This window comes from Coregonus clupeaformis, chromosome 13 (genome assembly GCF_020615455.1).
Source record: "Coregonus clupeaformis isolate EN_2021a chromosome 13, ASM2061545v1, whole genome shotgun sequence".
In the NCBI taxonomy this organism is placed as follows: Eukaryota; Metazoa; Chordata; class Actinopteri; order Salmoniformes; family Salmonidae; genus Coregonus; species Coregonus clupeaformis.
In genome coordinates, this window is record NC_059204.1 from 27,400,233 (window position 1) to 27,539,668 (window position 139,436).

Below are 139,436 nucleotides of genomic sequence, written 5' to 3' on the forward strand. Positions count from 1 at the left end.
TATCCTTTTGAAACCTTTATGATTGCAATGTTTACTATACATTTTGTAATGTTGTTTTGTTTATGTTGTTTTTTGTTTCTTCTCACCTTTATTTATTGTTAGAGAGAGAGAGAGAGAGAGAGAGAGAGAGAGAGAGAGAGAGAGAGAGAGAGAGAGAGAGAGAGAGAGAGAGAGAGAGAGAGAGAGAGAGAGAGAGAGAGAGAGAGAGAGAGAGAGAGAGAGAGATAGATAGATAGATAGATAGATAGATAGATAGATAGATAGATAGATAGATAGATAGATAGATAGATAGATAGATAGATAGAGAGTAATATGATAATAGTAAGGTTAGTTGTATTAGTGTAAATAACAGTGGTGGTAGCATTCATTTTAGTAGTAATAATAGTACCTTGTTTCTTTCATGTTTAGCCTATTATTGTCCCAATTCTTTATTCTATTTTTCTATAACTATTCACTGTTATCATTCTATTGTTTTTATTTCTATTATTTCGTTATTATTACTATTTAGTTGTATTATTATTATTTATTTGATAATTTGATTACAATGTATATTGTATACATTGATGCTTTGGCAATATTTACACAATGTTTCTCATGCCAATAAAGCAATTCGAATTTGAATTTGAGAGAGAGAGATTTATTGAATTGAATTATATTGAGAGAGCGCGCGAGAGAGAGAGAGAGAGAGAGAGAGAGAGAGAGAGAGAGAGAGAGAGAGAGAGAGAGAGAGAGAGAGAGAGATGGAAAGGCCCTGAGGTTCCTGCTATTGTTCCAAGGTGGATGACACAAGGACAGCCGGCCACTGTGGAAGTGTTTCGGATTCTAACTCTCTTATCAGGTTTTCAGTTACATACACATGCACGAACACACACACACACACACACACACACACACACACACACACACAAACACAAACACACACACACACCAGACCAGACCACGGGAAACATACAAAAGCGGGTTTCACTTGCAAGCATTGCAACATTGCACTCACACACAGTAGTATTGTATAGTGTAGTATGGTAAAACAACACATTTCACTGCACCTATCCGGTGTATGGGACAATTAAAACATCTTAATCATCTTACAGTCATATCCCTCAAAGCTATTGGGTTTAATTATCTCTAGAGTTGTTTCAATCATTCATCTAAATAGGATGTTTACCAGCAGAGCTGCATTACACTGTTCTGTGGTCACTGTGACACTCTATTAGATTTAATTGTTTACCAAACGCAGCTATTGTTGTCTAGATGGACTGAGGAACACAGACCATAAATCCTGATCTTATTGTATAAACACATTAATCTGTTGATGGGCCATTTTTCCTGCCCAAAATGTGACTGGGCCAGGAGACCTACGTCAACCTTTACAGTACCAAGGAAACATTGTATTTTCCCTGTCAGATACCATGACCTTATCCATGCACTGTAGTCTCTTTGTGTTTAATGTACAGTGAATATACAGAATAGATGTTTGGTATCAAACAATTCTACATGATGCACCCAAGAGGGGGCCAGACACCATAGTTTCTCTCATGGAGGCAACAACATCCTCACCACCACCATCTAGTGGTGTAGAAAGCACAAGCTGCAAAATATATCTTCAGCACTTGGCGGTCCCATTCTGTGAGCTTGTGTGGCATACCACTTTGTGGCTGACCCATTGTTGTTCCTAGATGTTTCCACTTCACAATAACAGCACTTACAGTTGACCGGGGCAGCTCTAGTACTTGTTGAGAAGGTGGCTACCTATGACGGTGCCACGTTGAAAGTCACTGAGCTCTTCAGTAAGGCCATTCTATTGCCAATGTTTGTCTATGGAGATTGCATGGCTGTGTGCTTGATTTTTTACACCTGTCAGCAACGGGTGCAGCTGTAATAGCCTAATCCACTAATTTGAAAGGGTGTTTACATACTTTTGTACATATATTGTATATTGTCCTCCATAGACTGATTACAGGGTAAGGAAACTAATGTGTCATTTTGTAATTTGGGTGAACTATCCATTTAATAATGGTGGCTTTACAAGAATCTGTGTCACATAAAAGGAAGTAACTTGACAATATTTATCAGACGAAAGTGATACTCCAACTCGTAGACTCTCAAAGCCTGTGGTGAAAACAACCTGTTCTCACTGCATGGTATGGACGAGTATCTTTCTGGTATTGTGATTATCTCTAAAGGGCTTTGACTGTCTGGTGCTACTAGTCTTAACCACATTATTCTACATGCAAGGTATAGCTGTACCTATACCGTCCTGTGTAATGCAAATGTACCCTCCCTCCTTCACCTGTTCTTTTGCATGCCTATGTCTTTTGGAATTGGAACATGGAACATAAACAGAGAACAGATCAGCATGTTCCAGCCTTCTTGTGTGTCATCAACAATCTTTATTGTGCTCTTTCTGAGAATTATTGGCCACTGACATGAGTCCACTGATGCCGAACATTGTTTTCATACAGTCGTGCTTTTTTCCTCTGTCATGTTTGGATTAAAATGCTGCATATTCCCATCAAAGGCCCCAGGGTAGAGGGAGGCAGAGGGGGGTAGACTGACAGAGGAGGTTCTGGTTCCACATGGTGCTTAGATGGGTGGGTAGGAATGAGGGGGTGTGGGGGTGTGGGTGGAGGAGGGTTTCAAGCTAGCAGGTACACTGACATTTAATGATATAACCCACTAGAGTGTGTTCACTAGAGTGTGAACTGACTCATGTTGATTGGCCTAATATTAAAGCTTAGCTATGACGGCATGGCCAGAAAACTCCCAGTAAATCCACTTATTCATGGTGTACAGGCCTGGTCTATTTCTGAGCGAGTGTGACTGTGTGTGGTGCATACAAAGAGGGAAACCATACACCCCTTGGCCAAGTTCCTTATGTATAAGGGGGAGAGAGTGGTTAGAGCATGGCGCTTGCAACGCCAGGGTTGTGGGTTCGTTTCCCACGGGGGGCCAGTATGAAAATGTATGCACTCACTAACTGTAAGTCGCTCTGGATAAGAGCGTCTGCTAAATGACTAAAATGTAATGTAAATGATCTGTTAAAGGGGCAATCTGCAATTGCTACATCAATTGTTTTACTTTTAAATTCATGATATATAGCCATTTACTGTTGAAGAATTTATAAATGCCTCATGAGCTTAGTTCCACTGTCTAACCCCATCAGAACCCAAAATATAAGCTTGTTTCACGCCTTTGTTTGTAAACAATACAATTGTAAACAAACACGGTATAGCCTCAAAACACGGTTAAAACTATCATTTTGAATGGTCATGGATGGTCAACCTTGCATCTATACACTCTCAGAAAAAAGGGTACAGTTAGGGTACAGTATTGTTCCCTGGTTTAGAAAAAGATAAAAATACACATAATGTACTTTCAGAGGAACACATAAATCTCAAATGGTACTGTTCGGATGTGCGGATAATCTAGTATAATGGTACATTGGTGTACTGAACATTTTGAATATAAAGGTACAATCATCAAACACAAAAAGGGGTACGGTGAAGGTAAATTTCTGTTTCCCAGAGTACAAACGTATTTTATGTACCCTTAAGGGTGCACAAATTATTCTTGATGGTACTGATCTGTACCTTTACTTAGCAGAAAAGCTACAAATTGACAATGTATTGAAGAAAGGTACTGTAGATATTCGTACCCACCATAAGGTACAATGATGAATCCACCTGTGCCATCTTATTGACAGGATTTAAATATTGTAACGGCACGGCCTCGTTATATTGGAGGCGTGGCTTAGTGGGGGCGTGGCTTTAAGTTAGTTATTTTTGACCATCCATGAGTGATAGTGTTGTACCAGTTTAAGTGGTCTACGGTTATGTTAAAGCTGCAACTTTTAGGGCAACCCGATCATAACCACATAGAGAGGTCAGTTATAGAGCTGTCATTCTCATTGAAAGCAAGTCTAAGCAGTGACAGATTTGTTCTATGTGTGCTATTTCTATGCTTCCCATTCTTAAGTTTAGTTTTTTTGTGTCTTTTACTTGCGATTTTGTACATCAGCTTTAAACAGCTGAAAATACTATATTTTTGATTATTAAAAAAATATTTCACAGTGGCTTAGATGGTACAATGATTCTCTATTTCAGACATTGCTTGTTTTGTCACATAAACTGAAATTAGGCGAACTATTATAATTTTTTTCTACCAGAAAATGGTGGAGCAATTTCTGCATCTTGCACCTTAATTAAATAAAGTTTGAGGATGTCTGCTGCCAGTTCTGAAGTCTTTATAAAGGCTGACATAAGAGCATGTGACAATAAAGGTTATTGTCAGACTAACATTCTGATGCCTCCTCATCAAGACTCTTAAGAGAAGACTTAGTGGTGTCAAAAAGCCAGTCTGACCTGCTTCATTTATTCACCTGAGCCTTTAGCCATTTACTTTCTAATGATAAACATGACTGTGTTGATATGCAGAGAGGACACATGATGGGTTAGCATTTGTGTCAAGTTTAGTTGTAATGGCAGTTGGGTTTCACTCTAAACGTTTTTAAAAGCAGGAATGATGTGCCTTCTTGTCAATTAGTAAGGAAAATAGTTGCTGCATGTTACGATTAGGTTTTCTCTGGAATCTCTTTGCCTTTCTAGGAATGTGCTTCCTACGATTTATAAGCCCCAAATGACAGTGACAGTCCTCCCTCTGGCCCACTCCGAGCCCCCTGCATGGCATACCAGCATCCAGTGGTGGTACCTGTTGCGTAAGGCAGGGGCTGGGGCTGGGTGTGTAGGTGTGTTGGGGGGTGGGCAAAATCTCTCTGTTGGGTAAAGCTATTTGTGTTCAGTCCTGAGCTTGCAGTCTCAACCGTCCCACAATGAGAGGCGCCTGTGTTGTGAGAGGAGAATCAGAGGAGGATCTGTCACTGACCCAGACCAGGTACTGCAGCACTGCATCCACAGTACTGAATCCAACAGGTGAGTTCTGCCTGCCTTTGATCTTTTAGACACCTATCTGGAGACATTTATTAGATACTGGAAGGGAGAGAGTGTACTGCTAATTCAGACACAAGACAGCTTGCAGAATACTTACATGATTGACTTATACATAAATAGTTTATTGAGACTTATGCTGTTGCATTTGAGAAACACTTTCAACAGGTTTAACTACAGGTCCATAGACTTGCATTTGTTTTGGTGTTGCTTGACCATCTGTAGAGTATGAATAGTCCATTACTCAGGGGGAGAGTGTCTATAATGTGAATGTTTGAATGCATACACAGTTGCTCACAATGATTTGAGTAGGAAATAGAGAATGTATTTTACAATTGGTTGTAGATTAATGTAAGATTTGGCATACACTACCGGTCAAAAGTTTTAGAACACCTACTCATTCAAGAGTTTTTCTTTATTTTTACTATTTTCTACCCTTGTAGAATAATAGTGAAGACATCAAAACTATGAAATAACACATATGGAATCATGTAGTAACCAAAAAAGTGTTAAACAAATCAAAATATATTTTATATTTGAGATTCTTCAAATAGCCACCCTTTGGCTTGATGACAGCTTTGCACACTATTGGTATTCTCTCAACCAGCTTCACCTGGAATGCTTTTCCAACTCCTTGTCTTGAAGGAGTTCTCACATATGCTGAGCACTTGTTGGCTGCTTTGCCTTCACTCTGCGGTCCGACTCCCAAACCATCTCAATTTGATTGAGGTCGGGGGATTGTGGAGGCCAGGTCATCTGATGCAGCACTCCATCACTCGTCTTCTTGGTAAAATAGCCCTTACACAGCCTGGAGGTGTTGGGTCATTGTCCTGTTGAAAAACAAATGATAGTCCCACTAAGCCCAAACCAGATGGGATGGTGTATGCCTGCAGAATGCTGTGGTAGCCATGCTGGTTAAGTGTGCCTTGAATTCTAAATAAATCACAGACAGTGTCACCAGCAAAGCACCCCAACACTATCACACCTCCTCCTCCATGCTTCATGGTGGGAACCACATATATAGAGATCATCCGTTCACCTACTCTGCGTCTCACAAAGACAGCGGTTGGAACCAAAAATATCAAATTCGGACTCATCAGACCAAAGGACAGATTTCCACCGGTCTAATGTCCATTGCTCAAGTTTCTTGCCCCAAGCAAGTCTCTTCTTCTTATTGGTGTCCTTTAGTAGTGGTTTCTTTGCAGCAATTCAACCATGAAGGCCTGATTCACGCAGTCTCCTCTGAACAGTTGATGTTGAGATGTGTCTGTTACTTGAACTCTGTGAAGCATTTATTTGGGCTGCAATTTCTGAGGCTGGTAACTCTAATGAACTTATCCTCTGCAGCAGAGGTAACTCTGGGTCTTCCATTCCTTTGGCGGTCCTCATGAGAGCCAGTTTCATCATAGAGCTTGATGATTTTTGCAACTGCACTTGAAGAAACTTTCAAAGTTCTTGACATTTTCCGTTGACTGACCTTAATGTCTTAAAGTAATGATGGACTGTCGTTTCTCTTTGCTTATTTGAGCTGTTCTTGCCATAATATGGACTTGGTCTTTTACCGAATAGGGCTATCTTCTGTATACCCCCCTACCTTGTCACAACACAGCTGATTGGCTCAAACGCATTAAGAAGGAAATAAATTCCACTTCTAACAAGGCACACAGTCCTATAGTGACACCAGATGTTGACTCACTGACCCCTGAGTCAATTACCCTTGACTGGATGGCACATTAAAGGTGCTACATAAAGGAGTTTCTAGAATTCTTGCATTGTAATTTCAGGAAAAGTCCATAATATATCTTTTTTTTGTCATTTTAGTAGACACTCTTATCCAGAGCGACTTACAGTTAGTGAGTGCATACATTTTCCAAACTGTAATAGTGGAATGATAGTGTTTCACAGTATTATTTACCTGCCAGTGTTGTGATCGCTGTGATATTTCCCTATTGATTTCACCCTCCGGGCCGGCTTCTGTTGTCAAAATAGGAAAGCTGTTATCTAGTGGAAACTCGGGCAAGCGGCCAATGTAGAAATCGCTCTGTAAATTTCCTGGTTGCAAGAATTCTACACTGTTCGCTCAATTTCAGGTTATGTGAGAAAACAAGCACTGGATAGTGTAGGCAATCATTGTACCATCTAAATCACTGTGCAATATCCTTTCAATAACCACAAATATCGTTTTTACAGCTGTTTGAAGCTGGTGGACCAAAACTGAAAGTAAAAGTCTCAAGCTTGAGTCTCCAGGGGAGATTTGTTTTGAATGCTGTTGCAATTGCTGTTGCTATCTTGTACATACACATCTTGTACTTTTACCCTTTAACAATTTGACATAAACAGTTGCATTCATGAGTTTTATTGAAGAATGTCAACAACAACAAATAATTTACGCCAAAGCAAAAACCTGAGAAAAATGCATTGATATGAATGCTGTTAAGTACATAAATTGTTTGCTCAGTGGGAAATGAATATCCAACTAGTCAGTGACAACTATGTGAGCTTATTACAGTATTATAGACACTATGTCCTGGGATTTCCTATGATCTTCTATATAGAAGAACCCCTTACCTTCTAACTAGTCTTGTGCAGCTTGTGAGCAAAACATCTTACATGTGCGTGTGCATAGCTCAAACCATTCTGACTCTACAGAAGTTTTTGTAATAGAGATCCGGCCCGGGCCCCTTCGGGATCTGCCCTTGTCTCACAAACACCTCTCTAGTGCAGCCCCCTCCCCCGTTAATGTCACGACTCCGGCCGAGGCTGCCTTCTCTCCTTGTTCGTGCAGGCTTCGGCATTCGTCGTCGTCCCATCAAGCGCCGTCACCGGAGTACTAACCACTGCCGCCCCAATCATCATCACAATTGTCTTGTCTCGTTATCACACACACCTGGTTCTAATCCCCTAATTAGTCTGTGTATAAGTGTTCCCTCTGCCCCCTTGTCCTTGTGGGTGATTGTTTATTGTGAAGGTTAGTGAAGCACGGTGGAGCTTGTGTATTTTGTTCGACGGGAGTATTTTCCTGTGTGCCTTGTATTTTCCAGTGCACCTGTTTTGTGCCCTGGAGTGTGTTTGACGCAGTTCTGCGTAAACCTGTATTTTAAAGCCTGTTATTCTGTGATTTACCCTCCTGCGCCTGACTCCTTAAACACCACCTCATCACAGAATCACCCACCTGAATATGGAGTCAGCGGGAGAAGAGTGCATGCCTGGAGTCGTGGCACGGGTCCAGGAGCATTCCACGATGCTGGCCAGCTTGGGGGAAGCGATGGATCGGGTTCTTCAGGTCGTCCAACGCCTGGAGAGGAGAGAACCTGATCTGTCGAGACCAGCTGGCCAACCGGATCCAGCCACCTACACCCCAGCACCCGGAGGGATCCAGATATCCCGACCACGGGCGTTTGATGGGACGACGGCGCTGTGCCAGGGATTCCTCCTCCAATTGGAGCTTTACTTCGGCAGCATCAGGCCGGAGCCATCGGAGCGGGAGAGGGTGTCCGTCCTCGTTTCCTGCCTCTGTGGGAAAGCCCTGGAGTGGCCAACGCGGTGTGGAACGAAGGGGAAGCCGCGTTGGAGGACTACAGGGAGTTCACTTGCCTCTTTCGGGCAGTCTTCGATCACCTGCCCGAGGGTAGAGAGGCGGGTGAGCGACTGGTCCATCTGAGGCAGGGGACGAGGACCGCGCTTGACATCACGTTGGAGATTTGGATGCTGGCAGCGGGGTCCGGGTGGAACGAGCGGGCCCTGATTGACCATTTCCGGTGCCATCTGCGGGAGGACGTCCGACGGGAGCTAGCCTGCCGAGACACCATGTTGTCCTTCAACAAACTGGTGGACATGGCCATTTGTTTGGACAACCTGCTGGCAGCCAGAGGACGTCCTGGTAGGGGTCTGCCCGTTTCTACCCCGGATGACTCGGATCCTGAGCCGATGGAGCTAGGTGGAGCCGCCAGCCGAGAGAGCGGAGGAGGACAGCGACAGTGCCACTCAGGTGGCACGAAGGGACAATACACCACACGTCATAGTCAACGTTCTTTTGGGCCGGGAGGTGGCAGGCAGGACACTCACGCATCACCCCAGGTATCGAACACCCACACTTGTTCAGAGCCCTCTGCTGTGCACTGTACCCTACCTATCCACTTTCCCGATCTCATGGTAGTTCCCCAGTGTAAGGCGCTAGTCGATTCAGGTGCAGCTGGGAACTTTATGGACAGGGCATTCGCATGCTGTCAAGGCATAACACTGGTTCCCCTATCCATTCCACTCCCCATCAGAGCACTCGATAGTCGACCAATAGGGTCCGGGTTTGTTACGGAAGTCACGATACCAGTCACCATGATCACCCAGGAGACTCATTTTGAGCAGGTTATTTTTTCGATTATTGAGTCTCCTGCTTTCCCTGTGCTATTAGGTATCCCTAGGCTAGCACTCCACAACCCCACCTTCTCATGGCCGCAGAGGGCTCTCACGGAGTGGTCGCGAGAGTGTCAGGGTAGGTGTCTAGAGGTTTACGTTGGTGCAACCACGGTGGAAAGTCCAGACAGTACCTCCACCGTGCGCATTCCCCCTGAATACCTCGATCTGGCGCAAGCGTTCTCTAAAACGCAGGCAACTAAATTACCACCTCATCGAGCGGGGGATTGTGCGATAAACCTCCGGGTAGACGCTGTACCTCCCAGGAGTCATATATATACCCCCTGTCACAGGCTGAAACGGTGGCAATGGAAACATATGTCACCGAGTCCCTGCGCCAGGGGTATATACGTCCCTCCACTTCACCCGCCTCTTCGAGTTTCTTCTTTGTGAAGAAGAAGGATGGAGGTCTGCGCCCGTGCATTGATTATCGACCACTGAACAGGGAGACGATAAGATTTAGTTATCCTCTCCCCCTCATTCCTTCGGTGATTGAATCAATGCATGGGGCGCGCTTCTTGACCAAATTAGATCTCAGGAGTGCGTACAACCTGGTGTGTATCCAAGAGGGAGATGAGTGGAAGACAGCATTCAGCACAACCACGGGGCATTATGAATACCTGGTGATGCCCTATGGTTTGATGAATGCTCCCTCAGTTTTCCAGTCCTTTGTGAACGAGGTGTTTCGGGACATGCTTGGTTGCGGTGTAGTGGTCTACATCGATGACATCCTGGTGTATTCCGCTATGCGCGCTGAGCATGTGTCCCTGGTTCGCAATGTGCTGGCCCGACTGTTGGAAAATGACCTTTATGCTAAGGCAGAGAAGTGTATGTTTTTCCAGCAGTCCGTCTCCTTCCTTGGATACCGCATTTCCACCTCAGGTGCGGAGATGGAGGGAGATCGCATTTCAGCCGTGCGTAATTGGCCGATTCCATCCACGGTTAAGGAGGTGCAGCGCTTCCTTGGCTTTGCCAACTACTATTGGAGTTTTATCCGGGGCTTTGGCAAGGTCGCAGCTCCCATTACCTCCCTGTTGAAGGGTGGGCCGTCCTGGCTCCGCTGGTCTGCTGAGGCTGACCTGGCCTTCAGCAAACTGCGGAGTCTGTTCACCTCAGCCCCAGTACTGGCCCAACCCGATTCATCACTACCGTTCGTAGTGGAGGTGGATGCGTCCGAGGTTGGGATAGGAGCTGTCCTGTCTCAACGCTCGGGTACGCCACCCAAGCTCCACCCCTGTGCCTTCTTCTCTAAGAAGCTCAGCCCGGCGGAGCAGAACTACGACGTTGGTGATCGGGAGATGTTGGCTGTTGTCCGAGCCTTGACCGTGTGGAGTCATTGGCTCGAAGGGGCGAAACACCCTTTCCTCATCTGGACGGACCACCGTAACCTGGAGTACATCCGGGCAGCAAGGAGGCTGAATCCTCGCCAGGCCAGGTGGGCCCTATTCTTCACCTGGTTTGATTTTACATCGTCATACATTTCGGGTACGAGGAATGTGAAGGCAGACGCACTGTCCCGGCTGTATGACACAGAGGAGAGGCCCAGAGACAACACCCCCATACTCCCAGCCTCCTGCATTGTGGCGCCGGTAGTATGGGCGATGGACGCGGATATAGAGCAGGCATTGCGCACAGATCCATCTCCACCACGTGTCCAGCTGGGCTGCGGTACGTGCCTTCTCTTGTCCGTGATCATCTGATCTTCTGGGCACACACGTCACCCTCCTCTGGTCACCCAAGTATCGGCCGTACAGTGCGCTGCTTGAACGGAAAGTACTGGTGGCCTACCTTGGCTAAGGACGTGAGGGTGTACGTCTCCTCCTGCTCGGTGTGCGCCCAGAGTAAGGCACCTAGGCACCTCCCAACGGGTAAGCTACAACCATTACCAGTTCCACAACGACCATGGTCTCATCTTAGTATTGATTTTCTGACTGATCTTCCCCTCTCCCAAGGTAACACCACCATCCTGGTCCTTGTGGACCGCTTCTCCATGGGGCGGTGCGCGCAATTGGCCCAGCGTCGTCCAGGGTAGGGGAGGGAATGGCCGGCAGGGGATGTAGCTCAGTTGGTAGAGCATGGCGTTTGCAACGCCAGGGTTGTGGGTTCGATAAAATAATGTATGCACTAACTGTAAGTCGCTCTGGATAAGAGCGTCTGCTAAATGACTTAAATGTAATGTAAATGTTCCTGCGGTCCTACTGCCAGGACTGGCCGGGGGAGTGGTCGGTGTTCTTGCCACTCCTCTACTAACCTAACACCATTCCAATGTGTTTTAGGTTACCAATTGGTTCTGGCACCGTGGCACCAGAGCCAGACCGAGGCTCCTGCTGTGGATGACTGGTTTCGTACCGGGGGATCAGGTCTGGCTCTCGACCCGGAATCTGCCCCTCCGCCTGCCCTGCCGGAAGCTGAGCCCGCGGTTTGTGGGGCCGTTCAAAGTCCTGAGGAGAATCAACGAGGTTACGTTTAGGTTGTTACTTCCCCCTGATTACCGTATTAACCCCTCGTTTCATGTGTCTCTCCTCAGGCCGGTGGTGGTTGGTCCGCTCCAGGAGTCTGAGGTGCGGGAGGTTCCTCCACCTCCTCTGGACATCGAGGGGGCCCCGGCGTACTCTGTCCGTGCCATCCGGCTCGCCCTGCTCCGCGTCCTCCTGGCCGTCCCCGAGGTCGGGGTCGGCGCGCTGCTGGAGCTGTGCGTCGGGGGTGTCGGGGGGGCTGTCACGACTTCGGCCGAGGCTGCCTCCCCTCCTTGTTCGGGCAGGCTTTGGCGTTCGTCGTCACCGGAGTACTAACCACTGCCGCTCCAATCATCATCACAATTGTCTTGTCTCGTTATCACACACACCTGGTTCTAATCCCCTAATTAGTCTGTGTATAAGTGTTCCATCTGCACCCTTGTCCTTGTGGGCGATTGTTTATTGTGAAGGTTAGTGAAGCACGGTGGAGCTTGTGTATTTTGTTAGACAGGAGTATTTTCCTGTGTGCCTTGTATTTTCCAGTGCACCTGTTTTGTGCCCTGGAGTATGTTTGACGCAGTTCTGCGTAAACCTGTATTTTGCGGATTAAAGCCTGTTATTCTGTGATTTACCCTCCTGCGCCTGACTCCTTCAACACCACCTCATCACAGTTAATCACAGACTAAGAAATAGAAGACATAGATTAATCCAATAGTACAACCCAGAAGTCTGTAGCTCAAACACACAATGTTTAAAAGGTGTTAGAAGTCTTAAATCAAGCCAGCGCGACGGTGGGACTCATTGGGTTAAATTATTTGATACATTGATACATACATACATACATACACTCTCTCGCTCGCTCTGTCTTTCTGAATATTTCCTTTTTCCAGTGCGGGGTGTGTAGTAAGGCCTTGGGGGACATGATGACTGCCATGTTTCTGCATGGGAGAGTGATCCACTGTGATGGCTGCTTTACTAAAACCATATAGGCCCCAGAACTTCTCATCACCTTGACACAGAGGGCACAACAGTGTCATCCCTGGAACATGGTCACCAAAACAACCATTCTGACAGATTACTTGCTAACTTTGTGTTTGAAGGTTTTTTGTATGATGTGTTATATTTCCAAAGTTATCGTCAGTTCTTGTCTTCTTCCTTGACACTGAATGTCGTTTTTTGTGAATCAGGGAAGAGGAAGGAGAGGAAGGGGAGGAGACAGGTTCTAGAAGGATTTTAAAGTCTTGAGACAATTGAGACATGGATTGTGTATGTGTGCAAGACAAAAGATTGAAGTGCCTCTGAACGGGGTATGGTTGTAAGTGCCAGGCGCACTGGTTTGAGTGTGTCAAGAACTGCAACGCTGCTGTGTTTTTCACGCTCAATAGTTTCCCATGTGTATCAAGAATGGTATACCACCCAAAGGACATCCAGCCAACTTGACACAACTGTGGGAAGCATTGGAGTCAACATGGGCCAGCATCCCTGTGGAACGCATGTCACCTTGTAGTCCATGCCCGACGAATTGAGGCTGTTCTGAGGGCAAAAGGGGGTGCAACTCAATATTAGGAAGGTGTTCCTAATGTTTTGTGCACTCAGTGTATATCTGTAATAACAAAAACATATCTAAATGATTTATGACAGTTTCTATCATTTAAGTCAACATATTTGAACTGTGAATAAACTATGAATAACATTTAACCACACGTATTGCTGTGTATTATATTACCCTTGTGGACAACCTCACTGGAAGTTTGGTTTTACCATTTTACAATTCTATGACAATGAAATGAAGCACAATATTTTAATACCTTGGGTTTAAAATGGCTTTGATTAAGTTTAATTGCTCAATTCAATTCAACACATCAACCCTATGGTTTAAAAGCAGAGAGCATTAATACATGTGGAGAATGAAAACTAGGTATCTTATTTAGCTTATAACTTTAGCACCTCCATATAAATGATTACCCTCCACACAGTAATCATTTAAAAGGACAGGTCAATAGAGAGTGCAAAAAAGATCCCAAAAGTGCCTTGACACACTTAGACAAGAGAGACTCCCACATTTCACTTGAATGTACAGAACTTTGGCACATTCAGCTGTTTGCTTTGGTCACAGTAACAGACAGATCATTTACGTACACAATTAAAGCAAAAACAGCTAGATCATGTTCACAATCTATATACAGTGGGGAAAAAAAGTATTTAGTCAGCCACCAATTGTGCAAGTTCTCCCACTTAAAAAGATGAGAGAGGCCTGTCATTTTCATCATAGGTACACGTCAACTATGACAGACAAATTGAGGAAAAAAATCACATTGTAGGATTTTTAATGAATTTATTTGCAAATTATGGTGGAAAATAAGTATTTGGTCACCTACAAACAAGCAAGATTTCTGGCTCTCACAGACCTGTAACTTCTTCTTTAAGAGGCTCCTCTGTCCTCCACTCGTTACCTGTATTAATGGCACCTGTTTGAACTTGTTATCAGTATAAAAGACACCTGTCCACAACCTCAAACAGTCACACTCCAAACTCCACTATGGCCAAGACCAAAGAGCTGTCAAAGGACACCAGAAACAAAATTGTAGACCTGCACCAGGCTGGGAAGACTGAATCTGCAATAGGTAAGCAGCTTGGTTTGAAGAAATCAACTGTGGGAGCAATTATTAGGAAATGGAAGACATACAAGACCACTGATAATCTCCCTCCATCTGGGGCTCCACGCAAGATCTCACCCCGTGGGGTCAAAATGATCACAAGAACGGTGAGCAAAAATCCCAGAACCACACGGGGGGACCTAGTGAATGATCTGCAGAGAGCTGGGACCAAAGTAACAAAGCCTACCATCAGTAACACACTACGCCGCCAGGGACTCAAATCCTGCAGTGCGAGATGTGTCCCCCTCCTTAAGCCAGTACATGTCCAGGCCCGTCTGAAGTGTGCTAGAGTGCATTTGGATGATCCAGAAGAGGATTGGGAGAATGTCATATGGTCAGATGAAACCAAAATATAACTTTTTGGTAAAAACTCAACTCGTCGTGTTTGGAGGACAAAGAATGCTGAGTTGCATCCAAAGAACACCATACCTACTGTGAAGCATGGGGGTGGAAACATCATGCTTTGGGGCTGTTTTTCTGCAATGGGACCAGGACGACTGATCCGTGTAAAGGAAAGAATGAATGGGGTCATGTATTGTGAGATTTTGAGTGAAAACCTCCTTCCATCAGCAAGGGCATTGAAGATGAAACGTGGCTGGGTCTTTCAGCATGACAATGATCCCAAACACACCGCCCGGGCAACGAAGGAGTGGCTTCGTAAGAAGCATTTCAAGGTCCTTGAGTGGCCTAGCCAGTCTCCAGATCTCAACCCCATAAAAAATATTTGGAGGGAGTTGAAAGTCTGTGTTGCCCAGCGACAGCCCCAAAACATCACTGCTCTAGAGGAGATCTGCATGGAGGAATGGGCCAAAATACCAGCAACAGTGTGTGAAAACCTTGTGAAGACTTACAGAAAATGTTTGACCTGTGTCATTGCCAACAAAGGGTATATAACAAAGTATTGAGAAACTTTTGTTATTGACCAAATACTTATTTTCCACCATAATTTGCAAATAAATTCATTAAAAATCCTACAATGTAATTTTCTGGAAAGAAATTCTCATTTTGTCTGTCATAGTTGACGTGTACCTGTGATGAAAATTACAGGCCTCTCTCATCTTTTTAAGTGGGAGAACTTTCACAATTGGTGGCTGACTAAATACTTTTTTTCCCCACTGTACATATCAGTAAGCGAGGGGACAGGGGTGTAATTCTTAGTTCTGAGAGCAGTCATCTCTTTCAGTCACTCAGATTTAGAAGGCTGAATAGAGACCACATACCACAATCTGACAATAATGTCTGGGACACTTTATAAAAGCTAAAAACAAATATTTGCAAACCAAAACCAGAGACGCTACATCCAATGTGAAAATGAGCAAAAGACATCAGAGAGTCAGCTTCCTGGAATGAGAACAGAGGGGATAAGACTGGTGAGCAGGAGGATGGGAGGGGCTCGAAGTTATGATGACCAGGGGGAGGGGCTTGAAGTTATGATGACCAGGAGTTCTATTAATCTCCAAGTTTGTTGTTGAAGTGATAAATCAGATGGTCAAGATGAACCATGTGTCAGTTAGCGGAGCCCTCTAGGGAAGCAGCCAGCAGTAGGTAGGGGATCCAGGCTACAGGCGTGTCTGAGGGGATGGATGAATGGAGTTCAGTAGTGTGATGTGTAACGGCTCCCCTCAGGCCCAGTCTATGGGGTGATGGAGACGTGACAGGGCACAGTTTTTAACAGCGCAGCCCTTTCCTGCCCAGGAACCGCAGCACTGCATAGTTATAGGTGGTAGCTACCACATACAGAAACTAAAGAGAGAGAAAGATGGGGAGAGAGAGAAGGAGAGAGGGACAAAAGAGAAAATAGATAAAACATTTTTTTTGCAGCTGCATTCAAACAACATATAAATTATGCAATAGCCTATAGAGCATCACAAGATGATCTATTTTTTTGTGCACACATTTATCACTCACGTAGGTGTCCCTACAGTAGGCCTATAGAATACAGGTCAGTTCTCTAGGGATTGGTGAGCTTTTCTATTACGACCTAGCTGGTCTTGCCTAAAACTAACCCAGATGGAGCTGCAAAATCAAGTCACACTCTGAACCTAAACCAAGAGGGTGACAAACCCCATAGACTCATCAGTCTGGGTGGACATTCTTACTCACCAGAGCCAAGAGAGCGATCCCTGCACCAGCAAAGGCAGCGATGTACAGGTCATAGGTGACGAAGAACTGCAGAGACAAAACAATATGAGCAAATATTCCTAGTAGACTACATAAAAAGGGGCCTTAAATAGTGCATGCATTGTACATTGATTTGCTATTCAGAATGAAAATGTAGCTGTGGGTTTTGTGGGTTTATGGAAGGTTACATAACCCAGAAACACACTAATTCTTTCAAAGTATTTTTAAGACAGAGCGAACAGCAACTCACCTCTTTTGTTTTGCAAATGGATGCCAAGGTCATTCCACAAGCTTTCCCTGGCATTGCATTCCAAGGCAGCAGTCCTAATAAGAAGCTTGTCTCATTAATGTGAAATGAAATACTGTACATTTTAAATGTACAAAAAATATATAAAAAAGACTAACATAATGTGGCCCGGCTAGCTCCATCATAAGCTAAACGTACCATACTGCCGAGCATCCATGCAGATCCAGCCGTGCTGGTTGATGCTGGGTGTCGTCTCAGCCAGGATGTTGATGGTGTGGCAGGTCTGTGCCATATTAAAGAAGAAGAAGACGGGTATGGCTGTGAAGGCAAACACCGCCAGCCAGATCACCGCCAGGATGTATGTCACTATGATGAACTGTGGAGCAGGAAGTAGAGCAGGAGGTCACAGGAAGTTATTGGTCAAACTCCAGGGGGGATACAGGATGTGACACAACATGTCCCATAAGGCTTCATTACTGCAGCCATACACCACTATAGAGGGTAAATACTCTAACATGAGCCTAATATCCTTGAAGCAATACATCAGGGATTCATGGATAATTAACTAATGGATAATTAACGATCTATAAATTGTTAATGGATTGTTTGTCAACCAGTGTGTGGATTACAAACTAGAGTACAGTCAGTAGGCTATAGTGTCGATATTCTTTTAGAAACCTAAGAATGAGGTGGTCATTCTCTCTCTCTCCCCTCCTCCTCAACTCTCTCTCTCCCCTCCTCCTCAACTCTCTCTCCCCTCCTCCTCAACTCTCTCTCTCCTCCTCCTCAACTCTCTCTCTCCTCCTCCTCCTCCTCAACTCTCTATCCCCTCCTCCTCAACTCTCTATCCCCTCCTCCTCAACTCTCTCTCTCCTCCTCCTCAACTCTCTCTCTCCTCCTCCTCCTCAACTCTCTCTCCCCTCCTCCTCAACTCTCTCTCTCCTCCTCCTCCTCAACTCTCTATCCCCTCCTCCTCAACTCTCTCTCCCCTCCTCCTCAACTCTCTCTCTCCTCCTCCTCCTCAACTCTCTCTCTCCCCTCCTCCTCAACTCTCTCTCTCCTCCTCCTCCTCAACTCTCTATCCCCTCCTCCTCAACTCTCTCTCTCCTCCTCCTCCTCCTCCTCAACTCTCTATCCCCTCCTCCTCAACTCTCTCTCCCCTCCTCCTCAACTCTCTCTCTCCTCCTCCTCCTCAACTCTCTCTCTCCCCTCCTCCTCAACTCTCTCTCTCCTCCTCCTCCTCAACTCTCTCTCCCCTCCTCCTCAACTCTCTCTCTCCCCTCCTCCTCAACTCTCTCTCCCCTCCTCCTCAACTCTCTCTCCCCTCCTCCTCAACTCTCTCTCCCCTCCTCCTCAACTCTCTCTCTCCCCTCTTCCTCCTCAACTCTCTATCCCCTCCTCCTCAACTCTCTCTCCCCTCCTCCTCAACTCTCTCTCTCCTCCTCCTCCTCAACTCTCTCTCTCCCCTCCTCCTCAACTCTCTCTCTCCTCCTCCTCCTCAACTCTCTCTCCCCTCCTCCTCAATTCTCTATCACCCTTCCTCCTCAACTCTCTCTCCTCTCCTCCTCAACTCTCTCTCTCCCCTTCTCCTCAACTCTCTCTCCCCTCCTCCTCAACTCTCTCTCTCCCCTCCTCCTCAACTCCCTCTCTCCCCTCCTCCTCCCCTTCCTCCCTCCTCACCGTCAGACTAAGGCAGCGGCCACATCTGGTGCTCCGGAACTCTCCGAAGGTCTGCTTGATGGCACTGGTGGTGTAGAATCCCTCAGCCAGCAGCAGGATGCAGTAGAGGAAGAAGAAAGAGGCCAGGCCATAGATCACGTACTGGAAGTACTTGATACTGGGAGACAAGGACAGGTCATAATAAGGAAAGGTCAGAAATTCCATGGTGACAAAAGGTGCTGTTGAGAGGTGTCTTCTCTCTACCTATCTAAAGGAATAGTTACTACTACCACTACTACTACTGCTGCAAGAGCCTTTACATTTCGGTTGCTTGATTTGCACAACCTATCTAATAACACAAACAATTACATTAGGTTATTGCACTTAAACACAGAAAAGTCGAAATGATCTGAATCACTCACAACGAGGCCAGGATAACATAGTCTTGTTTGTTACGAGAGAAGTAAGTCTCGACGAGCACCTCAGTGTTGGCCAGTGCCTCGTGCCCGCAGCCACAGAACAGTGCCATGCCAGTGAAGCAGAGCAGAGTGGCCACCAGGGAGGGGTAGGGTACTGCCCCCAGGCAGCGGATACAGCAATCATAACAACCTGGTGAGGGGGCATAATACATCAACACACTGGCGGCACACACCAACACACCCCAACACACACCAACACACACCACATCTACGCCACAGTCCAGACACCGTCAGTCACCCTGCTTGGGGAGCTGTTAAACAGAAAGACCCCACTGCTTCTGCCAAAAATCCATCAACATCTACCATCAACATCAACCATCAACTTCCATCAACATCAACTTCCATCAACATCCACCATCAACTTCCATCAACATCCACCATCCATCAACAGGCATGAAAGCAACAGAAAAATGTGAGCGAAAAACAACAGTGAAACCAAGTGCAGTGTATCCAATCAAACATTGTTAAAGTGTCTATACAAAACCAGCCCCCACTGACTTCACAGCATTCTCATACACTTCCTCCAATGTAAGCTGTGCTGGGGAAGCAGATAACAAACATCCAGACTGTTAATGGCTGTATTGGTATAGGAATCAGAGAGAGAGATGCACCTAGGGCTTTGCAAAGCCAAGGCTGTCTGACCGGAAACATTTGCTCCTTTCGATCTTGTGCTCCTTAACAAGCAAAGAGTTTATGAGCCAGTGATGCTAAAGGCTCAGCTGCAGGATATTTTAACCAAAAAACTGCTCTGTCTGCACTGGTTTCATCCGTGTGTAAAAGCTCCTCAGCTCCAGCCAACGCCTCACAGCTCAGCCACTCTACTCTCCAGAGTTCAGCCCTCTTTCACCACCACCCGCCAGCCACCACAGGCGTCACCAGGAGAGGAGAGAGAGGAGAGGGCACTGAAGGCTGTGCTCCAGGGGCCTTGAGAGAGAGCCTGTCTTTGTGGCGGGAGACACAATGCCCTTTGTCTTAGCTAGGAGTGGAGGAGAACAAAAGCCAGCGATGTCAAACAAACAAAGACCACACTAGCACCACCACACACACACTAACAATCTAATAAACAAGCCAGCGTCTGGATGGGTGGGTGAGGCAGGGGTCAGGGGAGTATCTCCACCACCAGGATTCTCACAGTATCGCTGGCAATGTCAGTACTATGCACCCAGGCCAGCCCACAGCTGGCTGGGACTGGTACCATGGCACTAAATTAGTTTCTATGTCAGCAGGGGGTGGGGACCACAGTTCAAGTGTTCAAGGGTGGGAGGAAGCATAATAAATGGGAGGGTGAACTGAAATATCTTCACAACGACAACCAAGTTTCTCATCAAAGTTGTATGATCTACAAACCCCATTAGGTAAAGGCAAACAGTGTCATGATCATACATAATAAATGATTGAGCGGCGGCAACTGTTCCACGCAGACTAAACATTCCTGTAATCTTACGGTTTGTGTGATTTTAGTGGGTAGGAAGGAACAGAGGATATAAATTAAACAAACTGCCATTTAAATAAAAACAGCAACAGCTTGGAGGTTGTTTGAGTCCCTGGAAACTACATTGGTTGCAGAGGCCCCCTCTTCAGCTGTGCTCTGAAATGCCAGTTAGAATGACAAATGTGCCATGATAAACCATGAATAAAATCACAGCACGGATATTACTGGAATGCATTGAAGGATCATATAAAACCAAGTGTTTAAATCGTACTAAATCTGAATCAACTATAGTGCAGAGAAAGTATTTTTTTTGACGGAATAGTAGTGAAGGAATGGGATGGAGGAATAGTAGTGAAGGAATGGGATGGAGGAATAGTAGTGAAGGAATGGGATGGAGGAATAGTAGTGAAGGAATGGGATGGAGGAATAGTAGTGAAGGAATGGGATGGAGGAATAGTAGTGAAGGAATGGGATGGAGGAATAGTAGTGAAGGAATGGGATGGAGGAATAGTAGTGAAGGAATGGGATGGAGGAATAGCCGGCTTAAACTTGGCTCCAGAGTCAGATGGAAGGCGTGTAACAAAGGATTTCATGCAAATTTGCTAATTATTCCCTGCACAATGTGGGAGTGTGAGAGCCTTTGACATGATCGACCTTGCATGACCCCTGTGCTGCCTGCGCTGGTCATCTGTCTATCTGAACCCCAATTTGTTCAATCCACCTTTTAGAAAATATTTCACAGATATAAGCTGTGTGAGAGAGGTGGTGTGATTAACATTTTAATTAACATCATTTGATTAACATCATTGATTACATGATGATTCTGAATTTATTTGAATAACATGTTTTATGTTCAAGGATATTCAATTAAAATGTAGGGTAATGAGTATCAATAAGCTTGGCTGATCAAAAACGTTTAAAAACGGACTGTTTAGTCTACAATACTAGTAATAAAACATATTTATTCCTTTATCTATGTGTTACCCAGAATAAAATTCTATCGATCCTGCCTACGCTTCCAATGTTGCGATATTACCAATGTTGTGTTATGATATGAATAACCCATGAGGTAGCCATAAGTGGACATCATAATATTGTCAGACAATCATATCATACAATCAACTTGCATTAAAACCAGCAATTATCACAATATTAATGAAGGCTTCATATTATTCTCCAGTGAAGGAAAACAATATTTTCAGAAAGATTATATTTCAAAAGTAGATTAATCATAAAAATATTAAAAACTCATTAGATGACCACTTACCCATGTTCAGAGAGAAGTATGAGGTTATTGAGTTTTAGCTTGGCGGCTTTGTGACTGTGATATGAGGATATGAGAAGTTATTCCCCACCACTCCTATATGAATCTGACTTGTGCTTTTGTCTAACCAACAATAGACAGACCCCCAGCTCACAGAGCCAGATCTTAAAGACACAAAGTCCCTTTTCAGCCGCCGACCATCACTAATGCAGCCCTGGGTTCAACATTAGGGACAGTGCAGGGGTCAAAGACCCTAATAATGAGTTTACACTTGCATTTCAGTCACACTCATGCATACCAAGTTCACACAAAACACAAAAAAACACAAACACTCTTTCTCTGAGCAATTGTATTAATATAAGATATCATTTCCCAATGTTTTTGAGCATACAATATAGCTCAGTATTTGAATTATTTATTTTATCATTATTGCTCATCTTTATCAAGGGTGTTAATAATTTCAGACCCCACTGTATGTGTGATCATCATGTGTGCTGGATGCCTGTTGGAAACTAGATCAGTTTGTGGGCTGCTGCATGGGCAGTTCATTCTCTCTCATTGGCCAGGCTATTCATGGTCTGCATAGTATATGTGCTGCATGTCTGAGGCACGTAAAGGACGCCACATGGTAAATTAAAGCAGACGCTGGCTAGTGGGTGTGTTCGGCTCTTCAGAAAACACAGAGATATGAAGAATATACAGACAAAGGAGCAAAATACAAGGCAGGCCATGGAAATGCCACTGGACTGTCATTGAGGAAGTAGACTAACAAGGGGACATTGAGGGCTGGGTCCAGCTGCTGCTCTCCCTCTCCTCCCCTCCCGCATCCCTCCATCCCTGACCCAGTTGATGTCAAAGCCCACTCCTTACAATGTTCCCAGTGTGCAGCAGGAGCAAACACCACACTGTCTTTTTGGAGTGCGCCTGTACCCTCTTATCTTCTTTGGCTTTCCTCCTTTACAGCCCATGACCAAATTATCCTCATACAGTTACAAATGTACCATATATTACAATAATATCTGATCTCAACTGGGCCCAGTCAAAATGGAGCATTGCCCCGCCGAAGCCCAAAATCTAAGATGAATGTTTTTCTTTGTTTGCGGTTGATAAATCCTGTTGATACGGTTATGTAATACAATTTAATAAGATTGGCCATTTAGACACATCTGACTCATTATAAAGATGTTGATGGATTTTGACAAGACGACCACTCCGTTCCAAACAAATCTTTAATCAGCCCATTGATATTGAACAGTAGTATTAGTCAATTTTGTTCTATGATAGTATCAAAGAAAGCAAGGTGATAATGATTCTCAGAGGGATGTGTATTCTCCCAGAATAATACTGTGAAGTGTGCCCATTACATTCTCAGAGGGATGTGTATTCTCCCAGAATAATACTGTGAAGTGTGCCCATTACATTCTCAGAGGGATGTGTATTCTCCCAGAATAATACTGTGAAGTGTGCCCATAATGCTTCAAAATGTTTTATGCTCCAAAATCTGTGTTTTGTGTAAATGGGATGAAGCGTATAGGTGAAATTCAGCTTGCTTAATCTGCAATAGTTTATACATACAATGTCAATACCTTTATATTCATATAAACAAACAAACAATAATTTAAAAAAGTGCTGGTCTAAGTTTATTCTGTACAAACAAGCCAAGCCAATGGAATCATATCAGTTGGTTAGAGTAGGTGCCATCTTAAGCTATTATATTTTTGTAATAAAGCAAAAGTTGTATTCTCACAACGTGTTTAGCAAAAGAAGACACAGTTAACTGAAAATGAACAAAGGTATTTAGACCGGCGACCATAGATCGGAGTACAACACTAAATATGATGAAAGGCAATACTTCAAACAAAATGTCAAACAAATGTCTTAACAATTTACATCTTTACATTACACTTCAGAGTGTAAACACACGCGCGGGCGCACGCACATACTGTATATAGGGGTGATATATTGTGCATATTCAAATATAAATATTATTGGATAAGTGTGATACTTTTACTACAAATTGTAATCAATGTTGTAGTAAAGGTTCAAATGATCACAGTCACATAGTATTTCTGCAATTCTTTAGTCAGTAAAAAATACCCTTTTAAGTTGAGTGTAACATGAGAATATGTATAAAATAGCTTAATAACACTGATTTTCTGTTTTTTACAAATGTCATTTCAGTCAGTGATGAGTCCAGATGCCACTTGTTCCACACAGAATTGTTGAAGATCAAAACAGATATCATAGTAAGAAAAAAGCTTCCCATACAAATCCAACTGTACAAACATTATGCTGAGGTCGTACAAGAGAAAGTTCCAAAAAATGTTACCATCAAAAGACAAGAATGGGAAATAAAAAGCACTTTCTCGTTGTAACCAGCTCACAAAAGGCTTTTGAAAATGATGCTTAAAAAAATGACACTGCTTCTAGACCTCCCTCTGTGAGGGAGAGGAGGCAGTAGTATATCGGCGGCGATTCTGCACCCTTTGACCAGAAAAAGCTTTGCATGGCTCTTGCAGTATGAGCATAAATTCAAACCTATCTTACCCACGGATCCCAACCCAACTACTGCTATGTTTTAATTCATGTACAGCACAGTTCACCCCTCAGCTCACCTCTACAATCTCTGTCGACTGTGGTCTGTATATCTTCTGTCCCAGGTTAGGTCTATACCCGGGTGGTGGAGTGGGAGTGGGGCAGGACTGTGGAGTTGTACCCGGCTGGGAAAGTGCTGTAGGGGTGCATGTTGGGCAGGCCCATCAGGGAGTTGGGGATCAAGGTGATGTTGTTGGGCGTCATCAGGGGGATGTCGTCTGGTGAGCGGCGCAGGGTCAGGGTGTAGTCCATGTTGGGGGAGAGGTGCAGGGGGTCGTGAAGGCCAGGGAGGTCGTGGAGGTCATGGAGGTCATGCAGAGTGTCACACTGGTTCATCTGGCTGCTCTGGGTCATCTGATGGGACAGGCTCTCGTCGGTGGTGGTGTGGCTCACGTCGTTGCCGTTGCTCTGCCGCTGGGGGCTGGCCTGCTGGGGGCCAGCGTGGCCATCCTGCCGGCTGCGCTTGTCCTTACGGTAGTAGAGCGCGGCGAAGGCCAGCACATTGAGGAACAGCAGCGAGGCGCCCACAGCGATGGTGACACTCAGCTCAGTGGAATAATCTCTGGGGTTAGCCACGATCAGAGGACCCGTCTCCTCCCCATCCCCGTTACTGCTGTGGGCCGTGGAGACAGGCGGACGCTTGGTGGTGCCGGTCCTCTTGCCGTTGGAGTTGGTGGTGTCCTGGGGAGGGACCTTAGTGGTGGTGGAGGTGTAATGGAACATGTCGTGGAGGTTGTACAGGTGGGGCACCAGATGCTTCCAGAAGGCTACCTTGGTGGCGCGGTAGTGGTCGCGGATGCGAGGCTTCAGGCCAATGTGCAGGTACAGCTGGTCATGGGGGTTGTACTTGGACCAGGCCACCTCCTCAAAGCGGTTGGCCTTGGTATGGATGAACTTAGTGTCCTGGGGCACTGGCTTGTTTGGGTCACTGCAGACACGCAATGAAGACAGGGGTCAAAGATAGGGCATCATTGATAACATACATAGAGAAGTCATTCTTTCAATTGATTCATTATCGGGGAGGTCAACTAGCCTCGCAAAGCCGCTGATCCTGCACGGATATCCATTCAGCGTTTAATGTAAGCTCGCGTGATCGGCAGCTTTGCGAGGCTAGATGTCAATAGGCAAGTTTTGGTTGATATAATGTCACAGTCTTTCTTCAAGTGCTCAGCATTCCCTACATCAGGGATGGGCAACTTTGATCGGGGTGGGGGCCACAAAAAATCAGAACTCATCATGAGGGGCCGCAGTGGCTCGCGGTTCTGCATACCCACACATGCAGTCAGAGCCGGTCCTAGCCTTTTGGGGACCCGAAGTTAAATTGTGAGTAAAACACCTTGCGAGCAAATCATTTTAGTGGCCTCCGTCTTGACAGCGGAGAGAAAAAAAGTATGTTTTAGAGTAAATTTCCTGCAATTCTACACATTTCGCCATGGGGCGTACAGAACATTTTGCAGTTGTATAACTAATTTCATGCAATTCTACTCATTTTGCCATGGGGCTGAGAGAAATATTAGCAGTTTTACAGTTAATTTCCTGCAACTATACACATTTTGCTATAGGGTGGAGAGAAATGTTTTGAATATGATATCTGAGTGAGAGTGACTAACAAAATCAATGGGGGCCCCCCGGTCGGTAATTTGACCATGAGTACTACAAGTTTAGATAACTGGCTAGACTAATTTACCAATCTAAAAAAAAATACCTGACACGGGCTAATTAAGTGACTGTCAGTGACTGACATAAAAAGAGAAACTGCTGATGCACAACCAAATTTCGAAATTGCACCTTGTGTATTCTTCTATTCTAACTCTCAACATTAAGTTGAGACCCCGCCAGTTGCCCATCCCTGCCCTACATCTTTCATTGCAGCACATCCAAAACCCACTTTCTACTGAGCATCGGTTTCTAGATCTGGGTTTACTGTAACATCATTTTTATAGAGACGGTGGAAATGCTCTGTTCAGAGAGGTGCTAATTCTGCTGTGACTTAAGCAGAGGTGTAATGCAGCAAGGCTCCATTTTTAGATACATGTGAAGTGCGTCTATATGTCTATAAATATTGGTTATTCTGCACAGGCTTCAATACGTCTTTGAATATGATTAGGAATACTCTTACCATCTATTATTTATAGCACTTTTAGGCAAATACAGGGACACAAATGGGAAATATTGTGAATGAACTACCCATCATTTTACTATACAAGCATACCACAATCAAGCCTAATTTGGGATGAACAGAATGGATCCTGTCCGAGTCTGACCAGGTCTCAGGGTAATGTACTCACCCACTCTTGGCGAAGTTGGTCCAGTAGGTCATGACTACAGCGCTGAGCATGATGTCATTCCTGGAGAAGTTGCACGGGAACAGGTCAGTGGCTCCCACCATGGGGATGCCAAACACATAGGGCACCTCGTCCCCGTGGGCTGAGTCTGACCACACAGGCTTCATCAGGCTCTGGCAGTGGTGGTAGAATGCGTAGAAGTATGTGGGTGAGCCGTAGCGGGCGTGCAGGTCAGCCGTCACCACCGAGGGCTCCACCCACTGGTGGTCAGTGAACAGGGCGACTAACGTCTTCCTTCTGGTCTCCGGGTTGTCCCTGTCAGCCCAGTCTGTGTACATGAACTTGATGGTTTCCCTCAGAGTGTCCTTCCCCTCCGGGTAGCCATACAGGCTGTCTACGAAGTCCGACACGGCAAAGTCAAAGTCACTGCCGGACACGCCATCCTCCAGGTCCACCACATTCTCCACGAAACGCAGCCCCTCCCCCTGGTTGACGCCCAGCATGATGTCATAGTTGAGGAACTCGCCCTGCTCCATCAGGATCTCGGGGTCGTCGGGGATGACGTCACCATCAATGACTGGGCCGAAGGCTACGTGGTAGCGGGCTGGCTGGATGTCTTGCTCCACCAGCTCTCTGGCACTCTTCTTCTGCAGGCAGGACACCATGTCCAGGGTGTCCAGCACATTGCAGCCAACCCTCTCAGCCAGCATGCGGGTGTACTTGACAGGCTGGTAGTTGACGGCCCAGCTGGACAGGGCTGAGCCACTCTGGATGATGGCTCTGTGGAACAGGCCTGGGGAGATCACGGCACAGACAGACACAAACACAGATCAGATGAGTGCTGTCTGGTCAACAACCATCTGATACAGTCCATTTGTAGGACTGCAGTATATCATATTGGTAGCTTCATAGGATCTCTATCTAGGTTCTGATGATGCGAGGTCAGTTTTTACCAGAGTTTTTTGTGCTTACTGCATAGTTTTATCTGCGATGTTGAGAGACAAACCTCATCAACGTCCCTTTTTAAAATCATAAAAATGTAATTTGGGTCTGTTCAATCTGTGCATCTCAGTTAATTGTCATTTTCCTTAAAATGTCAGATAAGTCCTTAAATAATATAAATGGAGAGGATGGAACTCTAAAAATCATATTTATTCTAATTGATAGTGTATAATTCCAAATGAAAAATAATGCTTAGTAAGTGGTGGATATGTAACATTGGCTACGCTAAAAAGGGATTTGAATTAAACTCTCACTCAACACAAAGGCACCATATTTGCATACAAATTTGAGGAAACTCATCTGTGAGAGCACTGCTTTTGGGAAAGATTAAAATTCAGTGACTCCACTGTGAATACACACAGTAGCATTGTTGAAAACATCACTGTTAAATGAACCTTTAAGATTACATTTTAAGAAATTAATTTTCAGCCTAACTTTGTCCAGTGATCTTGATGTGGACTATCTATCATGCAATGAGCTCTCCCTCTATTTCTCTCTCTCTCTGTTCCAGTAACACAATCCTCCCTCCGCTCACACTCGCAGCATGCCCATCAGAACCAGGCGTAATGGAGGTCCGTGGACAGCCAGGCAAACCAAATAATGACAGAAACCATGCTCAAAAATCAATAGTACATCAGGGAGTGTAGCAACTGATAATGTAATAAAATGGCAATAATGTAATAGCTGCTAATAATGTAATAACTTTTGCATTTATAATGTAATAAATGCTGATAATGTAATAAACTGCCAATAACGTAATAAACATTCTGAATGCATAACATAATATCATTTTTGCTCATAATGTAATAATTATCGCATTGTGTTGATTATTACATTGACGTGGGTAAAAAAAACATTAAGTGTTATAACCAATAATGTAATATTCACTCCTTTTTTATTTTCGTGCATATCAAGTGTCATGCTTCAGTAATAGCTGACTGCACACCAAACCACATTCCTGAATCCTAGCTCTAAACCTGACTTTAGCAGTAATATCAAGACTTTCAAATGACAAATTGACCCCCAATACACAACCACAACCAGTCAGCCAGTCACCTGTATAAATGAGGGAGAGAGAGAGTGTGTTTTCCTTCATGCTATTTTCTTTGTGCAAACTACTACTAAAAACTCAACTGATATGCAATGTTTTTAATAGATATAACCCTGCAAACAAAAATGAATCGTTAGGATGTCCCTGGAACGTCACAAAATGGTCCTCTAAAGTGGTAAGGATGTGTCATGGTCCCCTGGAGGCTTTCTCTAGTTTCCGGTTTGTCCCGGGAACGTCTACCCAGGACACGCACAACCCTTGTTACTGTTGCTAAGGCCCTGATTGGTGAACCACTGATCCATTCACAGCTTTGTCTTTTGGCAATGTTAGGGACACCCACCCAGGTCAGTAGGTTTCCACTTTCTTTAAAGGTTATCGAGTTTTTCAATTTAAATTATGATACAAAATTCTTGCAACCAATAGAATGTTATATACAGTGGGGGGAAAAAGTATTTAGTCAGCCACCAATTGTGCAAGTTCTCCCACTTAAAAAGATGAGAGAGGCCTGTAATTTTCATCATAGGTGACAAACAAATTGAGAGAAAAAAAATCCAGAAAATCACATTGTAGGATTTTTAATGAATTTATTTGCAAATTATGGTGGAAAATAAGTATTTGGTCACCTACAAACAAGCAAGATTTCTGGCTCTCACAGATCTGTAACTTCTTCTTTAAGAGGCTCCTCTGTCCTCCACTCGTTACCTGTATTAATGGCACCTGTTTGAACTTGTTATCAGTATAAAAGACACCTGTCCACAACCTCAAACAGTCACACTCCAAACTCCACTATGGCCAAGACCAAAGAGCTGTCAAAGGACACCAGAAACACAATTGTAGACCTGCACCAGGCTGGGAAGACTGAATCTGCAATAGGTAAGCAGCTTGGTTTGAAGAAATCAACTGTGGGAGCAATTATTAGGAAATGGAAGACATACAAGACCACTGATAATCTCCCTCGATCTGGGGCTCCACGCAAGATCTCACCCCATGGGGTAAAAATGATCACAAGAACAGTGAGCAAAAATCCCAGAACCACACGGGGGGACCTAGTGAATGACCTGCAGAGAGCTGGGACCAAAGTAACAAAGCCTACCATCAGTAACACACTACGCCGCCAGGGACTCAAATCCTGCAGTGCAAGACGTGTCCCCCTGCTTAAGCCAGTACATGTCCAGGCCCGTCTGAAGTTTGCTAGAGTGCATCTGGATGATCCAGAAGAGGATTGGGAGAATGTCATATGGTCAGATGAAACCAAATAGAATTTGGTAAAAACTCAACTCGTCGTGTTTGGAGGACAAAGAATGCTGAGTTGCATCCAAAGAACACCATACCTACTGTGAAGCATGGGGGTGGAAACATCATGCTTTGGAGCTGTTTTTCTGCAAAGGGACCGGGACGACTGATCCGTGTAAAGGAAAGAATGAATGGGGCCATGTATCGTGAGATTTTGAGTGAAAACCTCCTTCCATCAGCAAGGGCATTGAAGATGAAACGTGATGAAAATGATCCCAAACACACCGCCCGGGCAACGAAGGAGTGGCTTCGTAAGAAGCATTTCAAGGTCCTGGAGTGGCCTAGCCAGTCTCCAGATCTCAAACCCATAGAAAATCTTTGGAGGGAGTTGAAAGTCCGTGTTGCCCAGCGACAGCCCCAAAACATCACTGCTCTAGAGGAGATCTGCATGGAGGAATGGGCCAAAATACCAGCAACAGTGTGTGAAAACCTTGTGAAGACTTACAGAAAACGTTTGACCTGTGTCATTGCCAACAAAGGGTATATAACAAAGTATTGAGAAACTTTTGTTATTGACCAAATACTTATTTTCCACCATAATTTGCAAATAAATTCATTAAAAATCCTACAATGTGATTTTCTGGATTTTTCTTTCTCATTTTGTCTGTCATAGTTGACGTGTACCTATGATGAAAATTACAGGCCTCTCTCATCTTTTTAAGTGGGAGAACTTGCACAATTGGTGGCTGACTAAATACTTTTTTCCCCCACTGTATATGGGGGATACAACCTTCCCAGCTCTGCAGATTTTGCTGCGAAGAGACAGAATCATTAGATCATTTGTTTTGGTGCTGTCCATATGTAGCTTGTTCAGGAATGGCTGAAGAATTGCTAAATTTACCTGGAGCTAACTCTGCAAATAGCACTGCTGGGTGATTTAAAAAGTCATAGTCAATCGATTAATAATATAATAATACTCTTAGCAAAAAAAGGTATATTTAATTTACAATATGTAGAATCTATGAGAATAGAAAGGTTCAGAACTTTTGTGAAACATCACAGTACAGTTGAAAAATATATGGCAAATAGAAAAAAAACTGGATGGTGTTCAGAGATAGAGTGGAGCTGAAGGATGGGACTAAAAACAAACAGAATATAACTATTGTAAACTATACTGTGTCAGTAAAATGTATATAGTATGTATAAGCTGGAAGTAGAAGCCTAAGATAATGTAGGGTTAGGGGAAAATAATAAAGAAAAATATATCAAAATTATACATTTTATATATATATATATATATATATATATATATATATATATATACACAGTACCAGTCAAAAGTTTGGACACACCTACTCATTCAAGGGTTTTTCTTGATTTTTACTATTTTCTACATTGTAGAATAATAGTGAAGACATCAAAACTATGAAATAACACATATGGAATCATGTAGTAACCAAAAAAGTGTTAAACAAATCAAAATATATTCTATATTTGAGATTCTTCAAATAGCCACCCTTTGCCTATATGACAGATTTGCACACTCTTGGCATTCTCTCAACCAGCTTCATGAGGTAGTCACCTGGAAAGCATTTTAATTAACAGGTGTGCCTTGTTAAAAGTGAAGTCGATGAAGTTGAAATACCTTCGCCATAAAATTCAGGCGGTTGACGACAACATCCCTCATCGAATATTCAACACCACTCATCTTTATAGCCGAGTTGTGCCTGTTGTTCACACGCGTATCTGCCCTCTCATCAGCTTGAATGGTCCCACCTGATCTCGCTTCCTCCCGCCTGCCTTCCATCTTTGCGGACATGTATTTCTATTGCTAGAGCGGTCACTCAACCATCTTGTCAATATAATGGATAATCTATGACCATACCCTTCTTTGACGGTTTTGGTGGTGTTGGTGGGGATTCGTCAGGCGGTGTGGGTGGGGGCTACGTGATTATACTGTATGATTCACTTCACTGACCCTCTTGTTTTTTGACTTTGTTATGAACCCATCAAACCAAATATGGCCTGTTGTGAAACCAGCTCGTTTTACAAAGCCAGGCAGTGGAAAAACATTTCAATTGATGCTTTTTGTATGTCTAAATAATTGACTTTCTCCCAGTGATTTTAATTATTTTATCGGTCTTGATCAATGCTTGAAAAATGCATGATATAGAGACTGAGTGGGTAGTCTGTATGTAAACCACAGTATGGACGCTGGCTTACGCAATCTCAGTGAGAGCGGCCTAAGCTGGCTGTGCTGCCGTTAGCGCTGTGGCCTGGTGTAATAAAGGGCTGATTGATTAGAGGAGAGGAGGTGGTGTGTGTGTGTGTGTGTGTGTGTGTGTGTGTGTGTGTGTGTGTGTGATGTAAAGGCACAGATGCCACTGTTTTTGTTATAGATTGAGTGGCATTCCTTAATTCATTCACAACCCACCTTCCATCTACTCCGGTGAGGGTAAGAAAAGATATCAGCAAATCCCTCTGAAACGCCAGGGGTAAATTAGTGAGTGTAAAACAGAGTGAGGTTTAAAGACTGTTGTATTGATTAATAGATACTGCACAATATGTGCTGTGTGTACTTGTCTTGATGTATAAATGTAAATAAATAAAGTTAAATTGATAGATACTGTAGCTAGATAGATAGTTAGACTCCATCCATTCACTACCTTGAATTTATAGGCGTTTCTGTTAAACGGGTTCACTCTATAAGAGGCAAAGCTTTTAGTCTGATTAGATTGACGAGAGGAGAACCATAGCCATCACTTAACTATACCACTACCCCCACCACCCTAGCCACATATCCAAACACTTCACTTCCTCTGAAGGACTCAATTGCACTTGATATAGTAGATGATAAAGATGATAGATTGTGATGAAACCTAAATTCATCCAGATTTAGTTGAGGATATGGGTTGCATAAAGTTAGAACTAAAGCACTAAATATTTTATTTTTGCATAAAAACGTCAAGGTGAAGAGAAAGGCTGATCATACAATAGATCTGTAGAAACAGAGTGAATAATGCCACTTCCCTGAAGCAAGACTAGAGAGCACAACACATTTATGTTAATGCTCCACATGAAGCTATATTAAGAGATCAAGTACCAGATAAAGTAGTATCTAGTATGTGTCTGTGATAACTACAGGCTGATGAATCACTGGGCCTGTGTGTGTGTTTATTATGCAATGGAACTACACTGAACAAAAATATAAACGCAACATGTAAAGTGTTGGTCCCATGTTTCATTAGCTGAAATAAAAGATCCCTGAAATTTTCCATACCAATAAAAACCTTATTTCTCTCAAATTTTTTGCACAAATTTGTTTACATCCCTGTCAGTGAGCATTTCTCCTTTGCCAAGATAATCCATGCACCTGACAGGTGTGGCAGATCAAGAAGCTGATTAAACAGCTTGTGCTGGGGACCACTCTAAAATGTGCAGTTTTGTCACAAGTGTCTCAAGTTTTGAGGGAGCGTGCAATTGGCATGCTGACTGACACCAGAGCAGTTTCCAGATAATTTAATGTATATTTCTCTACCATAAGCCACCTTCAATGTCGTTTTAGAGAATTTGGCAGTACGTCCAACTGGCCTCACAACCACAGTCCTCGTGTAAACACACCAGCCCAGGACCTCCAAATCCGGCTTCTTCACCTGCGGGATCATCTGAGATCAGAAACACGGAAAGCTGATGAAACTGTGTGTCTGCACAACCAAATAATTTCTGCACAAACTGTCAGAAGCCGTCTCAGGAAGGCTCATCTGCGTGCTCGTCATCCTCACCAGGGTCTTGACCTGACTGCAGTTCGGCTTCATAACCGACTTCAGTGGGCAAATGCTACCCTTTGATGGCCACTGGCACGCTGGAGAAGTGTGCTCTTCAGGGATGAATCCCGGTTTCAACTGTACCGGGCAGATGGCAGACAGCTTGTATTGCGTTGTGTTTGCGAGCGGTTTGCTGATGTCAATTCCTAGAAGCTGAAAATGTCCCAGTTCTTCCATGGCCTGCATACTCACCAGACATGTCACCCATTGAGCATGTTTGGGATGATCTGGATCGACGTGTACGACAGCGTGTTCCAGTTCCCGCCAATATCCAGCAACTTCGCACAGCCATTGAAGGAGGAGTGGGACAACATTCCACAGGCCACAATCAACAGCCTGATCAACTCTATGCGAAGGAGATGTGTCGCGCTGCATGAGGCAAATGGTGGTCAAACCAGATACTGACTGGTTTTCTGATCCACGCCCCTACTTTTTTTTAAAGGTACATTATATATATAAAAGTATGTGGACACCCCTTCAAATTAGTGGACTCGGCTATTTCAGCCACACCCGTTGCTGATAAGTGTATGAAATCGAGCCCACAGCCATGAAATCTCCATAGACAAACATTTGCAGTAGAATGGCCTTAATGAAGAGTTCAGTGACTTTCAACGTGGCACCGTCATAGGATGCCACCTTTCCAACAAGTCAGTTCGCCAAATTTGTGCTCTGTTAGAGCTGGCGCGGTCAACTGTATGTGCTGTTATTGTCAAGTGGGTAGGGCGGCAGGTAGCTTAGTGGGTAAGAGCGTTGTGCCAGTAACCGAAAGGTCACTGGTTCTAATCCCCGAGCCGACTAGGTGAAAAATCTGTCGATGTGCCCTTAAGCAAGGCACTTAACCCTAATTGCTCCTGTAAGTCGCTCTGGATAAGAGCGTCTGCTAAATGACTAAAATGTAAATGTAAATGAAAATGTAAGTGGAAACGTCTAGGAGCAACAACGGCTCAGCCGTGAAGTGGTAGCCCACACAAGCTCACAGAACGGGACCGCCGAATGCTGAAGCGTGTAGCCCGTAAAAATGATCTGTTCTCGGTTGCAACACTCACTACTGAGTTCCAAACTGCCTCTGGAAGTGTAACAGTGTTGCTTCCATCCCTCTCCTCACCCCAACCTGGGCCTGAACCAGGGACCCTCTGCACACATCGACAACAGTCACCCTCGAAGCACCGTTACCCGTCTCTCCACAAAAGCCGTGGCCCTTGCAGAGCAAGGGAAACAACTACTTCAAGGTCTCAAAGCGAGTGACGTCACCGATTGAAATCCTACTAGCGCGCACCGCTAACTAGCTAGCCATTTCACACCGGTTACAGAAGCAAAGTTAGCACAAGAACTGTTCGTCTGGAGCTTCATGTAATGGTTTACCATGGCCAAGCAGCCGCACACAAGCCTAAGATCACCATGCGTAATGCCAAGCATTGGCTGGAGTGGTGTAAAGCTCGCCGCCATTGGACACTGGAGCAGTGGAAACGCGTTCTCTGGAGTGATGAATCACGCTTCACCATCTGGCAGTCCGACGGACGAATCTGGGTTTGGCAGATGCCAGGAGAACACTACCTGCCCCAATGCAGAGGAATAATGGTCTGGGGCTGTTTTTCATGGTTCAGTCTCGGCTCCTTAGTTCCAGTGAAGGGAAATCTTAATGTTACACCATACATACCCAGACTATTTGCATTGCCCCTCTTTTACGCTGCTGCTACTCTCTGTTTATTATCTATGCAGTCACTTTAATAACTCTACCTACATGCAGGGGCGGTGTGTTCATTAGGGCGATATGGGCGACGCACTGCCAAACGGGAAAAGGAAGGGATTTTTTTTCTAATCAATTATATCACGGCAACAGTAGTTATCAGTGTTCTAATCTAGACGTCTGATCTGCCACTAAATGTCCAATCAGGCTAAAGTCGTGCTTCAAATGGCCCCGCCCCTTTTGGGGCGATTTCAGTCAGGTTGAAAATCGCCCCAGAAGTCTCTCATAGACTCTCATGTAAAATCTTTTTTTTTCAAATATCAGAGCTTTCAATACAATCTCTATGGGTTCCGGGAGGGCTTGCACTTACACGCTTTCGTCATACGTAACATAACCATGAACGTAACTAAGAAAAGAGCGGGTAGCAGCGTCAATCAATTCACGTACTACTGTCAAGATGGCTAGCGTTCAGTGCAACTCGATTGTCTCTTTGAAAGAAGCTCCTTTTTGTCGGCGAACAACTCAAGATAAATTGGCAACGAAACAATTAGGACCTCCCAGACCAAATTTAATAATTCAACAGGTTTCTACTAAAGGGGGAAAGTCCTACACCCGAGGATTTTCCAAAAATTGGTACGAACGAAAAACCTGGCTAGCAGGCTGCGATGTAGCTAATGCAGTCTTCTGCTACCCCCTGCTTACTCTTTCACCCTGAAGGCGGCACGGCAGACAGCACCGCTTGGACAGCGACTGGTGTAACGGACATGCACCATCTTTCAGAAAAGATTAAGAAACATGAGCTGTCAAAGACCCACATGGATAGCTGTTTGAGATTTTCTGCTTTGGGGAGAGTGAACATTGCCACTCAACTGGATGAGGGATACAGGCTAGCTGTCCGCCGTCACAACGATGAGGTTAGCAAGAACCGCCACATCCTCAGCCGGCTAATCCAGTGTGTGAAGTTTTGCGGAGTGTTTGAGTTAGCTTTGCGAGGCAAAGATGAAACTGAGGGCTCCACCAACCCTGGTATTTTTCTTGGACTTGTCAACTTTGTGGCACAATTAGATGAGGTGTTTTATGGAAATGCATATTGTTTATGCAGTGTTGAGGAATGTGAAAGAACACCCTTGATTATTTTTACTGTGATAACTTATTTTGCTTTTGTAAGCCAACACTTTTGAGATCAGTCAATTAGTGCTTCTGGTATTGACTTATATGCTGCCCCTGTCTTCATGTTGTTGCTGGACATATCTTTTTTAAAATGTGTGTAGGTCACCTAAATCATCAGAAAAATTGCCCCCCCTGAGAATTTTTTCAGGAGCCGCCACTGCCTACATATACATATTATCCCAATTACCTCGACTAACCGGTGCCCCCGCACATTGACTCGGTACCAGTACTCCCTGTATATAGCCTCGCTACTGTTATTTTTACTGCTGCTCTTTAATTATTTGTTACTTTTACTTCGTATTATTTTATATTGTATTTTTTTGTGATTTGTTTTGGTATTCTTTCTTAAAACTGCATTGTTGGTTAAGGGCTTGTAAGTAAGCATTTCACTGTAAGGTCTACACCTGTTGTATTCGGCGCATGTGACAAATAAAAATTGATTTGATTTGATTTGATTTACAATGACATTCCAGACGATTCTGTGCTTCGAACTTTATGGCAACAGTTTGGGAAAGGCCCTTTCTTGTTTCAGCATGACAATGCCCCCGTGCGCAAAGCGAGGCCCATACAGAAATGGTTTGTCGAGATCGGTGTGGAAGAACTTGACTGGCCTGCACAGAGCCCTGACCTCAACCCCATCGAACACCTTTGGGATGAATTGGAACGCCTACTGCGAGCCAGGCCTAATTACCCAACATCAATGCCAGACCTCACTAATGCTCTTGTGGCTGAATGGAAGCAAGTCCCCGCAGCAATGTTCCAACATCTAGTGGAAAGCCTTCCCAGAAGAGTGGAGGCTGATTTAGCACCAAATGGGGGACCAACTCCATTTTAATGCCCATGATTTTGGACTGAGATGTTCAACAAGCAGGTGTCCACATACACTACATGTATCTGTGACCAACAGATGCATATCTGTATTCCCAGTCATGTGAAATCCATAGATTAAGGCCTAATGAATTTATTTCAATTGACTGATTTCCTTATATGAATTGTAACTCAGTAAAATCTTGGAAATTGTTGCATGTTGCGTTTATATTTTTGTTCAGTATACAGTGCATTTGGAAAATATTCAGACCTCTTCCCTTTTTGCACATTTTGTTACTTTACAGCCTTATTCAAAAATGTATTACATTGATTTTTTCCTCATCAATCTACACACAATACCCCATAATGACAAAGCAAAAACAGGTTGTTTGTAAATTTATTAAAAATAAAAAACAGAAAGACCGTATTTACATAAGTATTCTGACCCTTTGCTATGAGACTCCTAATTGAGCTCAGGTGCATCGTGTTTCCATTGACCATCCTTGAGATGTTTCTACAACTTGATTGGAGTCCTTCTGTGGTAAATTCAATTGATTGGACATGATTTGGAAAGGCACACACCTGTCTATATAAGGTCTCGCAGTTGACAATGCATGTCAGAGCAAAGACCAAGCCATGAGGTCGAAGGAATTGTCCGTAGAGCTCCGAGACATGATTGTGTCGAAGCACAGATCTGGGGAAGGGTACCAAAAAATTTCTGCAGCATTGAAGGTCCCCAAGAACACAGTGACCATTCTTAAATGGAAGAGGTTTGGAACCACCAAGACTCTTACTAGAGCTGGCTGCCCGGCCAAACTGAGCAATCAGTGGAGATGGGCCTTGGTCAGGGAGGTGACCAAGAACCCGATGGTCACTCTGACAGAGCTCCAGAGTTCCTCTGTGGAGATGGGAGAACCTTCCAGAAGGACAACCATCTCTGCAGCACTCCACCAATTAGGCCTTTATGGTAGTGGCCAGACGGAAGCCACTCCCCAGTATAAGGCACATGACAGACCGCTTGGAGTTTCCCAAAAGGCACCTAAAGGACTCTCAGACCATGAGAAACAACATTCTCTGGTCTGATGAAACCAAGATTGAACTCTTTGGCCCGAATGCCAAGCGTCACGTCTGGAGGAAACCTGGCACCATCCCTATGGTGAAGCATGGTGGTGGCAGCATCATGCTGTGGGGATGTTTTTCAGCAGCAGGGACTGGGAGTAGAGTCAGGATCAAGGGAAAGATGAACGGAGCAAAGTACAGAGAGATCCTTGATGAAAACCTGCTTCAGAGCGCTCAGGACCTCAGACTGGGGCGAAAGTCAACGACATTTACATTTTACATTTTAGTCATTTAGCAGACGCTCTTATCCAGAGCGACTTACAGTTAGTGAATGCATACAGGTTTTTTTATATATATTTTTTTTATACTGGCCCCCCATGGGAAACGAACCCACATCCCTGCCGGCCAAACCCTCCCCTACCTTGGATGACGCTGGACCAATTGTGCGCCGCCCATGGGTCTCCCGGTCGCGGCCGGCTGCGACAGAGCCTAAGCACACAGCCAAGAAAACGCAGGAGTGGCTTCGGGCCAAGTCTCTGAATGTCCTTGAGTGGCCCAGCCAGAGCCTGGACTTGAACCCGATCGAACATCTTTGGAGAGACCTGAAAATAGCTGTACAGCGATGCTCCCCATCCAACCTGACAGAGCTTGAGAGGACCTGCAGAGAAGAATGTGAGGAACTCCCCAAATAAAGGTGTGTCAAGCTTGTAGCGTCATACCCAAGAAGATTCAAGGCTGTAATCTCTGCCAAAGGTGCTTCAACAAAGTACTGAGTACTTTGGGTGTGAATACTTATGTAAATGTCATATGTCCGTTTTGATTTTTAATAAATGTGTAAAAATGTGTAAAAACCTGTTTTTGCTTTGTCATTATGGGGTATTGTGTCATTATGGGGTATTGTGTCATTATGGGGTATTGTGTCATTATGGGGTATTGTGTCATTATGGGGTATTGTGTCATTATGGGGTATTGTGTGTAGATTGATGAGGGGAAATTAACAATTTAATCAATTTTAGAATAAGGCTGTAACGTAACAAATGTGGAAAAAGTCAAGGGGTCTGAATACTTTCCGAATGCACTGTATATATGAAGGCGTCGCCATTGGGCATGCGATTCACTGGTGACTATCCCCATCCCCCCTCCCCTGTCTCTCCAGGTTGAGTCTTGGTCTTACCCTCAGAGTGGTGGGACAGTGTGAGCAGGCTGACGCAGGAGGCTCCAATCCCAGATCCAAAGACAGTGATACGACCCGGGTCTCCTCCAAAATAGCCGATGTTCTTGCTGATCCAACGAAGGGCTTGGATCTGGTCCAGGAGTCCATAGTTTCCTTTAGCTGCCTGGTCACCTGTACTGAGGAACCCTGGAATGTACAGAAGAGGATATCAGTGTTATTTAGGTTATTTCTTTAACACTTTTATCTGTGGTTCAGCATACCATAGCCGCGGGAAGTAGTTTGGAGGTGGTACATCATTCTCAGAACATCATTCTTCTCCTCTACCTCCACAACCCTCTTCTGTTTCTGACACCATTGACCCTTCTCATAAGGACACTCTTGCTGCACGGCTCCTTGAGTTGCAACCTGTCCTTTTCTCCACTATGCTGTGTGTATAGAGGCAGTCTACCTTGGGGCAGAGCCAAGACAGAACCAGTATCAATCACGGAGAGGGGGGCAGATAGATGAAGTGTTACAGCTGCGATGTCACTCCTACAAGAAAGATTCTCGACCTTGGCTGTGACTCCTGCATCCCTTCTTATTTAAATCATATAGGCTGCCAAAAGCGCTCAATCTCTCTGCAGGTTAGATAAATTCACCTCCCCCCCAAAAAATTGAACAGTAATTGAAACAGTGTTTTGGAATATTGTAGCTTGTATATGAAGTAGAAGGTGATGGATATTCACAACCATTGCCCGCTGACTGAGGACATTACATTGTTGCATTTCTAATCTTACTCCCTCATCAATACAATATCAACATACTAAAAAATACCTGGGATTATACATTATACATCAGGAGAAAATGAGTCATATAGCAAGTCAAAGAAATTTAACAAATTCATAAACTCTGGTGGGGAGATCCATAGAATAACATATTAGAAATCTAACTTTAACAGGATCTCTGTTGGGAGATCAACGTTATGCGAAGAAGAACATTTCTCAATCCTATGCCAGTACTGTATGTACTCTTCTAGGCTGAAAATCATGTCCACAAACACCATTCAGAGACAGTAAGAGGATCCCATTACCTAGTACTCCGACCCTGTAGTTGAGAGTGATGACGATGACATTCCCATAGCTGGCCAGCACACTCCCATCAATCATGTTCCCTGTCCCCTCCATGTAGGATCCTCCATGGATGTAGACCATCACAGGCCTAGCCTCAGTGTCCCGAATGTCTGCAGAGAGAATCAGCCACTTACGCTTAGTACAGTAAAGCTTTACAGGCAAGGTAATGCAATGCAACATCAGAATACTGTAACCCCTCTCAGAAACTAGACTCAGCAACATTTACACCACTAAAGCTGAAGGTAAGCTCAAGGTAATGGCATCAATTTTAGCAGATGTGCTTGGGTGATTAGGGTCGTGGTTGTGACGCACCAATGGAGACAAGAATGCAAAGCAAGGATACTCATCATACAGGCCGAACAAGGAACGTGCAGTAGAAAAAATTAAATAAAATATCTATATATTATGTCAAGCTCACTCTTTTGCCCCCACAAAACTGTGTTCATACTAGAGCCATATACTACTATTCTATTATTAGCAATACTTTTTACACATCTAGTATCTCTAAAGTGGTTCATACTATATTTGCTCACTATGTGTTCAACAGAGCATGCTTCTTCAGGCAAGGTGGTGGTTTTTGTGCATTTGTCATATTAGTGGTTAAATTGCAGTACCTGACTTTCTCTGCATCTAAAACAACAACAACAATTTGATCTAGTTTGTTGGTCAGAATAAGGCATATGACCTGAATTGTAAGTTCTATGTCAACGTGAGAGGCGTGAGTTGCCATAAAATAACAAAGACACCAATCTCCTGAACAGCACGGTATGTAGTGAATAGTAATAGCTTCATCCTCATGAGTCACTAGTACGCTCTTCCCATGAGACCCGCAGAGTGTAGTGGAGGAGACTTTGAGATAAGATGCAGTTGGTTATAGACATCACAGTCTGTGATCCCTAGAAGACACAGCAAAATGGTCACTTTTCAAAACATGAAGCGGTACTGTATGTGTGCATTTATTGCACTCACATTAAATGTATAGTGCTGAAAAAAATAAGCTCTTTGTTGATTGGTTTAGGCCACGGGAAGGCAACCCTGTTCCTGGAGAGCCACAGGGTATGCGTGATGTTGCTTTAACCGACCTGAAAGACCAGGTGTGATGAAATGTGTCTATCATTTAACTGACAAACTGATCTAATTGATCAGTTCAGTGATTTACTAAATTCAACACACCTGGTCTTCCAGGTCGGTTAAAGCAAAATCCTGCATACCCTGTGGCTCTCCAGGAACAGGGTTGCCTTCCCCTGGTATAGGCACAAAGAGACAAGAAATAACCCATTGAACAAATGGAGTACAGTACATTTGGGATCAATGACAAATCGACCAGCATACCTACATTTGTCTTCAGGGGGCTGTTAGAGGGCAAAATAAGATTTAATTGTCCCAAAAAAATCCATGACACAAAAAATACTGCAGATATGATATGTCCAGATCAAATCAATTAAGAGTGAAATAGAGAAGGTGCTGAGAGATTCAAGTGACTTATTATTGACTTTGCATGCCAACTGATAAACTAAGGTTTAACTACTTCTGAAGTGTAAAAGGTTTGTCAAGAAATCAAAGATCTGTGGAAATATCAAAAATTTAAAAGTTGTGCATTAAACTTTGAGCACCAAAAATACCTTCACTGTCACTGTGAGAGAAATCCGCTCCTTGACTCTTGATTTGGGTCGCTAGGATTCACATAGAGGGAGGAAAAAACAAGAAAGAACAAGAGAATTCAAAAATAGCACGATTGACCACCAAGGAAGGAAATCAGTCAAAAATGGCATTACTGTAAAAAGAATGAAGCATGTCTGTTCTTTAAGCAGAGGGAGGAAACATGATCTAGTCTCCTTTTCCTTGTCTTGACTCGTTCAGAAAAAATAGGCTATTTACATATTGTACCAACAGCATCTTTTGAAGTCAATATGTTGATTTGTTTATAGATGGTTTTCCAATCAAATAAAATATGAAATTGTATAGAAATAAATGTGTTCTTCAAATAAAGATGTCATGGGTGGATGTTATTGTGTGGAATAATCTTACTCTCAGGAACACACTTCATCTCTGAACACACACACACACACGCACACCTCTGACCGACATTTATCGGTGTCTGCTGTGTTTAACTCTGTTTAATTTTCAAAGACGATGATGTTGTGATCTTGGTTTTGAGCCGACTCCCAAGTCAGTCTGCTCCTTTAAACTCCTTTGTTAGCTTACATACCTTCTTCTCTACATACTTTCTTGTTGGGTTTTCTGGCACATTCCTTGGATATTCTTTTGACTGAAAAATGAATGAGAGACTACAAAATAACAGAAGACTCTGAAAAATTTAAGAAACATGCAGGCACCCAACTCCCAACCAGGTCCACTTTGAATCACCTTAGGAACTAAAGGGAGGTAGTGGGATAGGGGGTTAGAGATATTAATAAAATAAAATCATAATCATAATCAATTCACAATGTTGTACACAGTCCATTTTCACATGTACTCTGTCTGTATATTGTGTGAACCCTAATACTGTACAAAAAAATTAAGGAACGGAAATGTGTTCATCAATCACAAAAGTGTTTACTGGAAATCAAGCAGCTCTGATTTTGTCCAGTTAATATTGATCTACAGATCCATAACATAAAAATATATAATTGTATTGCACCACAGATTCTTACACTGTTAAGGCGCTCACATTGTAAACAACAGACCTCTAGCGCACAATAATAAATATTTCATCAGCCTAACAAATGTTTGAATCTCATTTATCACACCTATTGGCCTATTCCCAGTAGTTAGGTTAGGAAATGCTGTAGGCTATATTCTGACTTTAAATTATTAGTTGTCTGACACATGAATAAGTTTTATATCAGTGTGTGAATGCATTTTCCTCTTACAGAACACAAGGAAGGGAGCCAACACTTAAGGGGTGAAGAGTAGTTGATGACATGACTTTGGATGGGAAAACAACTTGGGGTGGCACAAATGGAATGCACAATGATAACTACTGCATGCTCTAAACATGATGATCGCAAGGTGACAGCAAGGCCAATACAGTAAACAACATGGATTGTCCCTTTGGTCTATTTTACCCGTTCCACTCACCATCCTCTGTTGGAACATAGATGTTTAAATACAAACAGTCTTCGTTCTGATCCTGAATGTAGTTGGCCACTGTGTCCAGGTTATAGGTGAACCATATGGGCATCATGATCTCGGGCACTGTGTTGCGGATGTTCTGAGGGCACACAGGCGTGAAGTGGGTAGCATTCTTGATCCCTGACCAGGAGGAGGGCTGCTCTGGGGGCATGAAGCGCTTCTCCCCAATGGGAGGGGCAGCGTACGGCACTCCAAGGTACTGGTCAATGGGTTTAAGGACCTCACCTGGCACTGCGACCCGGAGGCCCCTCAGCTTCCCAAACTGGGTGTTCACAGTTGGGTTGAAGTTCTGGCTGGTCACCACTGTGAATTGCCAGTAGGAACATAACATCCACAGTAAAAGAACACGGCGGGCGGCGATGGTTGCGGTTCCTCGCCGATTTGATAGGTGTGCAGGCAACCGATGGTGCCTGAACTCTGCCAACCACATGGTCTGGGCAAGTGAGTGCCCCTGCACCACGCCAATGTACACTCAAGTGTCCTCTCAACCCTTATGACCTACTGTATTCCACTCAACCAGGCATTACTCAACCTGCCCTGGGCTCCAATTGTAACTAAAAACAAATAAACAAAGGCCAGGTATTTACTCATCCCCAGCTTCAACTCTCATTGCTGTTCAGAACCCAGAGCTGCAAACAAGAGAGACAAATGGTTAGGTGAGCAAACATCGAAATCAGCGTTTCAACAAAAAAGTGTGGGTTGCTTACTGCAATGCCCCTGAGTATTCTGATGGGACTATGTTGGCAGATTAATTGAAAACTGGGGCTTCTAGATATATAATGCTAGAGTAGCTCATCATCCGTATGCTTACACAGAAGATTGGCTCCCTGTAGAAAACCCACACAATCATTTCAAAGCAATCTAATCGCTTGGGAGAACTCAAGGGACCATTTGAACACACTACTGTGGTGAGTGAGTGGTAGTGTTGTCTGTAATCCAGCAGAATGTGAATGTAAATATATGCAAATGTTAATATCACAGAGGACATACTCATTGCCCTCAATTGTCTTTATATCTCACAACGATATCGCCAGGGATAAGCATTACTCTACAAACAGGCGATATAATTTCCAGCATGTTTGGTGTTAACACCTCTTCATGGTTCTAGTGTGGGCTGACATCACCATGGGGAGAAGATTTGAACTATCTGAAAAAGCATCTGCATCAATGTAGGCGGAATGCTGTGTATGCTGCAATGCATCTGGAAGTGAGGGCTTTAGTGTACTGTACGTTCACTTTCTCTCATGTAAAAGGACAGTAATGAATCTTTGAGACAGAAATGTTTTTTAAAAAGCCACTCCATTAAGAATGTTTGTTCGGGGTCAATTCAGTATTAAAGCATTAACGACACTGATGTAACCTTGGAGTGGAAGGATGGAAAGCTGTGATGGAAGTACAGTGCCATACAATCATGTTCTTTCTCATGTGTATAGTTTAGATCAGGTATAGGCAACTGGCAGCCCGCGGCCCCCCTTTTGAAAGGCCTCGGATCAATTTTAGGAGCTCAGTCAGGGTCTCAACTTTAGAGTTAGAATAGTAGAATACACAAGGTGCAATTTCGAAATGTGGCTGTGCATCAGCAGTTTTTCTCTTGTCATGTCAGTCACTGATAGCTGACATGGGATAATTGAGTGACTAAATTTTTTTTGATTGGTAGGTTAGTCTAGCGGCCAGCTATCTAAACTTAGTAATCATGGTCAAATTACTGGCCGGAGGGCCCCCATTGATTTTGTCAGTCAGTCTCACTCAGATATCATATTAAAAACTGCAAAGATTTCTCTCCACCCTATGGCAAAATGTGTAGAATTGCAGAAAACTTTCTTTAAAACATTTGCTCTACACCCCATGGCAAAGTTTGTAGAATTGCACAAAATCAACTCTAAAATGTAACACATTTCTGTCCGCTGTCAAGAGGGAGGCTGCTATAATGTTTTGCTCGCAATGTGGTGGATGTGGGTACGCAGACCCGAGAGCAACTGCGGCCCCTCATGATGAGTTCAGCTTTTTTGTGGCCCCCATCAAAGTCGCCCTGGTTTAGATCCACAACAGCATGACAACAACAACCCTTCAGTAAAACAGCTAATATAATAGTATGAAAATAGTGCAACAGTGTTGCAGAGCCACAGGCAATAGAAACAGAGAGTAATGAGCCTCCTGGGTCATCAGGCTGGGTACTTGCTTGTCAATATGGATGACTCCAAGAACGTGCAAGAACAAGCTTGTTTCCCTAAATCAATTTCCTTATCTTGTATTGCTAGACCAACGTATTGAGGCGCCTGAAAGTCAAAACTACTATTTTCTGGAATTAACAGATATTGATTCGATCAAAAAAACGGAAATATCTCTGAGTCCTCTAACTCTTCAAAAGTGTACGAGTTGTGTTGTGAAAATATGACAGCAACAGCTTTAAAAATATATATCAATAGCAAAGAGTAATACATGTAGGCCCATGTGTAATAGTATAACAGTAATCCTTCTACACCCTTCCATAAAATAAAAATGGGTGGTTGTCCCACTGGCTATCCTAAGTAGAATGCACCAATTTGTAAGTCGCTCTGGATAAGAGGTCTGCTAAATGACTTACATGTAAATGTAAATGTGTGTTCATGTGTCTGTGGGTGGGGGGTAGTCAATCTCTATCATGCCTCATTATCACCCATATAGGGTTATGTTTCTCTTTTTTCTTTTCAACTTGTGCAATGATTGCAATTTATTGCACGATGTATGGATCGAGAAAAAAGGCTAAAGGTTGACAAAGTAAGCCTTGGCTACTTATTCTTTGAGCAGGTTAAGCATTTCTTCAGCCGTTAATTAGGAAGCCAGGCAAAGCTGAAGACGTGTATTCCCTCAACACATAGGATTGTGTTTAGACCAGCAGGGGAGATCGAAGAGTCTTCACGACGAGACATGAATACGAATAGATTACAACACCACTGTCTCTTGTAGGTGCCATGCTGTGAGAGCTATCTGATGCGCCTAGATTGAAAATAAAGACATTATCCTGAGTTCTCATCATCCTTAGATTAAAAGCATCACTTCAGAATACTGACATGTCAAAGTCTTCAATTTAGCACTGCCGCAACATGTCCTATTTTCCTGAGCTGTGCGCAATTCTCAGTCCCAATAAAAACGCTGTTGATCCACAAAACACAGAGAGAACTTGGACAATGGTCATTTCCCAGTGCACTTGAACTGTCAGGGTAGGACATGCATTCGAATAGTAAAATATGCCCAATGCATACAATTAACCATAAATTAGCTACACTCACAACTGATGTGTTAACATCACGAATAGAGGCTACAAATGTTGCAATTATGGGCCAAAACTGGGCAACAAATGTATTCATGCATTTGGATGCATTTGGAGAAAAAAAAACATGGTTTAGGGCCGTTATTGCGGCGACAGGCCCACTAATGATATCAGTAGCTCTATAGGCTATGCCAGTCATAAGCACCATTACAACTACAACCCAAATGACAACTTGTTATTACTCTACACGGGGAGTCTAATTGGACACACATAACATGCTTTGACATCTCTCCTAAATTGGTATGAATAAATCCCAATTGTATCATACCGACTCCAAGGTAGCATCAGCCTGTGGCGGTTGGCAGAATGGTGATGGGTAAAAGATAACGAGAGTACGGCGCAAAGCGTAAAGCAGTCTCTCACTCCTCTGAGGTGCTATAGCTAAAATCCGGAGCCCTTGCAATTTATTAATTGTTAGTGTTAATCCTTTCAAATCGTTCGATTAGTCTAACTCGTTTTAATGTAAATACTAAAGCATGCACAGTTACATGTCAAGATAATGATAACGTCACAGTACACCTATTTGAAGGTGAGCTGGTGGCATCGATTCACCAGTGATGTAGGTAGGCAACGATGCGTTAAAATTTCAGAGTGAATAAGAGACTGAAAACCAGACGTTAAGACAAAAGACGAAGCCACTTCCCTGCTCCTCCAAATAAACACCTAGGATGGGGTAGATTAGCCTAATAAAACGTTGCAACTGTTTAACCTAATTATCACATGCAAAACATCTCAATATCACCATAATATAATTAAATTCAGTTTAAACATACTACAGTTAAACATCACATAATGAAAAGAACAGCCCCGATCCTGCTATGTGGTGTAGTAAGATCTTGCCAAACCTCCGTCTCATGGAAATGGAAATGTTCGACTCACCTGCTCTACCGGAGGCTCCTCTTCATCCCGGGCTTGTTCTTCTCCATATCACTTCGTTTTCATGGCACTGCAATGATGATCACATTTTTTTTTTTTTTTATAAAATCGAATGGAAATATTTTGCTTTCAATTCATATGTTCTATTTTGTCTTCTTGATTAAAATTAATATCTTAGCCCTCTCGTTTTGTGCGCGCGCAGCTCGTTCACGACGGCAAGGTCAGGAGCGCCCACTGCCTTGCGCGTTTCTAGGCAACCATGGGGATACGCGTGAGCGTAATAAGAAAAGGGAATGTATTTGTAACATGGTCTAATCAAAATGATGCATATTTTATTATAATGATTAGGATATTTAGTACCTAACGCATCAGGTAGCCTATAGACTAGAGTTATGGCTTTCCCTGGGGACCTTCGTGTACGAAAGACCGTGATGCAGACTCAGGTCTCACCTAATTTAAAATTCAAATATGGGTCTAAATGTAGGCCTATGCTATGTGTGTGTGATAAGCATAACCAATGCTCATTACGGATAGGCTCATGGAATTAGAATACTAATAATTTAATAGGATCTCTATGGATAGGCCTATAATCTGCATTCTTCCTGACAATAAATGGAAATCATTTGAAATGATTCTGCACATTATGCTAAAACCATCTCAATGATTTAATGGAAAAATGGTGCAGGTAATGAATAAGGAATTCAGCCTTTAATTGGATTTCTATTAAAATATTCACATGTGAATGGTCTAATATAGCCAAATTAATTGTAGCCTAGTAAATGGTGAATAGTTGTAAAATAAGTTCCAAGCAAGAATAGGCCTGAGTAACATGTTCTCAGCATCACCCACCCAAACACAGAACTCCCTATTTGTGATATCTGGTACTAAATTGGACAGCTCCCTCTTCTGGTGAGTTTACATACCACAGCCATCGAGTGCCACTTCAGTGGGAAACGGTGTTTTACAATCACAAGAATGCTTCCTAGGAGAGAGTCATTTCACATTTATACATGTAAGATATCACATAGCTGACAGTTTTGCAAAGCTAGATGAAAGAGAAATGTCGTCTCTCCAGAAAGTACAATGCAGAACAATCTGTACTTTGCTGTACCCTGTATATTTTTATCATCGATGTGCATCAATGACTTTTATCCATTGCCTTATGTTTTGACCATAACCATTGAGAATGCACTGTCGGACTCCTCTCTCACGCCCTAGCGCCAGGCTCCACTCAACTACGCAACCTGGTCTCAGAGCAGTTCGTATTATTCTGTATGTAAAGCAACCTGGTCTCAGAGCAGTTCGTATTATTCTGTATGTAAATCCGATATACTTTTTTAGTATGATATGTTACGAATTCTATCTAAGTGGCTAGGTGGCTAATGTTAGCTAGCTGGCTAACATTAGTTAGGCTAGGGTTAAAGTTAGGTTAAAGGGTTAAGGTTAGGGGAAGGTTTAGCTAACATGCTAAGTATACTGAACAAAAATATAAAACACAACATGTTGGTCCCATGTTTCATGAGCTGAAATAATAGATCCCAGAAATTGTCCATTCGCACAAAAAGCTTATTTGTCTCATATTCTGTGCACAAATTTGTTTACATCCCTGTTAGTGAGCATTTCTCCTTTGCCAAGATTATCCATCCACTTGACAGATGTGGCATATCAATAAGCTGATTAAACAGCATGATCATTACACAGGTGCACCTTGTGCTGGGGACAATGTGCAGTTTTGTCACACAACACAATGCCACAGATGTCCAAAGTTTTGAGGGAGCGTGCAATTGGCATGCTGACTGCATGAATGTCTACCAGAGCTGTTGCCTGAAAATTGAATGTTATTTTCTCTACCATAAGCTGCCTTCAATGTCATTTTAGAGCATTTGGTAGTACGTCCAACCAGCCTCAAGTGTAACCACACCAGCCCAGTATCTCCACATCTGGCTTCTTCACCTGCGGGATCGTCTGAGACCAGCCACCCGGACAGCTGATGAAACTGTGGGTTTGCACAACCTAAGAATTTCAGCACAAACTGTCAGAAACCGTCTCAGGGAAGCTCATCTGCGTGCTCGTCGTCCTCACCTGGGTCTTGACCTGACTGCAGTTCGGCGTCGTAACCAACTTCAGTGGGCAAATGCTCACCTTCAATGGCCACTGGCACGCTGGAGAAGTGTGCTCTTCACGGATGAATCTCGGTTTCAACTGTACCGGGCAGATGGCAAACAGCGTCTATGGCGTCGTGTGGGCGAGCGGTTTGCAGATGTCAACGTTATGAACAGAGTGCCCCATGTTGGCGGTGGGGTTATGGTATGGGCAGGCATAAGCCTCCCATCCCGGAGGACCTGAGCCCTAGGACCATGCCTCAGGACTACCTGGCCTGATGACTCCTTGCTGTCCCCAGTCCACCTGGTCGTGCTGCTGCTCCAGTTTACACTCTTCTGCCTTTCTAAGGAGTTTTTCCAAGCCACCGTGCTTCTACATCTGCATTGCTTGCTGTTTAGGGTTTTAGGCTGGGTTTCTGTATAGCACTTTGTGACATCTGCTAATGTAAAAAGGGCTTTATAAATCAAATTTGATTGATTGAATGAACACAATTGCATTTTATCAATGGCAATTTGAATGCACAGAGATACCGTGACCAGTTCCTGAGGCCCATTGCCGTGCCATTCATCCGCCACCAACACCTCATGTTTCAGCATGATAATGCACAGCCCCATGTCGCAAGGGCCTGTACACAATTCCGGGAAGCTGAAAATGTCCCTGTTCTTCCATGGCCTGCATACTCACCAGACATGTCACCCATTGAGCATGTTTGGGATGCTCTGGATCGACGTGTACGACAGCGTATTCCAGTTCCCGCCAATATCCAGCAACTTCACACAGCCATTGAAGAGGAGTGGGACAACATTATACAGGCCACAATCAACAGCCTGATCAACAAGATGTGTCACGCTGTATGAGGCAAATGGTGGTCAAACCAGATACTGACTGGTTTTCTGATCCACGCCCCTACTTTTTTTTTTAAAGGTATCTGTGACCAACAGATGCATATCTGTATTCCCAGTCATGTGAAATCCATAGATTAGGACCAAATACATTTATTTCAATTGACTAATTTCCTTATATGAACTGTGTAACTCATTAAAATCATTTAAATTGTTGCATGTTGAGTTTATATTTCTGTTCAGTGTAGTTGCAAAGTAGCTCAAAAGTAGTAAGTAGTTGAAAAGTTGCTAATTAGCTAAAATGCTAAAGTTGGCCGTGATGCGATTCGAACTTGCAACCTTTGGGCTGCTAGACATTCACGTTATACATCCATCCATTCATCCATCCACTCCGACCAACCACCCTAATTTTGGTTTTGCCTTAAGTACCCACCCATATGTCTTATGTAACCATACCAAACTTACCATATCATACTAATTTGAGATCCAGGGTTTACATTTACCATGTTACGTCTAGTCTATGAGACCAGGCAGAACTACTCCACACACTTAACTGCATAAACAGGAAGTAGGCTATTGTTGCAGCGTGGCGTCTGTCAAAGAAGAGGAGGAAGGCCCAACTCAGCGGAAAATCTGTCTCCCTCCAGCAGGTGGAGTTTTTCGTTGTTTCGCCCACCAAGCAAGGAGTTTTTGTATGGACGTCAATGAATGTCGAAAACAGTAATGGCTTATTTGCTATGTGAGGTTTATTTGATCTAATATACGTGTTGTACTGCTTAAGTTGTTACGAGTCTACTGATATAAGTAGGACACGTGACATCCCGGCAACTTTGAGATAAAAAAAAACAAAACATCGGAGTTGTGCCCTTAAGCAAGGCACTTAACCCTAATTGCTCCTGTAAGTCGCTCTGGATAAGAGCGTCTGCTAAATGACTAAAATGTAAAATGTAAAATGAGTTGTCTCGAGATGGCTATGCATATTAATGTCACGAGGCTACTAGTACCATAGCGTCTCTCCCTATTGAATACCGGCGGTTGACCCCAACAACCCTCATCGAATATTTAAAAAAGGATTACAATAATGAGATGTCTCCACCAATCCAAATAAAGGATAGGCGGGAGCTAGACAGCCCGCTCCACTGTTATGGCGGAGAGACGTGTATCTGGTCAGTATATCCATAATCTTTGGCAAAGATATTTATACCCCTTCCGTCTGTGCGTTGGGTCTTCGCTTGTTACCACCAATGATTTATATACATTAGATGACTTATAGGGGGCGCTGTGTTGAAGCCAACGTGCCTCCATCTTGGCACCCCCCACCATATTTAGGAAGCTATAGAAATGCATGTATTAATGTCTACATACGTTTTTGCCACGTTTATTCTATTACAGACACCTTAATGCATATTTTAAAATATAATAATAATAAGCCATTTAGCAGACGCTTTTATCCAAAGCGACTTACAGTCATGCGTGCATACATTTTTGTGTATGGGTGGTCCCGGGGATCGAACACACTACCTTGGCGTTACAAGCACCGTGCTCTACCAGCTGAGCTACAGAGGACCACAATATATATTATGTGAGCTAAACATAAAACATATATATACATATTTTTTTCTTCAAGCTGCAATATGTCACTTTTTGGGCGACCCAGACCAAATTCACATAGAAATGTGAGTTATACATCTGTCATTCTCATTGAAAGCAAGTCTAAGTGGTAGATCTGTTCTATGTGCTTATTTCTATGCTTTCCGTTCTTAAGTTTCATTTTTGCTCTTTTACTTTCGGTTTTGTACACCAGCATCAAACAGCTGAAAATACAATATTTTTGGTTATGGAAAATATATTATTTCACAGCGGTTTGGACGGTACAGTGATTATCTACACTATACTTTCTCGTTTTGTCACAGTGTGCTATTCATTTCTGTTTATTAGAAGTTGCAACTATTAGATCTACTGGCTACATGGTGCACGTCCTTCGCACCCACTTGCTGCAGTAAGGAGAGGGAAGTAGCCAGATAGTGTAGCCAACATCAGTCCAGGGTGACAGCTAAAGCACAATTATTGTAGTGATTTTCACCGAAAATGTAGGCAACAACTACGGCATTAACCTCTACATTTTTGTGTAAAATAAACAAAAAATTAGCTACTCCGGTAAAAACGAAATTATTGTGAACACACTCCCAAGTCCCAACTTCGGCAGACAAGTTTCTAATTCTCGCTGAAGTTTCTAGTCACATCTATAGATGGCTACCTGGGAAGGGCTCATCAAGACGACTGCCTGAACAGACCAGTGTTGCCAAATATTTTTCAGTGTGATCTGCTGAGTTGTCGCTAGATTACGTTTAGCCGTTGCCGCGACGACCTCACAGCACCAATTTGCACGGCTGCGGTCCCCAATTTAGCGTTTTCGCCCGCTCCTGTTCAGCTTCCCTGCCTGTGTGTGCGTGTTGCTGCGACTTCTGTTGCACAGACAGCTTCTCCAACTCTCGTTTGCGGCAGAATTGATTGGGAAAAGTCGCTAAATACCATCAAAACCCTCAGTGTCAAAACAACCCAAAGGTTGCCTGAAAAGTAGGTGAATTTGTCGCTAGAATCTTTTACCAATAAAAGTAGCTGGAGGGGTCTGGAAATATAGCAGCTAAATTGGCAACACTGGAACTGACAACCGAATCCATTCGACTCTCGCTGCGCGACATAGCGTCATCAATTTATTTGGGAACCAGGCGTCGCGTTGCCATGAAAGTGTTGTTCAAAGTGATGGCGCGTACAAGAAAGTGTCGTCTTTTGTAACTCGTTGTAGAACTTTGGTCATTTTACGATTCTCTGATGGAAAGACGCAATGAGGATGAGAAGCTCAATGCCCCGTCCGATTTTATGGCATCAATTGTTGCAAGTAAGTTGTGATCCTCCTAGCAAGCTAGCTAGCTGGAAACTAATGCAAACTGCAGTAATTTCTTTACACCTACTGTAGCATATAAGTAACATGGCTAGCTGACTACTTAGTTGTATAACTATCTAACTAAGTTAGACAGCAGCAAAAGTTGTAGATAAGTTATGTAGAATCTTGTTGTAGTCCATGTTGTGAATAGTTGCGCCAAACGTTTTGAAAAAACTTTAAATGAATAGAATGACAGTAAAACACTTATGCTATGTGTTTTCTGAGTAGTTAGCAGAAATTCACTCCGATTGTTTATTTTCCACTTTGATAACAAACTTTCTGTTCTGCTACCATTCACTCCCAGTAATTTTGGTCCAATGAATGCGTTTATTTTCGAACGCTTCTGCATGGAATTATTATGTTGTGTTAACCTTTTATCTTGAACCTATCTTGCAGGTGTCATGTCACGTGCTTTTTGCAAGTTAATCGTCCTCATGTATTAAATACAGGGAAGTCAGAGGACACTGATGCCCCCATTCCATTTCACAGCAAGCATCCAGTCTACCTCAATCACAGTACCAGGGACTGCAAGGGGACGAGGGAAAACACCAATAACATGGGTTACCCCTGCCACAACACCACCATCAGACTCTGGCCCTGCCAACCCATGGCTCACTAACACTCAGGCCAAACAGGAAATTCTTGGAACTGCGCAGAGAAAACCAGAGGATTCTGTTACATGGAGACAACTCCAGAGGGATGAAGTCAACAGAGGATTATGCTAACTCCAGGGCAAGGTCAGGTGCTGCCCTATACACAACCCATTCATTTTAATGCCTTGTCTATGAAATCCACTTCATTCACTTTTACCAATGTCTATTTATTGACATAACACCAGACCTGCTTCTTCCACCCCCCACACTCAGATCTGGAGAGAGAGGTGAGCAGGCCTCCAGATGGGAGACAGAATGGAGGCTGGACACGGAGCGTCTCAGGGCAGAGTCAGAGAGACTGAGAGGCCAGGTAGAGGCACTGAAAGAGACTGCAGGGAGACAGAGGGAGGAGATGAGGGACAAAGAAAGCTTTCTGAACAGGCATTATACTGGGGTGTATAAACAGTGACTTATCATCATGGCATATACACTGACCAGGTGAAAGCTGTGATCCCTTTTTGATATCACTTGTTAAATCCATTTCAATCAGTGTAGATGAAGGGGAGGAGACAGGTTAAAGAAGGATTTTTAAGCCTTGAGACAATTGAGACATGGATTGTGTATGTGTGCCATTCAAAGGCTGAATGGGCAAGACAAAATATTGAAGTGCCTTTGAACGGGGTATGGTAGTAGGTGCCAGGCACACCGATTTGTGTCAAGAACTGCAACGCTACTGGGTTTTTCACACTCAAAGGACATCCAACCAAATGTGAAAAGCATTGGAGTCAACATGGGCCAGCATCCCTGTGGAACGCTTTCGACATCTTGTAGAGTCCATGCCCCGACGAATTGAGGCTGTTCTGAGGGCAAAAGGGGGAGGGGGGTGCAACTCAATATTAGGAAAGTGTTCTTAATGTTTTGTACACTGTGTAAGTAGCCTAGATGTTACATTCCTCATTCAATATTGAACATTTTACTGACAAATGTGTATCCTGCTTCTATTCGAAGTAGGCCTACTTTAAATAAAGTTTTGCCAGTGATATTTCCTCCCTTCTTACATCCTGTATTGCAGGCAGAGTCATGAAATAGAGGCGATGTGGTAGGAGTTATATACGACTAAGACTGAGCTCAGATAAGAGAGAGGAAAAAGAGCGACTCAGCACCCAGGTAACAGTTATTCACAAGAACTCTACGTTTTTTGTAGATTGTCATCCCAGCTCACCTTTGTTTTATGTGTGGTAGTAACTGGGGGAAAGTTCAGTTGGTTTGTGTCTAGCTTGCAGCAACTGTGGCGTTTTTCCTACCATCAGCAACAATGGCATGATTTAAAAACGGTATATTGTCTGTCCAAAAAAATTGTGTAGAAGCCACGCCAGCTATGCTTGTAGCCCCAAATGACTGCAATTCTGAATCACTGCTTCACCCCATTTATTGGTTAAATATAAATTGTTCCCCAGTGCTGGAAGGGGGGCCTGAGTGAAAAGGTTTGGGAACCCCTGCTCTAAGGAAACACAAGGAAAAAGACAGTTTGTGCTTTAACTGAGAAAGTGTTGCCTGTAGAACAAGGTGTATCTTGGCTGATTTAATATGAATGTATGTTATGAGCATATTTGCATATTACTATATAATAAGTAGTCTATAGTATTCTAATCTGAATTCCTCTATAGACTCAACTCTGTGAACGACATATTGGCCCTACAAGAGGAGGAGATGGTTGAGAAGGTCAATTATTAACAGCACCATAGCTGATGTAAAATCCCCTTATTTTTGTCAGAGATTTGATTAATATCCATTCCCCCATGTGTGTGACTATCTAAGAGCTGAGAGGGTTAAGTAAAGGCTTAGTCACGTCCACAGACTCTGTCAAACCCTCTCCTGAAGAATGGGCCTAAAGGCACTCGGGTTCTGCGCCGCTGGAGAGAGAAGGTCTTCATGTTGTTGGTCCAGCTTCGCTCAAAGGACATCGAACTGAGGGGAGAAAAGGAAAAACTTCACTCAATTGTATGTTCCTTTAAGAGGTTTATATATTTTTTAAACAGACAAATGACCACCCACTATGTTCAGTCTATTCACAGGTGAATTGTGATGAGGGACATTTTCAAAACATGCAGAAACATCCATGAGTCTATTGTGTGTCCTTTTGTTTCAGATCTCGTCTCTGGAGCAGGAGGTGAAGAAGGAGAAGTACCAGTCTAGTGTGTTCCAGCATAGCCTGCAGGACAGAACAGCTGAGCTGGACCTGGAGAGGATGGCCAGGGAGGTGAGGAGGAACAGTGGACAGCCTCTGTGGGATTGTCTCAATGCATCCCTTCATAGGATGGCTCTCCTCCATTTTGTTGAAACAGGATGCATCTGCCATTGCCACAGGGAGGTGCCAATTACTTATGCTGTGTTAGGACAGGAGACGGTGCTGCTTCTCATGAAAAATCTGTTACGCACCACCCTTCAGTATTAAACGCCCACACCAGTAGAAATCCATCATTTTCAAGCTGAAAGACGATAGCCAAGCTTACCCATGATGTTGCACAACGATTTAAGTAAGTAAGTCATCGTTTTAGTCAAAGCATGATATATTTGGGCTTGAAGTGACATCCATACTGTGCAAATTTTTCTCCCCAATTTTGTGATATCCAATTGCGATCCAATTACGATCTTGTCTCATCGCTGCAACTCCCCAACGGGCTCGGGAGAGGCGAAGGTCGAGCCATGCGTCCTCCGAAACATGACCCGCCATACAGCGCTTCTTAACACCCGCCCGCTTAACCCGGAAGCCAGCCGCACCAATATGTCGGAGGAAACCCCGTCCAACTGATGACCGAAGTCAGCCTGCAGGTGCCCGGCCCGCCACAAGGAGTCGCTAGAGCGTGATGAGCCAAGTAAAGCCCCCCGGCCAAACCCTCCCCTAACCCGGACAACGCTGGGCCAATTGTGCGCCGCCCTATGGGACTCCCGGTCACGGCCTTAGACCGCTGCGCCACTCGGGAGGCCCCAGGGCTGGGTTTTATTTTAATGTTACCACCCACTGCATTGCAGTTATTCCCCTTCCCGACTGAGATGAGCCAAACAGCCTTGTGTCCACTTGGCCCTGAGCCATGGAGCAAATTAAATTATAGGGGGTGTAAACTTATGTTTTTGCACCTTATGTTGTTTTTTTTACTAGAAAACTATCCAAGTCCGTTGGATAATAAGACCATTTTCACATTTCTTTTAGCTAGTCTGTATTTAAAAAAATACACTACCAGTCAAAAGTTTGCAGACACCTACTCATTCAAGGGTTTTTCTTTATTTTTAATATTTTTTACATTGTAGAATAATAGTGAAGACATCAAAACTATGAAATAACACATATGGAATCATGTAGTAACCAAAAAAGTGTTAAACAAATCAAAATATATATTTGTGAATGTGTATAAGTAGCCTTTGTCATTCTTCGGAGGTGGAACCTAAACGTGCATTTCCTCTCTAGGACAGGAAATTACGTCGAAATAATTGCGGCAACTTCCTCTGGGGGGTCCTTTTAAGAGAATACACAAAATCTCTCCTAGATTTTTTTTTTTACAATGATTCAAATTTAAAGATGAAATACTCTGTAATGATGAGTAATGACGACAAATGAGCGAACAATTCTCTGAAGACCCAATTGGACCCTGAAGACACAGTGTGAGATGACATTAAGATACTTTTCAGAATTTTGACATTTAACAGTCGATATGTAATCAAAAGGTCACTATGACCTCATCAGAGAGGAGACCCTAGTAGTTGTCTGGTGGCGGGGTGTTTTTGATGCTAACCGTGTTTGTCTGGTCCTGTCAGGCCGTGACGCAGGATGTGGCCAGGACTCAGAGGGAGAACACAAGCTGGAGTCAGAAGGCTGGGGTTGGACTGAAGACCGTGACAGAGGCTGTCCAGAGGTAAAGAGCTGACAGACAGGTCCACCTGACAACCACTATACAACAAAAGCTTCGCCTGAGATATTTCAGTTGTAGTAGCTGTCATTTTGTACGTTGGGCACCTATTATTTTCCAGACTCAATCCCAGATTTCACAGTCCATATCACTTCATAGCATCTCTTATAAAATGTCAAATGGAACAGGGTGAATTTGTGTACTACTCCATCATATAATCGTCATTTAATGTAAAATCTTCTGTTAAAGTACCAGTTCCTCTCTAAAGATTCAGTCAGGTATTAGAGGCTAATATGTCAGAGGTGGAGCCCGTCCAAACACGTCTGAGCAGCTTTGGCAGAGGCTGACCTGCGCCAAAAGAAGAGTGGACACAATTCAAGGACTGTTTATAGATCTGAAATTATTTCTCCCCCCAGGAAATCTGAGAACAGTGGGTTTAAATTGCGTGTGCCTATTGATAATCCTGTGCACTGTTTTATTCTGTCTCAGTCTGCTTAGTTTGACCACATATTCACTGTACTGTTGTCTGGCAGGACTGATGATGAGGAAGGTGGCCCTATGGAGAGTGCAGCAGGCCACTAAAGCAGCCGACCCTTTCTCTGAGAGGTATGATAACTGACCACACCGGACCACCCTGGCCCTGGGTCTCACTGAACCCAACAGTTATTAATGAGGAAAAGGCCTTGCCTTGTAGACCATTTCCTCAGTTTGTCTCACTACCACTACATCTCCCAGTGCCTTACTAGTTGTGTTGTCCTCTCTCTCTTTTCACAGTGCCTCTGTCAGAGAGCTCCAGGCAGAGCTGGCCTCGGCGTGTGAGGAGAGAGACAAGGTCACGCAGGAGCTCAAGAGAACCCCAGAGCTCATTGAGAGTGCCCTGGCTGATGTCCGTGAGCAGTGTATGTTGTTTAGTCATCTGTTTAGAGAGATTCAGTCTTGTATAAATTCCTTGTATCCTGTAACTGTACCTATAGTAGATTTGCATGCACCTTGTCTTTGTATATCCTGTCCACGTGGCAGTAGTAATACTCTGTATACAGTACACTGTCTGTGTTCCTCTTCCTCTCCAGTCGACAGTGAGGTGAGGCAGCTGAGGCAGGCTGCAGAGCGGAGCAGGGGGGAGGCCCAGGAGTCCCAGGCTGCAAGAGAGGAGGCCCAGCAGAGGCTGCAGGAGGCCCACACACAGCTGGAGGAGAGCAGCCTCAACCTGGAGCAGCTCCATGCACAGCTGATTAGCCAACAAGAGACCAGTGACAGAGGTGAGAGGGAATCCCATTGTAATTTAGTTTATTTTCTATGAAGAATGTTCTATTCATCAGTTGAATTTATCTCTTGAAGTGATCGATTTGTTGACATGTCACACAGTGTACTCTAGTTATGTTTAGGGCTGACAAGCCTGCATCTCTCCTTACACCGTCCCTGGTTTTGACCTGTCAGCCTTGCAGGAGAGAGTGTTTGAGACAGAGGATTGCTGTGCTCAACAGCTGAGAGTGATGGAGTCTCTACTCAACACGGCAAGAAGAGAACACACCAAAGCAGGTAGCGTATACATGACTAACTCAACACGTCTAAACATACTGTACATCTCAACGCAGACGGGTGGAAGGGAAATGTAAAGTGAGAGATTCATACATGCATCAGCAGAAATGGTTTACTGCAGTGTAACTAAGATTGCTGTCTGTGCTTTCTGTTGTAGTGCTGGCCCTGTGTCAATTTGAGATACAGGCAGAGGGAGAGAGGGAGCAGGAGAGAGAAGCACATTGCCTCCAGAGTGAACACACAAAGAGGGAAATCCAGGATCTACAGAAACTACTTCAGGACAAGGACAGAAACCTACATTTGGTAAGTTCATAGTGTCTTGGTTTATTGTAAGTCATCCACGGACCCTCCGGCTTCACTCACGTACATTCCGAAAGCTTGTTCGCAGAAAGAAGCTAAGAAGGCGTAAGGGTGGGGGACCAACTCAATATACTGTATGACTAAAACCAAATCGAAACTGTGTAGAAATGATAATGGACCACCATTCATACAGTTTCTTGACTGTGTACAGCCCTACAGATTATTTTTGGCAAATGTTGACGGCGAGGAAATATAACCTTGGCCCTCGGCAAAAGGAGTTTGACACCCCTGGTCTAGATGGAAACTAGTGACGTGTTGCTACTATCAAACCAACCATATATTTTGCATGGCTGGAGCTCTGAACAGAGGGGGTGTTTCTGAAAGATTTTTTGACTTCGAACAAGCAAGCTAACATAAGATACAAAATATTACGCTGCATAGGCTATTAGACCTTTGTCCGCCGTGGTAGGAAAAGAGGGACGGACAGAACAAGAAAAATGAAAAACACATTTTTCTCCTGAGGGGGAACGTCATTTTCTACTCAGAGCCAATCAAATGCTAGGGTTGAATGCCAGCGCTTCCATTTAAATGCAAAAGAGTCAACAAGACGGGATTTGGAAGGATGGTCCCATGAGACTAATTGCAAGTTTACCATGTTAAGAAATGTTCTGCTATTGTTTTGTGAAACTGACAACTTTCAAGATACATTTTTTAGGTTTGTATAATTAGTGTCCCCAGGGGACAGTGCGTGAGAGGGGTCTGATGAGTGAGTATGAGGCAGCTCGGACCACAGCCCTGCAGACTTCTGTGGCCTTGGAGGAGCAGCAGAGACCCTCAGGGAAGAGCAACACTCTGAAAGCCAAAGACAAGCCACAGACCATAGGTAACTTCCACCTACACACCATTTTGTCACATTACCTCTTCATATGAATACCGTCTTGTATTATATAATACAAGTACAGTGCCTTAGCAAAGTATTTATACCCCTTGACCTATTCCACATGTTGTTGTGTTACAGCCTGAATTCAACATTGATTAAATATATTTTTATCACCCATCTACACACAATACCCCCAAAGTGAAAATGTTTTTATAAATTTTTGCAAATGTATTGAAAATGAAATACAGAAATATCTCATTTACATAAGTATTCACACCCCTGAGTCAATACATGTTAGAATCACCTTTGGCAGCGATTACAGCTGTGAGTCTTTCTGGGTACGTTTCTAAGAGCTTTGCACACCTGGATTCTTCAAGCTCTGTCAAGTTGGTTGTCGATCATTGCTAGACAGCCATTTTCAAGTCTTGCCATAGATTTTCAATCTGATTTAAACTGTAACTAGGCCACTCAGGAACATTCATTGTTGTCTTGGTAAGCAATTCCAGTGTATATTTGGCCTTGTGTTTTAGGTTATTGTCCTTCTGAAAGGTGAATTTGTCTCCCAGTGTCTGTTCAAAAGCAGACTGAACCAGGTTTTCCTCTACGATTTTGCCTGTGCTTAGCTCTATTCCATTTATTTTTAGCCTAAAAAACTCCCTAGTCCTTGCCGATGACTAACATACCCATAACATGATGCAGCCACCACCATGCTTGAAAATATGAAGAGTGGTATTCAGTGATGTGTTGTGTTGGATTTGCCCCAAACATAACGCTTTGTATTCAGGACATAAGGTTCATTTCTTTGCCATTTTTTTTGCAGTTTTACTTTAGTGCCTTATTGCAAACAGGTGCATGTTTTGGAATACTTTTATTCTGTACAGACACTCTGTCATTTTAGGTTAGTATTGTGGAGTAACTATAATGTTGTTGATCCATCCTCAGTTTTCTCCTATCACAGCCATTAAACTCTGTAACTGTTTTAAAGTCACCATTGGCCTCATGGTGAAATCCCTGATCGGTTTCCTTCCTCTCCGGCAACTGAGTTAGGAAGGACGCCTGTATCTTTGTAGTGACTGGGTGTATTGATACACCATCCAAAGTGTAATTAATAACTTCACCATGCTCAAAGAGATATTCAATGTCTGCTTTTTTTTATGTATCTACCAATAGGTGCCTTTCTTTGCGAGGTATTGAAAACCTCCTTGGTCTTTGAATCTGTGTTTGAAATTCACTGCTCGACTGAGGGAGCTTACAGATAATTGTATGTGTGGGGTACAGAGATGAGGTAGTCATGAAAAACACTATTATTGCACACAGAGTGAGTCCATGCAACTTATTATGTGACTTGTTAAGCACATTTCTACTCCTGAACTTATTTAGGCTTGCCATGACAAAGGGGTTGAATACTTATTGACACAAGACATTTCAACTTTATATTTTTTATTAATTTGTAAAAATGTGAAAAACGTAAATCCACTTTGACATTATTGGGTATTGTGTGTAGGCCAGTGACACAAAATCTCAATATAATACATTTTAAATGCAGGCTTTAACAAAACAAAATGTGGAAAAAGTCAAGGGGTGTGAATACTTTCTGAAGGCACCATTTATAACATGTATAACACATAAAACAGAATGAAACTGTAATTTGACTACAGATAACATATATCTATAGACACATAGTAGTAACCATTGAACTGTTCTGTGTGTTCCCTGTTAGACTCACTGCTGTCAGTGTTGGGGGACATCCAGACTCTGAGTGCTGCAGTGGTCCTCAGCTCAGAGGACAATGTAGAGGAGGATGGTGGATGGGGTGGGGTGCTGCAGAGACAAAAGAGACAACTCACTAAAGTGACCTTCCGCAAAAATTACTGGGAACCTTTTTGCTTTCACTGCATGTTTTGAACAATCCATTTCTCTTTTGAGATTGAACTTTTCAAGTCTCAAATCTTTGTTTTTGACATTCTATTCCATATTTATGTAGCTCAGACTCTTTATAAAATGACACTGTCGACACAACAGCGATGTTCCCAGTTTGAAGGTGCATGACTTGAGGTCTTGATTGGCCAAGATGAAATGCATTGGATAGATTTGTTTGCGTTTGTAAGATTTCATGGATCTTCTTAATATTAATTGGCGCTGAAAAGTAAAGTAATGCCCTCTAGCTTATACCAGTGAGAGTTACCATTCCTCACCTTTGGCTGGCAGGCTACGGCCAGGGGAGAAGCTGACAGACTGATGAGTTCATATAAGGTAGGCGGGCATGTGGCCTGTGCTCTCAGTCTAATCAATAAGTCAATGGGTTTTCTCCCAGGGCCTCACAGCAAGGAGGAGCATGACAGGAAAATCAAATGAATGGATAGCCTCGTTCAAAACCGCATGCTGCCTTCCACTGGAGAAGACTAAATAACAGGCAGAGTTATGACCCTAAGTGCTCTGAACTGTAGTACTGGAGACAGGAGATTGACCTCTGCTGATGGTTCTGTAGTCTTGCTATTGGTTGTGTTTATAAAGACATGAATCAGCATCTTCTTTGACAAAGTTGTGTATTGTTTTGTGTGATGACATAATGTGCTAAATTATATTGATATTTAAAACTTTCATTGTGTTTTGAAAGCACTTAGAACCTAAAAAGCATTTCATGAAATTTAGGACTGTCTGTCTGTCCTCCATTAGGAATGGAGAGGTCATGACAATAAATAACTCATTCCAGAGAATCTTAAAGTGACCTCTGAATTCACAGCCAATCAGCAGCTGCCATCGTCTGGTTATTACTGTAAATGGAGGTCAGGCCTAACTGTAAAATAGATGTTCAATTTAGTGATTACATTTAGTGTTATGAAAGTAGCTATGTCCCTTTCTAAGTTAAATTGTATATCCATTATGAAGCTGCACTAGCTGGCTAAAGGGGTGACCAACCAGAAAAACAACCTGAACTGCAGAAGATAAAAATACACAGGTTTATGTAAGCATTCATGATTATGATGAGAAATTGACTTCATTTAATTTGTGTAGCCCTAGTTCCTGATTGTGTCCCTAGCTATCAGCTTTTCTTGTTTTCATTTTACAGAACACCATTAGTGTCATGACATTTATGCAGCACTAATTGGGACTGAGGCTGTCCATGCCATTAACAAACTCAATCAAGCATATCTGTCTGAGGCACAATACAAACCCTGTTGTTGAAGTGCTAAGATAACCAAGCTATCTCTACAGTATTTACTATCAGTAAATAGGTGATGTGCTAGATGCAAGGTTATTTTGCCAGTGTAAAGGCAGTTCGAGTTTGTGGGAATGCAGGGTGATTTTTTTATTCAGAGGGCTGTACAGCAGCAGCAAGACTGATGAATGTATTTTATCTGTCCCAGCAGTGTCCTCATCAGACCCCAGCAGCTCTAAGGCATTGTTTGGTTTGGTGCAGAGAGGAGCCCTGACATAACGTTTATTCTATGCAGTTAGGGGTGCCATTTTCCATTCCAGTGTCCTCCCTCTTTGTCAGGTTATTGTTATCACAGTGTATGTTTAACTACGGCTCACTGACACTGTAATTACTTTAATTGATGTATTGGTGATGTCATGTATATGTACACAGATTGACGTGAATAGTCTTCTCTTTTCTCTGCATGTTAGCACTATAATGATGAACATTTCTATCATAATCAATGTAGGTCTGTTCTGATTAGGCCTATATCTCTAGAGGACTACCAATCCATCTGATTGAGTGGAATGCCTATAAATAACTTTGGAAGAAGGCAAAGACTAACCCTTAACTATGTATGTACTGATCTATAGTATAGTATAATCACAAATGTAATCCCACTGGTGGCTTGCCTCTGAAGCTAAGCAGGGTTGGTCCTAGTCGGTCCCTGGATGTGAGACCAGATGCTGCTGGAAGTGGTGTTGGAGGGCAAGTAGGGGGCACACTTTCCTCTGGTAAAAATAATAATATCCCAATGCCCCAGGGCAGTGATTGGGGACATTGCCCTGTATAGGGTGCCATCTTTCAGAAGGGACGTTAAACAGGGGTCCTGACTCTGTGCTCACTAAAGATCCCATGGCACTTATCGTAAGAGTAAGGGTGTTCGCCCCGGTTTCCTGGCTAAATTCCTAATCTGGCCCTCATACCATCATGGCCACCTAATCTTCCCCAGTTTACATTTGGCTCATTCATTCCCCCCTCCTCTCTCCTGTAACTATTCCCCAGGTCGTTGCTGTAAATGAGAATGTGTTCTCAGTCAACTTACTGGTAAAATAATAGTTAAATAAGGGTTAAAAAGATAAACACAAGTACTCTGGATTCAACTCTTCTATTTCCTTCACATTTCCACCTGCAGCAACATTTTCAAACAGCAGAGGGCATTGCTGTCCAGTAACGATGGCTGAAATTGCAGACGATGTCATGTGAGTCTTTCAGTGGGCTTAGTTAAGTTCATTACATATTGCTTGATTTGTTATTACACTTAGAGACACTGACACATTCACACTAACAAACCAAGAGACAGAAACCCGCTATTACTATTGGCTGTTGGGAGTGTGCTGCTTTTTGCACTGAAAGCAACTGATTCAGTGAGTACTTCCAAATACATTTTTAATAGCACCTTCTACTACAGCTTTTACCATGTTCATACTGCACTTTTCCCTGAAGAAGTGACAATTCCCATGGCAATCCATTACTTTATTGGGCTCAATAAAATGTCCTCCTTGTGAAACGGCAATAACATGTAGCACTTAGGCAGAGAGAGGAGACTCGCCCACCAGCACTTAAAGCCTTTCTATCTCTATGTTTCTCCACAAATAGCTAAGTGTGCAATCTTCATGTGATCACAAAGTTTTGATGAAAAACCTGCAGAAGGCAACAAATTGTCCCTCTATTCATAACCAAACTGGTAAACGGGTGTTATAATGCATAACCTACCTGAAACATATCTGTATATTTCAGTTGCTTCAGCAGCTTGGCAAGAGTGTTGTGGCACAGTAGCAAGGCAACATAGTGGTAGCTACCTTATGAATAATTGTATAGGTTATTGCAAGCCAGACAAGACATGAAATAAGTGCGGCGATAAAAAGCTATCAATAAGCTCCCAGACCTTTTTATTAGCAATTCAGAATTAATGATATGTAAAATACGAGATTCAGATGAGCGGGAAGGTGCTGACCTCTTTGGCTCAGTCACCTACCTTCCTTACCTAACGATGCGGAGCAGCCTCCATGTAAGCAGCTGTTGATCTGTTGGAGAGGAGGGACAGACAAGGGCCCGGGAGAAAACAGTGTCTGCTATGGCACTCTGTGCTGTTTTGTGGTTAGGAAGATGATGATAAAATGTAGTGGAAATCAAAAAGGCAAACTTCTTAAACCAAAAACTGTCTATTGTCTTTGGACCATATTGCACATACACACTATATATACAAAAGTATGTGGACGCCCCTTCAAATTAGTGGATTTGGCTATTTTAGCCGCACCTGTTGCTGACAGGTGTATAAAATCGAGCGCACAGCCATTCAATCTCCAAAGACAAACATTGGCAGTAGAATGACCTTACTGAAGAGCTCAGTGACTTTCAACGTGGCACCGTCATAGAATTTCTAATTTCTGCCCTGCTAGAGCAGCCCCGGTCAACTGTAAGTGCTGTTATTGTGAAGTGGAAACTTCTAGGAGCAACAACGATCAGCCGCGAAGTGGTAGGCCACACAAACTCACAGAACGGGACCGCGAGTGCTGAAGCGTGTAGCGCGTAAAAATGATCTGTTCTCGGTTGCAACACTCACTACCGAGTTCCAAACCGCCTCTGGAAGCAACATCAGCACAATAACTGTTACTCGGGAGCTTCATGAAAGGGGTTTCGCTGGCCGAGCAGCCACACACAAGCCTAAGATCACCATGTTCAATGCTAAGTGTCGGCTGGAGTGGTGTAAAGCTCTGGAGCAGTGGAAACGCGTTCTCTAGAGTGATGAATCACGCTTCACCATCTGGCAGTCCGACAGACGAATCTGGGTTTGGCGGATGCCAGGAGAACACTACCTGCCAGAATGCATAGTGCCAACTGTAAAGTGTGGTGAAGGAGGAATAATGGTCTGGGGCTGTTTTTCATGGTTCGGGCTAGGCCCCTTTGTTCCAGTGAAGGGAAATCTTAATGCTACAGCATACAATTACATTCTAGACAATTATGTGCTTAACTTTGTGGCAACAGTTTGGGGAAGGCCCTTTCCTGTTTCAGTATGTCATGTAGTGTACATAATGTCATTCAGATTGAGTATTGCCATCAGACATCCACATCTTTTCAGCACTGGTCTGTGTATTTTGAATAGGCTGTTTAGTTTGTGTTATACTTACCACATAAACTGATGAGGGAAAAACTCCAAGCCCTTGTTGTAATAATAACTCTAGCAAACACAGTTCAGAATGTCAGTGTCTTGGCCAAGGATGTTTAGGGATGTTCTGGCTGACCTGGGGACATAACAGGCATGGAGGGTTAGTTAGCTTAGGCGGACGCTAAAGCTGATGTGATTCAGTCAGGCAGTGCTCACCACCACCAGTGCTCCATGCTGGACCAGGTCATGGTGGATGGCTTAGTGCTGTGGTAGGCCATGTTAAGGGGTACAGCAGTATGCATAAAAGAGCTGTGCAACATACACTCAATTAGTATTTGGTAGCATTGCCTTTAAATTGTTTAATTTGGGTCAAATGTGTTGGGTAGCCTTCCACAAGCTTCCCACAATAAGTTGGGTGAATTTTGGCCCATTCCTCCTGACAGAGCTGGTGTAACTGAGTCAGGTTTGTAGGCCTCCTTGCTCGCACACGCTTCTTCAGTTCTGCCCACACATTTTCTATAGGATTGAGGTCAGGGCTTTGTTATGGCCACTCCAATACCTTGACTTTGTTGTCCTTAAACCATTTTGCCAGTATGCTTGGGGTCATTGTCCATTTGGAAGACCCATTTGCGACCAAGCTTTAACTTCCTGACTGATGTCTTGAGATGTTGCTTCAATATATCCACATAATTTTCCTTCCTCATGATGCCATCTATTTTGTGAAGTGCAGTGGCTTCTTCCTTGCTGAGCGGCGTTTCAGGTTATGTCAATATAGGACTCGTTTTACTGTGGATATAGATACTTTTGTTCCTGTTTCCTCCAGCATTTTCACAAGGTCCTTTGCTGTTGTTCTGGGATTGATTTGCACTTTTCGCACCAAGGTACGTTAATCTCTAGGAGACAGAACAAGTCTCCTTCCTGAGCGGTATGACGGCTGCGTGGTCCCATGGTGTTTATACTTGCATACTATTGTTTGTACAGATGAACGTTGTACCTTTAGGCGTTTGGAAATTGCTCCCAAGGATGAACCAGGCTTGTGGAGGTCTACAATTTATTTATTTTTTTACACCTCCAATTGACTCAAATGATGTCAATTAGCCTATCAGAAGCTTCTAAAGCCATGACATAATTTTCTGGAATTTTCCAAGTTGTTTAAAGTCACAGTCAACTTAGTGTATGTAAACTTCTGACCCACTGGAATTGTGATACAGTGAATTATAAGTGAAATAATCTGTCTGTAAACAATTGTTGGAAAAATTACTGTATGACCCAGGTCTGCAGTAGCCCTACACAGCACTGTAGGTAGAGAAGCCGTAACGAGGTTGGTCCTCATGGTCTTTATGTTTTTTTCAGACATGTTGTCAGTCAAGTCACATTGACCTCACCCCGAGGGGGTTGAATCAGTTCACTGAATTGAAAATTAGACTTTGATCTGGCACAAAATCCTGCTATTATACTACATTATAATTTATATAAAAAAATATATAATTACATTAAATAATGATTTGGTTATTTCTGGTTTCACTGACAATGATCTGTTGTTCAGCTATGCCTCTACTCACAAATAGCTATTTAGATAGTCATACATGTATAACCTGTTCAAAACGTAGCCATTTAACGTGATCATATAAACTTGTGAGCTGTAATAAGCAGCAGTACAACCAGACCTTGTTTATCTCCTCTCCATGCTATAGGCTACAGTACTTCCTCTTATCAGGAGTCTTTTGAAGCTTGCTCACTCTAATTACCCCACCAAAATGTTCTTAGATTCACACAGAAACTAGGAACAACACAGTCTACTGCATCTCCCATGCATACAGTTCCTCTTTTTGTGAATCAGTTGTACCTTTTTGTAATTTTTCTACAGTATGGGCATAGTCGATATCTCATCAAAAGGAAGAGGGAGACAGTGGGCTTTTTGAGAAAGCAGAACATCGCTAATTAAAATTGCCAGGCTAATTTGCTCCGCTCTCTAAGCACTGACACGTTGCCTGTGGGATATTCTGCAACTGAAGACACAGGGATGTTGGAATCAAATTACCGTTAATATTAATCTGTGCTGCAGCACCTTAGCTCCCTGTAGTTACCAGCATGCTATTACAGGATAGAATGGCTCTCCAACTTATATGATATACTGAGATAGTCTCATTACTATAGAATACACAGTGGTAGTTGTACTGCATTACTGTAGGTATTCATCTGCAACAGTGGCGGTCAGTGCCATTTAAGATGAGGGAGGACGATATTTTTTCATGAACATGGCCTTATTTCTATTACAGCATATTGGATGACTCATTCATATTCCATTCACCCAGTTCAATGTAACAGCGATAGGTTTAGACTACTACATGATACTCAAACTTTCCCTATACCCATCATGAGGTTGCTACAACCTAGCCTATGAATTAAAGTTTACAACGTATGTGCACACAGGTCGAGAGACACATTTCTAGCTGATATAGGGTGTAATCATTAGTCCAATAATTGCAAACGAGAGTTTCTGTTGGACAAATTCAGGTATGTTTATCCCTGTTTTGTTCCGTTTGCTTCTGTTTAAAAAAGAAAAGTTTTTCAACAGAATCGGCGGAATGAATACACCCCTGATCACACGTAAACGGAGTTCACTCTCATAATAGCCACATTGTATTCCTTCTCTTTCCTTCGCCTGTGGACTTCAATGCACAACACATCAGCTGTATGTGACCAGGCAAAAAAAACTTTCCAAGCCAAACCGCTACACACAGCCTACATCATTGTCACCATATTAGCTAAAGTAACGTCATAGTCAGCATAGTTAATAGAACTAATGCATTAGTAAACCCGCTACAATCATGCAGTAACGTTAGTGTACAGTCAGTAAGCAGTTACACCGGCGGGCCCGCTGGCAATAAATTAGTAATACCAAAAGCTTACCTTGACTTGGAAGAGTTCCAGTGTTGTGTTGGAAAGTCATAGCCAGCTAGCTAACATAGCATCCCTCTGTTTGAGCAGGGTGTTTCAGTAGGCTAAACTAGCTAGCTGTATTTGCTAGTTAAGTAAGTGAAACTGAAAGTGGAAAAAAATGAAGAAATCTCTCTCTCTATTTCTCTCTTGCTTCTCCTTCATTTTGGAAGAAATTAATTTGTTCAAAACTGTTCAACTATTGTCTTTCTCTCTGTTTGAGTCAACTACTCACCACATTTTATACACTGCAGTTCTAGCTAGCCGTAGCTTATGCTTTCAGTACTAGATTAATTATCTGATCCTTTGATTGGGTGGACAACATGTCAGTTCATGCTGCAAGAGCTCTGATAGGCTGGAGGACGTCCTTCGGAAGTTGTCATAATTACTGTGTAAGTCTATGGAAGGGGGTGAGAACCATGAGCCTCGTAGGTTTTGTATTTAAGTCAATGTACACAGAGGAGGACGCAAGCTAGCTGTCCTCCGGCTACACCATGATGCTACCCTACAGAGTGCTGTTGAGGCTACTGTAGACCTTCTTTGCAAAATAGTGTGTTTTAATCAGTTATTTGGTGACGTGATTATATTTAGTATAGTTTTATCTAAAATATTTAACTTTTTAAATGTTTTACCATTTTAGGTTTTATGAAATTCACTGAGGAGGATGGTATTCCCCTTCCTCCTGTGAGGAGCCTCCACTAATCTGCAATTAGAGCTAAATTGTGAGTGCATCTTGCTGTCAAATGGAACTGTACCATGAAGTGGCAGTTTCTCTTCCATTAGAGGATGTTGTATGAATTATAGGGGGAAAGGATGTTGTTCCAAACAATTAATGCATTCTTCCAATTGCTCCTCTATTAAAGAATACTGAGAAATGGCGTGGAGGACTATTTGTGCCTTCCTTCTGCCAGGAAACAACAAACCGGTTATTCATATTAGAGGCTGCAAGGTCATCCTATCATCTGCGCTAGGGAGCGTTCAGAGTAAATAGCCTTGGAGTGATGAGGCTCATGTCAACAGTGTTTCTGCTGCACATCTCCAAAGGAAAACAGAAACAGAAAACACAGCCTTGAGCTGCCCTCTTTTGGGCACATTGACAATGCTAATAAAGCAGCATTCTGCCTTGGACTTCATGCGCTCTCTATCTCATGACAAGTTTTGTGCTGCATACTGTATGTGATTCAATGACAGTAATTCAACTGTGCCTGTTATAAGACATCCCAGCCAGATTCCAGGGACATAGATTCTGTCCAATGCTGGCTTTTAATTCAGCCCAGGTGGAAATCTAGGTAACACTGCTTGATCCACCTGGACATCATCAAGCATTTACAACTCTATAATAACCATGACATTACAGCTACCATATCAGCCCATGTCTACTGGGTTGATGTCAAATGATCCAACAACCTCCTGTAAGAGAGATTGACTTAAACTATATGTGAATGGTTATAAAAGTGCCATTTCATTATTGCCATGCCTTAGTCTGGTATACAGTACCTTAGGTGGATTCAGTTGCTTCCATGGAGGACTACTTCAGGACCTCTTGATTATGCTCTTTGTCGTCTCCCCAGAACAGATCTGAGACCTGCTCCACAGCTCTTCTGAAGAACAGGCACAACTGAGTGATTTACTTTTGAGCTGTGTAACCAAACAAGGGTCCTGATAGGGCACACCTGTGGCTTACTTTTGTCCACTTGGCTGGCTGCTGAGAAACATGTTGGCAAGCAAGCCGCCACCCCGTTTCTGGCCCTGCTGAAACGCAGCAGTATCTGCATCCAACGGTACAGCCATCTCTCATGCTGATGTGCTAATCAAAAGAGTGTGAGGCAGCATCTCACAAGACAAATCTACTCTGTTGTTTCTATTGTTTTATTGAGACAGAGCAAGCACTTCTGGTGCTCCTCTCCCTCTCATACATGCTATAGCATACATATAAGCTGAGACAAATATGCATGCACTTACAGTACCTTACCGCACTTAATGGGATCTTTACCCCTGCAGTTTGGGCATTTCCAGGACATTGCCAACACATTTCCTGGCAGCACTACTGATCAAATCTCTAAAATATTTTTGGCACTGGAATATGCCTTGACATTTTGACTTTCATTTATGCCATTTTGTTAAAAAAAATTATATTTCTAAATCGAATACCGGTATGGTTGTACAGACGAGCCAGGATACTTGTTAAAAGCCTTTTTAAGAATCACTCTCAAGTATCTCAGTCTGTCAAGACCTGGGGTGGAACAACAGTTAGTGCATCAGCCTGAGGCCTTCACTCCCGAAATCCGGGCATTGCCAGCGATGAGATAAATGGCAAAAAGGAACACATTTTGTCTAAGTTATTAAACTGTCAAGAACAACCTGGTGGTCAGCTCTTTCATCTTATCGGCAGAAAAAATGAAATACTTTTTCATGGAAAGTGAACATTTGACATTTTTTGAAGGAACATACAGTGCCTTCAGAAAGTATTCATATCCCTTGACTTATTCCACATTTTGTTGTGTTACAGCCTGAATAAAAAATTGAATAAATAGATTTTTTCCCTCACCCATCTACACACAATTAATTTCAGAAATATAACATTTACGTAACTATTCACACCCCTTTTTTATGACACTCAAAATGAGCTCAGATGCATCCAATTTCCTTTGATCATCCTTGAAATGTCACTACAACTTCATTGGAGTCCACCTGTGGCCAATTCGATTGTTTGGACAGGATTTAGAAAGAAACACACCTGTCAATATAAGGTCCCACAGTTGGCAGTGCATGTCAGAGCAGAAGTCCAAGGAACTGTCAGTAGATCTCCGAGATAGAATTGTTATGAGGTATACAGAACCAGTCAAAAGTTTGGACACAGAGTGTGCAAAGCTGTCATCAAGGCAACGATTGGCTTTTTGAAGAATCTCAAATATCACATTTTGATTTGTTTAACACTTTCTTGGTTACTACATGATTCCGTATGTGTTATTTCATAGTTTTGATGTCTTCACTATTATTCTACAATGTAAAAAATAGTAAAAATTAAGAAAAACCATTGAATGAGTAGGTGTGTCCAAACTTTTGACTGGTAGTGTATATATGGGGAAGGGTATAAAACAATTTCTACAGTGTTGAAAGTTTCCAAGAGTACAGTGGTCTCCATCATTGGGAAATGGAAAAAGATATGGAACTACCCAGACTGGATAGAGCCGGCCAAACTGAGCAACCGGGCAAGAAGGACCTTGGTCAGGAAGGTGACCAAGAACCCAATGACCACTGACAGAACTACAGAGTTCCTTGGCTGAGATGGGAGAACCTGCCAGAAGGACAACAGTCTCTCCAGCACTTCACCAATATGGGCTTAATGGGAGAGTGGACAGACGGAAGCCACTCCTGAGGAAAAAGGCACATGACAGCACTCCTAGAGTTAGCAAAAAGGCACGTGAAAGACTCCGAGCATAAGGCAAAAGATTATGTGGTCTGATGACACAAAAATGTAACACTTTGGCCTGAATGTAAAGCGCTATGTCTGGAGAAAACCAGGCACAGCTCATCACCCGTCTAACACCATCCCTACTGTGAAGCATGGTGGTGGCACCATCATGCTACAGGGATACTTTTCAGCGGCAGGGACTGGGAGACTGGTAAGGATAGAGGGAACAATGAATGGAGCTAAATACAGGAAAATCCTTGATGGGAACCTGCTTCGGAGTGCAAACAACCTTAGACTAGGGCGAAGATGTATGTTCCAACAGGACAATGACCCCAAGCATACAGCCAAAGAAACACTGGAATGGCTTCTGAACAAGAATGTGAAAGTCCTTGAGTGGCCCTGCCAAAGTCCAGACTTGAATCCCAATCTGTGGAAAGACTTGAAGCTTGCTGTTCACAGCCGCTCCCCATCTAACTTAACAGAGCTTGAGTAAATGTCCAAGGAAAGTGCTAAGCTGATACAGACATACCCAAGACGACTCAAAGCTGTAATCGCCGCCAAAGGTGCTTCTACAAAGTATTGACTCGGGTGTGAATACGTATGTAAATTAGATATTTCTGTATTTCATTTTCAATACATTTGCTAAAATGTCCGACTATATTTTCACTTTGTAATTATGGGGTATTGTGTGTAGATAGGTGAGAAAAAATCTATGTAATCCATTTTGAATTCAGGCTGTAACACAACACAATGTGGAATAAGTCAAGGGGTATGAATACTTTCTGAAGGCACTGTATTAAGTCCAGCTAATTTGCCAGAGGAGTTTATAGGAGGTTCAGAGACTGAGGAATCCCAACCATAGCCTTCCATCTGCTTCAATATGTTATTTTATCCTCTGACCTTTCACTACAGTACCCTAAACAGAGAACAAGTCTCCTCTTGTTGTTCTGCTGTCAAATACTGTCAAAGAGAAAAGACACCATAATGTTAATGTTATCAGGTGAACACAAAAATAAATGTATCCCTCTCATGGGTACATGCAACAAACTATAAAATTGACTACTAGGCACATGAACTCAGCATTAGGACGTCTATGACAATATACAGTATTTGTTGGAAAACGATGGAATACATCAGATGTAAACCTATCCTTGTACAGTCTATAGATTTAAGGCGTTTTTGAGATGCATCAGTAGGCTGCTACTATGACTTTCCTTTCCAATATTAGCAACCAATCAAAGACAAGTGGCATATCTAAAAACAAATATGTGGGTCATATTCTGCTCTACTGGACAGCCCCCCATCAGATGACATCACTGGTTATGTCACGTTCTCTTCACTTTGATTTGCTACCCCATCTCTTGTTCTCTAACACCAAAGCTAAACAGTATGACAGAAGATCCACTGTGCTCTGTTTACATAGAGAGACATTGTTTACCAGTGGATTTCTCATCTTTAATTAGCCAACGCCAACCGTCATCTTCTTTATCTGCCCGAGGAAAATTAGGCTGCTCATGCATCAGAACACTTCTGCCGTGCACTTGCCAGTTTCCCTGGCAGGCTTTGGCCGTAATGTGAACTTGAATGTGAAAGACAGAGCCGCTGCAAACAGTCACATGCCTGGCAAGGCCCACATCCAATTTCACAGGCTCTAGCTCAGAGTAATGAAGGCAAAACAGGAGACGTGATGTAAAATAAACAAGCCTTCATCCTCAGACACACAGGCAGCACCTCCAAGCTGAGGATGCTGACAGAAAAAAGATTTGTATGTCTTCTATATGTCAACTGCTTTTCTGGGAGAATTATCAAACAGTTACTTCAAAAACAGTTAAACAAGTTGACAAAAATAGCAAACCATATTATTGTCTGCCCCTAGACTGCAATCTCATTCTATTACATTGTATGCTCCATTAAATTAAAGGGCAAATTATTTAGAATAAACCAGCTGGAGAAACAAGTGGGAAGTAAAATAACTTTTTACTGATATAATTACTCTAGAATTGCAGATGGGTCTGAGTCTGACTGTAGCGGTTTGCACTCTGCTCATAGTGCAAATGTGGAACACTGCATTTGCCTGGCTGGCTGTATATAGGCCAGTCCACTCCCCCAGGCTTACAACTTGTGTGTAATTCTGTGGGTTCTAACAAACCATTACCAAATGAAAAAAACATCTCACTTCATCTACAGTATATTGACAGCTTTAGTCAATATGAATTAGATGTAATATCCTAGAACAGGGATTTGGCTATGTAAATTAGAAATCAGAAGCCCTCACTGATGAAAGGTGGCCACTACTTTTAAGAATCGTATCCCTAGAGACATTACTACCTTGCACAAAGTCTTACCATGGAAACGGCTTATGATCAACTTCTGATGGTTACATCTCCACCAGCCAGTCAGGCCCCAGCCTGCAGAAATACACTGGAAAGTTTGTAGTCAGACATGGTAGATCTGTCACGTAGTGGTGATATTCTTTCTGCTTCTCTATGGATGACAAAATTAATGTTTGTCTCTTCTGCTGGTAAACTGGGATTGCATAAAACATATTGGCATTTAAAGAAAATATAAACATTTCCCTGCAACAGTATGTAGCCTGGGGGATATGGGTTGTTTGTGTGATGTCATCACAGAGCTAAATACAGCTAGCATTGAGGGTATGCCAAAATTAGACTGTGCCATTAATTGTACCATATGGTCAACCGTGTCTAAATGGCATGTTCACTTAAAGTCCTTAGGAGGTGCTGGAATGGCACACTGGCATTTACACTCAGTAGGGTCTTGTTGAATTCACACACATTGTGTGTTTCATTATAATGAAAAGATAGCTGTGCCAGATATTTGCAACCGCCTTTGCATGCTTAGGAAAATTCGAAGAAAATGTCTCAAGCAAGCATAATAGACCATTGTCTGCACCAAACCTATTTTTAATGATGCAAACAGCACATAAGAAGAGTAATAGCAGCATATAATGAATCAACACCAACAGTACATACATTTAGATCTTGAATTCACTATTGCGTGGAAAGAATGCACAGCTGGCTGCTCATTGTTTAAAAGCCTAAAGCACATTTCCATGTCTTCAGAGAGCGTGTGAGGACAGACAGGCCTTAGCGTCATGCTGAATCTCTCCCTGACTGCCTGTCACCTCCTCTTGCTCATCTCCCTGACTTTCTCTTCCCAACCTATTTAGCTTGACCCTGGAGTCCTTGTTCTCCATATTTTTCCCTGCTGAGATGTTTTAGACCTAGTAACATCATCATCATCACACCATTCTCCTTTCAAAGGGAGATGCAGTATAAAAACGGTTCATTTCAGAGTGTTCCTGTATATTATCTCTGGATGAGTTTGTCTCTGATGGCTCTCATCATGATGACAGACACACCCCAGTGACTGTAAAGCGCCAGCTTTGCCACAAGCTCAATCAAATTAAGTCTGTGTTTGTTTTCGAGTGCACAGGAACAAATTGAATAATTTTCCACAGCCGAGCTGAAAGGGACATGCTATTCAAACTGAAAATTGTGTAGTTCATCAAATCTGTGATGTCTTACAGAGGCAATATACTGTAGATGTTCTAAAGCGAAAACACTTTTGCTCCTGGAAGGGAATCGCCCAACAGTTGTGCAGCACAGCACCACTGCTCTGGCCCTAGATCAGTGAGTGAACTGTAAATTAACATCAGCGTTGTATTGCCAAGCATTTAAATCCCTCTGATTGATCTGGATCAATACAGTCTGACCTATTCTGCTAGACTTGGTCTGCATCGGCCTTGTCCTGACAGGAAGCTGTAATGATTGGCTGACTTGCCTTTGGCTCTCCACAGTACACACTGACTCTCTGAACACAAAGAGCTTCACTAATGTAATCTATATAATCTTATTCAAAGCCATTTTATTCATAGTGGTTTGATAGAGATGTGCTGGAGTGTGAATTCTCATTGTTTTGAAGGATCACATCCCTACAGTATAGTGAGAGGCTGTGTGCTACGGTATGTATAGTGGTTAGAGAAGATGGTGTAATACCTTTATAACTGCACTAAGTCGGTTGGTTGGGGTGGATGGGTAGGCGTATAACGCAAATGTCTAGCAACCCAATGTTTGTGTGTTTGAATCACGGACAACTTTAGGATATTAGCTAATTAGCAACTTTGCAACGACTTAATACTTTTTAGCTACTTTGCAACTACTTAGCATGTTAGCTTACCCTTCCCCTAACCCTAACCCTTTAACCTAACTCCTAACCCTAACCGCTAACCCTAACCCCTAGCCTAGCTAATGTTAGCCACCTAGCTAACGTTAGCATTAGCCACCTAGCTAACATTAGCCACAACAAATTGTAATTTGTAACATATTGTACGAATTGCAATTCGTAACATATCATACGAATTGTAATTGGTAATATATCATACGAAATGGGATGGACATCCACAAATTAATACATACCATATGAAATGTAATATACCTTATCATACTAATTGGAGTGTCTCGGATTTACGTTTACAATGTTATGTTTACCTCTGAGGTTGACAAGAGCTCTCCGCCGCTGGGAGCGATTTCATACCCCACTCTGGGTGCATTCCTGTGACTAGAGGCACAGTAGGACTTGATGAAGAGGGGTCTGATAAGGCGTGGGCATTGATGGGGCGCTGCAGCAGCACCTGTTTTACATTATCCAGTAAACCCAGAATGAATGACAGACTCAATCACATTCGCTCCAAACATACCTCACAGGCAGGCAGTGCAGACGACTCTGCAATCATGGGAGAAATTATGAAAACTTCAAGTGGCACTCAACTATTTTGGGGATATTTGACTGACTCATAGGACTTGAAGTCTACCTGGGCTGGGTTACAGGTTTAGTTCAGGGGATTTTAAAAACATTGGCATGTCTTCAGGAATATCTCCATAGACTACTTACACAGGAGATGAGAGGGTGACCAATTTGCCTGGCATTCATTTAATATCAGTGTCAATAATATATTTAGAAAAATCACTTAAACTAATGCTCATTTTTTCATGTAGACGAATTTAATATTCACCAGATGATAGGTTATAGATTATGCATTAAAGACTACCAGTAATTTGACATTCCCTCAACTAGCCCACTTGAGTAGAGTAGATCAGATGTTAGATGATACCATGGTATCTTGATTCTCTTGGCACCATTCGGACAAACGCTAATCTGCGCCCGCGCAGTTTCTTCCCAGCCCACAAGGTCTGCAGTGGCGGGATGGGGAGGATGATGTTGTAATTCAACATTAGATCAAGTTTGATCAACGTCCCCCTGCTGGCCCAATTGGATGATCCTTATTCACAATAAGATCCGCTTCTCGCTCCACCACCATCTTTGCGATAAGTCTATGCTTTTCCCCTCTCAACGGCAGAAGATTCGCTCTGCTGGTTTGGCTCGCACCTCAAAGTACCTGTAGTATATCACTGGTAGTGCACAGTGAGAGCTCCTTCCACATCTGGCGGATTTTCTGTGCACATAGGCTTGTGTACATGGTTTTCCTATATCAGATTCGTTTGAGGAGTTAAATTCAGAGGTCGGAGAAAATGGGGCATCGCGTAATAGCCATTGTCCTTTTTTTGTTGTGGCTTTTTGGGAAATCGTATGGAGCGTTTCCAAATCAGATAAATATAGGTAAGTTATATTTGATATAGCCTAACTAACATGTTTTTTTCTTTAGCCTGAAAATAAAACGAGATAAATGTACATTAAGACAGTGTTGTGTGGTGTTGACTTCATTTGCACGGATTCATATTTGCTAAATTCATTGTCAAGTTGATCAGTAATAGCCTACACTAACGACAGGTAGGGTAATAGCCACCTATGAGAAACACTGCGCTTTAGAGTGGGGGAAGGGTAGAAATTGCACAAAGTTGCTCATAGCCTATTTAAGTACTGTATCTTCCTACAGAACTTTCCACCACTGCAATGGGCAGTATAGATAATACATTAACAAGTTAATCACTGTATAATTAATTGGGTGGTGTTTATTCTAGATAAAGAAATGGTTAGTTATGTGGTGCGTAAAATATGACTGATGATTTTTCCACAGTGATTGAAAATAATTTATAAGGACTGATATTGACGTCATACTGTCTTTTCATGAAACATAATAAGAGGAACTAGGCAATGCAAAGTCACATTCTTCGTAATCTCCTCTTTCTTCTATAGGTGGTCTCTTTATGCGCTCTACAGTGCAGGAGCACAGCGCTTTCAGATTCGCTGTCCAGTTGTATAATACCAATCAAAATGTGACGGAGAAACCTTTCCATCTCAATTACAATGTAGACAACCTCGAATCCTCCAACAGCTTCACCGTCACACATGCGTGTGAGTACCACGATACTAAATTATGGCAATGTATTTCATTTCAACAACGACCAACACTGCTCCCCACCAATGCATTCTGGCCGGCTACTGCACTGACGGGCTATATCCACAGTGACATTGGTTTGACGCCTATTTAAATGATGTTTAACAGTTTTATATAGGAAGTATTATATACAATTGATTGTAGGTTAATTGTTAGGCTAATTGCTATAGCATTTGAAGACCATCATCCCACACATGTCTTCTGAGCTCACTGCACATGGTAGGCCATAGGGTTGGCTCAAAATTGATAAGAAAATATTCTAGCCCAACAATACACCCACTCACATAGAAACATTACAATGCTGTTGTGTCAATGCAGCTTATTTTAAGCTGGGGTGATTAAAGATTGAGAATATATATTTTTTATAGTTTCTGTTCATTATTTTCTTTCTGGGTATAATATCTTCATTTGTATGCAAATAACTTTTTCACACCACTGTGATTGTGAATAGAGCTTAAGTTGTTTAGGAGGATACCATAGAATAGATTATTCTATAGAAATACTGCTGTATGTAGGTGTGGAGTAAGTTTGACTATACAAGCCCCAGTTTATTTTTAGATGAAGCCATTGATATTTCAAATAGGTGGTTGTTGCAGTAATGGCTGTATAGCCTAATAATCAAAATGACGGATTCAGTTCTCTGTTATATCACTGCTTTTTGTAAATCTCCTACAAACTGTAGCAGACAGATGTACACTATTGTATACAATAATAGCATTTTACATTTTTTTCAGGGTTGAGGAGGTTAGGGTCAGCCAGGTTGAACTAGATCTACACTAAATTGAGAAACGTATCTAAACAGCATAGCAGGTATCTTGACACATGAAACACAGTGGTGCATAGGTACAGTACAAATGTGTAATGTATACGAAGAAGCACAGTGACCTTGTCATGTCTGTCTATAGCTGAGATAGTTCACAAAAGGCTTGAAATAATGGCATGACAATGTCACAGTCATCATATGAAGGAAATGCTTCTCCTTCCTTGGATACAATTCAACAGAGGTGGCTGTTGTTCTGTTGAAAAGCTGTATGTTAATATTTATCTGGTATGACAATTCCACATTCCTCTGACAGAGAAGCCCTGAGTGTAGCTGTTGTATTAAAAATGGTTAATTTATGGCACTTAACAGTGTTATATCTTAGTTGCTGTCCACTTGAGGCACTATTGTAAGATCACAGCGATAGGTCTGTAATGAGGGTGCACATGGATAAGCCTGCAGTGTATCCCACTGTTGGTTTTTATTTAACTCCCCTATATCTGGTTGCATCATTTTGCTATAGCCTATGCTGCAAGTTGTTGGATTTACAATGTATCAAAATCCATTTACTGTGACTGTGAGGATACCTTTGGTAAAATAATTTTCCTCTTTTAGATTCATAGAATTAATTCTCATGAATTACTGGAACTGACTATTTAATTTGATTGCCAGGGGAGATATTGACCTTAAATTGGAGCGGATGGCTTTTAGTTATTTCAGGATTCATGAAATGCCTCCGGATGCTCTATTATAGTGATCAGTTCGACAGAATATCGGTCTGTCACATGACTGACATGCATGTATGATCACATTTCAGTAGCATATTATTCCATTGTGATTAGATACAGTATTGCCATTTCTAGTGTGAGTATTTATCTATTCAATTCATAGAGGAGCCAATGCCAACATCAGTTTGATGCTAGATAGCTACCCCAGGATAAAAGGTTTTTACTTCGGCATGGAACCTTCTTAGATATAATTTACCTAAACTGCACCCTGCAGTTCAGTTCAGTATTGCGTTGTTTATGGAAGACAGTTAGCTATGGATAGCTTTTCTTTCCTTTTTACCTGAAAATAAATATATATATCTGTTTGCTTATTTAATATTCAACATGTTGGAGCTGAGAGTGTATTCTAATATCAGGTCTTGGCATTTGTTTTTGTTGAATGGCATGCAATGGAAGCCTCTGGTTCATTCAAGATGAGAATGGTTGTAGACAGTGATCAGGCTTCCAAAGTCTTGCTGACTTCCTTTGGCAGCACTGGATGCATCTGGAAGCCACAGGGAGTGTCAGAAGCACTCGTTTGGCATGCTAACTTCTCACTAACTGTACTTCTCTAAGGATCAGCCAGACTATTCAAATCTGTGTCAGCAAACAGAATTAGCTGCTCAGAGGGTTGTGTAACTCAATAAAGAGAAAAAAGACGAGGAAATCTGGAGCTTGCTTGATGCCTTTGGGGGCTTGTCTATAAAAATGCAAAACCGCCTCTCTCATTGTAATGGTTTTGTATAGTTACAAATTGAAATTTGTCCTTCTGTGAGATTTTTGTGTTTTGTTTTTCCCAAGAATATTGCACTATTTCCATGCTGAATCATAGTGATCTTAGTTTTTGAAAACCATGTCTGTTAATGACATGAAAATCTGAAGTGAATATTATCAGTCAGACTTCCATGAAGCCTTCATAAAGCATTCATAACACCTCCAGTGCCAAGATATAATGGGATTCTGTTTATGTCACTTCCCCTTTGAAGTTGACATCAGAAGAAGAAGGGGGAGAAAATAAAAGAGTAGCCAACATGGATTACCTTTGACTTAGACCAGAGAGGCTACAAAGCCTGACATTTCAATGTGCAGCACTTCTATAATATTCATTTTCACATTTATTAAATTAGAGCATTCATTGCATCTATTTAACATCAAGAGGGCACATTTTGTCCACTAACATTATTGGACAATAACACAATTATTAATTACTCACCCTTTTTACTGTCAGGTAAATTATTAAATGGATGATATGTATGTACACTGAACAAAAATATAAACGCAACATGTAAAGTTTTGGTCCCATGTTTCATGAGCTGAAGAAAAAGATCTAAGATATTTTCCATACGCACAAAAAGCTTATTTCTCTCAAATGATGTGCACAAATTTGTTTACATCCCTGTTAGTGAGCATTTCTCCTTTACCAAGATAATCCATCCACCTGACAGGTGTGGCATATCAAGGAGTTGATTAAACAGAATGACCATTACACGGGTGCACCTTGTGCTGGGGACAATAAAATGCCACTCTAAAATGCCACAGATGTCTCAGGTTTTGAGGGAGTGTGCAATTGGCATGCTGACTGCAGGAATGTCAACCAGAGCTGTTGCCAGAGAATTTAATGTTCATTTCTCTACTGTAAGCCTTCTCCAATGTCATTTTAGAGAATTTGGCAGTACGTCCAACCGGCCTCACAACTGCAGACCATGTGTATGGCGTCATGTGAGCGAGTTTGTTGATGCCAATGTTGTGAACAAAGTGCCATATGGTGGTGGTGGGGTTATGGTATAAGCTACAGACAACGAACACAATTGCATTTTATCGATGCCAATTTGAATGCACAAAAATACTGTGACGAGATCCTGAGGCCCATTGTGAGGCCCATTTTCTTTAAGGTATCTGTGACCAACAGATGCATATCTGTATTCACAGTCATGTGAAATCCATAGATAAGGGCCTAATGAATTTATTTCAAAAGACTGATTTCCTCATATAAACTGAAACTCAGTAAAATCTTTGAAATTGTGTTGTGTTGCGTTAATATTTTTGTTCAGTAATATGTATGTGTGTACGTTCTTTCATCTCAGAAGATACTCTTTATTCTCTCAGCCTCACTCCATAACCCTTTAATATGGGATTTTACATGGATCTACTGCTACTCATTCTTTAATGCATTCTCATGCTTCCTCAAAACACCTGCATAACAGATGGATATTCAGTTTGAAGATGGAACATAGCAGATGTCTCCCACTTAACGATAAAGCAGTTTTTTTTTTTCTATTCATGAGACCTGGAACATGTAAGACAGGATCATCTGTAACATAAGGATGCATCATGTTGACAGTGGGACAATGCTAACAATAAAATCAACTGAGTTGGTAGAAAACAAGTTGCATTATTTAAATGCTTTTCGAAGGGTTTTTCTCTAGTGAGAGAAGTCATATGGTGTCTCACTATAGAGAGTGCTATAATAGCTTGTTTATAGATGTTATTCTTTTGTAAATGGCACGTTTTGGGATTTTTTGTTGTCTGTGGAGACTGTGTATCTTTTTAAAAATGGCCATTAATCTACAAAGGGTTAAACCAATGTCTTTGAATCACATGATCGAGTCAGGCGATGACCTACGTATAGATCAATTACATATATGACAGGGAGACATAACATGTGTAACGTGTAGGAGCCACTTGTTAGAATTGCCAGTCAGACAGTGGCTGTGATTAGAATAACGTCCGTCACTCTATAGCTCTCCCCTGGTTGGGTCAGGATGTAATGATAGTCACAAATCCCCATCGGCCATGACTGTGTTATTGGCTGAGAAAATCAATAGGCTGAAGGCCACATAACAGGACAGTGCTACACTGTGGTGTAGACTATGGAGAGATCAGCTCTCACGGCCCATATCTTTCTCTCAATATCTCCTGATATGTGACAGAACATAATTAATTTCACCAGAGCTTTCTATTACTTCAAAGAGTGTAGGCTTCTATGAAAAATGTAAGCCCCCGAGAGCTTGACACATATGGCTGTACGGTACACCACCAACACAGACAAAGGTACAAATATACACAAGCTTAAAGAACTGACTATCACTGTGCAATATGAAAGAAATTTATTGTTTTGGTATTTTTCATAGGAATATTGTCTGTGCAGTGTAAAGTACAGTGTTATTGCACATTACTACCCAATTTCTGGCCAGAATTTAACTGAGTCTCTTGCTGTGAAACACCTTGCCTCAGGCTGGGTTTGGGGTATACTGTGGACGATGATCTAGACATAGAAGGGTTGTGTCCATTATGGCTGAGGTCAGAGCAGGGAGGGAGAGAGAGAGAGAGGTGGAGGGAGACAGACGTATGCCAAAACATTGCCCTGGGGTCCGCTGACTATACCATGCTAGTCAATGTGGAGGTGAACTGAGTCACAATGGGATGGAAGTTTAGATGTGCTGTAGTGAGGAGGGTGGACAGGACAGTGGACATGAATCACCACCGAGCTCCTCCATCTCACTTTGTATTAAACCCATCATAATGCTGTAATAGTGGAAGTCTAGGCTAGCGCTAGTGGAACTGGGTTAGTAGCCACCATGCATTCACTTATGCATGGTTTATTATAATAGCACCACTTGGTCAGTTAGATTGAAATAAGTAAAGACAAACTAAAGCTGTTATCTTCAGATAATGTACAAACACTTTACATGGCTGTCTGTGCATCTGGCCCTAAAAGGAGGAATAGTCCCGAGCTGCTCTGTGAACATACAGTATAACCACAGTAAAAAGCCCCACCATGCATCTTTTAGAACTTACTCTATGCCCCATATCTGAAGTAAAAGCAGCAGGGTCTTCATGCACCACAATTTCTTCAGCGATATACTTCTATTTGATAACGTTATTATAGCAGTATATTATTTATATAGCGTTGAAAACCAGCTCCTAATCTCTCCCTGCCCTTCGTATGACTCAACCAGCACAGTGCTATTGAAACACTGTAAAGCTCTATCACAGTACGTACAGAACTGAGCAGTCCCACTGATGCACTACTACCAGCAGCACCATGTGATTGTCATCTGATCTGGGTCTTAACGAATAACATTAAATCAGACTTATGATTAAATCCTGAAACAACATCAGTGATTTGTCAGTGGGGGTGTTGGACGGAGCGCAGAGAGATCTGCTCACAATTTCTTGGAATTAGACCACCCCTGCTAAACCACCCGTGGGTCAGACTGTGGACAATTCCAAAATAGGCCATTCCAAGAGAGTAACTATGTTACTCATCCACTCAGAAGTAACGTTCACTGTTAGTTACATGCACTGAGCAATATTTCAGCCAAAATCAAAGGCATGCAATTAATTTTCCTTTGAGAACTCCATAGAGAATTCCTCTCATGATGACCATGTTTGAAGCAAACTTTTCCTGATCAGTGGGCCATATGGTTTTCGCTAGCTGAGCTTCAATAGTACAGCTATGGGCATAGCTCCACAACAATAACTTAGCTCTGAGGTCATGTTTGAACGCCACCTGGCTTCAGCTTTGTAGAGACAGCACAGAGGGTCAGCAGCACAAGGACAACACAGGGTACAGTACCACACCACCTCCTCCTCTTTAACTGCCCTGGGTACCTGGGAGAGGGAGCTGGTGCCATGAGATAAAAGACAACAAAATAGTAGCTACATGTGGAGTTTCAGTGGCTTGCGAAAGTATTCACCCCCCTTGGCATTTTTCCTATTTTGTTGCCTTACAACCTGGAATTAAAATGGATTTTTTTGGGGGGGTTGTATCATTTGATTTACACAACATGCCTACCACTTTGAAGATGCAAAATATTTTTTATTGTGAAACAAACAAGAAATAAGACAAAAAAACAGAGAACTTGAGCGAAAGTCAATACTTTGTTGAGCCACCTTTTGCAGCAATTACAGCTGCAAGTCTCTTGGGGTATGTGTCTATAAGCTTGGCTCATCTAGCCACTGGGATCTTTGCCCATTCTTCAAGGCAAAACTGCTCCAGCTCCTTCAAGGTTCTGCTGGTGTACAGCAATCTTTAAGTCATACCACAGATTCTCAATTGGATTGAGGTCTGGGCTTTGACTAGGCCATTCCAAGACATTTAAATGTTTCCCCTTAAACCACTCAAGTGTTGCTTTAGCAGTATGCTTAGGGTCATTGTCCTGCTGGAAGGTGAACCTCTGTCCCAGTCTCAAATCTCTGGAAGACTGAAACAGGTTTCCCTCAAGAATTTCCCTGTATTTAGCGCCATCCATCATTCCTTCAATTCTGACCAGTTTCCCAGTCCCTGACGATGGAAATACATCCCCACAGCATGATGCTGCCACCACCAAGCTTCACTGTGGGGATGGTGTTCTTGGGTTGATGAGAGGTGTTGGGTTTGCGCCAGACATAGTGTTTTCCTTGATGGACAAGAAGCTCAATTTTAGTCTCATCTGACCAGAGTACCTTCTTCCTCCATATGTTTGGGGAGTCTCCCACATGGCTTTTGGCGAACACCAAACGTGTTTGCTTATTTTTTTCTTTAAGCAATGGCTTTTTTCTGTCCACTCTTCCGTAAAGCCCAGCTCTGTGGAGTGTACGGCTTAAAGTGGTCCTATGGACAGATACTCCAATCTCCGCTGTGGAGCTTTGCAGCTCCTTCAGGGTTATCTTTGGTCTCTTTGTTGCCTCTCTGATTAATGCCCTCTTTGCCTGGTCCTTGAGTTTTGGTGGGCGGTCCTCTCTTGGCAGGTTTGTTGTGGTGCCATATTCGTTCAATTTTTTTATAATGGATTTAATGGTGCTCCGTGTGATGTTCAAAGTTTCTGATATTTTTTTATAACCCAACCCTGATCTGTACTTCTCCACAACTTTGTCGCTGACCTGTTTGGAGAGCTCCTTGGTCTTCATGGTGCCACTTGCTTGGTGGTGCCCCTTGCTTAGTGGTGTTGCAGACTGGGGCCTTTCAGAACAGGTGTATATATACTGAGATCATGTGACACTTAGATTGCACACAGGTGGACTTTATTTAACTAATTATGTGACTTCTGAAGGAAATTGGTTGCACCAGATCTTATTTAGGGGATTCACAGCAAATGGGCTGAATACATATGCACACACCACTTTTCCGTTATTTATTTTTTAGAATTTGTTGAAACAAGTTATGTTTTTCATTTCACTTCACCAATTTGGACTATTTTGTGTATGTCCATTACATGAAATCCAAATAAAAATCCATTTAAATTACAGGTTGTAATGCAACAAAATAGGAAAACGCTAAGGGGGATGAATACTTTTGCAAGGCACTGTATGTGGAGGTTTACTTGGGATGAGACACCAGGGATGAGAGAGAGACTAGTGGAGATGTCAACCGATGTACTGATAAAACACCTTTGGTGCTGTTAACACTACAACCCATTGGGAAGAAGAAGGAATGTTCTGTACTTTTTGTTCATTCTGAGGAACGTGTCTTTTGTTTTGTTCATCCTTAACTGTGTGTGTGATATTTCTTAGTTCATAGAGGATGGAGGGCCAATCTGCAGTCTACATCTCTTAGAAAAAAAGTTATATCTAGAACCTAAAATGGTTCTTCGGCTGTCCCCACAGGAGAACCCTTTGAAAAACCCTTTTTTTCTAAGAGTGTAGTGGAGAATAGATGATAATGAGATACAGCTCAATCCATTCTGTTCACTGGAGGGCAAATTCAACAAACTGCATATTTAATACCAATATCAAAAGACACACTTAGAGTGAACCTGAACATGGAGGCTGCTGTCAAAGATATATTTGTATATATATATTATAGAATGTTTTATGCTAAACAGCAGTTTGGTGGTCTTGTTATTCCATTTAAAACATCTTACCTCCAGCCTAGGTGTGCTCTTGACCAGACACAATCCCATATCTCCTCTCAGAGTTATTCTAGCTTGCCTATTTATCTACCACTGGGATCTTTCATTGCAGCAATTGCTGCTTGTCCCAGAAAAAGCAGGAACCCATGGAAACACTCATTCCCTGCAGCAGCATGCCCTATATAAGATATAGATCAGACATACCGGGAGTAACAATGGGTTAACTGCATTCAAATTCCTTTTACAATATGGCAGAGAGAGCAAAGCATCCGTAGTGCCTATTTTACCAATAGAATGGTTTGGAGAAAAATTGTATGTCTTCAATCTAATGTAAATTATTCTCCCTGCAGCATGAGAGCACGGGTGGCCCAGATAGGATATAATTCCCATTGCTACTCTGAGTGCTGCTCATTTATAAAGACAACCTCATGAATGATAGAGTTCTATGTGTCAAATCGGAGGGCCTGTTGTCTGGACCTCTGGCAGTCTCTATGGGGGTGCCACATGGTTCAATTCTCGGGCCGACTATTCTCTGTGTATATCAGTGATGTCGCTCTTGCTGCTGGTGACTCTCAGATCCACCTCTACTCAGACAACACCATTTTGTATACATCTGGCCCTTCATTGGACACTGTGTTAACAAACCTCCAAACGAGCTTCAATGCCATACAACACTCCTTCCGTAGCCTCCAACTGCTCTTAAACGCTAGTAAAACTAAATGCATGCTCTTCAATCGAACGCTGCTTGCACCCGCCCGCCCGCCCGACTAGACTCACTACTCTCGGCGGGTCTGACTTAGAATATGTGGACAACTACAAATACCTAGGTGTCTGGTTAGACCTTAAACTCTCCTTCCAGACTCACATTAAGCATCTCCAATCCAAAGTTAAATCTAGAATCGGCTTCCTATTTCGCAACAAAGCCTCCTTCACTCATGCTGCCAAACATGCCCTTGTAAAACTGACTATCCTACCGATCCTTGACTTTGGCGATGTCATTTACAAAATAGCCTCCAACACTCTACTCAGCAAATTGGATGTAGTCTATCACAGTGCCATCCGTTTTGTCACCAAAGCCCCATATACCACCCACCATTGTGACCTGTACACTCTCATTGGCTGGCCCTCACTACATATTCGTCGCCAAACCCACTGGCTCCAGGTCATCTATAAATCACTGCTAGGCAAATCCCCACCTTATCTTAGCTCATTGGTCACCATAGCAACACCCACCCATAGTACACGCTCCAGCAGGTATATCTCACTGGTCATCCCCAAAGCCAACACCTCCTTTGGCTGCCATTCCTTCCAGTTCTCTGCTGCCAATGACTGGAACGAACTGCAAAAATCTCTGAAGCTGGGGACTCTTATCTCCCTCACTAACTTTAAGCATCAGTTGTCAGAGCAGCTTACCGATCACTGCACCTGTACACAGCCCATCTGTAATTAGCCCACCCAACTACCTCATCCCCATATTGTTATTTATTTTGCTCATTTGCACCCCAGTATCTCTATTTGCACATCATCTTCTGCACATCTATCACTCCAGTGTTAATACTACATTGTAATTATTTTGCACTATAGCCTATTTATTGCCTTACCTCCATAACGTACTACATTTGCACACACTGTATATAGATTTTCTATTGTGTTTTTGACTGTACGTTTTGTTTATCCCATATGTAACTCTGTGTTGTTGTTGTTTTTATCGCACTGCTTTGCTTTATCTTGGCCAGGTCGCAGTTGTAAATGAGAACTTGTTCTCAACTGGCCTACCTGGTTAAATAAAGGAGAAATAAAAAATACATTTTAAAAATGATGGCCTAGCACTGGGGACCAGTGTTGTCAAATATGTTGACCCCAGAGAAGAGCAGCCTCCATAGAATGTCTGTCTGTCTTACCTAGAACCAGACTCATTTAGGATATGATCTGGTGGCAGAGTAGGAAGTGTATTTAAAGAGAGCAGATAATAATGTTAGAATATATAATTAATTGGATTTAATCAGAGCTAGGTCAGAGTGGTGGAACCTACTGTAAGACGTAATTATCTCTATAGCTAGAAACCTTTACCCACAGCAGTATCATATCATGATCATTAACTCTCAATTTGGTGGGTGATAAACACTGTAATAATATTTTTAGCAAACACATAAATAGAGCATGCTTGAATTAGTAATGGTGAAGAATTTGTCCTTGTGGAATGATTGAGTTCTGAGATAAAATAAATAAATAAATGGAATTGATTTTCAATGGTCTGGACCAGTTCGCAGTGACAGTTGACCCAGTGGATGAAGATGGATAAAATACAATTCCCTTGAAGGCACTGGCGTATCTAGTGGAGAGTAATGTGACAGTATGCTTCTGTTCTTTTGTTTCATTTGAAAGTTTAAAGTGTACCCTCTGGATTTGTGGAGCACTCGGACAGACTGAGAAACTTTCCCAAAGCGTGTCATTTTTGTTATGATGTACTGACAAAAAAAACACAGCCTTGTCAGTTTGGATGTCTTGCCCCAGGTTGACAAGTAGTCATCCTCAGTTTTGTCATGGTGTTATCATTTGGTAGCATGACATAAATACAAGAGCTTAAAAAATCTGTTCTGACTGAAAATCATTTTGTGGAACACAGGATGTCTCTATCATCATTGTGTCTGAGCAAACACCACAGATACTATGTATACCTTCTTGTGTATATTTTCCAAGCAGTGAGCATATTCAAATGATTTTGAGTCCTTCCACGAATGCCTTGCAAGCCAATCCAAATTGGTTTCTACAGTTTGTTCAAACTTCACTATGGACACATGCTGTGCTTTTGTGACCTTTACTTTGAGTTTCACTTTGAGACTGCAGTATTGAGTTATGAAAGATTTTCTGCCCTTGTTTTGCTGAAACAACATTTCCTGGTCATTAGTGCAATGACCTCTCCTTGTCTTTATACTCTGTGTTTATCGGTAACCATCATTTGCACTACTCTGTCATCATCGCCTATGGGTCATTGGAGAAAGGAAATATTGATGCTGGCTACCAGTACATACTAATTTACATACCCACCCACACCCACATATACCAGAGGTAGATCTAGCACCATGAATGACAGACAGTAGCTAGGTTTCCATCCAACTGGCGACAGATTTTCATGCGAATATTCTAAGATCCCCATAAAAACAATATGCACATTTTCCCACCACAGATGTGTTTCCATCAAATTGACTTGTTGCAGATAAAATGTTGTGCATGATGACATAGTGCACATAGAATACCTTTTGCGGTTAAGTTCCCATGTGCCGAATTGAAAATAAAAGTTAAATGGGTTCCCATCGCATTTTCAACTCTACTGATAGTTTTCTCACAAAATGTTTTGCTTTATATAGTGAGTGTGCCCACTCTGGTATAGGCATGTGCGCTCTAGCCAACAGCGCTATCTTCGCACCGTTAGAGGCTAGAGCGCACGTATAGCCTACACGATGATATTATTATTATGGACAAAATAGCGAACTCATTTGTATTTGTCAAACGGCAGCCAAGCATCGATTATCATGTCACCAGAATAAGACCTATACAGTACACTGAGTATACCAAACATTAGGAACACCTTCCTAATATTGACTTGCACCCCTCCCCCTTTTGCCCTCAGAACAGTCTCAATTCGTCGGGGCATGGACTCTACAAGGTGTCGATAGCGTTCCACATTGTTACTGGCCCATGTTGACACCAATGCTTCCCACAGTTGTCAAGTTGCTCCTGTAAGTCGCTCTGGATAAGAGCGTCTGCTAAATGACTAAAATGTAAATGTAAATGTAAAGTTGGCTGGATGTCCATTCTTGATACACACTGGAAACTGTTGAGCGTGAAAAACCGAGCAGCGATGCAGTTCTTGACACAAACCAGTTCGGCTGGCACATTTTAGTCATTTAGCAGACACTCTTATCCAGAGCGACTTACAGTTAGTGAGTGCATACATTTTATTTTTCATACTGGCCCCCCGTGGGAATCGAACCCACAACCCTGGCGTTGCAAGCGCCATGCTCTACCAACTGAGCTACACGGGGCCCATGTATAATAATGTTAGAATATATAATTATATACACCTACTACCATACCCCTTCAAAGGCACTTAAATGTTTTGTCTTGCCCATTCACCCTCTGAATGGCACACATACACAATCCATGTCTCAATTGTCTCAATGCTAAAAAAATACACACTGATTGAAGTGGATTTAACAGGTGACATCAATAAGGGATCATAGCTTTCACCTGGTCAGTCTATGTCATGGAAAGAGCAGGTGTTCTAAATGTTTTTTATACTCGGTGTATATATGAATCAGAATTTTTTCAATTCATTCCTTTGTCAGTGTTTAAGAGCGATAAAAGTAGCATAGGATGTCTGCATCAGGAAATTATGCAATCGTTCTAGACAGTGCATTTGGAGCACTGCAGGCTGATATCCTGACACGTTTAAACATCCCCAGCTTGGACCACAGTTGGAGGAGGTCACTTCTCACACCTGACTAGACTAACAGGTTCTCCTTAGCATGTGGTGAATTAAGTTGTATATAACATTTACGAAGTGGCAGATGGATTTTGGCATCCGTGCATTGAATCACGGTAATTGATAAACAGAGATCATAACATACACTCTGAATAGAATGTCACCTTGCCCGTCTCAAATTAGTCTCTAAATGAAATACTTAACCTCATAGAGATACAAAACACAGTAGTGTTCTATTTAATTTTGTGCTTAATCCAATCCCCAGTACTGAACACCCAGTTCCAACACATGCAGCAAGCAGTATGTTCTGCCCACAGTGCACTTGGTGGTGATGGTGAGGTTGTAAAATGGCATCAGTGTTGGGTGATCCTGAGGGCTAGTCATTGGGATGTGCAGTGCCCCTTTCAACCTGTGCGTCAGAATGTGCATGCATGTCTAGTGTGGCAACCAAGTGACAGTGATCACTACTGACAGGTCACAATGGCCCCCTCCGCCGCTGAAAGATTTTGCACTCTTACACAACAGCTAGCTACAGCAGCGAACAATGAAGCTCTGAACTGAAGGCTGTGCTGTGATTCACTATTACCTGACATTATTCAAGGACAACAAGCTATGTGCTTCACATTTAGAAGCCTAATGAAAAACAAGCCAACCACACCATTGAGCCAGTGAATAATTTAAAGGTGCTGTATTTATAGCTTTCAAGGACTTGCTTGTACCTCGTTCTTAATTCCACTTGGAATTTGTACAGATGTTGGATCTTAATTTGAGCCAGTTTGCTACAACAGGGAAATAATCCTGCAGCAACAGGAAGTGTGAGTTATTATGTGGATTATAATTAATGGACATTTTTGTAGGGGTTGATAAAAAAAATTATAAGGGAGAATCAAGTATGACATTTCAAAGTGGAAATTACAAACTTCAGAAGCCTTTTTAAACCTCAAATACACTACAAGTTTTAAATTTCCTGCATTACAGGAAAGTTCTCCTGCAACAGGGTGATAAAATTAAGCTCCTACATCTGTACTGAATTGGCAAAAGCAGTTACTTGAGCATCACACTATTGCCTCAAAGACAAATTAAATGATGATGAATTGTGAAACCACAAAGAGGAAAAACATTTTATCATGTGCTTGATGAAAGGTAATCGTACAAGAATCACTTCATGTTCATTTATAACCCCCCATGGCAGTTTGTCCGTTTATTAAATCGTTCAGTGGTGGATTGTAAGGAGATTAGTGAAAGTATTTGATCCTGTGAGGTTAACAGGCAGTATTCCAAGTAGACTTTTCATACTGAGTTTCATGGTGCTGATGTACAGCCCTCTGGTGTCATGAAGGAATTCCTCCCATTGCAATCGCAATATTTCACACATCTGAACGTCAGTGGTGGTGCTGCTACAGTGCTGCTTCGCATGCATAATTATTGAATCCCCTAATCCTTTTCTCACAAGAAGCATACAACAAACTGTAAATCATCAGAGTGCAATGTTTCTCTTGTGAGGCTCTCTTGTGATTTCTTTCAACTCTCCAATCAAGGGCTTTGGTGCAGAGCTAGAAGCATTTAAAAAAGCAATGACTTTAAAGAACATGACATCTGTATCCAGCATGTTCTCCTCTCCTTCCCCTGCTCTTCATAAACAGTCTGGGGCTGTTGTTCCTGCAATATGCAAAGTATGTGTGGGTGGAGGGTTAGCTGTGTTGCTGTTCCACCATGTTGGAATATTAAAGCATAATTCTCTCATGCAGGACCATAATAGTTGGCGGCCCTGTCCGTTGCTCGCTCAGGCTGATTTCCACCTAATTGTGTTGTTTTACTTATGGGCTGCGTACATACACCAGTAGGCCTGAGATTAGGCATACCGGTAATCCACCTCAGATGTGTTCTGAGGACAGAACTGAAAACACAGGAAGACCATTGGTGCAACTTCATGTTATTTACTTATCTGCTGGGAGATGTATCCCAACCAACATCTAACATTGGTGCCTGATGCATACATAATGCCTACTCACTGAATTTCTGTTTTCAATATTATAAACAGAGGACCAGTTTTGCTAACGTACAGTTTCCCTAGTACTATTACACAGCTCTAACATCATGGGTATTACAGAAGCAGACGCACCCTCTTTGTATTTGTATAGTATGTCACGTTTTGTTTGCATTCACATACTTTTTTCAGCCTGATAATAACTTTGGTCATTTGTGACTATGATAGGATTGGACTAGCGATGACAACTAGCCTCTGGGTGGAATGAGCACAAGGCACAGAAAATGCACCATGAAATGTCTCTGTCCTTGTCAGCTGTATCTGATGAATAACCATATCAGCCAATGGACCTGGGGAATTAGACGGAAGGCTATTCCTTTAAAAAATTTCTATCACATTTTCAACCTCTCCCTGACCCAGTCTGTAATACCTACATGTTTCAAGCAGACCACCATAGTCCCTGTACCTAAGAACGCCAAGGTAACCTGTCTAAATGCCACGCCCGTAGCACTCACATCTGTAGCCATGAAATGCTTTGAAAGGCTGGTCATGGCTCACATCAACACCATCATCTCAGACACACTGTACCCATTCCAATTCGCATAGCGCCCCAACAGATCCACAGATGACACTATCTCTATTGCACTCCACACTGTCCTCTCCAACCTGGACAAGAGGAACACCTATGTGAGATGGCGGTTCATTGACTACAGCTCAGCGTTCAACACCATAGTGCCCTCCAAGATCATCTCTAAGCTAAGGACCCTGGAACTGAACACCTCCCTCTGCAACTGGATCCTGGACTTCCTGGTGAGGGTAGGCAAAAACACATCCGCCACGCTGAACCTCAACTAGGAGGCCCCTCAGGGGTGTGTGCTTAGTCCCCTCCTGTACTCCCTGTTCACTCCCTGGCCGCGCACGACTCCAACACTATCATTAAGTTTGCTGACGACACGACGGTGGTAGGCCTGCTCACCGACGACAATGAGACAGCTTATAGGGAGGAGGTCAGAGACCTGGCAGTGTGGTGCCAGGACAACAACCTTTCCCTCAATGTCAGCAAGACAAAGTAGCTGATCGTAGAATACAGGAAATGGAGGGTTGAGCACTCCCCCGTTCATATCAACGAGGCTGTAGTGGAGCGGGTCGAGAGCTTCCAAGTTCCTCGGTATCCACATCACTAAGGATCTATCATGGTCTGAACACACCAACGCAGTCGTGAAGAGGCTGAAAAGATTTGGCATGGGCCCTCGGATCCTCAAAAAGTTATACAGTTGCACTATTGAGAGCATCTTGACTGATCACCGCTTGGTATGGCAACTGCTTGGCCCAGTACATCACTGGGGCCGAACTCCCTGCCATCCAGGACCTCTATACCAGGAGGTGTCAGAGGAAGGCCCTAAAAATGTTCAAAGACTCCAGCCACCCAAATCATAGACTGTTCTCTCTGCTACCGCACAGCAAGCGGTACCAATGCACCAAGTCGGTAACCAACAGGGCTCTGAACAGCTTCTACCCCCAAGCTATAAGAATAATACATAGTTAGTAAAATAGTTAACTAAATAGCTACCCGGACTATCTGCATTGACCCTTTTTGTGCTAACTTTTTAGGCTCATCGAATACACTGCTGCTTCTGTTTATTATCTATCCTGTTGCCTAGTCACGTCATCCCTAGTTATGTACACACAGTGCATTCGGAAAGTATTCAGACCCCTTGACCTTTTCCACATTTTGTTACGTTACAGCCTTATTCTAAAATGGATTAAATCGTTTTTTTTCTCCCCATCAATCTACACATGATACACCATAATGACAAAGCAACAATTTTGCAAATGTATTATGAATTAAAAACAGATACCTTATTTACATAAGTATTCAGACCCTATGAGACTCGAAATTGAGCTCAGGTGCATTCTGTTTCCATTGATCATCCTTGAGATGTTTCGACAACTTGATTGGAGTCCACCTGTGGTAAATTCAATTGATTGGACATGACTTGGAAAGGCACACACCTGTCTATATAAGGTCCCACAGTTGACAGTGCATGTCAGAGCAAAAACCAAGCCATGAGGTCGAAGGAATTGTCCGTAGAGCTCCGAGACAGGACTGTGTCGAGGCACCGATCTGGGGAAAGGTCCCAAAAAATTGCTGCAGCATTGAAGGTCCCCAAGAACACAGTGGCCATCATTCTTAAATGGAAGAAGTTTGGAACCACCAAGACTCTTCCTAGAGCTGGCCGCCCGGCCAAACGGAGCAATCGGGGGAGAAGGGCCTTGGTCAGGGAGGTGACCAAGAGCCCGATGGTCACTCTGACAGAGCTCGAGAGTTCCTCTGTGGAGATGGGAGGACCTTCCAGAAGGACAACCATCTCTGCAGCACTCCACCAAGGAGGCCACTCCTCAGTAAAAGGCACATGACAGCCCACTTGGAGTTTGCCAAAAGGCACCTAAAGACACTCAGACCATGAGAAACAAGATTCTCTGGTCTGATGAAACCAAGATTGAACTCTTTGGCCTGAATGCCAAGCGTCACGTCTGGAGGAAACCAGGCACCATCCCTACGGTGAAGCATGGTGGTGGCAGCATCATGCTGTAGGGATGTTTTTCAGCGGCAGGGACTGGGAGACTAGTCAGGATTGAGGGGCAGATGAACGGAGCAAAGTACTGTCAAGGCCGGGCGTAGGTGTGGTGTGGAGTCCAAAAACACTTTAATAAAGTCCACAGAAACAACGGCTATAAACAGAGCCGGTTGAACAAGGGAAAAATAAACGCACTCAGCGTAAAAGTACAACAACCGCACAACGTGCGGACTCTCTAATAACATAGAGCACAAACTGACTGGCAACACCTGCTGACATTGAACAACTACACACAACCACAAGACAGAAACAACGAGAACTTAAAGGACACATAATCAAGACAAAATGAGCAACAGGTGTAACAAATCAGACCAAACCAAACACACACAGACACAACGAACGGTGGCAGCTAGTACTCCGGGGACGACGACCGCCGAAGCCTGCCCGAACAAGGAGAAGGAGCAGCCTCGGCCGAAACCGTGACAGTACCCCCCTTGACGCGCGGCTCCAGCCGTGCGCCGACCCCGGCCTCGGGGACGACCAGGAGGACGCGGAGCAGGGCGCGTGGGATGACCACGATGGAACTCAGTCAGAAGAGACGGGTCTAAGATATCTCTCCTCGGCACCCAGCACCGCTCCTCCGGACCGTACCCCTCCCACTCCACGAGATATTGGAGACCCCCCATCCGGCGTCTCGAATCCAGGATGGACCGAACTGTGTACGCCGGAGCCCCCTCGATGTCCAGCGGGGGCGGAGGAGTCTCTGCTATCTCACACTCCTGGAGTGGACCAGCTACCACCGGCCTGAGGAGAGACACATGGAACGAGGGGTTAATATTCTTATACTCAATAGGAAGTTGTAATCTGTAACACACCTCGTTCAACCTCCTCAGGACTTTAAAAGGCCCCACAAACCGCCGACCCAGCTTCCGGCAGGGCAGGTGGAGGGGCAGGTTTCTGGTCGAGAGCCAGACTCGATCTCCCGGTGCGTACACCGGTCCCTCACTGCGGTGGAGATCGGCGCTCGCCTTGTGTCGACGGATGGCCCGCTGCAGATGTACGTGAGCAGCGTTCCACGTCTCCTCCGAGCGCCGCACCCACTCATCCACCGCAGGGGCCTCGATCTGGCTCTCATGCCAAGGTGCCAGAACCGGCTGGTACCCTAACACACACTGGAAAGGGGTTAGTTTAGTGGAGGAGTGGCGGAGAGAGTTCTGTGCCATCTCGGCCCAGGGAACATATCTCGCCCACTCCTCCGGCCGGCCCTGGCAATACGACCTCAGAAACCTACCCACATCCTGGTTTACTCGTTCAACCTGCCCATTGCTCTCCGGGTGGTACCCCGAGGTAAGGCTCACCGAGACCCCCAAGCGCTCCATGAACGCTCTCCAGACTCGAGAGGTAAACTGGGGGCCTCGATCAGACACTATATCCTCGGGTACCCCGTAATGCCGGAAGACGTGAGTGAATAGTGCCTCAGCGGTCTGTAGGGCAGTGGGAAGACCCGGCATGGGAAGGAGACGACAGGCCTTTGAGAACCGATCCACAACGACCAGGATGGTGGTATTTCCCTGGGAGAGGGGAAGATCAGTAACGAAATCCACCGAGAGGTGAGACCAGGGTCGTTGTGGAACGGGCAGGGGTTGTAACTTACCCCTGGGCAAATGTCTGGGTGCCTTACACTGGGCACATACCGAACAGGAGGAAACATAAACCCTCACATCCCTGGCTAACGTTGGCCACCAGTACTTAGTGCTAAGGCAGTGCACCGTCCGGCCAATCCCTGGATGTCCAGAGGAGGGTGACGTGTGAGCCCAATATATAAGTCGATCCCGAACCTCGAACGGCACGTACGTCCGACCCACAGGACACTGGGGAGGGCTAGGATCGGGCACGCAACGCCCGCCGATTTCGGAATCGACCTCCCACACCACCGGTGCCACCAGGCAAGACGGCGGGAGTATGGGCGTGGGCTCAACGGACCTCTCCTCCGTGTCATACCGCCGGGACAGAGCATCTGCCTTACCATTCTGGGACCCAGGGATGTACGTGATCTTAAAAACGAACCGGGCCAGAAACATATTCCACCTAGCCTGGCGAGGGTTCAGTCTCCTAGCTGCCCGGATGTACTCCAGGTTTCGGTGGTCTGTCAAAATGAGGAAAGGGTGTTGAGCCCCCTCTAGCCAATGCCTCCACACCTTTAGGGCCTGGACCACGGCTAGCAGCTCCCTGTCCCCCACGTCATAATTTCGCTCCGCCGGACTGAGCTTTTAGAGTAAAAAAGCACAGGGGCGGAGTTTCAGGGCGTGCCAGATCGTTGCGAGAGCACGGCCCCTATACCGGCTTGACGCGTCTACCTCGACCTGGAATGGGAGTGCGGGATCCGGATGCGCCAACACCGGCGCCGAGGTAAACAGGTCCTTCAGTCTCCCAAAGCCCTATCCGCCTCAGCAGACCACTGCAAGCGCACCGGACCTCCCTTTAGTAGAGACGTTATGGGAGCTGCCACCTGTCCAAAACCCCGGATAAACCTCCTGTAGTAATTCGCAAAACCCAAGAACCGCTGCACCTCTTTAACAGTAGTTGGAGTTTGCCAATTACGCATGGCCGACACACGGTCAACCTCCATCTTAACCCCTGACGCAGACAACTGATAACCCAAAAAGGAGACAGACTCCTGGAAAAACAGACATTTCTCTGCCTTGACATACAGATCATGCTCCAACAATCTCCTCAATACTCGGCGCACCAGGGCTACATGCTCGGCTCGGGTAGAAGAATACACTAGAATGTCGTCAATGTACACGACCACTCCCTGCCCCTGCATATCCCGGAAGATCTCATCAACGAAGGATTGGAAGACTGAAGGAGCATTCATTAACCCGTATGGCATGACGAGATACTCGTAATGACCCGAGGTGGTACTAAATGCTGTCTTCCATTCGTCTCCCTCCCTAATACGCACCAAGTTGTATGCGCTCCTGAGATCCAATTTTGTGAAGAAACGCGCCCGTGTAAAGACTCCGTCATAGTCGCAATCAGAGGGAGTGGATAACTGTATTTCACAGTAATCTGATTGAGACTGCGGTAATCAATACACGGGCGCAAACCTCCATCCTTTTTCTTCACAAAAAGAAACTCGAGGACGCAGGGGAAGTGGAGGGCCGTATGTATCCCTGTCTCAGAGACTCGGCTATGTAAGTCTCCATAGCTCTCTTCTCCTCTTGAGACAGAGGATACACATGGCTCCGCGGAAGCGCAGCTCCTACCTGGAGGTCTATCGCACAATCCCCCTGTCTATGTGGTGGCAATTGCGTCGCCTTCGCTTTACTAAACACAATTGCTAAATCATCATACTCGGGGGGAATGTGCAATGCCGGCAGTTGGTTTGGACTTTCCACCGAGGTCGCCCCCTACGGAAACGCCCAGACATCGCCCTACACACTGGACAGACCACTCCTTGAGAGCCCTCTGTTGCCACGAAATAGAGGGATTATGAGTAATCAACCAGGGAAGCCCCAGCACCACCGGATACGCAGGAGAGTCTATAAGATATAGCTGAATAGTCTCCTCATGACCCTCCTGCGTCCCCATCCTAAGTGGAGCTGTGACCTCCCTAATCAACCCCGATCCCAACGGACGGCTATCTAAAGCATGTACAGGGAAGGGACTACTGACTGGAAGGAGGGGAATCCCTAACTCACCACAAAATCGCTGATCTATAAAATTCCCAGCTGCGCCTGAATCTACTAGCGCCTTATGCTGGGAATGAGGTGCAACCTGTAGGAAGCAAACAGGTATGGTTAGGTGATCAACAGAGAGCTCTGGGTAAGTGGGGCGCCTACTCACCTGGAGGGACTCCCAGAGCGTGGCCTGCCGTCTCTCCCCTAGGAGACCCCCCAGCACCTGGCCGCAGTGTGTCCTCCACGGCCACAGTAGGTACAGGGGTTGGTTCCCCCTGGGCTCCTTCTCCTCTCCTCTCTAGCGCCAGCACCCCCGAGCTCCATAGGACTAGGCTCGGAGGTGCTGGAGGGTGGAAATGGACGACCCCCACTCAGGACGTCCGCGGGTGGCCAACAGGGTGTCGAGGCGAATGGCCATGTCAACTAACTGGTCAAACGTGAGGGTGGTGTCCCTGCAGGCCAACTCACGACGGACGTCCTCCCGTAGGCTGCAGCGGAAGTGGTCTATGAGGGCCCGCTCATTCCACCCTGCGTCTGCCGCTAGAGTCCGGAACTCCAGTGCAAAATCCTGTGCGCTCCTCTTCCCCTGTCGGAGGTAGAATAGACGTTCTCCCGCCGCCTTCCCCTCAGGTGGATGGTCGAATACAGCCCTGAAGCGACGGGAGAACTCCGCATAGGTGATCGTCGCGGGGTCTATTCTCCTCCATTCGGCGTTGGCCCACTCCAACGCCTTGCCGGTGAGACAGGAGATGAGGGCGGAAACGCTCTCGTGTCCCGAGGGCACCGGGTGTACGGTGGCGAGGTAGAATTCTACTTGTAGGAGGAAACCTTGACACCCGGCAGCGGTACCATCATACGCCCTCGGGAGCGAGAGCCAAATCCCACTGGGTTCCGGAGCGTGGACTAAGGGACTGACCGGTGCTGGTGGTACTGTGGGAGGAGGCGTGGGTGCCCAACTGGTCTCCAGGCGATGCAGGGTATTCATTACTCCTTGTAATGCGTTGGTGATCTGGGCTATCCTGTCATCCTGTCCGCGGACGCGCTCCTCCCATGACTCGGTCGCTGCTGCTGCTCCTGCTGATTCCATGAGTGGTGTGTAGTTCTGTCAAGGCCGGGCGTAGGTGTGGTGTGGAATCAATTGCAGGATGCAGATGCAAGTCCAAAAACACTTTAATAAAGTCCACAGAAACAACGGCTATAAACAGAGCCGGTTGAACAAGGGAAAAATAAACGCACTCAGCGTAAAAGTACAACAACCGCACAACGTGCAGACTCTCTAATAACATAGAGCACAAACTGACTGGCAACACCTGCTGACATAGAACAACTACACACAACCACAAGACAGAAACAACGAGAACTTAAAGGACACATAATCAAGACGAAATGAGCAACAGGTGTAACAAATCAGACCAAACCAAACACACACAGACACAACGAACGGTGGCAGCTAGTACTCCGGGGACGACGACCGCCGAAGCCTGCCCGAACAAGGAGAAGGAGCAGCCTCGGCCGAAACCGTGACAAGTACAGAGAAATCCTTGATGAAAACCTGCTCCAGAGCGCTCAGGACTTCAGACTGGGGCGAAGGTTCCTAAGCATACAGCCAAGACAATGCAGGAGTGGCTTCGGGACAAGTCTCTGAATGTCCTTGAGTGACCCAGCCAGAGCCCGTACTTGAACCCGATCGAACATCTCTGGAGAGGCCTGAAAATAGCTGTGCAGCGACGCTCCCCATCCAACCTGACAGAGCTTGAGAGGATCTGCAGAGACGAATGGGAGAAACTCCCCAAATACATGTGTGACAAGCTTGTAGCTTACTCAAGAAGACTCAAGGCTGTAATCGGTGCCAAAGATGCTTCAACAAAGTACTGAGTAAAGGGTCTGAATACTTATGTAAATATTAATATTTTATTTTGTATTTTTAAATACATTTGCAAATATTTCTAAAAACCTGTTTTTGCTTTGTCATTATGGGGTATTGTGTGTAGATTGATGAGGAGAAAAAAAACAATTTAATCAATTTTAGAATAAGGCTGTAACGTAACAAAATGTGGAAAAAGTTGAGGTGAATACTTTCCGAATGCACCTCAATTATCTTGTACCCCTGTACATCGACTCCGTACTGGTACCCAGTGTAAATAGTTATCGTTACTCATTGTGTATTTATTATTACATGTTATTACTTTTCTATTATTTTCTTTCTCTCTGCATTGTTGGGAAGGGCCCTTAAGTAAGCATTTCACTGTTAGTCTACACCTGTTGTTTACGAAGCATGTGACAAATAAAATTAGATTTGGATTTGATTCATGTATCAATTTTTTAAACTAGATTAGATATCAGGTCCATATGGAGTTACAGCCGGTTACAACAACAAAAACACTCACATTCCCTCATTATATGTTATCGCACTGCTCATTATGGCATTACAGATAGATCTGATTATGCACAATTTAATTTGGTTTAATGCATGCACTCTATAAAATACAAGTAAATATATATGATATAAAGCCATCGATTTGGAATCTATCTCATGCAATACATTTCTCTTCATGGGACAACCGGGAAAAATAAAGGTTGAACAGAAGAAAAAAAAGTTTTCTAAAACACAATAATTATTCAAAAATTCCTTCTGGGATAAGAGAAGGAAGTATGTATTTATTTTGAAATACAGGGGTACTGTGGCCACAGGCATGCTTTAGGTATGCTTGAACAGTCTTGTACCATTGGTTCTGTTGTCTGCCTAACAGTGCTTCCCACATTACAGTAGGATAAATATAGTATTTTCCACCTCCAAAACAATTTCACATCCAGTAGTTAGTAAGGCTGTGTCTTTGAACATGTGCCGGTTGTTTCTCTTTCTTAATAAGTATACCATAAGAGTATTATGATGTCTTTCATCTATAGTATTTGTATTTTGGAGTTGTTTGTAGCTTTTTTGTTGTTATTTAATATAATTTCAAATAGTGTGTGTAGTGTGCGTGTGTGTGACGTGGGTCAGCAGCACGTGTCGATGCATCTGTGTGTGTGTGTGTGCGTGTGCGTGTTTGTGTGCGTGACGTGTGTCAGCAGCTGTTGTGTGCTCTGCTCTATTCTGTCCCTGAACATGTGGCCCTTGGACAGGTATTCCCATGGTGCTTAGAGCCTCTCCCTGGGCCCCTGGCCTGCCTCTCACCCAGGACGCCTCTCTGAAGAAGGGGGAAGTTGCCCTGGACAGCAGTCAACACTCTCCCCCCTGCTGGCTCCCAGCACCACAGTAGAGTACAGCCAGCCCAATGCCAACACTGTGGTTACTTGTCTTAGGCCTAATAACCTCACCCTCAGGCAACAACATTTCTAACCATCCAGTGTCCCAGAGGGTGATGCAGTTGTCCGTAGTAAGCCCACATCCACTGTCTGTCTGCCGTCAGACCCCAGGACCCTTAGTCTCTACGCTCATCCTTACTCCATCAGAGATATAATAACCTGTGTAGGAGGTTGGCCTCAGCAATGTCAAGGAGCCTTGGTTTGCCTTAGTTAGCCCATAACGCCCTCTTACCGTTCTACTCAGTCACATGGATGGGGGATTGATTTTCTGACTGCCTTACTGATGCCTCTTTTACTACCTTGTCTGGGCAAGGAAAGCAGCAGCAACCTAAAGAGAAAGCCTGTTGGTTCTGTTCTGTTAGCCTCTCCTCTCCCCCTGCCTTCAGCGATAGCAGCTAGCTAGCGCTTTAAGAATTCACTTTGCAGGCAGGCAGGCTGTGTGGTGCGGTGTGGTGCACAGCATCCATACAGCTTCATCCTCACCTCACTGAGTGGTGTGTAAGACACAATAGATCCAACAGCTGCCTGTGGGGGAGACCTTCTGAAGTGCAAATCCCCAGGTTTCTGGGAAACATGATATAACGCTGGGGCCACTGGGACCACAGTAACCACCCATTACGTTTAATGAGTTGTCAAGAGAGGGGGACCAACAGAGGGATGGGGAAAGAAAGAGAGAGAGGCAGTGCTAGCTACATCAGCAGTAATGAATGACAGACAGCCACGTCAGACGGTGAGGAAGCTAATTAGAAGAGAGGAGAGAGGGGGAAGACAGAATGTCAGAGAATACTTAGAGAAAGTGAAGAGAAGCGTAGTGAAGTGAAAGGATGCTTCATTGTTAACTGTGAGTTATTAATCATGCGATTAACACCTCTGTGGTATTATTCTGAGCGGAGGTGCACAGAGCTGGGAGCGACTGTAGAATTGAGCTGTGGATGTGTAAAACAGGGTTGGGTAGGTTACTTTCTAAATGTAATCCGTTAGTTACTAGTTACTTGTCAAATTGTAATCAGTAACATAACTTTTGTATTACCCAAACTCAGTAACGTAATCTGATTACTTTCAGTTACTTTTAGATTACTTTCCCTTAAGAGGTATTACAAGAAGACAAAAATTAGTATTACCAATTGAACAACATTATTGCAGGATAAATCAATGTTAGTTTACATAGCTTGCCATAAATTGATGTTGCATTTTACTTTATGGGTTGGTTATATAGGCTTCTTTAAACTATTTATTTATTCTACAGGTAATAATACCATTAGGCTATGCCTCTACATTAAAAATCTGTCAGATTTCCAGTCATTCCAATTAATGTAATATCCATTGCTCTTCAAGAATAGGACTTGGAAATATGGAATTATAGATGAGCCAAATTGTTTTACCTGAACATAGTCCCAAACCTAAGGACTTATTAGCCTACTCTTGTTTATGATTTTGTTGTCATGGAGGACTGATTGGGCTCATTGCTTTGAGTTGAAAAATAAATGCTGCTCTCATGAAATGGTATGCTTTTAGTTCTATACCAAAAAATGCTATTTGCATGTGAAAAATGTATGCCATATGCTGCATTTGCTATAGGCCTATTGATATCTCGATAATTTGCAGCTGTTTACGATATCAAAATGGTGCAAGGTTGAGCAAAATGGTGCAAGGTTAGGCCTATGGACATTTTTTTAATCAACACATTAGATTGAGCAATAAAAACCCCACGTGTGGTCTTCTTAAATTAAACTTCTTTTTGACAGTAAGGCGCACAATACTACTGAAGTTTAGAAGGGAGGAACTCCCTCAAACTTTTATTCCATAGGCTGGGATCTGCACTATAATGAATCCTCAGGGAGAAAAAGGTGTAGATTTACATGCAGAGCGCGGCAGGTGTTTATTACGCCTTGGCAGGAATCGTGGTCACAGGCAGCAATGGTCATAGGCAGGTAAAACAAAACTAGGACTGAAGGCTATAACTGGTTCTCACAAACGAGCTAGGAAAAGGCTTAGTAGAGTCAAAACAAACAATACCTTACAAAGCAGAAACAGAAAGAACTGAACTAAATAAGGAGCTGATGAGACCAGGTGAGTAACTAACACAGGTGAAATCAATGAACACAAAGAAACAGGGCTACGTTCAAGAACACAAGGTGAACTAAGAAAATAAATACAGAACCTTACATGCACATTTTTCACTGGCTGTCCACTGTTAGAAAAAATAATGATTGATAGGCAGCTTAAACGTCTTCTATTCAACCATTATTGGGTTCAAATACACATATACATTTGTGAACAGCCATCCATAACAACCACAATCCGTAAGGCGCAAACAGCTAAATGAGAGAGCAGCTGTGTGATTCACAGTAATGCGCTATGTAGATATCAATAAGTGATATCCGTATCGCCCGTAGGCTACACCATTGCTGTCGTCCTTACCTCCAAGCGTTCATTCAAGTTTGATCATCTTTGTATGCCGACAGTATTTGCGCCATTGAAAGAGATAGATTGGACTGTAGCATACAAAAGCCTATTCCTGCTCTTTTCCCGCGATCCAAATGCATTTGGTGTGTCAGCATAGTGGTCTCTGACTTTTGGTCAGACTCGCTCAGGCGGAACAAACTTAAATTAGCGCCATTTTTCACTGCTGCTTTGAATGTCATTGAGTAAAATCAGAAATGCAGTGTCAATGCAACATCATGTTGTTCAAAGTGGCTAGAATGATACGGAAAATATTAGCCTACAAGATTCAATTGAGCTTCGTTTGCATTCCATTAATGAGAGGAAAGAAACGCAAAACTGGCACCTGTCGTCATTCCTCGCATTTGCTAATCAACATGACATTATGCTAACAACATTTTGTTATGCTCAGTTATATTATTAGTCCCTACTCTCTTATTAAGATGGAGTCCAGACAGGCTACTTTAGGATATGAATGGACATTCGTTTTTCCAAATTGCCCCCTGTAATTTATTTCATTCACTTGAGACTATGACGGAACCCTGGTGGTTTTATTCTAGGAGTGAAGATGTTTCAACATCATGTCTAGACGATAAAAGGCTACACCGATCACTTGTGCTTGGCTGCCAAATGTATAGGTGTCCCCATAGGCCTAATATTTAGGAAATGTGATCATAATCATTACTTTCGCGATCCACGGTAGACTTCCCTCCTAATGAAAAGGCCCCCCATCCTGCTGGTGTGAGCTTCTGGACAGTGCACTTGCACTTGATATGCGTTTATGGATGAGAACGTGAACTTGCCATTTCCAAAAAAGGAGCTCAGTGGGGAATCAGGGATTGCCTGCTTTGCGATCTGTTGCCTCGTCAACAGCCAGGGTTTCATTAAATATGCCTAGGCACTATACTTTTTTATTGCATATTTAATTAAACTGACACATTTGGCTATGTTGAACTTCAATTCATTAGCACAAAACATGCGTCAGAAAAAAAACTTGTTTTGTCTGTCTTGCATACTGTAGCACAGGTGGTGGTCGCCTAAATTCACCGTAGTATGCTAGCGCTAATATATAGGCTGGTAGATTAATATCCCAGCCTATGAATTAACTTTTAATTTACACATCTCTGTCTTCACTGTTCCCTTCTTGCGCAATTCATGCGTCTCCGCGTCAGCTGGCATCTCCACTGGCCTCTCTCTCTTCCATCCTCTCTCTATTCCTCTTAAGGATGGATAGACATTTACAGAATCGTTACCTGGAGGAAAATGGGGGAGGGTCATGCTTTTTACATTTCAGTCAAGGGGAGGGTTTAGTATTTTTAAAATCTAGTCCAGGCTAGTGAGGTATAGAACAGAGCTGTGAATAACCATAGAACAGTAGAACAGCTAGGGCCTGTCACCCGTGGCTTTGATTCACTCCTGTAATAAAGAAAGTGGTGTGCATTCCCATTGCCAGACCATGCCTTGATCACAGGGATGTTGTTATACCAGCAGCGAGTCCACTCCAGGAGCCCAGATGTATGATCTCATTAGTGCAGAAGGAGAACTGGGGCTATATTTAACCTTGACAAAACAGGAGCTATTACCATTTTGTGCAGCAAACCTGCTAGGCTGAGCAGCACTGCATTATTATGATGTGGCTGTTCCATGCTACAGTATGTATTGATAGCATGAGTTAAAGCCTTCCCATTGCCATGGAAAATTACAAATCCATTATTTTCCGTGAATTGAAAACCAAGGCTTTGGAAGGGATTCTATTTTTTGATCACCAGAGCCTGGCTCCCTTGGTATGCAGTGGAGAAAAACAGTCTTTGTCTTGAGTCAAAATCCATAGACTTGGAATTGGTTGTCTTTAAAAATAAATGTGTCTCAGTTGCATGTGTGTATTACTCGATATATCAGGTCTGTGGTATGTCAGGTCTGTGAGCTAAGGAGTGTGTGGTTGTTATTATTTAGGCCATGGGCTGGCTTTGAGAGAGGCCGTGGTACTGTGTATGATGACTAGCAGTGCAAGGGATTCTGCTCTGACATTTTCTCAAATGCCTATCTCTTAAGCCTCTTCAAAGGGAGAGGGAGGAGAACCCATTCAATTAAAAAAGGTCCTTCAAGTCTGCAGAAAAAATAATATGATTAGAATATGAAACAATGCCACAACAGCCTCATGTTGATTCCTGCCACGGGCCTCATCTGTCGCTAGTTATACCATGCAGATGGAATGCTTTACCTTCACACAGACAGACACCTGCTGTAGCAGAGTCATTATGCTGGTGTTGCCCCTGGGCCCGGAACAAACACACATTCATCTGATGTGTGCACAGACCAAAGGAGAAGACCATGAACGGATGGATGGAGGGAGGGATGATCCAATGATGGATGGATAAGTGGTTGAATTGAAGCATGATAGATGGGTAGAGAAAATGTGTGGATGTTTGAGTGAATGGTTGGCTTGATGGAGGAATGATGCTGTGATGCCTTTAAACCAGTGTTGTATAACATGCAGCATTGAACTTGAAAATAATACTTGAAGATCACAGAACCGCAAAATTATTCAGGTGTGTCTCCAGATTTTGAAATAAGCTGTTCTCTTTTTACCAATCTTCTCCAAAGGTCAGTCTTTATAGTTTTATGCAGCAACAATGCTGTGGTGTTTCAAGGTTTTCAAGAGATTTATTTGAGAGTTAGGCCCCTATTTATTCCATAAACTCTAGTACTGCATTCATTTTCAACGGTTATTTCTTTCATTTTCTAATTCTGCATGCTGAAAACAAGAGCAGACCACCCTGTGAAAAAAAACTAACATTTTCATTTTCTAATAAGAAGTCAGTCAGGTGAAGAGAGGAGAGGAGGAGCACAGTCCACGAAGGGCAAAGAGTTTGAGGAATCAGCCAGATGGTGTGGGACAGTAGAGTTGTTATCAGTAGAGTTGTTATTCAGGGTTCACAAACGTCCATTCCACTTCAAACGAACAGAGAGAGAAGGAGGGACAAAGGAGCTTGTTTAAAACCTTTTGTACATTCACAGGAGAGGTTTGTTCACTAATCAAATATTTACACCTTGTTAGACCAAGTACCTGGTGCATTGTACATCGTGTTTATAGCCAGAGCTAATTTTCATCAGCCCCACAGATGGCCCTAGATGGCAGCTTGTTATAAATCAATTTATACTGCAGCGACCAGCGAGCACAGCTCTATGGTGCAACAACGCCTGCCTGCGTCCTGCATGGTGTTAGGAGGTATTTGTCCATTAAGAGCAGTGGCCAGTGCACTGATTTCCCCCATTAGTTCTAGTTGGTTAACCAAGCAGATACATTGAGTCCAAGGAGAAGTGAAGGGCACAGAGAGGCAGAGAGCACTGCAATGGGGAACGCAAATCCCACGCAGCTGTCATTTATTCAAATGGTCAGCATTTTATTTCCCTATTGATATAGATTAATGCCTGTTTAAATGCCCTTCACAACCTTACAAGTAATAGTTCATTTTCTACACATTAACTCCCCTGAATTCTCTATTACTCCACCATGACAACTACATCATACAATATTTGGATTCATCCATTCTCTCTCTCTCGCTCTCTCTCTCTCTGTTTGGTAGCTATTCTTTTGGGATCTGATCATGTCGAAGTGGTGTTGGAGGGCCAGGAGGAGGCACTTTTCCACTGGTCCCCCCCAAAATACCACAATGCCCCAGGGCAGTGATTGGAGACATTGCCCTGTGTAGGGTGCCGTCATTCGGATGGGACGTTAAACGGGTGTCCCGACTCTCTGTGGTCACTAAAGATCCCATGGCACTTATCGTAAGAGTAGGGGTGTTAACACCGGTGTCCTGGCTAAATTTCCAATCTGGCCCTCATACCATCATGGCCACCTAATCATCCCCAGCTTCTATTTGGCTCATTCATCCCCCCTCCTCTCCCCTGTAACTATTCCCCAGGTCGTTGCTTAAAATGAGAATGTGTTCTCAGTCAACTTACCTGGTAAAATAAGAGTTAAATTAATAAATATATGTCTGTCAGGCTATGTGTTATGTTCTATGACTGCAGGGAGAGATATGACCTTATTGGACTGTGTGTGTGGTTAACTGTGTTCTGACGCTCACCTGGATGTCTGAATGTGGGAATAGATTACCTTATTTGACTGCTTGTGGTCTGCCTGGAGGCTTGGTTGACTGTGTCCCAGTCCTATCCGTTACCTGAATGTGCTGTCTGTCTGGTTGACTGTGTTCTGAGTTCTGGCCCTCACCTGAACTTACTCAAACAGACTGTTTGTATTTCTAGGCTGACTATGTTCCGACCCATAACTGACTGTTCTGTCTGTCTGTTTCTCCAGTCTGCTCCCAGTTCTCCAGAGGAGTGTACGCCATCTTCGGCTTCTATGACAAGAAGTCCATGAACACGCTGACCTCGTTCTGTGGGGCTCTGCACACCTCCTTCATCACACCCAGCTTTCCCGCCGATGCCGACGTGCAGTTTGTCATTCAGATGAGGCCTCCTCTACGGGGAGCTGTCCTCAGCCTGCTGGCCCACTACAAGTGGGAGAAGTTTGTCTACCTCTACGACACAGAGAGAGGTAAGAGACAGCCACCTAACAGACTGACAGCCTTCATTGCATTGTCAACACACATGAGATACTGTACTATACTGTACATACTCTCTCTCGCTCTCTGGTAAATCCCTAGCCTGGCTTGTAAAGCCATAGCTCCTCTCTCCTCCACCCATGTCACCTCACATTAAGCCATGAAGTATTTAATTATTTCCCCTCAGTGTGGAAATCCTCTGATCCCCAGTCCTCATTTTAAGAGTGGTCTAATAGCTTTAAATCTGGGCCTGTAATGATGCCTAAAGTGCTTTAGTGTCTGGAGGCTTTTCCTTGGCTTCCACATTAAACAGGCCCCTGGCTGCTTCAGTAAATGAGTCCAAGGCAGGTGATGTTAATGTTCCTGTCTGTGTGACTGTTGCTGTGCTGTGACTCGGAGGAGCTCTCCCTGTCAGTACGGTACCAGCCTCTAATCCTCTGAAAATCATTTAGACTGTAATTGGATTATATAAAGAAGGAGCCACAACACAATGTGACTTTTACATGTCCTTCATTCCGTCCCCCCCTCCTTTCCGCTCCGCTGTACCCCAGCAGCAGCCGCGGGCTGATGGAGGGAGCTAGCGGAGGTCTCCATCCTGCTCTGTGAAGGTCGACATCTGGAGAGTTCAGCCTTAAGACAGAACACTAATGACACTCCAATCTGTCAGAGTGGTATATTCCTGGTCCTGGAACAGGCAACTGTACTGTAAGGCTGGCTGTAGAGAGAGACATACTGTACTGGAGCAGGTATTCTGTTTACAGTACCATGTTGTTGCTGTAATTAGATACTGGTGGTAGGAGAGGCTAACAATTACACAGCGTTTCTCTCTTGTGTAAACCAATAATTTACCATTCACTATAGTGTAAAACTAAAGTGTAAACCATTTTCCACTTCTTCCTCTGACTACAGTGCCTTGCAAAAGTATTCATCCCCCTTGGCGTTTTTCCTATTTTGTTGCATTACAACCTGTAATTTAAATAGATTTTTATTTGGATTTAATGTAATGGACATACACAAAATAGTCCAAATTGGTGAAGTGAAATGAAAAAAATAACTTGTTTCAACAAATTCTAAAAAATAAATAACGGAAAAGTGGTGCGTGCATATGTATTCACCCCCTTTGCTATGAAGCCCCTAAATAAGATCTGGTGCAACCAATTACCTTCAGAAATCACATTATTAGTTAAATAAAGTCCACCTGTTTGCAATCTAAGTGTCACATGATTTGTCACATGATCTCAGTATATATACACCTGTTCTGAAAGGCCCCAGTGTCTGCAACACCCCTAAGCAAGGGGCACCACCAAACAAGCAGCACCATGAAGACCAAGGAGCTCTCCAAACAGGTCAGGGACAACGTTGTGGAGAAGTACAGATCAGGGTTGGGTTATAAAAAAATATTTGAAACTTTGAACATCCCACGGAGCACCATTAAATCCATTATTAAAAAATTTAAAGAATATGGCACCACAACAAACCTGCCAAGAGAGGGACGCCCACCAAAACTCACAGACCAGGCAAGGAGGGCATTAATCAAATAGGTAACAAAGAGACCAAAGATAACCCTGAAGGAGCTGCAAAGCTCCACAGTGGAGATTGGAGTATCTGTCCATAGGACCACTTTAAGCCATACACTCCACAGAGCTGGGCTTTACGGAAGAGTGGACAGAAAAAAGCCATTGCTTAAAGAAAAAAATAAGCAAACACGTTTGGTGTTCGCCAAAAGGCATGTGGGAGACTCCCCAAACATATGGAAGAAGGTACTCTGGTCAGATGAGACAAAAATTGAGCTTCTTGTCCATCAAGGAAAACACTATGTCTGGCGCAAACCCAACACCTCTCATCAACCCAAGAACACCATCCCCACAGTGAAGCTTGGTGGTGGCAGCATCATGCTGTGGGGATGTATTTCCATCGTCAGGGACTGGGAAACTGGTCAGAATTGAAGGAATGATGGATGGCGCTAAATACAGGGAAATTCTTGAGGGAAACCTGTTTCAGTCTTCCAGAGATTTGAGACTGGGACGGAGGTTCACCTTCCAGCAGGACAATGACCCTAAGCATACTGCTAAAGCAACACTTGAGTGGTTTAAGGGGAAACATTTAAATGTCTTGGAATGGCCTAGTCAAAGCCCAGACCTCAATCCAATTGAGAATCTGTGGTATGACTTAAAGATTGCTGTACACCAGCAGAACCTTGAAGGAGCTGGAGCAGTTTTGCCTTGAAGAATGGGCAAAGATCCCAGTGGCTAGATTAGCCAAGCTTATAGACACATACCCCAAGAGACTTGCAGCTGTAATTGCTGCAAAAGGTGGCTCAACAAAGTATTGACTTTCGCTCAAGTTCTCTGTTTTTTTGTCTTATTTCTTGTTTGTTTCACAATAAAAAATATTTTGCATCTTCAAAGTGGTAGGCATGTTGTGTAAATCAAATGATACAACCCCTCCCAAAAAATCTATTTTAATTCCAGGAAAAATGCCAAGGGGGGTGAATACTTTCGCAAGCCACTGGAACGTATGACTTAAAGATTGCTGTACACCAGCAGAACCCATCCAACTTGAAGGAGCTGGAGCAGTTCTGCCTTGAAGAATGGGCAAAAATCCCAGTGGCTAGATGTGCCAAGCTTATAGAGACATACCCCAAGAGACTTGCAGCTGTAATTGCTGCAAAAGGTGGCTCTACAAAGTATTGACTTTGGGGTGTGAATAGTTATGGATGCTCAAGTGTTCTGTTTTTTTGTCTTATTTCTTGTTTGTTTCAAAGTGGTAGACATGTTGTGTAAATCAAATGATACAAACCCCCCCAAAATCCATTTTAATTCCAGGTTGTAAGGCAACAAAATAGGAAAAATGCCAAGGGGGGTGAATACATTCGCAAGCCACTGTATAGGAGATGTTAGTTGTAGCCTTTATCCTCTGTGGCCCACGGGAGGTTCCTAACACCAATACCGTTGAGCTTTATCAAAACATAAGGTATTTTCTAAAAGAATAGACCGCATTCTGTACCATTTTAGATTCATAGCGATGGGGAGAGCTATTAATTGTATTGGGATTATTTACTGGTTTTGGTCCTCTGTAGCTCAGCTGGTAGAGCACGGCGCTTGTAACGCCAAGGTAGTGGGTTCGATCCCCGGGACCACCCATACACAAAAAAATGTATATACGCATGACTGTAAGTCGCTTTGGATAAAAGCGTCTGCTAAATGGCATATTATATATTATTATTATATTATATTATATATAGAGTGCATTCAAAGTGCTTTTAAGCCTACATTGAGCCAGCTTTTACAGTGCATTCAAGAGGTTCCTTGCTGGCTTGCATTAACTCCTTTATGGTGGGTGCTTTATCCATCACCCACTTTGAAGGGACTGTCAGTGGTTCTCATCAAACCATTTTGTTCATCTTTCAACTAGAAAAAAAGATTGCTCACTTCTAACCTATTTTCTCAAATAATTTTATAGGTTTATTTCAGAACGGGTTGTCTTTTTAATCTTCCCTCTTCACCACCACAGCACACAACCCTAACTGAGATGGTCGTAGCTAACACCCTTTCTTTATGGTGTTCCAGATGTCCTATCCCTTCCTAAACCATATTAAGAAAGTGCCAATTGCTTTGAAATTGGGGGCCGCCTGTCAGAAGCATGGACATGGGCCGTGTTTCTTAGTGTCTGTGTATCTGTGGCAGGCCGTACCAGCTGATAATTGGTTGGCTGCTGTGGTGGAGGAAATGTGATTGCGGGGTTTATTGTCTCTCCCGGGCAAAAAAATCAACCTTCCTCCATGTGCCTCCTGATTCGCTCCTTACAGCTCTACTTGACTTATGGAGGCCCTTCCACCTGCTGTGTCTGGGCTAGATCACTACCATCTGTAACACACTCCTCATTTCCACAGCATGACAAGAAGCAGTAAAAAAAAAAACATAACTCCAACTCGCCCGACGGATGACAGGAGAGGAGAGCCCCATCAACTCACCGCAATGTTTGTGTCATAGGAAATGGATTTTCGGTCCAATGGGCCTTTGGCTGACAGCAACATTGGCACTTGAGCCACTGTAGTTTGGATTCTTACCCCACATGCTGTGCTGTGTATGCCTTACACACAGCTTGTGTTTGCTCTGAGGCTAGAAAAGCTAGAGAGCCCTCCTGCTCCTCCTGTTCTTACCAACCCTTCGCTGTTCTGTTCCCCACATGGATCAGAATATATTGTTTAGGCTCTACAGTGATCACCACTCATCTAAATTCCACGTTTTAAAAATGACATTCTAAATGGCATTTTACTATTGGGTAACATTGATATGCTCTCCCTGTTACAAAAACAAGAGGAAGCCTTTTTAAATTGGGGACGCTCTCAAATTCCAGTGGGATGATTTCTCCATCCCTGATGACAAAGCCACCAAACACACCTGAACAGAGACACTCAAACAAAAGGAACCAAGAAATTAAAGGAAGAAAAAATATACATGACTCTAGTCCCTTCCCTCCTCAAGCTTGAAATAACAACAACAGGCATGAAAATGGAAATAGTAAAGGATGCAAATCCACTCTCCTAGATCCCAGTGAGGTTAACCCCATCATGGCTGTAAGCGCTGCTTAGGCTCTGAGGCACTGGGTTGTAATAGGAAGATTTGTTACTGTGGCAAGGTACAATAAAATAGCAATCTCCCGCCCACATTTTCACTGGGATTGTGAGACTGAGTGTGGAGGAAAATACCCAGAGATTCCGACCCTGCCTTCCCTGTGCATGGAGCATTCGATTTCAAATGTGATTTGGCCCCTTAGTGAGTGTCTCTCACACCGGCAGTCATATTCTCCTCTTTCAACCTCTGTATCACATTGATTCCACCTCAGCACCATGCTGGAAATGCCTATACAATTCAGTCTCCATTGTTGTGTTGAATCTAAATCACATTTAATAGGATTTTGCTATTGAGACCTTGAAGAGTGTTTTGAGTCCTTCACCACTAGTTCTTGTTTACAGAAATGGGGGTTTAGTTTCTATACCATGCTTGAAGAGCACCTCAAGTCCTTTAAGAATAATAATCAATAAAGTAGTGTGTTTGAATGGAATTGATTTGTGCCTTTGACTCAGAGCTAGAAGCTGTTAGTGTTTACGTTTTTAATAATATATTGTTGAATATGCCCTAGAGTGCATAAATTTTTTATATGACAAAACACTAAACACTTTTCAAATAATATCCACAAACAGACACACACTGCTGTAAGAGGGGTCTACTTTTTATTTGTCATTTTATGTGACTAACAGAAAAAGGGTATGTTTATATTCTACTGTGTAAATACTGTAATATTTACTGACTGCCCCCTTTCTTGTAGGATATACAGTGAGGGAAAAAAGTATTTGATCCCCTGCTGATTTCGTACGTTTGCCCACTGACAAAGAAATGATCAGTCTATAATATTAATGGTAGGTTTATTTGAACAGTGAGAGACAGAATAACAACAAAAGAATCCAGAAAAACGCATGTCAAAAATGTTATAAATTGATTTGCATTTGAATGAGGGAAATAAGTATTTGACCCCCTCTCAATCAGAAAGATTTCTGGCTCCCAGGTGTCTTTTATACAGATAACGAGCTGTGATTAGGAGCACACTCTTAAAGGGAGTGCTCCTAATCTCAGCTTGTTACCTATATAAAAGACACCTGTCCACAGAAGCAATCAATCAGATTCCAAACTCTCCACCATGGCCAAGACCAAAGAGCTCTCCAAGGATGTCAGGGACAAGATTGTAGACCTACACAAGGCTGGAATGGGCTACAAGACCATCGCCAAGCAGCTTGGTGAGAAGGTGACAACAGTTGGTGCGATTATTCGCAAATGGAAGAAACACAAAAGACTGTCAATCTCCCTCGGCCTGGGGCTCCATGCAAGATCTCACCTCGTGGAGTTGCAATGATCATGAGAACGGTGAGGAATCAGCCCAGAACTACACGGGAGGATCTTGTCAATGATCTCAAGGCAGCTGGGACCATAGTCACCAAGAAAACAATTGGTAACATGCTACGCCGTGAAGGACTGAAATCCTGCAGCGCCCGCAAGGTCCCCCTGCTCAAGAAAGCACATATACAGGCCCGTCTGAAGTTTGCCAATGAACATCTGAATGATTCAGAGGAGAACTGGGTGAAAGTGTTGTGGTCAGATGAGACCAAAATGGAGCTCTTTGGCATCAACTCAACTCGCCGTGTTTGGAGGAGGAATGCTGCCTATGACCCCAAGAACACCATCCCCACCGTCAAACATGGGGGTGGAAACATTATGCTTTGGTGGTGTTTTTCTGCTAAGGGGACAGGACAAATAAATAAAATAAATAGACAACTTCACCACATCAAAGGGACGATGGACGGGGCCATGTACCGTCAAATCTTGGGTGAGAACCTCCTTCCCTCAGTCATGGCGTTGAAAATGGGACGTGGATGGGTGTTCCAGCATGACAATGACCCAAATCACACGGCCAAGGCAACAAAGGAGTGGCTCAAGAAGAAGCACATTAAGGTCCTGGAGTGGCCTAGCCAGTCTCCAGACCTTAATCCCATAGAAAATCTGTGGCGGGATCTGAAGGTTCGAGTTGCCAAACGTCAGCCTCGAAACCTTAATGACTTGGAGAAGATCTGCAAAGAGGAGTGGGACAAAATCCCTCCTGAGATGTGTGCAAACCTGGTAGCCAACTACAAGAAACGTCTGACCTCTGTGATTACCAACAAGGGTTTTGCCACCAAGTACTAAGTAATGTTTTGCAGAGGGGTCAAATACTTCCCTCATTAAAATGCAAATCAATTTATAACATTTTTGACATGTGTTCTTCTGGATTTTTTTGTTTTTATTCTGTCTCTCACTGTTCAAATAAACCTACCATTAAAATTATAGACTGATCATGTCTTTGTCAGTGGGCAAACGTACAAAATCAGCAGGGGATCAAATAGTTTTTTCCCTCACTGTAGGTCTTTGTAGTAAACTTTTATTGCCTTGCTTTGGAATCATCTTATGAAATCATCTTAATCAAAGACTACAATCTTGCAGGCAAAATTACAGCTTTTCTCTGGTCCCCATGTTACCCCTGACACTAGGGGAAGGTAGGGTTTGCGTTGGAAATTGCATGTATGGAGTAAAATCCCAATGCTCCCCTGCTGGAAGTCTCACTGGCTTTCTCTCTGCAGGGAAATGTCTGATTAATTGCACAGTGCTAAATGGCTGTGTTCAGCAGTCAGGCACAGGCTCATTAACACAGTGTGGGTGAGAGAGAGCGAGCGAGAGAGAGAGAGAGACAGACAGAGAGAAACAGAAAGAGAAAGAGAGCGCGAGAGAGAGACGGCGTGGCACAAACCAGCCGCTCCTGTCCTCTCCATCTCTGTGATCTCTATACTCCATCTTCACTTCCAGCCCGGGCCGGGCCCCGCTGCACAAATCAATGAGCACAGGCAGCCTGCTGTGGCTAAACATTGTTTATCTCTTCTTCCCCATCACTGGCTCTGCCTGCCGTCTGTGTGGTCCCTCTTTCCCACTCTTGTTAGCTCTTCCTTGAGACTTCAAGATTTCAATTGGCTCTCAACGTCTCCAAGTCAAGTCCTTATTCTCTGTAGGACCTGTGTGTCTCTCTCAGGGGGGCCCAACCTGACACGGAACATGGAGAACATTGGGTCAGTCCAATTTGGAGCTCTGTTTACTTGGACAGTTCTGTGACACCTAACAAATCCTTTTTGAATGCCGAACTGTATTTACTTTAGATATAGATTATGCAGATCTATTGACTGCAAAGCTTTAGATAAACTGAAACTTTATGGAGGTACTGTACAGTGTGTTTTAAAAATGGCATGCTCAGTCAGAGTTCTCAGTCAGAGTATAAGATGAAGGTAAAAATGGGGTGGTGTATTGTACTGTGTGGGTGGGTGGGCTTTTCATTTGGAAAAGGTGAGCCTGGTCTTGTTGTTTGTGTTTTTGTAAGGCTCTCTCTGTGTGCGTGCACTGTGGGATGACCTCATTGGTGAAAAGCGCTGACTCATAGAGCATTGTGCATTCACAGCAGATGGTGAATCTACAGCTGGGGCATCTGTTCTCCCTGAGTGCCCCTGCTCTCCCTCTGAACAAAACCAAGCCTGCCCACTCCGCCAGAGGCCCCAAATGGTCACCATGTGTCCAGGCACATTCAAGCATGTAGTGGAATGGGAGGAAGATATTGTGTTTGTGCTGTGCTGCTGACCACATAGAATAGTAAAATAGTAGGCTACAATATTGTGCCACAACATAATGTTGCACAGGGGTTGGAACGAAAATATACTGAACCAAAATATAAACGCAACATGTGAAGTGTTGGTCCCATGTTTATTGAACTGAAATAAAAGATCCCAGAAATGTTCCATACGCACAAAAAGTGTATTTCTCTCAAATGTTGTGCACAAATTTGTTTACATCCCTGTTAGTGAGCATTTCTCCATAATCCATCCACCTGACAGGTGTGGCATATCAAGAAGCTGATTAAACAGCATGATCATTAAACGGGTGCACCTTGTGCTGGGGACAGTAAAAGGCCACTCTAAAATGTGCTCCAGAACTGTTGCCAGAGAATTAAATGTTATTTTCTCTACCATAAGCCGCCTCCAACATCGTTTTAGAGAATCTGGCAGTACATCCAACCGGCCGCACAACCGCACACCACGTGTAACCACGCCAGCCCAGGATCTCCACATCCGGCTTCTTCACCTGCGGGATCGTCTGAGACCAGCCACCTGGACAGCTGATGAATCTGTGGGTTTGCACAACTGAAGAATTTCTGCACAAACTGTCAGAAACCGTCTCAGGGAAGCTTATCTGCATGCTCGTCGTCCTCAACAGGGTCTTGACCTGACTCCAGTTCGGCTTCGTAATCGACAGTGGGAAAATGCTCACCTTTGATGGCCACTGGCACATTGGAGAAGTGTGCTCTTCACGGATGAATCCCGGTTTCAACAGTACCGGGCAGATGGCAGACAGCGTGTATGGCGTTGTGTGGGCGAGCGGTTTGCTGATATCAACGTTGTGAACAGAGTGCCCCATGGTGGAGGTGTTGTTATGGTATGGGAAGGCATAAGCTACGGACAACGAACACAATTGCATTTTATCGATGGCAATTTGAATGCACAGAGATACTGTGACGAGATCCTGAGGCCCATTGTCGTGCCGTTCATCCGCAGCCATCACCTCATGTTTCAACATGATAATGCACGGCCCCATGATATGTAGTGGTGTAATAATGTTATAGTGGTGTAATAATGTTATAGTGGTGTAATAATGTTCTATGATGTAATAATGTTATATGATGTACTGTTTTATCTTTTGTTTTATGTGTAATGTACTGTAAGTGCCTTAATGTGTTTGGACCCCAGGAAGAGTAGCTGCTGCCTTGGCAGGAACTAATGGGGATCCCTAATAAATACAAATACAAATATGGGCGGGGAGAGAGCAAGAGAGGGTGGAGGTAGGAGGCTTGGCTTGACGCGCTGGGCATCTTGTTATGACATGCATTATCTGAATTAGGCCCACAGAATTATACCTACAGAGGAGCAGTTTCTATGGAGGAACTTTGAATGTCTTTGAACTTCCGAGAGTTGGTTTAATGCTGGACCAGAGCTAGCTAACAAGCTTGTGTGTGCAGATCGACAACATAATTAAAAACACTTCTTATCTTTTTGTAGTTAATAAATCCATTCTTCTCTAAATAATAAAACATTTCCTTATCTTCTGAAACATGCTTGTAACGTCAGTACAGTAGACTATGCTTCTGAGGGGGAGGGGCAGGTAGTCTACACACACACTGGCAAAGATTTCCAGCTGGCAGGCAGACACTGGAAGAGGTTTCTGCATGACAGAGTGAGGGCTTTGCATAGGTGCTTTGTTGCCGTTTTTCTGTGGGACTGAGAAGAAATGGCCGAAACGTAAAATAACATTATTAACTGGTTCCCATGCTTTTAAAATAACAGTTATGTTCCAGAACAGTAGAGATCACTTTAGTTCCTGGTACTGTTGCTGTTCCTCAAAAAAGTGAAATGAAACAAATAACTTGTTTTAAAAAATTCTAAAAAATAAATAACGGAAAAGTGGTGCGTGCATACAGTGGGGGAAAAAGGTATTTAGTCAGCCACCAATTGTGCAAGTTCTCCCACTTAAAAAAAAATGAGAGAGGCCTGTAATTTTCATCATAGGTACACGTCAACTATGACAGACAAAATGAGAAGAAAAAATCCAGAAAATCACATTGTAGGATTTTTAATGAAATTATTTGCAAATTATGGTGGAAAATAAGTATTGGATAAGAGCGTCTGCTAAATGACTCAAATGTAGAATGTTCTCAATCATAAAGCACAAAGACAAATGAGGAACAGTTACCATGCGGTTTTCAGAGTGACAAACAAAGGACAATGAGTTAGAGAACCAACAGTAAAAATGTATATTTGAATACAATTCTGTGTCAAATATGAAATCACAAGAGTCCCTAGTGTTGCTATAACAATAGCTTGTTTTTCGCCTGATATGTTAATGTGGCACACCTAGTCTACATTCACATTATTTATCAGGGAGCACGTTTATAGTATGTTACTGAACACACCAGTCTTGGTTGGTCTGCACTCTGCATTGGATCCTACAACCATCCCAGCATCACAAACCTCAGGATTTCAGACTGGTGTGTACACATCTTTCTTTGAGCAGCTAGTATTTCAGCACTGGGCTGAAACAGCTCCTAACACTGCTCCCAATGCAGCAGCCTTGAGCGCTTCAGTGCCATTCTCAGATCGTTCTCCTGCTCCCTGTTCTAAGCTGATAATATTTCAGAACCTTGGACAGTTCCACTCTACAGTACTGGCTCTGACTGCAGAAACCAGTATTTCAGCATTGGACAGTTCTCCTTTCTCTGCTGCCGGCCTGGTTGGTGTGGTGACCGCCCCTACTGCTGCTGCTGGGGAGAAATACAGAAATCGATACACATGATGCAGGCAGGAGCACTATTTCAGAGAAAAATGAAAACCAGTACAGTCACAGACCTATAAAATGTAGGTTGGCTTCTATCACTTTTTTTGTTGTTGGTCTGTTTCACCATACAACACCCTCTCCACTCATCCACTCACTGCATACACTACTGATCCTACAGACATCCACAGCTTGTTACATTTTTGTATTTATTACTATTTAGTTTAATAAATGTATTCCTTTTTACATTTAAGTCATGCGTGGTCTCCCTTTGTTGTTACGAACTATGAGCCAGGTCGTAACAATATGCATACCTCTAACATCGACATGTAATGTGACTAATTTCAGTATTATCCTAGGTATGTAAATATGTACAAGGTGTTAGCATTTAAACCCCATTGTTATACAGCTTTTGTATCCTCCAGTGCCCTCTCTGCTACAGTACCGTAGGATGTGAAAAATTTACATTCTAAACATGAGCAAGAGAGAAGCCCACGATCAAGAGCCTTATAATGTCCAGGATATGTTAGTTTTTTCTTTCTCTCTCCCAATCTTTCACTATCACTCTCTCTCAAACTTTCACTCTCTCTCTCGCTGTCTCTAGCTGACTGCACTAGTCTCAGTTGTTTGCAGGAGAAATAGCAGAAACTTCAATAGAATACAAAACAGAATGGAGGCGTAGCCTGGGGAAAATAATGTAGGAGTCAGCAAAGCCTTTGTGCCTCTGCCTCAACAGAAAAACAGCAACATGGCACATGGGGCCAAGCTCTGTCAGACGCCCGGTAGCAGCTCAACCAAATATGATTTACTTTATGAATTCTAAACATCTCCTAAGGAGATCCACATTCTGTCACATCTAATTTGGCCCTGACCCTATGACTTAAAATGGCACAGTCCTCTGCTCACTTGTCTCTGACCGCCAGTCTCCAATGCCTTTCATCTATTTTGGGGCACTAGCTTTCAGGATAATGCAGGGGCCATTTGAACAGTGGTCTTTCTACATTATGAAAGAGATTAATGTGCTGTGTTCAGTTCATGGTTTGCCCAAGATGAAAGGCCATTTTTGTTTGTTTAAGAGATGGGTGTTCTCAAGGCATCTGAGCAGAAACAGGGGAAGGCATTGCAGTGCTGTAAGTGCAGCTTTAAACTCAAGAAGAAAGCCAGCCAGCAAACTCAATTTTGTTGAAATCTGGTTCAGGGAAGTGGAATGTCTCTCTCTGCAGTAGCTCTTGTTGTTTTTTCTCTCTGACTTAAGCTTTGAGATTTGTTGACCTTTCTCTCAAAGTGGGTTCAGAAGCTTTGTGTGACTTCACCTTGGTGGTGCACTGCTCAGCTTTGGGCAAGCCATCACAGCAAATACTGCTTCTCAGCTGCCTGCCCTGAGAGAGAGTTTAAAAGAGGTCACAATCTCCTGGGAGGCAGCGGGGAAGACTGAGTCAGAGTTGAGGCCACACAGCATCCATGATGCTGCAGCGGCCATGATGCTATCCACCACCAGCTACAGCATAATGTCCACTCTACCTCACATAACCTCCACATGAGACAACATACTGCATACTATCCACACTAACCTCATATACCCTCATAACTTCCAGATGACACAGTATACTATCCACACTAACCTCATATACCCCACAAAGAGGGCTCTACATTCACTTTCTTCATTGGTAGCACTAGTGCTCCTAAATTCAAAAAGTAAGGAGCACCAGACAAACTTTAGGAGCACCAGATATGTATTTATTTTTTACTGCAAATGACTGTCCTATCATTCTTAATTGTCATCAGTTGCTACGTTGATGATGTAGAACGCATCACTAGAGAATGGGCAGGACGTTAGAATATAAACAACTTAATAATTGTATTCAAAGTGCAACTGCAAACATATTTACATAGGTGATTCATTTTGGACAAACAAATGTAACATACAAAACAGAACATTGATTGTATTTAAAAGTGCAAATGCAAACTGTAAACTGTTATCCACTACTGCATTCAGCTAACAGATAATAATAATATAGCATTCAGCTAACAGATAATAATAATATAGCATTCAGCTAACAGATAATAATAATATAGCATTCAGCTAACATATAATAATAATATAGCATTCAGCTAACATATAATAATAATATAGCATTCAGCTAACATATAATAATAATATGGCATTCAGCTAACATATAATAATAATATAGCATTCAGCTAACAGATAATAATAATATAGCATTCAGCTAACATATAATAATAATATAGCATTCAGCTAACAGATAATAATAATATAGCATTCAGCTAACATATAATAATAATATAGCATTCAGCTAACAGATAATAATAATATAGCATTCAGCTAACAGATAATAATAATATAAAACAAGGCAACAGTAAACATGTTGTCCCCCACCAATGATGCAGCGCCAATTAGTGTTGACAACAATTCAAGCTCAAACAGGACAGGATGTATGCTTGTTCGAAGTTTGGAATTTGGGTTGATTATTATAGTGCCCCCTTGGGCCTATCAGTGTAATTTTGTAAATGCCAGATCTCTATGGCAAGACGCATCACTCACCCAAGTTTCATCAAAATCGGGCCAGTGGTGTTTGAGATATTGCGTGTTTAGTTTAGTTTATTAATTCAACCATTTAAAAAAAACAAGCACGCATAAAACTTGAAAAAGCCATACATGCACATGAGTAAAATCAACGAGGATAACACACAATAAAGTCTGGGACGGAGACAGATCCATAGTCCCCCCCTCAGACTTCATCGTGGGGGAACAATAATGATGTCTTAGCCCTCCACTGGGAAAATCCAAATAAGAAAGAAATAAGCTAAAAATAAAAAGGACAGAGCCCTCCACACGACCTCCCCAATCAGTCTTGTAAGAGAGAGAGAGCTTGGTGACTGCTTGGTAAGTACGTTTTGTCTCGTATGACTGGTGGGTGTATCACTAACCATTATCAAAAAAGGCGACAGTAAACATGTAGTCCTCCACGAATGATGCAGCCCCCCCCCCACTACCCCCCTTGAGCCAATGAGTGTCATTTTGTAAATGACAGAGCTCTATGGCAAGATACATCACTCACCCAAGTTTCGTCAAAATCGGACCAGTGGTGTCTGAGATATCGCGTGGGTTAGCTAGACTCATATCCCTGAGCATGTGTGCCAGATTTCAGCCCTCTGAGTCAAACAGATCAAGAGATAAATATGTGCCCGCAATAGCGCCACCGTGTGGTCGATATGATTTGTTCTTGCATATGTTGAGTCTTGACAGTGTTTGCAACATGTGTACCAAATTGTGTTGCAATATGAATATCCTTGACTGATTTTATATGCATTTATGTTCCAGACCACGCCCACGTGAATGTTTATTGGTCAATAGCGGCCATGTTGTTTTAGGTACTACATTGAGAGACCATTGTCGCTAGGTGCCACACATCAAGGTTTGTGCAGATCGGTCATTCGGTGCCAGAAGAGTTACGGACAAGCTACGGACAACGAATATCAAGTTTCGTGCAGAACGGTCATTCGGTGCCAGAAGAGTTATGGACAAGCTACGGACAACAAACACAATTGCATTTTATGGATGGCAATTTGAATGCACAAAGATAACATGACGAGATCCTGAGGCCCATTGTCGTGCCATTCATCCGCCGCCATCACCTCATGTTTGAGCATGATAATGCACGGGCCCATGTAGGAAGGATCTGTATACAATTCCTGGAAGCTGAACATTTCCCAGTTCTTCAATGGCTTGCATACTCACCAGACATGTCACCCATTGAGCATGTTTGGGATGCTTTGGATCGACATGTACGACCGCGTGTTCCAGTTCCCGCCAATATCCAGCAACTTCGCACAGCCATTGAAGAGGAGTGGGACACCATTCCACAGGCCACAATCAACAGCCTGATTAACTCTATGCAAAGGAGATGTGTCTTGCTACATGAGGCAAATGGTGGTCACACCAGATACTGACTGGTTTTCTGATCCACGTCTCTACCTTTTCTTTAAGGTATCTGTGACCAACAGATGCATCTCTGTATTCTCTGTCATGTGAAATCCATAGATTAGGGCCTAATAAATGTATTTCAATTGACTGTTTTCCTTATATGAACTGCAACTCAGTAAAATCTTTGAAATTGTTGCATATTACGTTTATTTTTGTTCAGTATATTTGATTTATTTATAGAAAGCTTCAATTCCGCTGCGTTTCGTTGTTATTGTTCTTGCTAGCTAATGCCATTACTTAGCATTGTCTCACGTCAGATGGCGTCACTCCTCCACGATGCTCGTCCCTCAACCGATCTGTCTTGTAGGACGTGGAACTCATATTAAAATTTGAATATTGAGCCATTCAAAAACTGAAAACATAGTTCCTAATTTTTGACATCACTGGGCTCTCGTATGACCCACCATGAAATAAGCAGAATAACTAGCTAAATTATTACAAATGTTGTGACAGTGATTTAACAGTTTGCAATTGTGAGAAAAATGTAAACAAACCGGTGGCTGTGTTCTGCACAAATTCTGTGCAAGTACGCTGGTAGTCAGTGCAGTGACTTGATCAGCTGTGAAGCTAACTGTTCTAGCTAGCTAGCTTACTGACTAGTAATGCGTGGGTTGACTCATAACCCGCAGTCCCCGCAGTTATATCTGCAGGACGGACGGGTTTAGGGTCATTAAATATTGTGTGGAGGAAGGGTGGGTGGGTGGCGGGCGGGTTGAATAAATGTATCATTCTTGTGCAATGTATATCTATAGGCTACATTGAGGTTTTCTTTCATTATTTTAGGCTATTTGGCACTAGTGCGTAAGCCTACGCTTTAGGGCCTAACTGTACAAGTGCCAAATAGCCTACACGCCAATCACCAAATGCTTTTGGGAAAGGGTAGAAAAAGTTCACATCGATCCATGGAGGCAAAAAGGACAATGTTGGAGTTAAATTCAATAAGAGAAAAGCTGTGAAATGGAGAGTTGAAAATAAATAGAATGGAGGGCCAGAAAAGTCATGTTTGGGAAAGATTTGGTGAAGTGGTAAAAGAGGATGATAGCAGAGCCTATGTTATTTGTGATGATTGTGAGGCTTATACAAATTTGACAGTAACAAGACGGGGACTTCAAATAGGCCTATGGAACGTCTAGGGAACTGTAGCCTACTGTTCAGATGGGTTGAATGGAAACTAAAATCTGGACACTGACTGTCTATAACCTCTCATAGCCGTAATATTAATTCCTGCAGAATTAAGCATTTCTTGCAGTAAAATGAAATACCAATTGTAAGCTAAATTATGACTCGGGAACAGGAGTGAGATTTTTGATTTTGTTATTTCAGCATCTTATGTGAATGCACGGTTAGATACTGTCTGTAGAGGTGCTATTTTTATTAGCATAATAAAAGCTGATAGCATTTCAACCACATAAAATAGGCTTATGCATCCAAACCGAACAGAAATCTTATCAGAAACATTTTTCACAGCTTTCTATTTCCTTACAACCAGTCAAACTGATGTCAAATTGAAACTTTGCACAGAAAACCGTTCCCTTATTGTTGATTCATTCTATAATTTATGACATTATTCTGGTGCTCAAGGGTTTATTTAGTCTACTAGGGCAACATATAATGGCAGAAGAGAAGCTGCATGTATCGTTATTATAGACAAGGTGACTAAACAAATAGCCTACCAAAATGTTGGAAAGTATAACCAGAAGCATACCTAAATCATGCCCCCAAAATACTGCACCCCCTGTCAAAAAATCTTTACGCCGTCTCTGACTGTAGCCTACAGCACATTTTCTATATTAGCAGGTTAGGGTCGGGTGCGGGCCTCAGATTTTCACTTTATGTGGATGGGTTATTAGCAATTGCGGGCGGGTGCGGGTGAACAAATGGCTGACCCGCGCATAGTTAAACAAACCGGTGGCTGTAGTTAAACAAACATAGTTAGCTAAACAAACATAGTTAGCTTGATCTTCCTTCAATTACATAAAAAGCTTGCTTAGCCTGTTTAAATTACCCTGAAGTTGTAGACATGCAGCGCCACAATTAAGAGGAATTGACTGTTATCAGAAATCAGTCCGTAGATCAGAATGTTTCTCCGCGATCGTAACTGTTTCTCCACGATCGTATCGTTGGTGTCACGATCGTTGTAAGAGGCAGACCAAGGCGCAGCGTGATAGGCGTACATCTTTTAATGAGTAATTGACACCAACAACAAAACAACAAAACGATACGTGAAGTCTAAAGGTTCACCAACACCAACCTATACAGAACAAGATCCCACAATCAACTGTGCAAAACAGGCTGCCTAAGTATGGTTCCCAATCAGAGACAAAGAGCTACAGCTGCCTCTGATTGGGAACCACCCTGGCCAACATAGATCTAAACGATCTAGAATAAACACATAGAACAACTAAACATAGGAACTAACACCCTGGCTCAACATTAAAGAGTCCCCAGAGCCAGGGCGTGACAGTACCCCCCCCAAAGGCGCGGACTGCGACCGCGCCAACCAAACACCACAGGGGAGGGACCGGGTGAGCATTCCGCCTCGGAGGCGGATCCGGCTCCGGGCGTGACCACCACTCTCTCTCTCGCCCTCGTGGTATGGCCCTGTTGACCGGAGCTGGACTGAACACCGGTGGAGCGGATTGCTCTGGCTCCGGCGTGGAGCAGCTGACCGGTGCCGGACCAGGCACAGGTGGAACAGGCACGGACCGTGCCGGACTGACGACTCGCACCACTGGCTTGGTGCGGGGAGCGGGAACGGGCCGGACCGGGCTGACGGCACGCACCACTGGCTTGGTGCGGGGGGCAGGAACGGGCCGGGCCGGGCTGGCGACGCGCACCACAGGCTTGGTGCGGGAGCAGGAACGGGCCGGACCGGGCTGGCGACGCGCACCACAGGCTTGGTGCGGGGAGCAGGAACAGGCCGGACCGGGCTGGCGACGCGCACCACAGGCTTGGTGCGGGGAGCAGGAACGGGCCGGACCGGGCTGGCGACGCGCACCACTGGCTTGGTGCGGGGAGCAGGAACAGGGCCGGGCCGGGCTGGCGGCAGGAAGGCCGCACCACAGGCTTGGTGCGGGGAGCAGGAACGGGCCGGACCGGGCTGGCGACGCGCACCACAGGCTTGGTGCGGGGAGCAGGAACGGGCCGGACCGGGCTGGCGACGCGCACCACAGTCTTGGTGCGAGGGACAGGAACAGGCCGGACTGGGAACACACACCACTGGCCTTGTGCGGGGATCAGGAACGGGCCGGACCGGATTGGTAACACACCCCAGTACCTCTCGCCGTGCCTCTACACTCTCCTTCCCCCTCATGACCAATGGCCCCGTAACCTGGTGGCCTCCTCTCCTAGTCCGCAAACTCGCCCTGTAGCTGCCTCCAGCAGCCCCGTCGTCCATGCCGTGTGCCCCCCCAAAAAAATTACTTGTGGTTGCCTCTCGCCTGTCCGACGACGGCCCGGTTGGCGCCGCTTCTCCTCTCCTGCCTGGGCATCCTCCCTCATCGCCGCCGGTAGCGGACGGCCTCCTCCTCTGTGATTCTCCCCCAACCGAGGAGGACATCTACCAGAGTAACCTCCTGTTCCATACCCGGCCTTTGCTCCTGCACACGCTGCTTGGTCCTATTACGGTGGGATCTTCTGTCACGATCGTTGTAAGAGGCAGACCAAGGCGCAGCGTGATAGGCGTACATCTTTTAATGAGTACTTGACACCAACAACAAAACAACAAAACGATACGTGAAGTCTAAAGGTTCACCAACACAAACCTATACAGAACAAGATCCCACAATCAACTGTGCAAAACAGGCTGCCTAAGTATGGTTCCCAATCAGAGACAACGAGCTACAGCTGCCTCTGATTGGGAACCACCCTGGCCAACATAGATCTAAACGATCTAGAATAAACACATAGAACAACTAAACATAGGAACTAACACCCTGGCTCAACATTAAAGAGTCCCCAGAGCCAGGGCGTGACAGTTGGGTCAGCTGAACACAGCAGTTGACTTGGGAGGCTACTGCAATGACTCGTGGCAGAAGAACAGCTGCTTCATTAAACTCCTAATATTGTAAGCATTAGCACTACTAGCTACAGTAGCTTGCTAGCTAGCTTTTGTTGGAAGATTCAACATTGTGTGCAGTACTAAGTAGGTAGCTGGTTGGTTAGCAGCATCGTTTCAGTCAAAGATGATTTCAGTGACTGGCTCAGCTAACGTTAGCAAGCGAACGTTAATGTTGGTCAAATTTATGCTAGCTGTCATGCCCATAGTCAAACTTCAGTAATACCGCTCATTGAAGTACAATAATCCTTAGCTAGATGTAAAATAGGGCAACTAAGACTTCCTCACCAAAGAAAATCAACATTATTGACATATTTATTGTTTTAGTTTAGATTAATTCAGACAGTTTTTAGGCAAAAATGGGGTGCAGCAGACGATGTCACCTAGGTAATGTTTTCTAAAGTTATGGCAGCGCATTGTAGCCAGGCTACATTTGATCTATCCCATTACCCTTTTCAAGATACGAGACAGATTGAAGGTAACTGGGAATTGTAACTCCAGTCATATCAGTACTTTGTTGAAGCACCTCGATTACAGCCTTGAGTCTTCTTGGGTATGACGCTACAAGCTTGGCACACCTGTATTTGAGTTTCTCCCATTCTTCTCTGCAGATCCTCTCAAGCTCTGTCAGGTTGGATGGGGAGCGTCGCTGCACAGCTATTTTCAGGCCTCTCCATAGATGTTCGATCGGTTTCAAGTCCGGGCTCTGGCTGGGCCACTCAAGGACATTCAGAGACTTGTCCTGAAGCCACTCCTGCATTGTCTTGGCTGTGTGTTTAGGGTCGTTGTCCTGTTGGAAGGTGAACCTTTGCCCCAGTCTGATGTCCTGAGTGCTCTGGAGCAGGTTTTCATCAAGGATCTCGCTGTACTTTGCTCATTTCATCTTTCCCTCGATCCTGACGAGTCTCCTAATCCCTGCCCGCTGAAAAACATCCCAACAGCATGATGCTGTCACCACCATGCTTCACCGTAGGGATGGTGCCAGGTTTCCTCCAGACGTGACGTTTGGCATTCAGGCCAAAGAGTTCAATCTTGGTTTCATCAGACTAGAGAATCTTGTTTCTCATGGTCTGAGTCCTTTAGGTGCCTTTTAGCAAACTCCAGCGGGCTGACATGTGCCTTTTACTGAGGAGTGGCTTCCGTCTGGCCACTCTACCATAAAGGCCTGATTGGTGGAGTGCTGCAGAGATGGTTGTCCTTCTGGAAGGTTCTCCCATCTCCACAGAGGAACTCTGGAGCTCTGTCAGAGTGACCATTGGGTTCTTGGTCACCTCCCTGACCAATGCCCTTCTCCCCCGATTGCTCAGTTTGGCTGGGCAGCCAGGTCTAGGAAGAGTCTTGGTGGTTCCAAACTTCTTCCATTTAAGAATGATGGAGGCCACTGTGTTCAATGCTGCAGAATTCTTTTGGCACCCTTTCCCAGATCTGTGCCTCAACAAAATCCTGTCTCGGAGCTCTATGGACAATTCCTTTGACCTCATGGCTTGGTTTTTGCTCTGACATGCACTATCAACTGTGTGCCTTTCCAAATCATGTCCAATCAATTGAATTTATCACAGGTGGACTCCAATCAAGTTGTCGAAACATCTCAAGGATGATCAATGGAAACAGGATGCATCTGAGCTCAATTTTGAGTCTCATAGCAAAGGGTCTGAATAGTTATGTAAATAAGATATTTATGTTATTTTATTTTAATAAATTAGCAAGAATTTCTAAAAATTTGTTTTTGCTTTGTCATTATCGGGTATTGTGTGTAGATGAATGAGGAAAAAACATAATTTAATCAATTTTATAATAAGGCTGTAACAAAATGTGGAAAAAGTCAAGGTGTCTGAATACTTTCAGAATGCACTGTATTATCACTTGTGAATGATGCCCAGCTTGTGAGCAGTAAGGCAAGAAACAGCGCATGCCTTGTATTTTTGAGTTTTTTAAATCGTAGTCGCACACCTCATGTAGCCTAGCCCATAGGCCTATATGTTTTGATAAGGTTTGTATCACAAATAAAGTGGCCAAATAACTTCTTTAAAATTAAGCACATTAATCTGTTTTACAACCTGTGTAGAGCCTAACTGGCATACATAGGCGCCGCGTGAGTTAGTTTTCCCGCTAGTTGATTGCATTTAGGAATATTCACATTTATAGCCTACTGCTGTGTGCGCATTGCTGCGCTTATAATGTGAAGAAATAGCCTAATAGTTTATCAAAATTTAAGCTAAATGTTCTGATCTGTTGCATCAGCCTCATTACTTTTAAAATGTTTTTTGATGCAAGTGATTGTATTAATTTGGGATCTATCGCATCCCACAACTGTCCCAGACTATGTTTGGAATATTTATTCTAATAGTTGACCAATATAATAGGTGTTGGGGAAATTCTACACAGGGACACTTGTAGGTCAACTTTTGTATGGGGAATAGTAGATTGACATAGTCTAGTGCTTTTGCTGTTCATTAGGCCTACTCATCTTGTTGGCTGATGAAAAGTAAATGTGGACGCAGTTGCGTCCCCGACGTGTCTGTCTTCTTATTTTAGTAATTTAGCCTACTTCGGAGCTGAGATGCCTGTCGGAAAGACCCGATCACGTGACTGGCATTGGCTAATAAGAATGGAGATATCTGAGAGAGCCATGTGAGTGAGTGATGTTTTGGAGCACGGCGATTGGCAGCCGGGAGAAAGGAATTATTATTATATTCAGCCCAAGGGCACAACGGCCACTGGCCACAAAAAGCATGGCATTTTTTAGGGGGCATTACGGCCACACAAGGGGGATGCAGCCGGAAAATTTCAGGCATTATCAAGTGCTTGTCAAATTGTGAATTAGAGACTGATGAAGTGTGTGCAGCCTGCGCAAGAAACCTTTCATGAGACTTTTTTCAAATCATCATTAGAGTCGCATCATGCAGCCTTAGGATGTATCAAAAATCAAAACATATAGCCCAACGTTTGTATCACAACTAAAGTTGCATAAATAACTCTAAATGAAGCATCTAGGAGGACCTTTGTTAACCGCTCAACACAGAATAGCCGCATGTGCGCACTCCCTCAGAAATCATTTGGAGAAAATATCCTTTCTATTTCATTCAGCTATGTTCAATTGTATTCTTCATACTGTACAATAATATAAAATAATGCCACGGAATTCTAAGCAAATGTCACGGAATCAGCCGAGGCTGCCCCTCCTCCTTGCTCGGGCAGGCTTCGGCGTTCGTCGTCCCCGGAGTACTAGCTGCCACCGATCTATGTTTCGGTGTTTGTCTAGTTTGTCCTGATTGTTTTCACCTGTTTCCCATTATGTTATATTGTATTCCCTTTATAACCCCCTGTCTCTCATTGGTTAATGTGTGTGATTGTTTTACGTCAGGTCGGCAGTGCTGGTAGTATGCGTTTATTGTTCCTTTCGTTCGTTTCCCGCATACACGTCACCGTGACAGAATCACACACCACTCATGGAGTCAGCAGGAGCGGCGGTGCCAACTGGATCAATGGAGGAACGTGTCGAACACCAAGCGGCCATGATCCAGGCTCTCGGCACCGCCATGGAACAAGTGGTGAGCACTATTGGGCGATAGGAAAGAGAGGGTCTGCCTACGCCTTCTCCAACGATACCACCACCATCGGCGATGCCCATCGCTTCACCTCCGGGGTCCAGTGGGATTCGGCTCTCGCTCCCGAGGGCTTATGATGGCACAGCGGCCGGGTGTCAGAGTTTCCTGCTCCAGGTTGAACTCTACCTAGCAACCATCCACCCGGTGCCCTCGGGATACGGAGTGTGTCCGCCCTCATCTCCCTGTCTGTCCGGCAAGGCGCTGGAGTGGGCCAATGCCAGTGGGGGGAATAGACGCCGCTACTGTCAACTATGCGGAGTTCACCCGCCGCTTCAGGGCAGTATTCGATCATCCACCAGAGGGTAAAGCGGCGGGTGAGCGTCTATTCCACCTTAGACAGGGGGAGGAGGAGCGCACAGGAGTTCGCGCTGGACTTCCGGACGCTGGCTGCCAACGCGGGATGGAATGAGAGGGCCCTCATCGGCCACTACAGATGCAGCCTGAGGGAGGACGTGCGTCGGGAATTGGCCTGCAGGGACACCAACCTCAGCTTCGACCAACTGGTGGACATGTCCATTCGCCTGGATACCCTGTTGGCTACCCGCGGACGTCCGGATTCAGGGCCGTCCATTCCATCCCCCAGCACTTCCGAGCCGACCCCCATGGAGCTCGGAGGTGCTGGTGTAGGAGACCAGGAGAGAGACCAGGAGGGAGGCCGTCCCTGCACCAACTGTGGCCGCAGAGGACACACTGCTGGTCGGTGCTGGGGAGGGTCTCCTAGGAATCGAGGCGGTAGGCAGCGCATTGATGAGTCATTCCAGGTGAGTAGGTACCCAACTCACCCAGAGCTCTCTGTTGCGCATATGTGTATTAAAGTTGTGTTTCCCAAGGTTTCTCCTCACTCCCAGCATAAGGCGCTAGTAGATTCAGGCGCAGCTGGGAATTTTATCGATCGCCAATTCACCTATAAGTTAGGGATTCCTATTGTACCTGTTGATGTGCCCTTCCCCATCCATGCCCTAGATAGCCGCCCTTTGGGGTCAGGATTGATTAGGGAAGTCACAGCGCCGCTCAGGATGAAAACGCAGGAGGGTCATGAGGAGGTACTACGTTTGTATTTGATTGATTCTCCTGCGTTTCCCGTGGTGTTGGGGCTTCCCTGGTTAACATCTCATGACCCCAACATTTCATGGCAACAGAGGGCTCTCAAGGGATGGTCTGATCAGTGTTTCGGGCGGTGTGTAGATGTTTCCCGTAGGGGCAACGAGACGGTGGAAAGCCCGAACCAGTTCCCCACCATGCACATTCCACCTGAGTATGCCGATTTGGCACTCGCCTTCTGTAAAAAGAAGGCGACTCAATTACCACCTCATCGACAGGGGGATTGTGCGATAGACCTCCAAGTAGGCGCTGCGCTTCCGCGTAGTCATGTGTATCCTCTGTCTCAGGAGGAGACGGCGGCTATGGAGACATACGTCACCGAATCTCTGAGACAGGGATACATACGGCCGTCCACTTCCCCTGCGTCCTCAAGTTTATTTTTTGTGAAGAAGAAGGATGGGGGTTTACGCCCGTGTATTGATTACCGTGGTCTCAATCAGATCACCATCAAATATTCTTCACAAAATTGGATCTCAGGAGCGCGTACATCCTGGTGCGCATTAGGGAGGGCGCATTAGGGAGGGAGATGAGTGGAAGACAGCATTCAGTACCACCTCGGGTCACTATGAGTACCTCGTCATGCCATACGGTTTAATGAATGCTCCTTCAGTCTTCCAATCATTTGTGGACGAGATTTTCCGGGACTTGCATGGACAGGGTGTAGTGGTGTATATTGATGACATTCTAATATACTCCGCTACACGAGCCGAGCATGTGTCCCTGGTGCGTCGAGTGCTTGGTAGACTGTTAGATCATGACCTGTATGCGGCGGAGAAATGTCTGTTCTTCCAGGAGTCCATCTCCTTCCTGGGACATCGGTTGTCCGCGTCAGGGGTGGAGATGGAGATTGACCGTGTTTCTGCGCGTGCGTAATTGGCAGACTCCACCACGGTGAAGGAAGTGCAGCGGTTCTTGGGTTTTGCCAATTACTACCGGAGGTTTATCCGGGGCTTTGGACAGGTAGCAGCTCCCATTACCTCCCTGCTAAAGGGGTCAGTGCGTCTGCAGTGGTCGGCTGAGGCGGACAGGGCGTTTAGACATCTGAAGGACCTGTTTACCTCGGCTCCGGTGCTGGCACATCCGGATCCCTCTTTGGCGTTCCAAGTTGAAGTGGATGCGTCCGAGGCTGGGATCGGCGCTGTGCTGTCTCAGCGCTCGGGTACGCCACCAAAACCCCGCCCCTGTGCTTTCTATTCTAAGAAGCTCAGTCCGGCGGAGCGCAATTATGACGTGGGGGACAGGGAGCTGTTGGCTGTGGTTCAGGCCCTGAAGGTGTGGAGGAATTGGCTTGAGGGGGCTAAACACCCTTTTCTCATTCTGACTGACCATCGTAACCTGGAGTACATCCGGGCAGCGAGGAGGCTGAACCCTCGCCAGGCAAGGTGGTCTATGTTTCTCTCCCGATTTGTATTTAAGCTAACCTATAGACCAGGGTCACAGAACGCTAAGGCAGATGCCCTGTCCCGACTATATGACACAGAGGAGAGGTCCATTGAGCCCACTCCCATACTCCCGGAGTCTTGTCTGGTGGCACCGGTGGTGTGGGAGGTTGATGCGGACATCGAGCGGGCGTTACGTACCGATCCTACTCCCCCACAGTGTCCAGAGGGTCGGAGGTACGTGCCGCTCGAGGTTCGCGATCAATTGATATATTGGGCTCACATGTTACCCTCCTCTGGTCATCCTGGTATTGGTCGGACAGTGCACTGCCTTAGTGGGAAGTACTGGTGGCCCACTTTAGCTAAGGACATGAGGGTTTATGTTTCCTCCTGCTCGGTGTGCGCCCAGTGTATGGTGCCTAGACACCTGCCCAGAGGGAAGTTACAACCCCTACCCGTTCCACAATGGCCGTGGTCTCACCTATCGGTGGATTTTGTCACGGACCTTCCCCCCTCCCAGGGGAACACGACGATCTTGGTCGCTGTGGATTGGTTTTCGAAGGCCTGCCGTCTCATTCCTATGCCAGGTCTCCCTACTGCCCTACAAACTGCTGACGCCCTGTTCACACACGTTTTCCGGCACTACGGGGTGCCTGAGGATATAGTGTCTGATCGGGGTCCCCAGTTCACCTCTAGAGTCTGGAGGGCGTTTATGGAACGTCTGGGGGTCTCGATTAGCCTTACCTCAGGTTTTCACCCCGAGAGTAACGGGCAGGTGGAGAGAGTGAACCAGGATGTGGGTAGGTTTCTGAGGTCCTATTGCCAGGACCGGCAGGAGGAGTGGTCAGGATCTATTCCCTGGGCAGAGATAGCCCAAAACTCACTCCGCCACTCCTCCACTAACCTTATGCCTTTCCAGTGTGTGCTAGGTTATCAGCCAGTCCTGGCACCTTGGCATCAGAGCCAGATCGAAGCCCCTGCGGTGGACGAGTGGTTTCGGCGCTCGGAAGAAACCTGGAACGCTGCGCATGTCCATCTGCAGCGGGCTATCAGGCGGAAAAAGGCGAGCGCCGATCGCCACCGCAGTGAGGCTCCGGTGTATGCACCGGGAGATCGGGTCTGGCTCGACTCGAAACCTGCCCCCTTCGCCTGCCTGCCGGGAAGCTGGGTCGGCGGTTTGTGGGGGCCATTTAAAGTCCTGAGGAGATTGAACGAGGTATGCTATAGGTTACAACTGCCCATTAATTACCGCATTAACCCCTCGTTCCATGTGTCTCTCCTCAGGCCGGTGGTGGCTGATCCACTCCAGGAGAGTGAGATACGAGAGGCTCCTCCGCCCCGTTGGACATCGAGGGGCTCCGGCGTACTCAGTCCGTTCCATCTTGGATTCGAGGCGTCGGATGGGGGGCCTGCAGTACCTCGTGGAGTGGGAGGGGTACGGTCCGGAGGAACGGTGTTGGGTCCCTAGGAGGGACATCCTAGATCCCTCCATGTTGAGGGACTTCCACCGGAGTCATCAGACTCGCCCTGCTCCGCGTCCTCTTGGCCGTCCCCGAGGCCGGGGTCGGCGCACGGCTGGAGCCGCGCGTTAAGGGGGGGGGGGGTAAAGTCACGGAATCAGCCAAGGCTGCCCCTCCTCCTTGCTCGGGCAGGCTTCGGCGTTCGTCGTCCCCGGAGTACTAGCTGCCACCGATCTATGTTTCGGTGTTTGTCTAGTTTGTCCTGATTGTTTTCACCTGTTTCCCATTATGTTATATTGTATTCCCTTTATAACCCCCTGTCTCTCATTGGTTATTGTGTGTGATTGTTTTACGTCAGGTCGGCAGTGCTGGTAGTAGGCGTTTATTGTTCCTCCCTGTTTGGAGTTTTGTTTTGTACTTTCTTTACTGTGTTGAGTAAAGTACGTTCTGCCAGTAGTTCGGTGTCCTGCGCTTGACTTCGTTTCCCGCATACACGTCACCGTGACAGCAAATCTTGTCTGCTAAATGAACTAGTGTAGCCCACAGCCATATGGCAAAGCCAGATCAGGGCCTAACATAAGGACAACTCAGAGTATGCTATTCTGTTCTTCTGAAATAGACTACATTTTAATCATGTTTCTTTAGACCTGTCTAAAGTAAGTAATGGATTTATTGTGATGGTGTATGCTATATCAAATTGATTTATTAGACTTAAATGTAGATGTTCCAAAGGTCTGCATCAGTGGCTTGTAGGCTATGCATGGAAGCCAGGAGATGCCAGGAAATTATCTTGAGACCGGCAGTTATTTGCTTGACAATCACTGGCTGACAAGATTTCATGACTGCGACAGCCCTACTGGTGGCCAGTGGTGGACAGGGCCATAGAGGAATATAGACAGGTTCTAATAAACGCTCCCCAGCTGCATGCTCTCCCGCTCTCCACGCGCTATTGGGAGTGGCGTCAAAGTTGCACTCTTTCCATTTGGCTAAACCAGATGTTGAGACTGGGTTACGCTATCCAATTTCGCCGGTCTCCCCCTCCTTACACAGGTGTGGTGAAGACGGTGATGTCATCGCCAGAGAAAGAAGCAGATCTGAAGTCAGAGATTGCGCAATTACTGGCAAAGGAGGCGGTCACAGTGGTTCCTCCGGAACAGAAAAACAAGGGGTTTTACTTTCCTGGTTCCAAAAAAGACAGGAGGCATGAGGCCCATCTTGGACCTGCGTACGCTGAACGAGAGTGTGGCCAAATGACCCTTTTGCATGCTCACAACAAAGCATCTGATGGAATGTATCCACCCAAACGACTTTTGCACAAGTATAGACCTG

At 43.9% G+C, this 139,436-nt stretch overlaps 4 protein-coding genes across 9 annotated transcripts; 2 read left to right on the forward strand and 2 right to left on the reverse strand.

Moving 5' to 3' along the window:
• Positions 1–15,693: 15,693 nt before the first annotated feature.
• LOC121579999 (myelin proteolipid protein) lies at positions 15,694–21,753 on the reverse strand. Of its 2 annotated transcripts, none has more exons than XM_041895066.2 (7): positions 21,672–21,753; positions 18,916–19,102; positions 18,515–18,671; positions 17,033–17,210; positions 16,838–16,911; positions 16,570–16,635; positions 15,694–16,209 (listed from the first exon to the last, which is right to left on the reverse strand). In XM_041895066.2, exons 1-7 carry the CDS (start codon positions 21,673–21,675, stop codon positions 16,135–16,137), a joined length of 741 nt encoding a protein of 246 aa, XP_041751000.2. In that variant the 5' UTR covers positions 21,676–21,753; the 3' UTR covers positions 15,694–16,134. The 2 variants fall into 2 exon arrangements, with proteins under 2 accessions (XP_041751000.2, XP_041750999.2); XM_041895065.2 differs by lacking the exon at positions 21,672–21,753 and adding an exon at positions 19,584–19,862.
• Positions 21,754–22,879: 1,126 nt separating this feature from the next.
• On the reverse strand, positions 22,880–48,205 carry LOC121579998 (neuroligin-3). 4 transcript variants are annotated; one of them, XM_041895061.1, is made up of 8 exons: positions 47,989–48,205; positions 43,746–44,428; positions 42,874–42,933; positions 42,287–42,337; positions 40,625–40,774; positions 39,556–39,741; positions 26,552–27,341; positions 22,880–25,191 (listed from the first exon to the last, which is right to left on the reverse strand). In XM_041895061.1, exons 2-8 carry the CDS (start codon positions 44,227–44,229, stop codon positions 24,336–24,338), a joined length of 2,577 nt encoding a protein of 858 aa, XP_041750995.1. In that variant the 5' UTR covers positions 44,230–44,428; positions 47,989–48,205; the 3' UTR covers positions 22,880–24,335. The 4 variants fall into 4 exon arrangements, with proteins under 4 accessions (XP_041750995.1, XP_041750996.1, XP_041750997.1 ...); XM_041895062.1 differs by lacking the exon at positions 42,874–42,933; XM_041895063.1 differs by lacking the exons at positions 42,287–42,337; positions 42,874–42,933.
• Positions 48,206–52,795: 4,590 nt separating this feature from the next.
• On the forward strand, positions 52,796–63,739 carry LOC121579997 (coiled-coil alpha-helical rod protein 1-like). Of its 2 annotated transcripts, XM_041895057.2 has the most exons (13): positions 52,796–53,829; positions 54,271–54,611; positions 54,741–54,837; positions 55,540–55,634; positions 56,325–56,468; positions 56,617–56,727; positions 58,281–58,378; positions 58,906–58,978; positions 59,147–59,271; positions 59,443–59,631; positions 59,810–59,911; positions 60,069–60,214; positions 60,927–61,184. In XM_041895057.2, the coding sequence occupies exons 8-13, from the start codon at positions 58,911–58,913 to the stop codon at positions 60,972–60,974; spliced, it is 678 nt and encodes a 225-aa protein (XP_041750991.2). In that variant the 5' UTR covers positions 52,796–53,829; positions 54,271–54,611; positions 54,741–54,837; positions 55,540–55,634; positions 56,325–56,468; positions 56,617–56,727; positions 58,281–58,378; positions 58,906–58,910; the 3' UTR covers positions 60,975–61,184. The 2 variants fall into 2 exon arrangements, 1 of the variants encoding a protein (XP_041750991.2); XR_006661694.1 differs by lacking the exons at positions 52,796–53,829; positions 54,271–54,611; positions 54,741–54,837; positions 55,540–55,634 and adding an exon at positions 62,812–63,739 and having other exon boundaries at positions 56,204–56,468; positions 60,927–61,094.
• Positions 63,740–78,983: 15,244 nt separating this feature from the next.
• LOC123492247 (glutamate receptor 3-like) lies at positions 78,984–119,238 on the forward strand. The gene is made up of 4 exons (XM_045224619.1): positions 78,984–79,394; positions 79,932–80,090; positions 111,298–111,537; positions 119,159–119,238. The coding sequence occupies exons 1-4, from the start codon at positions 79,307–79,309 to the stop codon at positions 119,236–119,238; spliced, it is 567 nt and encodes a 188-aa protein (XP_045080554.1). The 5' UTR covers positions 78,984–79,306.
• Positions 119,239–139,436: the final 20,198 nt, after the last annotated feature.

Bases quoted from the DNA above. Each gene is read 5' to 3' on its own strand.
- LOC121579999 (XM_041895065.2), bottom strand. From the start codon at position 19,623: ATGTTTCCGGTCAGACAGCCTTGGCTTTGCAAAGCCCTAG. The intron at 16,636-16,837 runs GTGAGTTGCTGT...TTGTCTCTGCAG, and splicing joins CCATTTGCAAAACAAAAGAG to TTCTTCGTCACCTATGACCT. The intron at 16,210-16,569 runs GTGAGTAAGAAT...CTCTCTCTTTAG, and splicing joins GGATCGCTCTCTTGGCTCTG to TTTCTGTATGTGGTAGCTAC.
- LOC121579998 (XM_041895061.1), bottom strand. From the start codon at position 44,229: ATGTGGTTGGCAGAGTTCAGGCACCATCGGTTGCCTGCACACCTATCA. The intron at 39,742-40,624 runs GTAATGGGATCC...TGTACATTCCAG, and splicing joins CTACAGGGTCGGAGTACTAG to GGTTCCTCAGTACAGGTGAC. The intron at 27,342-39,555 runs GTAAGACCAAGA...TGATCTCCCCAG, and splicing joins ACTGTCCCACCACTCTGAGG to GCCTGTTCCACAGAGCCATC.
- LOC121579997 (XM_041895057.2), top strand. From the start codon at position 58,911: ATGATGAGGAAGGTGGCCCTATGGAGAGTGCAGCAGGCCACTAAAGCA. The intron at 58,979-59,146 runs GTATGATAACTG...CTCTTTTCACAG, and splicing joins GCCGACCCTTTCTCTGAGAG to TGCCTCTGTCAGAGAGCTCC. The intron at 59,632-59,809 runs GTGAGAGGGAAT...TTGACCTGTCAG, and splicing joins ACAAGAGACCAGTGACAGAG to CCTTGCAGGAGAGAGTGTTT.
- LOC123492247 (XM_045224619.1), top strand. From the start codon at position 79,307: ATGGGGCATCGCGTAATAGCCATTGTCCTTTTTTTGTTGTGGCTTTTT. The intron at 79,395-79,931 runs GTAAGTTATATT...TTTCTTCTATAG, and splicing joins TCCAAATCAGATAAATATAG to GTGGTCTCTTTATGCGCTCT. The intron at 111,538-119,158 runs GTAAGAGACAGC...TGTCTCTCTCAG, and splicing joins CCTCTACGACACAGAGAGAG to GGGGGCCCAACCTGACACGG.